Source organism: Nelumbo lutea, chromosome 2 (assembly GCF_056320005.1).
Source record: "Nelumbo lutea isolate HS-2025 chromosome 2, American lotus-T2T, whole genome shotgun sequence".
Classification (NCBI taxonomy): Eukaryota; Viridiplantae; Streptophyta; class Magnoliopsida; order Proteales; family Nelumbonaceae; genus Nelumbo; species Nelumbo lutea.
This window is the reverse complement of record NC_142685.1, coordinates 12,947,807-13,091,985: the sequence shown is the minus strand read 5'-3', so window position 1 is coordinate 13,091,985 and position 144,179 is coordinate 12,947,807. Positions and strand designations below refer to the sequence as shown.

General features: G+C 38.6%; 7 protein-coding genes and 1 pseudogene across 11 annotated transcripts; 5 read left to right on the top strand and 3 right to left on the bottom strand.

Moving 5' to 3' along the window:
- Positions 1-29,293: 29,293 nt before the first annotated feature.
- On the top strand, positions 29,294-36,768 carry LOC148868646 (Nop53 protein). Its single transcript, XM_088971367.1, has 12 exons — positions 29,294-29,846; positions 32,636-32,811; positions 32,903-32,951; positions 33,041-33,066; positions 33,349-33,429; positions 33,511-33,621; positions 34,348-34,436; positions 34,744-34,863; positions 34,945-35,067; positions 35,637-35,703; positions 35,835-35,914; positions 36,351-36,768. The coding sequence occupies exons 1-12, from the start codon at positions 29,681-29,683 to the stop codon at positions 36,352-36,354; spliced, it is 1,092 nt and encodes a 363-aa protein (XP_088827493.1). The 5' UTR covers positions 29,294-29,680; the 3' UTR covers positions 36,355-36,768.
- A 3,137-nt stretch (positions 36,769-39,905) lies between these two features.
- Positions 39,906-48,014, top strand: RDM4 (RNA-directed DNA methylation 4). 3 transcript variants are annotated; one of them, XM_088973070.1, is made up of 12 exons: positions 39,906-40,066; positions 40,211-40,333; positions 40,448-40,570; positions 40,695-40,775; positions 41,194-41,282; positions 41,417-41,488; positions 42,385-42,426; positions 44,939-45,096; positions 45,225-45,349; positions 47,158-47,242; positions 47,326-47,399; positions 47,478-48,014. In XM_088973070.1, the coding sequence occupies exons 3-12, from the start codon at positions 40,459-40,461 to the stop codon at positions 47,711-47,713; spliced, it is 1,074 nt and encodes a 357-aa protein (XP_088829196.1). In that variant the 5' UTR covers positions 39,906-40,066; positions 40,211-40,333; positions 40,448-40,458; the 3' UTR covers positions 47,714-48,014. The 3 variants fall into 3 exon arrangements, with proteins under 3 accessions (XP_088829196.1, XP_088829193.1, XP_088829194.1); XM_088973067.1 differs by having other exon boundaries at positions 39,914-40,066; positions 40,211-40,273; XM_088973068.1 differs by having other exon boundaries at positions 39,922-40,333.
- Positions 48,015-52,049: 4,035 nt separating this feature from the next.
- On the bottom strand, positions 52,050-54,846 carry LOC148868644 (D-mannose binding lectin protein with Apple-like carbohydrate-binding domain-containing protein). The gene is made up of 2 exons (XM_088968475.1): positions 54,264-54,846; positions 52,050-53,492 (listed from the first exon to the last, which is right to left on the bottom strand). The coding sequence occupies exons 1-2, from the start codon at positions 54,645-54,647 to the stop codon at positions 52,488-52,490; spliced, it is 1,389 nt and encodes a 462-aa protein (XP_088824601.1). The 5' UTR covers positions 54,648-54,846; the 3' UTR covers positions 52,050-52,487.
- A 7,565-nt stretch (positions 54,847-62,411) lies between these two features.
- LOC148868643 (uncharacterized) lies at positions 62,412-65,160 on the top strand. Of its 2 annotated transcripts, XM_088968536.1 has the most exons (3): positions 62,507-62,541; positions 63,059-63,162; positions 63,394-65,160. In XM_088968536.1, exons 2-3 carry the CDS (start codon positions 63,076-63,078, stop codon positions 63,979-63,981), a joined length of 675 nt encoding a protein of 224 aa, XP_088824662.1. In that variant the 5' UTR covers positions 62,507-62,541; positions 63,059-63,075; the 3' UTR covers positions 63,982-65,160. The 2 variants fall into 2 exon arrangements, with proteins under 2 accessions (XP_088824663.1, XP_088824662.1); XM_088968537.1 differs by lacking the exon at positions 63,059-63,162 and having other exon boundaries at positions 62,412-62,541.
- Positions 62,537-67,408, top strand: LOC148868642 (DNA N(6)-methyladenine demethylase ALKBH1D-like; annotated as a pseudogene). The gene is made up of 3 exons (XR_016106941.1): positions 62,537-66,212; positions 66,396-66,738; positions 66,902-67,408. The product of XR_016106941.1 is annotated as a DNA N(6)-methyladenine demethylase ALKBH1D-like (transcript).
- Positions 67,409-86,492: 19,084 nt separating this feature from the next.
- On the top strand, positions 86,493-90,662 carry LOC148868641 (alanine--glyoxylate aminotransferase 2 homolog 3, mitochondrial-like). Its single transcript, XM_088968259.1, has 9 exons — positions 86,493-86,905; positions 87,300-87,530; positions 87,604-87,774; positions 88,736-88,879; positions 89,005-89,184; positions 89,371-89,596; positions 89,833-89,946; positions 90,025-90,111; positions 90,469-90,662. The coding sequence occupies exons 1-9, from the start codon at positions 86,672-86,674 to the stop codon at positions 90,510-90,512; spliced, it is 1,431 nt and encodes a 476-aa protein (XP_088824385.1). The 5' UTR covers positions 86,493-86,671; the 3' UTR covers positions 90,513-90,662.
- An 18,593-nt stretch (positions 90,663-109,255) lies between these two features.
- LOC148868640 (LURP-one-like protein (DUF567)) lies at positions 109,256-111,457 on the bottom strand. The gene is made up of 3 exons (XM_088973279.1): positions 111,055-111,457; positions 110,734-110,955; positions 109,256-110,366 (listed from the first exon to the last, which is right to left on the bottom strand). The coding sequence occupies exons 1-3, from the start codon at positions 111,310-111,312 to the stop codon at positions 110,280-110,282; spliced, it is 567 nt and encodes a 188-aa protein (XP_088829405.1). The 5' UTR covers positions 111,313-111,457; the 3' UTR covers positions 109,256-110,279.
- Positions 111,458-114,871: 3,414 nt separating this feature from the next.
- RAPTOR1 (Regulatory-associated protein of TOR 1) lies at positions 114,872-141,123 on the bottom strand. The gene is made up of 23 exons (XM_088972738.1): positions 140,487-141,123; positions 132,285-132,387; positions 129,167-129,249; positions 128,915-129,073; positions 128,706-128,822; positions 128,425-128,585; positions 127,669-127,823; positions 127,409-127,553; positions 127,251-127,329; positions 127,016-127,117; positions 126,302-126,385; positions 126,078-126,188; positions 123,829-124,182; positions 123,554-123,746; positions 120,314-120,934; positions 119,690-120,019; positions 119,429-119,552; positions 118,630-118,754; positions 118,381-118,526; positions 118,176-118,277; positions 117,752-117,837; positions 116,960-117,035; positions 114,872-115,739 (listed from the first exon to the last, which is right to left on the bottom strand). The coding sequence occupies exons 1-23, from the start codon at positions 140,778-140,780 to the stop codon at positions 115,401-115,403; spliced, it is 4,089 nt and encodes a 1,362-aa protein (XP_088828864.1). The 5' UTR covers positions 140,781-141,123; the 3' UTR covers positions 114,872-115,400.
- Positions 141,124-144,179: the final 3,056 nt, after the last annotated feature.

Here is a 144,179-nt window from a genome sequence, read left to right as displayed (position 1 = left end):
GGCGAACTGCCTTGGGGCGAGCTGCCTTGGTGGCGAACTGCCTGGAGGCGAACTACCTGGGGGCGAATTGCCTTGGGGCGAACTGCCTCAGTGGCGAACTGCCTGGAGGCGAACTGCCTGGGGGCGAACTGCCTTGGTGGCGAAATGCCTGGGGGCGAACTGCCTTGGTGGTGAACTGCCTGGGGGCGAACTGCCTGGTGGCAAACTCCCTGGTGACTAACTGCCTGGGGGCGAACTACCTTGGTGGCGAACTGCCTGGGGGCGAACTGCCTTGGTGGTGAACTGCCTGGGGGCGAACTGCCTGGTGGCAAACTCCCTGGTGACTAACTGCCCGGGGGCGAACTGCCTTGGTGGCGAACTGTCTGGGGGCGAACTGCCTGGTGGCGAACTGCCTGGGGGCGAACTGCCTTGTGGCGAACTGCCTTGGTGACGAACTGCCTGGAGGCGAACTGCCTTGGGGCGAACTGCCTTGGGGCGAACTGCCTGGGGGCGAATTGCCTAGTGGCGAACTACCGTGGTGGCGAACTACTTGGGGGCGAACTGCCTTGGGGCGAACTGCCTTGGGGCGAACTGCCTTGGGGCGAACTCCCTACTAGGCGGTCGATGCCTTAGAGAATGTTGGAGCTCCCTGGTGCGGCGCAATCCGACTGCCCTCAGCATGAGGTGATCTTCTTTCCTTTGTAGGCTGCGGGGGATGAGGGACCTGCGAGAACTTCATCTTTTCCTCCTCTTTGTAGGTGGCGGGAGCTGAGAGACCTACGAGAACTCCATCTTTTCCTCCTCTTTGTAGGTGGCGGGAGCTAAGGGACCTCCGAGAACTCCATCTCTTTCCTCCTCCTTGTAGGTGGCGGGAGTTGAGGGGCCTCCGAGAACTCCATCTCTTCCTCCTCCTTGTAGGTGGGGGGAGCTGAGGGACTTCCGAGAACTGCATCTTTTCCTCCTCTTCGTAGGCGGCGGGAGCTGAAGGACCTGCGAGAATCGAATCAGAGGTCCCGGGGGTACTTTCCTGGTGGGGGCTCTCTGATGCTTAAGTTAGCACTCTTATTGTAGAGAGCTTTGAAGATAATATGAGAGAGCTAGAGAGCAGGGTTACTTCCCTTTCTTTTCCCTCCTCTTCCCCTTTGGGGGGTGAGGTCTTTATATACCGGAGTCTTCGCGGGTTAGGTGGGTGAAAAGCCTACAAACGGTAAGACTCGTCGCATCCTGTCAGAACCGGGGTACGGTGGTGAACTCCTCGAGGTTGTCAGGCTGGCGCTTGTGTCAGGCGGCCAGGTCGGCGCTTGGGCCGGGTTGTCAGAGGGGTGCTTGCATCAGTGGGTGGGTCAGTGTTTAGGCCAGGTCGTCAGGTCGGCGCCTGTGTCAGTCAGCGGGACAGTGTCTAGATCAAGTCGTCAAGTTGGCGCCTTGGTTGGATCATGCGCTAGGCTGGTCCAGGTCGGCTAGGTCGCGCAGGCTATGCGTAGTTCGCGCAAGCCGCGCGCAGGTCGCGCCAGGCCGGCCAGACAGGTGCCCGGGTGGGTCACCAACTTCGTAAATTTGTTGACTGGGTGTTTTCCTAGTTGTCACGGGATGCCATGTGTCACAATTTTACTGGAGGGCCAAATCTGCCCTCATCATAACCAATCACTAATGAAAATGCCAATTTTTCTTTCGTGTACAAGGGTGTGGATTTCATGTACATGTTCCAAGAACATTGGCGTGTTCATGGATCATAATAAAACAGTTAAAAATGCAGAGAGCAGCAAATTCCAATCCCAAATGCATGCTAACGCACAGACAAAAAGAAGAGGAGAGAGAGAGAATTTGATTGCAAAGCGAGTGTATCGATATCGGGTCGAGTGTGAACATATATCAAAGGTGAACGATTGAGTGAGGGTGAACTTCAGAAATGCTCCATTCCTCGATTGAGCGAAGAAGAAGAATTAATGCTTCTCGAAGCTAAATAAGTAGTGGAGACAAAAAACAAGGATATTGGAAAAGGGGAGAATATAGACAACCATTGATAAAAAGGGTGATGTGACACTATGCCACTATGATGTTTTTTAATGACAATGCTTGACTGCGATTGGACTTGAAAATAGCGCCTGTTTTTGTAAGCGCTTTATTTGGGTAGGTTAGATAAGGTAGAAAAGCAACTTGTGTTGGGGTTGGGTTAGTCCAAACCCAATTCAAATTCCATTAAACAAAAAAATCATGTTGGGTTGAGTTTTAGTCTTGTTAAGATTGAAATTGTCAACCCAATTAACTTAACTCAGGTGGGTCAGTGCCGGATGTTGGGTTGGGATGACACCACTCATGGTAAATATTCATGTTGTTTTTGTTAAACTAAAGATTCATCATTCATGCATAAACTGGAATGTAAGTTTTTTTTTTTTTTTAATAAAAAGGCTATTCATTAACAAACCAACAAGACAGAAGTACAATTCGAGACCTAATGGAGCTTGCTCCCGCACCACCTGATTCGAATATAATCGAATAAGTTTTATGTCTTTATGTGGAAACCACCTCCGAGCGTAATAGGCCGATAAATCACGTCCTCCCAAATATCTCGAACATGCTATGTGAGGATCACAAGTACTTACACGGCACCTATTTCAACTAAAGAAGATATGTACTCTAACTGTTATCTTGTAGCTCGTCTAACCAACCTCAATACGTTTGTTGTATAAATAGTAAAGAAAGAGCAAATGAAAATTATCATTAATCGCTTTCCTTTGTCGAAATTGTAGTGATTTGAAGTTATTGCAGAAACTTGATACTAAAAATTGCAGGAAGATGGAGGGTTGAATTGTGCCATTCGGTCACTCTCCTTAAAAATGTATTTGCCCCCCTACGATGCAATCGGGTGATCGCAAATCAGTCACCAAGATAAAACAGCCCACAAGCCATTGGTAGGCGTGCACTTGCTTATCAGGCCTCTGCGAACAACTAAAGATTGATGCTCAGATTTCTCATAGAAAAGAAAGACGAAAATGTTGTGTCTTCTTGACTGGGTCGGCCAAGACTCCTTTTCTAGAGTACTTTCAGACCCGAATGGACACAGATGTGTCCTTTCAGACAAAAGCCTCTTCAGAACAGTGCACCTGTTCGAAGAAGCACAAGGAGGAAGAAGAGACACGAAAAAAAAAAGGAAAACAATTTATTTAAAAGTTAAATTTGAATCTGAAGAGACGTTTTAAAATTGAAAATGTGTAATAAGGATAAAACTAATGATTCAGTGCATCGCGTGTACATGTACACATACACGCGCACCCGCGCCCACGGTCCAGCTCGGCTCGGCGTGCTCGTGTGAAAAGCACCCCCAACCCCCCTCACATGCATGGAATATCCATAGTCCTCTCCTCCTATGGGTCCCTACCCATAGAGGGAGCAAAACTACAAATATACTCTACTCCCATCCTTTCCCAAACAGTGTGGGATAAGGAGTCATTCAAGGGAGGAAATGACAAAAATAAAAGAGGCAGGAGAGAGATTCTTGTAAATTTGAATCTCCCTCCAACAAGATTCAAAATTACAAGAAGATCGAACAACCTGAGCATCACGTGAGAAAAGTATTCATATTGATGTCTTTTGGACTTCAATCAACACTTAGGTATGACAGGTTATGTTATAGAGTACGGGTGGAGTCAGACTCCTTTAACCTTTCCTCCTTATCATAACTAGCTAATTGACCAACCAACTCAACTCACCAGTTCTTTAGTGGTTCTTTTTTTTTGGAACATTTCGGCATTGTTCCCCTCTTGGAATCATGAGTGTTTTCGAGAGTCAGCCATAGATCTCTTTTAGAAGTGGCCATTCTTCACACTCACTTAGATCAGTTATTAGTGTGCATTGCTCACACTATTCCTAACTGATTAAGAGCCTTATGCTTAACCTCCTCAATCTACAGTGAGCACTATTTTACCTCGGCATCTGAAATAGGACATAGATGATAATGCTTTCCCAAGTCATCTAGCGACTCGTTTTTACCCATTCAACCTAATTCCAGGGATCTCCTTTCACATAGGTTGGGTGTCCATCACTAATGACTACGTAACGGGCTTTAACCCATTCCTACCGATGCCTCATAAACCACCTTAGAAGTTTGTGATTTGGTTAACGAACCTGCAAGGTTCCTTTCAGACCTTACAAAATCCAGAGCATTCGTACATTCACTGAGGTATTGTCTTACCAGGTTATGCCTTAAGCAGATGTTACCGTTGTACGTCTGGTTCTTGGCTCTAGCTATTACTGTTTGGCTATCACAATGGAGAGATATGGGCGGAACCGACCACGACCAAAGTGATATATATGCTAGCAAGTTCTGTAGCCACTCTGCCTCGGACCCTGCCAATTCTAGTGCAATGAACTCGGCCTCCATTGTTAAATTTGTATTGCACGACTGCTTTACCGATTTCCACGATACTGCTCCTCCACCTAGAGTAAACACATATCCACTGGTGGAAGTACTATCTTTTGAATCTGAAATCCAATTTACATCAGTAAAGCCTTCTAAAACAAGAGGAAAACCTGAGTAATGTAATCCAAAGTTTATGGTTCCTTTTAAATATTTTAATAATCTTACTAAAGCATCCCAATGTTCATTTCCGGGATTATGAGTATACTGACTTAATTTTCCCATAGCTATAGCTATATCTGCTCTTGTACATGTCATTAAGTAGGATACAGATCCAATTATACTTGCATACTCCTTTTGTGAAACAGGTTATCCTACATGTTTCTTTAAGTGAGTATTACAGTCAAGAGGTGTTTTAACCGGTTTACAGTCATAGTGTCCAAATTTCCTAAGAATACTTTCTACACAATGTGATTGGGAGAGAATAAAATTTCATTGTTCTTTATGAATTTTAATCCCCAAGATTACATTAGCCTCACCCAAGTCCTCAGTATCAAATTTGGACATTAAAAAGTGTGTTGTTTCTTTTACTACCTCTAGACTAGTTCCCATTATTAGCATACCATCAACATATAGATAGATCATTACTCATTTATCATTTTCAAATTTGCTACAGACACATCTACCAGAATCATTTCTGCTATATCCATTAGTTATTAACACATTATCAAATTTTTCATACCATTGTTTGGGAGTTTGTTTTAAGCCATATAGAGATTTAATTAGTTTATAAACTTTATTTTCTTGTCCTGGCATTATGAAGCCTTCAGGTTGCCTAATGTAAATTTCTTCCTCTAATTCCCCATTTAAGAAAGTTGCTTTCACATCCATTTGATGAACTATCAGTTTGTAAATGGATGCTATAGCAAACAAAATCATAATTGTTGTTAATCTTGCAACTGGGGAGTTGGTGTCAAAGAAGTCTATACCTTTTTTCTGTCTGAACCCCTTAGCAACTAACCTGGCCTTGAATTTATCTATTGTGCCATCTGGTTTTAGTTTTTTCTTAAAAATCCACTTACAATCTAGTGCCTTAGTTCCAGGTGAGAGATCTACAAGCTCTCAAGTGTGATTAGTGAGTAAGGAGTCTATTTCACTTTTATGGCTTCTTTCCAATATACTACATCAGGTGAATTATAACTTCCTGATAGGTTACTAGGTCCTTGTCCACCATAAATGTGAACATTCCATCACCCAAGTTTGTTTCTCTTCTTTGTCTTTTACTTCTCCTTAAGTTTGGGTCTTGCCTAAGTGAAGTACTAGTTTCTTGAGCATTCAGTAGTTCTTGATTTCTAACTTGGTTTTGGGAAGGTTCCCTATTTAATGTTTCTTTCCTCCAATGGAAGATATGCTCAAAGAACTCTGCATCTCAGAACTCTATTATTGTGTTACTTTCGACTACATTTTCAATTGTTTTAATTACAAGGAATCGATAAGCCGCACTATTTTTTGCATAACCTATGAACACACAGTCACTGGTTTTTTTGTCATAATTTCTTTCTTTTAGGTTCAGGTATTCCAACCTTTGCTAGGCAACCCCAAACCCTTAAATAGTTCAAACTAGGTTTTCTATTATGCTAAAGTTCAAAGGGAATCTATCATTTCTTTCTAGGTGGTATTCTATTATATAAGTGACAAGCCGTTAGAATTTCTTCCCCTTACAAATTCAGATGTGCATTTGAACTAATTAACATTGCATTCATCATTTCTTTTAGTGTTCTGTTAACTCTTTCTGCAACTCCATTAGATTCAAGTTGATAGGGAGCTATGGTTTCATGTATGATTATATTTTTTTTTAAATTTTCTAATGGTTTGTCCATCATACCCAGTTCCTCTATTTGTTCTAAGTCTTCTTATTTTCTTTCCTAATTGATTTTCTACTTCAGTTTTGTAGTTTATAAAAGCTTGATCAGCCTCATCTTTTGATCTAAGTAGAACTACCTTTGCATATCTAGAAAAGTCATCTATAAATGTCATATAGTATCTTTTTCCTCATCTAGCTTCATGACATTTAAGGTCTCCTAAATCACTATCTATAAGTTGTAACAATTCAATTTCTCTTTGTACACTTTTATGAGGTTTCTTACTAAATTTTTCTTTACACACACTTAGCATTTTTCATTTGTAAAATTAATAAGAACATTCAAAACTTCTAATTCACATAAGCAATTTAAATAAGGAGCACTACAATGTCCTAGTCTAGCATGCCAAATATCTAAAGATTCAACAATATAAGCAAAAGAAGAAGTAGTTTTATTCATAATAATATCAAAGATGTTCAGTACAAATAATCCACCAGCATTGTACCATTTTTCAATAAATACATTATTTTTAGTTAACATGGCCTTATCTACTTCAAATGTGAGTTTAGTCCTACTTTGTTGAGGAGTGCTCCCGATACCATGTTCCGTCGGATCTCTGGCACATGCATTCAGCATTACGATTTTTCTTGAGGTCAATTTTAGGAGCACCTTTCATTTGCCGATAACCTTCAAAATTTGTGAATTTTCCATGAAGACTTGCTCTCTATTAGATAGAGTTGTATACTCATAAAAGAAATTGCGGTCTCCACAGGTGTGCTTGGTAGCACTAGTGTCTAGTACCCACTCCTTCGGCTTATCAACTAAGTTTATCTTAGTTACCACTACTGCAATAACATCCCCAATCAAATTGACTTTCGGTTTCCTAGAATCCTTCTTCTTCCGGTATTGGCAGTCCTTCTTGAAATGTCCAGGTTTGCCACATACATATAAGTTCCCTTTCTTTTGTTGTTTCTTGAATTTCTGATCATTTTTCACATTCAAGTTCTTTTCGAATTTGTAGTCTTTTCCTCCACCAGATTGGATTTGGAAAACTGGCCATCATCTTTCTTTCTGTTCTTTGCTTCAATATTAATTCGGACCACTACTTGGTACAAAGTAGTGTCTTTCCTCTTGTGTTTCATACTGGTCTTGAAATCATTTCATGTATGTAACAGTTTCTCTATGAGAGAACCGGCAATGAATTCATCTGGCAGCACCATGCCTTCCTTTGCCAGTTCCCCTACAAGAACCTGGAACTCATTTATTTGAGCTGACACATCCATGTCTTCTTTCATAGTGAAGTGTAGGAAGTTGGCAATTACATATTTCTTGTTCCAGCATTTTCTAGAGCATAGTTAGTGTCCAAAGCATTCCAGATTTCGTAGGCATAATTGTAGGAAGAATAAACATTGTATAGTTCATTGGACAAGCAGTTTAGGATATAGTTGGTGCAGAGGTAGCCAGCTATAGTCCAATGTTCTACAACAACAAAACGGGCTGGTTCCTCCATGTTTAAAGGGTTTGGTTCAGTCAAAGCAAAAGCTACCCCTAACTGTTCTAAGGCAAACAACAGGCGTTATCTCCAACGCTTGTAGTTGGTTTCATTGAAGGGTTCAATTTTAGAGAAATCAAGAACTGTTGACAGTATCCGGTTCCTCATGAATGGGTTTGTAGAGATAGGTTCCATAAATACAATTTTAAGAATGTTGTATAAATAGTAAAGAGATAGCAAATGGAACTTATCGGTAATCACTTTCCTTTGTCGAAGTTGCAATGATTTGAAGTTGTTGCAGGAACTCAAAACTGAAAATTGTGGGAAGATGGAGGGTTGAGTCATGCCACTTGGTCACTCTCCTTAAAATCGTATTTGCCCCCTATGGTGCAGTCGAGTGAGCGCAAACCGGTCACCAAGATAAAACAGCCCACAGGCCACTAGTAGGCGTGCACTCGCTTACCAGACCTCTGCGAACCACTGAAAATTGATGCTCATATTTTTCAAAGAAAAGAAAGACAAAAATGGTGTGTCTTCTTGACTGAGTCGGCCAGCACTCCTTTTATAGAGTGCTCTTAGACCGAAATGGACACAAATGTGTCCTTTCAGACATGAGCCTCTTCAGAACAGTGCACCTATTCAAAGAGGCACAAGGGGGAAGAAGAGATACGAAAAAAAAAAGAAAAACAACTTATTTAAAAATTAAATTTGAATTTGAAGAGACACTTTTTAAAATTGAAAGTGTAATTTGGATAAAACTAATGATTCAGTGCATCGCGCGTACACGTACGCGCACACCTATGCCCATGCCCCGGCCCGGCTCAACGCGCACGTGTAAAAAGCACCCCCAACCCCCTTTGTATGCATGAAATATCTACAGTCCTCTCCTCCTATGGGTTCCTACCCATAGAGGGAGCAAAACTACAAATATACTCTACTCCCACTCATTTTCCAAGCAATGTGGGACAATGAGTCATTCAAGGGAGGAAAAGACAAAAATAAAAGTGGGAGGAGAGAGATTCTTATAAATTTGAATCTCCCTCCAACAACGCTTTGTCCGAACTGTCCCCAGCAAGGAACTTTCAAATCGTGCACCATCAATGAGGAACCCATCAAAACCTTACCGAGAGACCTTAACACAATTTCCAAATATCATTTCTAGAGACCTTAACCCATCGAAATCAAATCTAGATGACATTTTCCAAAACTGAATGTAAGTGAAATACAAAAAGATGCAATAAATTTGGATCCCATTCTTAGACGTATATAGTTGTTATATTTGAATGATCTTGCTCGAAGGCTTTATAGCCTAAACTATTGATTTATTGTAGAGTCCATGATTAGGCCCATAGATTAAGTTGTAGATAGATTTTAACCAAATTTTGATAGGGGTATAATCAAATTGGAAATTTGATAAGAATCTGAGAGATCTAAGCTTGATATTCAATAGATATTACATATACCATTCGAATATATTTCAACTAAAACATCAAGATACCATCTACAACTTAAGGTAAAATCCATAGTGCAAGAAATACATCATGAAGCAAAAAATTTGAACCACTAACAAAGTAACATGTAAGGGTTGAATCTTTATTGTTGTTATAGTGTTTAACGGTAAATACACTTTATATAGCATAAAAGTACACCTTGTAAAACATGAACTAATGAAAGAGCCCAAATTTGATTCCTACATAAGATCAACAGCCGGTTCCAACAGCCATTGCAACCATGCATTAGGAACATCCCATTTGTCCTTCAAGGCAAGATGTTCACAATGTACAATTACAATGACTATTTAAGATTGGTTGTTGGGACCCTGTGATGGGGCCAAATCAGGACTCCCAATGAAAAGATAAATAGATCATGTGATATCTTTAATGTAATTGGTTGAAATTTCAATTTGATGTATAACAAATATTTGAAACGCACTATATATACTTGGATTCACAACTTAATTCTAAATATTTTTAATACTTCATTTGTTTGGTATAGCTTTCATTTATTAAATTAACGTTTGTACTTGATTTGTTTTCAAACTCGAGAAATGTACTTGACAAACCATTTGTTGACAACTATGCATCATTAGGTGCCACATCAGCGGAACAATGAATAAACGCTCAACTACTAGAAAAAACGTTAAAATGAAGCTTCCCCCAATAGTTGGTGCACACATAAATCAAAACCCACTTTGTGACTATCAATGCGTACGGATGAAAATAATAAGAAAAATGTTGGTTTAGCGATGACATAACAACATTTTAATAAACGTCTATCATAAAACACCCACAGAACAAAACACACACATTATATATCATATTGGATCAAACAACGTTTGAATTTAATATGATTAATGATTGGATCATGTTTTTAAATACAACTCAATCTAATTATGACTAAATAGATATCCAAACTCATATTTGAATTTGAATTAATTAAATCTGATCCAGTTTGCAGCCATATTATAGAGGCCCATCCTTCCTTGGCCCAATGAGGCCCTGTCCTTATAATTAGCCCATTAGGTTAACGGGCTATAGCATCACTACATAAACACAATGCAAGTACTAAGTTATGGTGCAGTGCTGTATTTATATATGTAACACGACATATAAAATTTCTGTCAAGCGTCATCATTACAAATGGGTTAGATCTAAAAATATAAGGAGAAAACCCAAATGTATAACGAACTCAAGTCTCGAGTCCATTCAATGGACTCAAGTTAAAGCCAGAAGAATCCCTAAACTTCTTACGTATAGAATTGTCTAAAAGAGGAATGTAAATTATAGGTAAACCACCTTATACTAGAGGTGGTAACAACCCCTTAAAAATTGTTGCAACAAGACCCCCCGAATTTTTTGGTTTCTATACTTTGCCCCCTAACCTGATAATGGGGTTGATAGCAAAAGTAAAAATTACTAAATTTCCAATTCAAGATTATATGGCCAAACACATGAAAAATAATCATTTTAAAACACAAATTCCACTCTCGGTATTGATGAATTGGTCCGTCTCAAGGCATTCTCAAGATTCCATATGAGCTTTGTTGAAAGAAAACTGAATGAAGCATGTCAGTATTAGTGTTTTGGAAAAAAAATAAGTCAGAAGAATAGTTTGGAGTGCAAAATATTTTAACGGAATGACGTTCAATGAACTTAATTGACATAATGCTAATAATAGGGACAAAGTGTTAGAATCTAGAAATAGGGGGTCTTTGTTGCAAAACAAGGTCTCGTGGGCTAAATGTCACTACTTGCTCCTTAAATACAAGTGATAGCTTGTAGTTTATTAAGGCTAAGTACAGTAACTCTAAAATGAGGAGAAAATCTGATCTTCCAACTAAGTATATATTTGGCATCAATATTGCAGACACAACACCATAAGAAAACGGTGCTGCTGATGTGTGGGTTGGAAGCATGTTTTTTTTTTTTTGGAAATATTGCTGTCAGGTAGGACGTTTTCTAGAGCACTAGTAACATTTTCTATTTGGTACCACTGTTGTAGGAAACGTTTTCAGCACTGGTAGCTATTATCTATTGTCACGTCATGTCCCTGTTGGCACCAATGAGCTGCAACTCTAGGAAATGCCAAATTCAGTGTTGCTCTAAGTCACACTTTCTCGATTTCCAATGCATGACTTGGAGCACCATTTTTTTATAGAAAAATGGTTCCAAACAACCAGGCGTTTCCTGGAGCACCGCTTTTTTTCAACGTGGCACTAATGTATCGCCGTTTTCTAGAGCAACGGCATCGATGCCAAACAGACGCTAAATAGGCTCTACAGGTTTATGTTTTTTTCCACTTTTTTGAAGCCACGAGATAAGTGGAACAAAGGTTTTTAGATAAAATTTTACCTAGAAGGTTAACATGAATTAAAACTCCCAACACTGTTTTATAATAAAGTTTTCATTTAGAAGAAAGCAACCTTTTATTTTCTTTTCCACACACAGCTACATGAGAACTTGAGAGCAAGAAGACTCAATTTTTTAAGACCTCCTAGTTTGTCATCAATAGAAGCCTTTGAGTTTTTCACCAATTCAATAAATCATTAACACTTTCCTTATGGGAGACTTCCAATATGCAACTTCTACGAGAACTACAATAGTAGGTATTGGGATTTAATAATGTTCTTTGCATCTATTGCGTGAGTTCAAATCAGGCCCCCCATAATGTCCCACAACACATCATCGTTATGTATTGGAAACATCTCCCATTGATAATACTAGGAATGATGATGTCATCATCAGAAAATGTTCCCAATATATGGCAGGGATGTTGTGAGGGGTAGTCTTGGAGGGGGCTGATTCGGTCTCCTATTGCTCTTCTATGAACATTGATTAAAAGAGAAATTTCATCAACTATTGAATAGTTATCAGTCTCAAATTCATCAAACATTAGGTTTTTCAAGCACTAAATTTAACCTACAAAGGAAAAAATAAATGGATTTTATCTTTTTTTTTTTTTATAGGAGAAATTTGTGTATACAAGCACCAACCTCAACTTTAAACTTAAAATTGTTGATGTATATAAGTATATACTCATATATATATTCATGCATAAAAATATGAATAGGCATGCCATACTCATTTATAATAACATTCATATATAGAAAGATGATGATTAGGTATGTTGGGTTTGGGTCAGTGGAAAGAAAGTAAGGTTTGGGTTGGATTATGTTGCTTAAAATCGACCCTAACTTCACCTAAAATTAAGTTGAGTTTATTTTTCTACCATAATCTTAACATCTAGTCCATTCCAACTAATGTTGATTATGGGTCAGCATGGGCTTTGCATTTGTGATAAGGCTAGGACATTGTACGACCAGCCCTATATTCTAAGCCTGAAGCAAGCCTTAGACTTTTGTGTATAAAATGTTAATTTAAGATATTTTATATTATATGTTATCATGTGCATAAAATATATTTTATACATTATATTATATAACAAATTATATATAATATGTATTAGATGTAGGGGTGCTCATCAAAGAACCGAAAATTCAAATCAAACTGAGAAAATCAAACAAAAAACTGCGATTAATCAAATCGATATATATATATACATGTCACATATTGTTTATAATAGTATTATATATTTATATATTTATTTATAATATATGTTATAAATATAAAAAACTAAAATATCAAATAATCAAATTGGTTAAAATTTGAAACCAGTCAACCAATTAGTTGGTGGTATCTTTTTACTTTTAGTTAAGGAAATTACAAAAACTAACAATATCGATTCAGTTTAAAAAAAATATCTTATGGTTCGGTTAATTGAATCGCGAATAGGACCATCAATAATTAATCCAATACATGAACATAATCTAAACATGGCACAAAGTTAATAGGTTTGGATTTATCTTAATAGTGTTCATGTCAAAATCATGTCAATCCATTTAAAAAATCAATAAACGTGTTAGTTTCGGGTTGACCCACTTAACTAAAAAAAATGACATTTCTATAACCCGAAGTTTCAAGTATTAGATCACACAGGTATATCTGGATGAAATACTATTGTGGTGGGTAAGGATGGTATTGAATGGTTTTTATGAATTTGTTTAGATAATAAACTATTGAATGCTTATTTTACTATTTAAACCTATTTATTGTTTAATTTAAGTAGATAATCATATTAATTTCATGTTAATTCAGGTTACACAGGTCATGTCATATTGTCAGTCGTATTCGTATTGACCCATATGAGAATGCCTTTACCTTGACACAATATGAATGTGACACAAAAACACGAATCAACACTGAGCATCCCTAGTTACAAGTGTCATATTATAATATTTACAAAATATAACATAAAATACCTCATATATAAGCCATGACATATTGGGCCTAAGCCTAACTCGAAAATTTATGGGCCTGAGTACAAAACTTAGGTATAAGCCCTGAATTTCTACACTTGGCTGAAAATGATCAGCCCTAATTCCAACTACCCAAGTTGCACTGAAAAATCCCAACTACCTAAGTTCTAGTTAGAGAGCCTACACTTACAATGTTCGATCCTATGTTTTTACATTCGAAGAAATGTCAACTAAAGGGCTGGACCCTTAAAAACTATAGCTAACCAAGATGTATGATAAAAGTCACAATCAATTGGTGATTTTTATAAAAAAAAAAAAAATCATGGGAGATTTGATGGAACAGGATTATGAAAAGCATGGAATCCAGCCATACATTAGGAACTGGATGTATTTACGGGAGATATTCACAATGTGCAACTGGATGTTATGTGAACATAGTTTTTACTTGCAGGAGATTGTGCTCAACTTTGATTGGTCAAATCTCTCCATATCATACATTTTTGGTACTGTATATCTATGCTCAATTATGACGTTTTATTAGTTGACTTGTTTCTGTAATCTAATTGAGTCAAACCACCTATTTGAATAGTACTGTGTAGGGGTGAGCATTTAATTAATTCAAGTTAAAACCTAACCAAATAAATTGAAATTGAATTAACCAAAATTACCAGAGGAAAAACCAAATCAAAATTCTTATTTGGTTATCTTTGTTCAAACCAAATTTCTTATAGTACCTTTGTCGGCCTTTTGTCTAAGATAAAAGTGTAATATCGGCTTCAACAGAAAACCTTATATATGTAGGGAAAGAAAATATTAGAAAATGAGAAAGGTTACCAAATTCGAGTAAGCTTTATGTTTCTTCAAAGCAAGTAAAATATTAGAAAATGAGAAAGGTTAACTAATTTTTGAAGTTGTGTATAAAAATTAATATAAATATAAGATATTGAATTTATTGTTAAAAACTATATATATCTGCTTGTTTATACATTTATTATTGTTATTATAAATTTCTAGGGATGCTCAACAAAACCAAAAAAGTGAACCAAACTGAAAATCTAGTTAACTGAACCGATTGAAAAAACCAATTCTACCAGTTCAGTTTTCGGTTAACTTAAAAGAATACTTGCAGTTTTTTTGGACGCCTAAAGGCAAGTTCATTCATAAATGTTCAAGTTATAAAACAGAAAAATTAACAGCAATGAAAAATACAACCAAAAAAGCATGTTAAGCGTGTTGAGACAAAAACAAGTAATCACGAGTATCGGGAGAAAAACAACTTAAGAAATCTCTGCAACTGACACAAATTTAAGAAACACCAAAAAGGTTGGCTAAATGCCTCCAATAGAGATGAAGCTAGCAAGTGTGCCTCCCTACCAAATGAGTTCGGATCAACTACACAAAACTCTCATGGGGTTTAGAGAAAGCAGGTACCATGGCACCCAATCCATGGCAATATTGAAAATGTGAAAGCGAGAGAGGCCCAATATCGCCTCTTGTTACAAAGCTCTCCCTAATACTCCACTGTTCATACATTCAAGGAATGGGCCCCACAAAAGCCAAAAGTGCACAAAAGAAGTTGTAACTTGTAACTGTAGAGACGTAAAATGTGCAAAAAAAAACACCCATCCATGTCGTTATAGAAACCGAAAAAGATGGAGGATGAATGTCGTCGAAGAGAACTCAAAGATCGCCAGAAAAAAAGCTTGCCATGAACGATAACATAGTTACAAAGCAAATGGATTCCCATGGCAGACCCCAAAGGCACACCACACACAAATTCGACCAAGATACAAAAATAAGAAAAAGAGTAGAGGAAAAACGAAGATTAGAATGAATAGAACCAAAGATCCCAAGTCTACTCCATAGGTTTAGATCAAATCTGTCTAAAAAACATCTCCAACAAGCACCAATATGAAGAGAAATAAATGAAAACTTACATCCATAGATGTGAGAGAGAGAAACCCTCACGTAGAGTGTGAGAGATAAACCCTCCCTTCAAAAGAGAGACCTTTACACAGAGAGAGACCCTCATGCAGGTATTGATTACTAACGTCATATTATACTTCAAACTTTAGAGTAAATCAATCATGAGATTCTAGAAAACTTGTAGTTAACTAAACTGATGGGTCTATATATTTATAATATATATATATATATATATATATATATATATATATATTCTTTAATATATGTATATATATAGACATATATATCATATATAAATTTATATGCATTATATATAAATATATTATATTCTTAATTGTCTATTTATAATATATTAAATAAATTATATATTATATATTTATATATTTTATATTATATATTGAAAATATAAAAAAATGAATGATCCAAGAACAAAATCGCTCAAAAACTATGCCAATCAACCGATTAATCCAATTGGTTACCGGTTTGGTTTCAAAACCAAACTATCAGCACCCTTGTAAATTTCCTTCCAACTTGATATGTGTTTAGTTTTATAGATATTTATTAAATAAATGTTTATACTTGATTTGGCATCAAAACCAAGAAAAGTGGTTGATAAACTATTTATTGGCTAGGCACCCTTAGACATCACATTAGCATATTAATTGTTGAAAAAAGCATTAAAATGAAACTCCCCCAATGATTAACAATAAATCAAGACCAACTTTTATCAATACTCTCACAAAACTCCAATATAACCAAAGATACACTTGGTCATTAATCTCTTGTAAGTTGTAAAAATTAGATCCTAACCAATAAGGCGTAGCATCCAATTACACAATGGGAATAAAATTTTGCACGCATAGCATCCAGCTCGTAAGTATATTCTCAATTCGCGGCTAGATTTGCGTAGATTTTACTTGCAGTTGCGGGGAATGCTGTCGCTCGCAACGGACATGCAGATCGCATATATGTACCCAACCATGTGGACGGTGATGATCGTGTATAGTAGTGTCCACGGTTGGTCTATAATCCATATATCTATACAAATATATGGGTAAATGCTAACGAAAGGAAACGAAATGTCAAATTTGTCCTCTTCTTCCTCTTCATTTCCACCGAGACCGGTGCCGGTGCGGCAGCGGCAACGGCAATGGCATTGGCAACGGTGGTTGTGGTGACATCTATGGGACGTGATGGAGCGCGATCCGGCTGGTCTTAGCTGTCCGCTGCCTTGCTTCTAAACGGGGTAGCAGGGAACCTGAAACGGAAGAGATAGGAAAGCTCCGGGGGGAACCCAGTGTAGAGGCTTCGAAGCTCAAGTTAGAATCCTTCAAAAGCAAGGTAATACCAGATAGCGCAAATTTTGCATACCTCCGTTGTCGGGGGGCAGGGGGCACTTATAGTCACTTCGTGTAATCGTCCCGAGGCCCTTGTCAGATCGGGTATGATTACCCTTGTGCTTGTCAACTCGGCCGTCGTCCTTTCTACTGAGACAGAACCGTCACTGCCTAACCGTCTAACTGGAGATGGCGGCGTCAGTGGCGGTGGCAGGTGACCCTTTAGAGTGCTGCTGCCAAACGTCAGATCCCAAGTCAGTTAGGCGTGGCGCCCTCGGGCACGGACTTCCCTAGTGTCAGGCATGGTACGACTTGTTTGGCTTTGGTGCCTAGAAGATGATGCGAAGTGCTGAGCGAGGCGGTCTTGAGCTCGGAGGTATCCCGAACTGTTACAAGGTGGGTCAGTTCGGCGAAGTGTATCCCGAACTGTTACAAGGTGGGTCAGCTCGGCGAAGTCTATCCCGAGCTGTTACAAGGTGGGTCAGTTCGGTGAAGTGTATCCCGAGCTGTTACAAGGTGGGTCAGCTCAGCGAAGTCTATCCCGAGCTGTTACAAGGTGGGTCAGCTCGGCGAAGTCTATCCCGAGCTGTTACAAGGTGGGTCAGTTCGGCGAAGTGTATCCCGAGCTATTACAAGGTGGGTCAGCTCGGCGAAGTCTATCCCGAGCTGTTACAAGGTGGGTCAGTTCAGCGAAGTGTATCCCAAGCTGTTACAAGGTGGATCAGTTCGGCGAAGTGTATCCCGAGCTGTTACAAGGTGGGTCAGTTCGGCGGTGTGTCCCCTTGCTCCCGCCTAGGCTTGGCCCCTTTTGCCGAGCTGTCGTTTCTGCCACGTGTCATATAATGAAGAGGTCGGGCCAAATCTTCCTTCATCAATTGCCCCCCACTCCTTGCGCCGAGGGTCTTGCCATGGTGCGGGGAGGTAGCCGGTGGATTTGTCCCGTCCTTCAAACCTTCACTATACGAGACGCTTTTGCTAGGGTTCTTTCGGTTTCCGAGGAGGCTGGGAACGTGCTTACTCAAGAACGCCGGTGGTTGTGACCGCGCGTTTTAAATTTCAAACCAACTCGCGCCGCTGGGACGTGACAGCGGGTCATTTCAAAAAGGCACGCCACTGCTGTACGTGCGCGGGCGACTGTCAGGGAGACGTGCGGCGCGTCAGTTTCGAAAAGACGCGTGTCGAAGCAACGTCGGTTTCAAAAAGACGTGCGCTGACGTTTCACTTTTTTTCGGAAAGACGTGCGCCAATCACGTCTCGACCTTAAGGGTTGTGCGGTCGATAAGAACGTGGGCCGTCGGATCGTCTTCGGTCTTGCACGGTCGATTCTTGGTTACTGTAGCTATAAATAGTGGGGGACCCCGGTTGTTGTCACTTCTGCGGTTTGTCTATTGAGTTCGCGTCCAACCCTTCAGCTCGCGTCCAAGTCTTTTCCAACTCGCGTCAAGGCCGGTTATACAGTTCACGGTTCTTTGGTATTTCTTCAAACCTTCCGGTGAGTACTTTCTTGAATTCGTCTTTTCCCCCAATGTCTAGCTTTGATAGCTTAGACGACTCTTCGAGTAGGGCCGATGTAGGTTCCACCAACCGAGCCGTGTCCCCAGACTACCTCAGTGATCCTGAGGTGGAGTTTGAGGACTACGAACCAGCAGGTCGAGTCGCTTCGAGCAGTTTGGCGTCTACCTCCCGCCGAGGTCGGATGCTAGACCGGTTTGGCCCTTCGACCATGACGCCTGAGGGGCTTCAATCCATACTTCTGTCTTACAATCTTCCTGGGGGGTACACATACTTTATTCCTTCGGGTAGCTTTCCTTGGGAACACGGTCCCGACGAGATCGTGATTTTTCGAGAGCAGCTTGCTGCAGGGTTGCGACTTCCTTTCCATCCCCTTCTCATCGAAGTCATAAACCACTTTGGTGCCACCATTGGGCAGCTTCATCCGAACTCTATTCGGAACTTGGTGGGGACAATTTCCCTTTTTTGCGAGCAGAACTTTCCCTTAGACTTAGAGATATTCTCCTCTATCTTGATGCTCAAGAGACAGGCGGGTTCTCTTCCAGGGGGGAGACGGGCGTACTACCTTACTCCTCGCCAGGGTTTCAAGCTTCTGCACGATCTTCCTAATAAGGTCCCGGCTTGGAAGCGGGACTACTTCGACGTGCGAAGTGCACAATGATGGCCCTTTCAGATCGGGTGGGGTGAGGCCGCTCCCGATTTGGGCGTAACTCTTGATAAAGAGACGGTGAAGGGTCTCCGGCAATGGGCACGGCAAGGCTTAAAGTGCCACCACTACTTAACAGAGGCCAAGCTTTTTGCAGCCAGCCTGAGTTCGGGTAGGTTTCTAGCTATACGGCTCTTTTTTTTTTTTTATGTCAAACTCGTTTCTGTAGGTGTGATGGATGCGGAGAGAACTCGCGGGGGGCGTTTGTTCCAAGGTATGAAGAGGAGGAAGCGGGTCGCCAAGCAAACTCGTAACGAGCGGCCCCTGGATGAGGAGCCCCAAGCTCCAGACCATACGCCAGAGGATCTGCCTAGGGAGCCCAAAGTGACTCCACCGGTGCACGAGACTGCCGGGGCGCCTTACGCTGAAACCACTCATACGGGCGCTCCAGCGTACTCAAGTGCTCCTGCTCACTCTGGGTCTGCTCATATGCGGGCTGGGCCCTCATGCTCGGGAGCTCAAGGGGAGTTTAGGAGCGTGTTGACGCCGAACTACGCTCTTCAGAAGAGTAGGGACGCTACTTTCCCCGAGGAGGTCGCGGCGTGGACCGATCTTCCCTTGAATCAGGTCGCTTGTCGCGCCGTAACACATGCCATGGTGGTAAGTTATTGTCTTCCTTTTTTATTCTGTTGCTTCTGCTGTCATTTTGCTCACTTGTTTCTTTTGGTAGGTGAATTCTTCGATTCATGCCTTGGCGGCCCAAGTGGAGAGGAACTCGCGACAGGCGCGAGCTGCTGAGGCTACAGCTCATGCTGCTGAAGAAGCCTTCCGTGCTGCAGAGGCAAATACCCGGGCTGCTGAGGCGGCTGCTTATGCTGCTGAAAAGGCTGCTCACGTTGCGGCGGCCAGACAGGCGAGGTCTCAGCGTGACGCCGAGGCCATGGGGGTAGTTGTCAAGCATATGGCGGACTTGAAGTTGGATTTGCAGCATCAAGTCGAGTATCTTCAGGAGGACATTAGAGAGAGAACACAGATTTTTTCCCAAGGCATTGAAGACGCCAAGAAGAAGGCAGTTGAAGACTACATTGCCTCCCCGCGTTTTGACGATTTGATGGTGGACTCTTACAGGAGGGGGTTCAAGTTGAGCCGGTGGATGATCCGGAATACATACCCCGACCTCGATGTAAGTGCCATAACCACTTCGTGTATAACTCAGGAGATGGCCAATGCTGCCGATGGCGAGCCGGACTCTGAAGGAGAGGCAGGGCCTTCAGGTGTTGTTGAAGTGCCTTCCGATGGCGAAGAAGTGGCTCCGGGCATGTAAATTTTTTTTTTTTGCCAGTGTACTGTTTCTTGCAATGGAGTGTCTTTTTCCCCTTGCTCATCTTCCCGAGCTGTTTCTTTGCCAGGTTTTTAAATTTTCGTGGCCTTTTATGCCGCGAACTGATTTTTGTCGAGCTGATAATGTGCTGAAGATCCTCGGCTTGCCTTGTGGCACATGGCCTGATTCCGTCCACTTCGCTAGGTGGTTTATAGGTTGTATCGCCTCAAGTTCACGATGTTCCACGTTCGGGGTACTCGTTTGCCTTCCAAGGTTTCGAGTTCGTATGCGCCCCCGAGCGCTGTTTTTACTTTATAGGGCCCTTCCCAATTAGGTCCAAGCTTGCCAACGCCGGGTTCGGGCACCATAATCTTACGGAGGACCAGGTCGCCGACTCGGAAGCTTCGTTGCTTTACTCTGCTATTGTAGTAGCGAGCTACCTGCTGCTGGTATGCCGCTGTTCGGATGTGCGCGATGTCCCTTACCTCGTCCAGTAGGTCAAGGTTGGTGCGTAACTCGTCTCCGTTCGTCCGGTCGTCGTATGTTTCTAATCGCAACGTTGGTATTTTGATTTCCGTCGGGATCACCGCTTCAGTGCCGTAGGTGAGGTTGAAGGGGGTTTCTCCCGTGGCTGCTTTTTCGGTCGTTCGGTGAGCCCATAAGACACTTGGTAGCTCTTCGGCCCACAATCCCTTAGCACGATCTAGACGTGCTTTCAGTCCGCGCAGGATGGCTCTGTTCATCACTTCCGTCTGACCGTTTGCCTGTGGGTGCGCGACTGACGTGAAATTTTACCGAATCCCCATGTCCTCGCACCACTCTTGGAACTTGATATCCTCGAACTGTTTGCCGTTGTCGGAGATTAGAAGCCGAGGTAATCCGAACCGACATACTATGTTCTTCCAAAAGAAGTTCTGTATGTTTCGGGTCGTAACAGTTGCCAGAGGTTCGGCTTCTATCCACTTCGTAAAGTAATCTACTGCAACAACTAAGAATTTTCTTCCGCCTGTTGCTGGTGGGAATGGCCCTAGGAGGTCGATGCCCCATTGTGCAAAGGGCCACGGGCTGGCAAGGTATTTGAGGTCGGAGGCAGGTTGATGGTGGATGTTAGCGTGCTTCTGACACTTGTCGCATTTTCTGACGAGCTCGACAGCTTCTGCCTTCATCGTTGGCCAGTAGTATCCTTGTCGAAGTGCCTTTTGGGCGAGTGCTCTGCCCCCCAAGTATCCTCCGCACAGGCCTTCATGAGTGTCGCGGAGTACAAACTCGGCTTCGGTAGGTCGCAGGCACTGCAAATAGGGGAGCGTGTACGACCGTCGGTATAACCGTTCGTCTATTATGACATATTTGGCCGCTTGGCGCTGTACCCTCTTGGCCGCATTGCGTTCTACAGGGAGGGTTCCGTCTATCAGGAAGCTCGTGAGCGGATCGATCCAGCTCGGCTCTGCTTCTAAGATGGGAGCGACCTCCTCTATCCCCTCGAGAATAGTAGGTCGAGGTAAGTCCTCTATGTACACAGTTCTCATATTGTTGTGACTCGTGTTGGCTAACCGGGACAGGGCGTTGGCCTCAGTGTTTTTGGACCTCGGGATTTTCCTGATGATGTGTGACCAGAAGTTGAGCAGGGCTTCTTTTACTTTGGCCAAATATGCGATCATGGAGAGATCGCGTGCTTCATATTCGCCGGTAACTTGGTTTACCACGATTGAGAATCGCTGCAGATGACCAAGTGTTTTGCCTTAACCTTTCGCGCTAGGTCCAGCCCGGTGATCAGTGCTTCGTACTCTGCCTCGTTGTTGGATGCCGCGAATTCGAAGCGTAGTGCGTACTCTACCTTTGTGCCGCTCGGGCCGCACAAGACTATTCCAGCTCCGCTGCCCTGCCGGTTCGAGGAACCATCTACGTGAAGGATCCTGGGCTCCTCATCCCAATTCGCTCCTCGCATGATCAGGAGAGATGCCACACTGGGTGCTACTTCACGGGGTTGAAACTCTATGGGCTCAGGAGCTCCGGGTTCGCCACAAATGGGGACCTCGGGCTCGACCTGTGGGGCTTCGTGGCTGAAAGTGCACTCGGCGATAAAATCTGCCAAAGCTTGGGCCTTGATAGCGGTTCTCAGTTTGTACTGGAGGTCGTACTCGCTGAGTTCGATGGCCCATTTCGTCAGTCGACCGGAGACTTCGGGTTTGAGTAAAACTTGTCTAAGAGGTTTGTCAGTTAGAACGATGACGGTGTGAGCCTGGAAGTACGGGCGGAGTTTCTGAGCTGCTATTACTAGGGCGTATGCTAGTTTTTCTATCTCCAGGTACCTTGCCTCTGCTCCCTGCAAAATTTTACTAACATAATATATGGGTCGTTGGACCCGGTCTATTTCCTTTATTAGTATCGAACTGACCGCCTCATCGCTCGCCGAGAGGTACAGTTGTAAGACCTCGCCCACCTCGGGCCGGGCTAAGGTTGGCACACTAGCGAGGTAACCTTTTAGTTCGTCGAACGCGAACTGGTAGTCCTGGGTCCATTCGAACCTTTTGCCTTTGACTGTCTTGAAGAAGGGTAGGCAGCGGTCTGCTGACTTAGATAAGAAGCGGCTTATAGCGGCTATGCGGCCGTTTAGCCTCTGAAACTCTTTTACTTTCTGAGGTGGTTTCATATCTACATTGGCTTTTATTTTATCCGGGTTGGCCTCAATACCGCACTGATTGACAATGTAGCCTAGGAACTTGCCCGAGGTGACGTCGAAGACACACTTGTTGGGATTCAACTTCATGCTAAAGTGACGCAGGATTTGGAAAACAAAATCTAAGTCTTGTATTAACTCTTGTGAAAACTGAGTCTTGACGACCATGTCGTCTACATAGCACTCTATCTTCGTACCAATCAGGGGCCGAAATAGCTTATTTACAAGTCTTTGGAAAGTTGCCCCGGCGTTTTTTAGTCTGAAGGGCATGAATTTGTAGCAATACAGGCCAAACTCGGTTATGAAGCTGGTTTTTTCCTCATCAGATGGGTCCATCCTAACTTAGTTGTAGCCCGAGTGGGCGGCCAGGAAGCTTAGCAACTCGTTTCCCGAGGTCGCGTCCACTAGGCGGTCAATTCTGGGGAGGGGGAAGCAATCTTTCGGGCAAGCTCGGTTCAGGTCGGTATAGTCGACGCACATGCGCCACTTGCCGCTAGCCTTTTTTACCAACACCGGGTTGGCCACCCAGCTCGGGTAGTGGACTTCCCTTATGAAGTTTGCTGCGAGGAGCTTCTCAACCTCCTCGTCGACCGCTCTCCAGCGTTCTGGGGCTAAGTTGCGTTTCTTCTGTCTAACGGGTCTGACTACAGGGTCAGTATTAAGTTTGTGAGTTATCAGTCCGGGGCTAATGCCGGGCATGTCGGCCGTGGACCAGGCAAAAATATCTAAATTTTGAAGTAAAAAACTCACCAGTTCGGCTCGTAGGGGGTCTTCGATGGAAGCTCCGATGCTTAGTGTACGAGCTGGGTCCATAGCTGAAGTCGGGATTGCGACTGTTTCCTCCGTGGGCGAAGCTCGCTCCTCACCTTGCTCCGCCGGCCGCTCCAGCTCGAGGTCGTCGGCCGCCTTGGTTTTTCCCTTTAGGGCGGCAACGTAGCACTTGCGGGACTCGAGCTGGTGGCCCCGCGCTACCCCTATACCGAAGTCCGTAGGGAACTTCATGGCCAAATAGTAGGTGGAGACCACCGCCTGTAGGACATGCGTGATCGGCCGCCCTATTATGGCATTGTATGGGGAGGGGGTCGCTACTACCAGGAAATCATTGTTGAGTCTGACCGCACAAGGCCATGTGCCGACTTCCACAGGGACAGTTATTTTTCCGAGGGGCCTAACTTCCTCTCCGCTGAAACCTACCAGGGGAGTGTTCGTGGGCTTCAGCTTGTTCCTCTTTAACTGCAGCTGGTCAAATGCCGATTTGAAGAGGATGTCCGCTGAGCTACCCGAATCTACGAGTACGCGCCTGACCTCGAAGTCACTAATCCTTAGCTTAATGACAAGCGCGTCATCATGAGTGTAGTGGACTCCTCGCGCGTCGTCCTCCGTGAAAAAGATTGGTTTTTCGGTCTTTGGTCTCTTTGGGGGGTTCCTTTCTTCGAGGGCCGCTTCGCGAACTGAAGTCCGGGCTACTGCCGAGGTACACCCCGCTACCACCGATCCTCCCACTATTACATGGATGGTTCCCCGAACTGGCCTCTCTTCCGGAGGCTGCTTCTGCAACGGTTCGGCAGGTCTGTTGCTAGACTCGGGTGCATCCTTTTCGTGCTCCCCTTGCCGACCTGCTTTATTGTTATTGTTGTGCTGTACAAAGTTTCTCAAGTATCCGCGACGGATGAGCCCCTCTATCTCGTCCCGGAGGTTATTACACTGTTCGGTGCTATGACCATGGTCTCTATGGAAACTACAATACAAATTCTTGTTTCTATCGTTCGGATTTCCCTTCAAGCGAGGTGGCCACTTAACGTACAGAGCGTCTTTGATCGTCATTAAGATCTCTGTCCGCCTTGTGTTTAACGGTGTGTAGTCCGTCCGAACTGCTAGGGGGACCCGGAAGGACTGGTTCGGCTTCGGCTCCCGGGTCGGGTTTTTTCTATTCACCGGGTTGGAGAGCTCGCCTTCTCTCTTTCTTTTCTCGTTCCCGCCTTCGGTTTGTTGGTTGATTTCTTCCTCTGTCCTCATGAACTTATCCGCGAGTTTGAGGAATTCGGCCACGGTCGCAGGCTTGTTGGCCACCATGTGTCATTTGAACTCTTTGTGCATCACCCCTCTTTTGGCCGCCACGAGCTGCACTGCGGGGTCCAACCGCGGTATTTGCAAGCATGCTTCGTTGAACCGCTTGATGTAGCCCCGAATAGATTCTCCTTCTCTTTGGACCACTTCGAAGATGCTTTCCTCTGTTTTGGGGCACCGTCGGTTGGTGACGAAGTGTGTGGTGAAGACTTGCACGAACTGTGCCCAGCACTTTATCGACCCGGGGGCCAGGTTCCTGTACCAAGTGCGGGCTACCCTCTGAGGGTGGTGGTAAAGGCCACGCACATGCACGATTCGCTAGCCCTGGCGAGGTGCATTTGCGACTGAAAGGCGTCAACGTGGTCGTTGGGGTCGAAGGACCCGTCGTACTTGTCCAGAGGTGGGAGCTTGAAGTCTCTGGGTAAGGGGACCGCCAGGAGTTCCGATGCGAGGGGGGAAGGAACGGAGAGGGCCGGGGTAGCCCCTACCTTGTCCGAGCTCGTGGCTTTGCCTTTGAATTCCGACAAGGCGCGGGTGGCGGTTTGGCGACTTCGCCGATGCCTTCGCCGTTGAGCGAGCCTTGTGCTGGCGCTGCTGGCCTCCGTGTTACCGAGCTCGATGGGCCCGGAGTGCTGGTAGTCTGCCACCAGGGCACTGAATCGGTTTTCGGTGAGCGGGAGCTCGGGCTTGGAGTGCCGGGGTGCCGACCTCGCGGGCGAGGTTCCCGACCCACCCGCGGGGTGCGAGGCGGGATTACATTTTTCTCTCTTCGGCCTGGGGACGAGGCCTAGCTATTGGGGTGGTTCTGGGGCTGGGAGGCCTTCGCCTGGCGGGGGCACCCATCCTGCGGGGAGGCCTTGACCGGCATCGGAGCGGGGTGGCGAGGTGGAAGAAGTGGTTGGTTCAGTGGTAGTTGGGGGAACTACTGTTGATAGTGATACTGGGAGATGTTGTGCAGCACTTGGTGCTGGTGAAGCTGGTGTTGCTGGAACTGTTGCATTTGGGCTTGCATTGCCCGCATGCACTGCATCAGGTCCTCCAATCGGTCTTGGCTAGCTGCCAGGGGTATGGCAGTTGGTTTAGTGAAGGTTGTCTCAATGGGGAGAGGAAAGGGGACGTTTGTGGTAGGAGGGTTTACGGGTGCCACTGCTTGTGGCGTGTTCAGGATGGGGATCCCATCCGCCGAAAGGGGGATGGTGAACTGTCCAACGCACACTACGGGGACCTGAAGTTGCTCCTCGGTGGCGTTTGTCTCCGTGCCACGTCCGGTGTTGCTAGAGGAGGCCATGAGTATTGGGTTTTTTGAAGAAAAAAAGGGGGTATCAAAGTTTGGAGGGAGGCTTTTTGAAGCGTGTTCCCACAGACGGCGCCAATTGATGGAGTGCGATCCGGCTGGTCTTAGCTGTCCGCTGCCTTGTTTCTAAACGGGGTAGTAGGGAACCTGAAACGGAAGAGATGGGAAAGCTCCGGGGGGAACCCGGTGTAGAGGCTCCGAAGCTCAAGTTAGAATCCTTCAAAAGCAAGGTAATACCAGATAGCGCAAAGTTTGCATACCTCCGTTGTCGGGGGGCAGGGGGCTCTTATAGTCACTTCGTGTAATCGTCCCGAGGCCCTTGTCAGATCGGGTATGATTACCCTTGTGCTTGTCAACTCGGCCGTCGTCCTTTCTGCTGAGACAGAACCGTCACTGCGTAACCGTCTAATTGGAGATGGCGGCGTCAGTGGCGGTGGCAGGTGACCCTTTAGAGTGCTGCTACCAAACGTCAGATCCCAAGTCAGTTAGGCGTGGCGCCCTCGGGCACGGACTTCCCTAGTGTCAGGCATGGTACGATTTGTTTGGCTTTGGTGCTGAGAAGATGATGCGAAGTGATGAGCGAGGCGGTCTTGAGCTCGGAGGTATCCCGAACTGTTACAAGGCGGGTCAGTTCGGCGAAGTGTATCCCGAACTGTTACAAGGTGGGTCAGCTCGGCGAAGTCTATCCCGAGCTGTTACAAGGTGGGTCAGTTCGGCGAAGTGTATCCCGAGCTGTTACAAGGTGGGTCAGCTCGGCGAAGTCTATCCCGAGCTGTTACAAGGTGGGTCAGTTCGGCGAAGTGTATCCCGAGCTGTTACAAGGTGGGTCAGTTCGGCGAAGTGTATCCGGAGCTGTTACAAGGTGGGTCAGCTCGGCGAAGTGTATCCCGAGCTGTTACAAGGTGGGTCAGTTCGGCGAAGTGTATCCCGAGTTGTTACAAGGTGGGTCTGCTCGGCGAAGTGTATCCCGAACTGTTACAAGGTGGGTCAGTTCGGCGAAGTGTATCCCGAGCTGTTAGAAGGTGGGTCAGCTCGGTGAAGTCTATCCCGAGCTGTTACAAGGTGGGTCAGTTCGGCGAAGTGTATCCCGAGCTGTTACAAGGTGGGTCAATTCGGCGAAGTATATCACGAGCTGTTACAAGGTGGGTTAGTTCAGCGGTGTGTCCCCTTGCTCCCGCCTAGGCTTGGCCCCTTTTTCCGAGCTGTCGTTTCTGCCACGTGTCATATAATGAAGAGGTCGGGTCAAATCTTCCTTCATCAGGACGCAATACCGTATTCATGATTAGATATGAAGAACCCTATAGCGCTTTAAGAGAGGGAAAGGTAGAGGAACGAAGAAAATTTGGAAGAGGGTTGCAGAGTGGGATTTGGCTCCAGGTCTACTTGGCTCCTGAGGGGCTCGCATGTGAGATTTAACTCCAGGTCTAAGTGTCTGGGACTACTCGGCTGCAGGTCCACTGAAGATAAGACGACGATCAACCTCCCTGTTCTGCTCCGCCGACAAGGCATCATTCAGAAAACTTTCTTTGGTCGTTGAAGTTTTCAGTCCTCCCCCTCCCCCTCTGGTCTCTCTCTCCCATAATCGAAATGGTGGTAGAAAAATGATGTCCAAGCCACCCTCCCGTCATTTTAAAACCTCCATCGGGCTCAAACAAAACGACAATCCCAAAACGTTTCGGTTGTGCTGTGGAGGTTCTCTTCGTCGAACTGGCAGCGTCGTCATCAGGTGTTTCCACCGACTTTGGGAGGCATCCGATGAGTACCCACTCGTCGAAAGATCTTGGTGACACAGCAACGGGAAGTGCAAACGATCCTTGAGGGAAGAAACACAGTGGAGGGTTGTTCCTCGTGAAGGTTTTTCAGAAGACCGATTGCGGTGGTTGAAGCTGCAGTATTCATGCATGTTGAAGAAGCTGAAAGACTGTATTACTTGGTAGTGAAGGACCTTACTTCACTGTCCCTTCCACCATCATGGAAACTTATTTGACCGTCCCTGTCAGATGGCCCTTAATGGAACCACTAGAGAGTTCTCTTCACTGCTAAGTGGAGGTCGTCAGATCAGAGTCGGCCATGTTTTCTTCCCCCATCTCTCGATCCCTGTTTTGTTCCCCCACCAGAAACCGACGTATCTGCATGCCTGTACCTTCCAAGCAACACCCACTAATAGAAATTGTCTTGGTAAAACCAAATCCGATCTATAGAAGTGTTCACTTGAGACTACTGAGAGGAAAAAAGATGAGGCAGAATACATTATGAGAAATATCTTCTACTGCGACGGCAACGGCTTTCTAACGTGAAACATTTCTTGCAAGGTGGGGGTTCCTCTGATATTGAATGCCGTTGCAACAACACTGATGAGAAGAGGAAGAACGAGAGAAGAGAGATTCAAAATACTTCATTTTAAACTCTACAACGAAGTGATTAGTAAGGCAGAGAGAATGAAGTTGAGCCTACGGATGTCAGGCTCTTTCCATGACAGACTGTTCATCGGTTGGGTTCCTTCTGGGATGACAACCAGAACTCAGATCTGAGTATTTCTCAGATCTCAGATCTGGGTTCCTTCTGGGATTTGGGCTTGCCGAATCTGAGAGATATTAGTGGCGATGGCGGTGGAGAAACAGAAAGTGGATCGGTTATAGAGTAGTTCATTGTAGCTGCTGCCGGGGAGAGGGATGGTGAATAAGAAGGGAAAGAGATGAAGGGCAAAATTAAGTTTTGAAAAAAAATCATACATCACGTGGTGTCACGTGTGTATGAATTTCGACGGATATTAACTGCGGAATTAGTCAATTGTTAGGAAACTTAAAAGATACCATAAGAACAGCTAAACTGTAGGGGTACTGGCAAGAAAGCTGAAATGAAAAAAAATGAAAACTAATAAATTTTTTTACCTTTTTCTCTTTAAAATTACAAAAATGCTATTTTTAATAGATTTATTCATGAACCGGATAACTTAACAGATCGGTTCGGCCCGACCCGCCCCGACCCCCGGACGAGCTTGCGCATAGATTTAAAAACCCTAGCCGACTAACACTGTCCTTTTCCCTCTTTTCGTCTATCTTCTCTTCTCACTGTCACTCAATAACCGGCGCGAACCCAGGCAGCCAGCCACCGTTCTCAGTCTCAGAGGCGACGGTCGCCGACGAGCTCAGACACCGGTCGTCTATCTCCGGCGGTGAATCCTATCTCTCGTCACCCGTTATCTCTCTATCGGCTCTCTCACAGTTCTCATTCTCACTCGCACTTCGCATATTCTCTGGAATCAGCGAACTCAAGCACCGGCGCCAGCCGCGCCACCAGTGAACTCAGTCGCCCCACTCTCTGGCGGTGTGTCAAAGACCAGAGCCCGCCTAGTCTCTGGTGCCGGGGGTTTGGAGAAGAAGAGAGAGAGAGAGATGGGGAAGGCGAAGAGCTCTCGCAAGGGTAAGAAGGCATGGAGGATTAACATACCCACAGACGACATCGAAGAGTTCTTTGAAAAATCAACCAAAGACGCTCTCAGTGGAGGATCCTTAACCGCCGTTTCGAGCGAATCCCTATACTACGTCGACAAAAGCAGCGGTAACTCCGTTTTTCTTTTTTAACTCCGAATCTTAGGGTTTCTGTATGCCCATTTGTTTCGATTCGGCTTTTGAAGCTACGGTTTTTGCAATTTTGTGGTTTGTTGATTCCACTCTCCGCCGAACATGAATACCTGGATAGAATTCTTTTTACTACGTTAAACTTATGTGAGACTAATAAATAGCTAAATATATGCTTTCGTCAAAGCGGGATGGGTGTTTTGAATTAATTTCGTTTTCAGCTTCACATGCTCGCATTGGTTCATGGAAAATGTTAGAAATTTAAATAAATTGTGAATAGTTTGTTAGAGAGTCCATTAATGACATTTTTCAATGAGATTCTAGCAGTTGCATCAGAGAAGCTTTTAGGCCTTAAACTAAAAGGTATGTTTTTTGTGATTGTTTTCTGTGAGTATCATGAAGCTACCTTGTTGCTTCTCTTATCCATGTGTTCCGGTGAGGTTCTCCACTGGATTGCTATATCATTTGTTTAGTGAAACTTTTTCCAGGGTTCACTTTTGCCTTAAAATGCAATATTGTTCAAATTTTAGAATAACTCAAAAGATTTGTAAAGCTCCATCAAGATCAAGATTCTGTTGGAATTGGTTGAACACATGAAACATTGAAACGTTTGGAGGTAAAAGACTCAAAATCAAAATGAAGTATCAATATTAAAGTTATTGACATTTCATCAGAACTAAATTCCCAAGCATGTCAAGAAAGACCAATTTTTCTATTTATTTTTTGGGAAAATTTCTTAAACTACCTTAGCGTTCAGGAAATTGATTAACTATACCCTTACTGTTTCAGTATTGTCTTAAAGTGGCCCTACGGTTTCAAAGAATTGTCGCCATCGTTAAATTGTAACAGAAAAAAATAAAATGGCAAAATTTCCCTCCACTGTTTCTCAAAATTTCAAAATAAAACCCAACTCCTTCCATGCCAGTCTTTCTGATGGCATGGAAATTTATTCAAGGATTTTAGCAAGAAACTGTGAGAAAAAAAACTTGAATTTACGAGTGGATGCATCTGATGACGTTCATGGAGGTATTGCGGCCCATGTGGTATGAGCAATCTCTGGTCGTCGCCGTACAAGCAGTGTTTGTCTATCCTACTTTCTGGGTTACAATTCCATTCCGTTCAAACCAATTGCCTGTTATCAGCCTTAGGCCCCAGAACAGGGTCAACCTCATTTCTCTTCTTCTGAATTTCAGTTCTTTCCGGTACACCCTTTAAACCCAAGCCAGTATTGCTTTCGTTCTTCTGCAACTCATTGCCAGACACAGAATCTGGTTTAATCTCATCTTCCCTATTCCCTCTACCACGGCCCAAGATCGGATCAAACTCATTTTTTGGAGAATACCCACCTCTCCAATTAAGACCCTTCTCCAAATAAAATCCAGCATTGTCATTATTCTCATTCGGGTCACTCTCATAGGCACTGATGGTCATTTCTCTGGAGAAGTGTTGAACCCAGTCCTCTTGACCCAAGATTTCATCTCCCTTGGGTTGTGATCAGGTCTTGGAATGAATGGTCCAATCCTGGTTTTCGACCTGTCCTTCTGCATATCCATCCTTCACCTGTACCTCTGAACTCAAACTATACTCCATTGAAGCTTTTCCTCTGTCTCTTTTTCCCCAAAGATAAACAAAACATATAACAAAATGGACTTGTCACCAAAATGACAGAAGAAGCTCACCAAGTCATCAGTTGGTTGAAGATGTGCTTCTCAGCTTGTCTGTGAAAAAGGGAACGAAGGAGTAGAATATCAGAAATGGAAAAAGGGTAAAGTTTGATCTAGAAGGAACAGATTACAAATATTATAGTTCTGAAACAGGATTTGAGTGGAGAACATCATTTTCTTAGCCTCTGAAATAGGAGTGATGTGAGAGTGAGTGGGAGTGAGAATGAGAGTGAGGTATGTTTTCTTTGCATCTCTGGTTTGGTGTATGCTTGCCAGTTACCATCAGCTGGAGTTTCAAGGTTATTTAAGTTACAAGAATGCCATTGGAAGCCCGTTGGAAACCATTCTCCTGGAAGATTACTACTGCTGTTGTTGTACCTGAGTTTGAACTCACATCCTTTCTTACATTTCAAGTTTTTGGAGACTTGTTAGTTGGACAGTTTTAAAACTCACTGCTTGACACAGTAACTCGGACGAGTATCTGGTTGTCGTCGTACAAGGTCAGCTTCCTTTTGCTTCTGAACATGTGCCGGTGTTGTTCCTGTCAAAGAAGAGAAAGTTGAAGAGAAGGAATAGGGGAAGTGGAGAGAAGAGGGATGGAGGGTAGTATTGGGTTTTAAAAATATTTATACGTCATGTGATGTCACATGTGTACGGATTTTGACGGAACATTAATGGACGTTAACGACAGGGGTAGAGCTAGTCAATTGTCAGAAACAGTAGGGGTACTTTAAGACAAAGTCAAACAGCAGGGGTAGAGTTAGTTAATTAGCTAAATGTTAGGGGTAGTTTAAGAAATTGGCCCTTATTTTTTCCGCATTGTGAATAAAAAAGTGTTGTTTTGATTCCAAATGTTCACATAAGTTGCCAGGATGTTCCTACTATACTTGATAGTTCTGTTTTTTTTTTTTTTTTTTTTTTTTGCACAGGCTTAGATTATCTTATCCTTCTTTTTTTCATCTCTGTATTTTCTTATTCATCTGCATGCATGTATATGTGATTTTGTGCATGTGTGCACCATCCTTATTTTACTTTTTCATGAGATCATCCATATTAAATATCTTAGTCAGAGAAACTGATTGATACTTGCCTGATCTCTATTCAGATATTTCAGTGAAGCGGAAAATTGAGAAACACTGGCAGAAGGTACTTCGATGTGAGAGTTTGTTTGAAAGGAATCCCTTTGTTCAACCTGTCCCATCTTCAACACTGAAGAAGTGTAAGAAGAAATTCAAAGAAGTTCTAAAACCAAAAATAGCTGAGAACCAAGATGTCCCTAAGGTGAAAGAGAATGGCTTAATCCAAAGTGTTTTTATAGCTCTGGAGTACGACTTTTTATTAGATTTTTACTGTTTATGTTGACATCTCACAGGATAAGCAGAATTTGAACTCTAGCATGATTGACGTATGGGATAATAAAGGTCCTTCTCTGATCATTTTACCACTTTCATCTTTTCAATGGTCATACACCTATAAATAACAGTACCCTGCATTATCTGGTCTCTTGCAGATGAAGACAATGCCAAGATAAAAAAGGTGACTGCTACAAATCATTTCTCAATTCATAAGCCTACCAACAAAAGAATGATAAAAGAAGAAGCAATATTACAGTTATCTTTTCTCAAAAGATAGAAAAGAAAAAGCAATACTATGATCCAGTGGTTCAATGGAAAAATTGACTGTATCTGTTGTGCTCCTTTCTTCCATTGAGTCTAAAATACGTACTACTTGCTATCTTAAACAGTTCTAAACAATTCTATGGTTTCTACTCATTTATTTGTAGACCTCATCTGATGATTCTCCGGTTGATGCTTACAGAAATCTAAGCCCACTCTTATTCCAGCAGTAGAAGTTGAGCCACCTGGATGCTCATTTAATCCTTCATTTGAAGCTCATCAGGTATCTTTTCAATCTGTTGCATTTTCTTTGTGCCTACATATTACTGTGGATTCTTACTTCTTTATCTGTTTGGGAGTGTAGGATTCATTGGCCTATGCTGTTGCAGACGAAATGCAAAAAATCTTCCGGAATGAGCTGGGACCACAGCCAGTTCCACTAACTGTTCCTGGTGAAGTTGTGGATGAAGAAAATGTGAGTTTTTTCTTCAAATAGTTCCATCCAAATAATGGTGCTTTGAAAAAAAATTTGAGGAACTTGAATTCTCTTCGTGTATGTGTGCTTCCTAATGCTTACATGCATACATTTCATATGCGGTGGTAAGGTAGGGGTAATAGATCTCTGGCTTCCTAATGTTCTAGATATGTTGGTTAGCTTTTGCTTGATAGATAACACTTATAACACTAGCATTGTGAAAATTTTCTAGTGTGCACCCAAACTTCTAAAGCTAACTTCTACGTGCAAATTTTATGGTTAAGTCTATAAGTTGAAGAAAAATCTGAAAATTGAATTTGATTGCAGGCTAATATTCATCGGCATCATGGTAACCATATATGTAGTATGTTTATATGTAAAATATATAGAATATTGAGCCATAGTGGATGATTGTGCATAGAAACTGAGGTAACATAGGAAGAGTAACACCTACATCTTTACAAATGTAATTCACGGACAATAGCTTCATAGCATATACTGTAGGTTCTAACTGCTAGGCCATGCATGGTTACTTGCTCTTTCTAAGTTGGATAAATTATGCATAGATAAATGCTTTCCTAGGTTAAAGTCTAGATAAGATGGCCCATATATATTGAGTTTAATTGTGTTTTTGAATGGTTATGCCCAGCTTCCTATATAGATTGTTTCTTTGACATTCACTACAAGCTTTGAATTACTTGAGCATGGCTTCACTCTTTCTCCCAGATGTACTTTCTTGATGCTGATGCTGGAACTGATGATGAGTTGGAAGAGGATAATTCTGGTGAAAATGACAATTCAACACCTGAAAAAAGGTATTTTTATTTGTTCTTTTTTTCTTCTCATTACTGATCAAAATAATTCTTATCTTTTCTCATTCATTTTTTCTGGTTTTCAAAAAGTTCTTTCTAGCTGTATTATATCGCCTTCATTCAGAAGTAGTAAAGAAATGGATTTGTTTTTTATTGGTGTTGGGGCTTTCCTTTTTTGTCCAATCCATGGTTATGTACCTGTTCACCCATGATTTATAAAACAAAGTCAATAGTCTCTTGATGTTACCTGTGATTGGGATAGTTCTAAATGATAACTATTAAGTTTTATTTTCATTTTGTCATGCTTCAGGCCTTTAAAAACAAAGAGGGTGACACGGGTGGAACTAAACAAGAGAGCTAGGCATAAGCAGAAGTTGAAGGAAGAAGCTGAAGCAAAGAAGATAGAGGAACTTTCCAAGGAGATCGACAGGTAAATCAATTTTCATGCTTGCAGATACATTGCTCTGGGTTAACATACATCCTTTCTCTTACTTGGTTATCATGGTGACAGCTTACCAGATATAATTAAAGAAATCACTGAAGAGGATGAAGAGAAGGAGAAAAGACATCTCAGGCGCATTACAGCTAAACAAGAAAGACTGAAGTCAGCTCCACCATGCTTGGGGAAGCACAAGTATGGATTCTTATAATTCCCAATCTTTATTTTTGTTGACCGGTTAAAATTTTGCAATATTCAATTTTTTTTGAGTGTGTTTTTGCAATCTTCATTGAGCCAAATATTTTTTTGTTTTTGTCTGGTTTCTGGTCAAGAGTATAGTAACAAATTGGCTCACATGATGAGGCTGCATAGTTCCATGGTTGCTTCTGTATTAAATGACTTCGAGATTACACATCTTGAGATTTAAGTTAATAACAGAGTTGGACTTGAAAAGCTGTCAAACTTGCTAGTTAGTAGTTGCTTGCTTAACAACTTTGCTGTTTTGAAATGGGCCATTGATCATTATCTTGATGACAATGACCATCTAACAAGGTCATTGATATAAAAAATGACCGCTCAATAGGGATCTATTTGACCTGAAAAGGATTCCATGAACCACGTTATCTCCACTGTCTTAATGCAGGCAGGTCCTTATTTATCATTTGTATCAACTTTGACATCTTATGGAGACACTCTATACCCATTTTGATGTAATCATATATCCTGGTACATCTGACATAAACAGTTTCAATTATTTGCTTCAGATTTGAGCCTGCTCCTCTTCAAGTTCTGTTATCTGATGAAATATCTGGATCTCTGCGTAAGCTGAAGGTTCTTCTCTCAACTTAATTGTGTCGGCTCTGTATGGATGTGGTTCACAGTGAATGTGAATGATTCCTATAAGATTGCCCCGGCTTACATTGCTTGTTATGTTGGTTTTCTTTTTATGTGTGCATGTGAAGGGTTGTTGCACTCTTGCAAGGGATCGGTTCAAAAGCCTTGAAAAACGAGGGTTAATTGTCCCAACAGCTAAGCGCAAACGGTTGGTCATACAATTCTTGTTTACCCTTTACTTTTGAACTTGATGTGAGCATTCATTGCTTCCTAATCTCAAACCACATTAATAGGGCATTTTACTTATCTTGAATGGTAATTTTTGTAGGGCCTCCACATGTTACTAGGTGCTTATTTATTTTTTGTCTTCCGATTGACTTGAATGATTTGCCTTAAATTCAAACATCCAATTTTGAAGTCAGATGAGAGTAGTCCTGAAAAGTAGAAAATTAGGGCGGGGGGAACCCTTAGACTGGGTAGTTGAATTTTGAAATTTGGAAATGGATGCATTTATCTATCGCATAGTTTGGATATGGCTTGGATGATGATGTTGCATTTATGTGGCTTCTTGAAAAAAAAGAATGCATTTCCCAAGGTTGTCTCTTATCTGACAAATGACTTGGATTACTTTGCATGGAAAACAGGTAATAATTATTTCTCTGTAGAGCGACGGTACTTTGTACTAGAGAAAGCAACTATTCAAATGGAGATTCCTGACTGGGTGTCCAAGGGAACAACTAGCCCCGCAGGGTTCTCTAGGTTACAAGTTGAATTATATTTAGCCCCGCAGGGTTCTCTAGGTTACAAGTTGAATTATATTTGTTTGTTATTTTGACATCCGCTCCACCCTTCTTGCTGTTCTATTTTCCGGTCCTGTATTATTATTATTTTTTTCTTTCCCTATTACCCCATTTTATGCCAAGGTAGCAAAATCGATTTTTGGAATAGGATGGATTATACTGTTGTCGTTACAGGAATTTCTCATTTGATTAATGGAATCTGTGGAATACCAGAATATGAACGGAAGGCATTCCTCATGAATTAGTCTGAGTTTGGACATCACATCAGCTCTCACATAAGCATGAGTTTCCTTTACCGAGTCTGAGTTTGGTTTTGGTTCATAACAAAGTAACAAACCACTTTGTGTCGTTAATACTTGTACTAGAGTCCGCGCTAGCAGATTCTTCCCACTCTTGCATTGCAATTTCAGGAGACTACCCTACTTTATTATTATTGTTACTTTTCTCTCGGTTTATGCTGACCAAGTAATGGAATTAAGGCATGCTAGGCAATCAAGTCTTTTTACCTAGAATATATTTTGGCCCCTGTGGCCCTGGTGCACAGAAAGCCAGCCAATACATTATATGGATTGGTTTTTTGGTAAGAACATTTTATGGATTTGATGTGGTTGTTTTTACCTGTTAAAACCGTTGAAGTAGATAAAAGATGGTGCAAGTGCATGTGGTTAACCATTTTTCTCTACCTGGCTTGTATCAATTTTTGCCCGCAAATCACACTAGCCTTGACCCTTGGGTTGAGTTGGCGGAACTGGATGCCAGACTCTCAGAATGATGATGGTACCGTAAGAGAAGCTTTCTACTATCAGTCCAGCGCGATTTCTAGAATTTGGATTGGAGTCTTTATTCGACTGTGCTATTATCAAAATTTGATTCGTCTTTACTAGAATTCCAATCAAACACCGGACTCATTTGAGATTTTGAATATTGAATACCTTATTCAAAGTCAAATTATAATTATTAAAATGTTATACGTTTTTAGAAAGCTGAACAGAATTCTTTAAGTTGGGAATAAAATGACTTGAATTCATGTTTGCATGCATGTGTTGTGTCCTCTTTGGAATGGTGGGGCTGGGTTTTACACATTCCGTTCCTGACCTTGAATGCATATACCCTGCTCCGTACTTGAGCAGGGCTGGAAATCCCAGCCCTATCTCAGTCCTCGCTGGGAACCTGGGGGATCCTTCAATTTGCCCCCATCCTGCTTCCCTGACAGGTATTTCCCCAAAACCCGCCCCAACCCCGGTCAATACCTAAAATAACCATCCCTAACCTCATCTTAATTCTTGAAGGATTTTTACCTTTCTTTTTAACTGGTAGCTTATTAGACATAAATTAAAAGCTAATTTAGAAGTTGAATCTAATTTTTTTTTTTTGTATGAATGTCATTTAATGTCTGTTTGGTTTGAAGGAAAAGGTAGGGAAAGGAATGGAAAGGTAGGGAAATCTATACAAGATTTGTAAAGATTTCCCTATCTTTCCTTTCCTTTCCTTTCATTTCCTTAGTTTTTTTCTTCAAACCAAACATAGCCTTAGTAACAAAGGCAACATGTATAGGTATATAATGTAATGGGAGATTTAAACCCATGAACCGTAAAGTTAAAACAGTTGATCTAGTTTTAATAGTAAAATATTTATTAATTTTATATATAAAAGTCTATATACATAAATGATGAATGCCAATCTTACGATGATTTTGAAAAGGCAACATGCCTTAAGGAATATAAGATAAGACGAGAATTAGTCTTTTTATCTAATTAGAATTCTGCTACGATTCCAATGAGGCATAATACAGAAAACTGATAACCAATCAATTTTATCACTGTTCACTTATGGTATTTTTTGCCTAATTTTGAAGAACATGATCCGCCATTGATTGGGTCGGGTCCAACTGAGAGGATTCATACACAGGTTATATTGGTTTGATAAAAAAAATAAGAGAAACATGGGTGGAGGAAAATTTTAGAGTTCAACTAAAGTGCATTTATTAATATTGGTTGTAAATAAAATCTAGATCTAAACCAATTCTGTTAAAGTTTCCTTACTTTTCATAGATTTGCATTCCACAAAATGTATTTCATATTTAATAAATTATATTTATCATCACATTCAACCAATCATCTGTTTTGATGCACCATGCAGCATGCGTATATAAATTTCACTAAATTGATACCAAAATTTGGGAAATCCCTCAAGAATTTACTTGCCTTCAGCTGTATATTTTTGCTCTAATTTTCAACCTATCAGACCAAACATAGCTTACATAGGTGTTTCTTATCTTCCAATTGTATATGCCTATATGATATGTGACACAATCTACCAAAAAATTACAGAAAAAGTATGGACATGCTCAATGCAGATTTTTAAGTCTCATCCACTGTAGAGCTATAAACATTCAAAATATCAACAGTCCATACTCTATGCACCAATGCCTGCCCGTGAATTGGCATCAATTCTAAGCTGACACCTACCCCAACTGTAGTCTGGGCCTACAAATTCTGATCCTGGGCTGAACCATCATTCTCCCAAAAAAATATGATATGTGACACATGTCAACTTGGCAAGTGATGCCATTGTGTGTTTTTTGCATATGATTGTGATTTGATATTTAATTATTTTATATTTGGATAAATTGCTGAAGCCTCCCCTAAAGTTTCAGATCATTGCTGAAACATTTCCTAAAAATTGGTAATTATAATCACCTTCTTGAACTTTTTCACACTTGCAAATAGACCCCCTTTGTTACAATTTTCTAAAAAGAAACACAAAAATGTTTAAAATAGCCATACAATTACTAATGAGGTTGTTTTTTACAGAAAAACAATATAAACTTTATAAAATAAAGAATTTAAATTTAAAGTTGCAGGGTTGCAACTTTACATTTGAGCAATTGATATAAGGGGCAATTTGGAAAATAAATCAACCTCAAAAGAGATTGAAGAGAAAATTGAAAAATAAGCATTTTGGTCAAAAGCAAATGAATGAATATTCTGGACAGTTTCCTGCCAAGATTCTAACAAAAAAAGAAAGAGTAGGGGATGTTTGGAACCGTAGCTGTTTTTCAAAAAACGGTGTCATGTCAGATCCACATAGGCATTTCAACAAACCTCCACATATATGAATGTTTGGTTCAGGTGTTTATTGAAAAATCGGGCGTGCCTCATAAATCGGGACCCCACCGATGGTTGACTGATGTATATCCTATGCGGTGCTTACCTGTCAGCACATAAAAAAAAACAGTGAAAATCATCTTACCAAACAACATAGTATTGCTCACTGCTTGCCTAGCTAGCAGAAGTGTTTTTTTTTTTGTGAAAAATAGATCTTAGAAAAAAGCGTCTACACTTCCGAACACCATCTAGATGATTGCAATTATTAAGCCTCAACATACATTTCAGCAACAAGCAAAAAACTTGAGGGAGGTTACAGCCATTTGTCCTAGCGGCACGAAACGGACAAACGGTTTGCGCAACTTCCTTGTGTTTCGTCTCGGCAACCAGCTCCCTCCACTTGCATGAAAAGTGACAACTCCTCGTTTAGTCGGGCAGCGGGCTTCGCCGCGAGTGAGAAAAAACTCTTTCACTTCTCTACTTCTCGTTTGCTTGTTCGTTAGTCGGAACCTGGTATAAACCCTGTTTCCCCAATAAAACCCTATTTGGCGTATTAATTTCATTTTACACTTCCTTGTGTTTCGTCTCGGCAACCAGCTCCCTCCACTTGCATGAAAAGTGAAAACTCCTCGTTTAGTCGGGCAGCGGGCTTCGCCGCGAGTGAGAAAAAACTTTTTCACTTCTCTACTTCTCGTTTGCTTGTTCGTTAGTCGGAACCTGGTATAAACCCTGTTTCCCCAATAAAACCCTATTTGGCGTATTAATTTCATTTTACACTACACACCTTAATCTTAAACCCTGATTATTCACATTTCTAATACGGTTTCTGTTCAGGTGGCTCATCCATGGAGGATATTTGCGAGGGTTCTTCTTCCTTTTCATCCAAAATCATGAACGAGAAGCCCGTGATTGTTAGAGTCAAGAGAAAGTCCTCTCAATCGCGGCTCGATGCTTTCTGTGAGTTCATGCCCTCCTATATATATATACACATATATTCCTTTCTTTTTTGTTTTCCGTACTCTGATGATATATTGATGGTGGCATTATTTTGGCGATTTTTTCCTCAATTTTGGGTTTCTAGGGCTGGAAATCAATGAGAGGCCACTCAAGAAACCGTTGCTGGATTTTGGAAAGTTGTCGATCTCTGATTCAACTGGAAAAGGTGAAATATGTCAACTCCTTTGCATGAACATGTACCAATTGAGTTCAGTAATCATTACGCCTACAAACCAGGGAAAACCTGAGTTTGTAGTCATAGCTCAAGTCACGTAGGTGTTGTCTGTCACTGAACATGTGTATCCATGGCTCAAGTCACGTTTGACCTGTCTTGACCAGATGAATGCAATCATATGGATCTTTTGTTGTTCCATATCTTAGTTATTGCGTTTAGAAGCACCCAATTTCACTTTTTCTCATATATCAAGTACCAAAGTTCCAAAAAATATGGCCTCCCATTTTTAATCTACTCGCGCGTGCTTGTGCAATTATATGGATGAACGTCTGAATTGTAAAGACAAACTTATTCTACAAAAGACGTTCTAAATAGTTTTTGCTAATTCATTCTCATTATTTTCTCTTAGAGGAATTGAAGACGAAAAAGGTTTTTGTACAACACCTGGATACTGTAACAAGTTCTGAGGCTACAATTGATATTTTACAGTCTTTTGTGGTCAGTATGCTGGTCTGTTTGACATTATGGTTGTAGAAAGCAGTTGCAACGATTTTTTTATCCTTGTTGAGCAAAAGTGCGGAAGGCTTTGTTTTAGATAATCTGGCTCTGACACGTGACTATTTTGTGATCAGCCTAATGCTTCAGATGCATCTGAATTAAGGACGAAGCTTGAGGAGCGAAGACACACTTTTAAACAAGATAACGTAAGTACAGGTTCACTTGTTACATATTTATTTGGAAAAGTGTTTTGAACTACTCGTATTTTGAGAAGAATTTGCACCACAATATATTACTGCTTCATTTGGACTTATTTTATTCTTTTAATTTGAATGGAATATCAATCAAATCTATTGGTTCTCTTCATATAAAGACGAGTTTTGGAAATATTTTAAGGTTTTGGAATGGAAGCTCAAAACATGAAACTGGAAAAAGGCTTCAATTGAAGCTTCCTGTATTTTATCTTTCTTGAGCTTCAGCTGTTACTGGGCTATGGCTTTCAAGGAACATCTTACTGACCATACGGCATCTTTCTTGAATTTTATGGCTTTAAAAAACCAGCCACAGCTTAACCAAACAGGTCCTAGATTTCCATTGTATACAAATATTTTACAATACGATTTGTAAAAAAAAACATACAATTTTTTACATATTCAAGTGTTAATGCTATTGGGAATATTTGGAAGTGTCCATTATCACTTTCAATGCTAGTGCACTAGGCATGCACAGGTATCTGGGTATCATAGGTCTAAAAAAGGGGAAGGAGGAAGAAATTGGCGCCATCCCATTCCCTTAAGATTAGGATCCTTGTTGTGTTGTCTATGGTGAATTGGTGTCAAAACTGCATATTTAGTTAATTCATGCTCTAGAAGTACAGAACTGAACAGTAAATATAAAAAATTAAACGGGAACATTCTTCAATATTGTTGATTATGTTAAATAGTCAACTTACAGGCATTATGGTACAGCAGCTTGAATGCAACCATTGTCTGCCTCTTTTTACTTGACATCCACACTTTATTTCTAGTTTGTTGTCACAATTCATGTCTTAAATTTGGATTTGATTGTTTTGACTAATGGCATGTGCTATTGATGCCTGCAGAAGCAAAATCAACTATTGTCCAAGGCAAGGCAAAAACATGAGGTACACAAACAGTCAACTTAGTTTTTGCTTGTAACACTAACAAGTAGTAATTAGATTACTATTGTGTTCCAAATGACTCTTCCTTCCATTTTAAGGAGGTAGTTAGACATTTAATCCTTTGTGTAAAAAGCATCTTCAGATACGTGTGCTCTTACTGTCTTTTCAGAGTCAATCTGGTCCTGCTTTTCTGTGAGTTAAAGTTGTCCATGGTGCTTGCTTTTTGCTGAATCTTGTCTTGTTCAAACAGGATCAAGAAGCATGCATGAGCTTCAGTTGGAGCAGTAGCTGCTCAATAGGTTTTCAGAGTCCATGGATGTGCAAATATATATAATTCATTTGCACTAAAACACCTAAAATATTTCAATTTTGGTTTTCATTATTCTCATGGTAATATGGGTTCTTTGTAATTAACCCCCAAGCATGACTTGTCCAAAATACATCTGAATCCTATGCCTTATTGTATGCCTTATTGTATGATAGGACAAAATGTGAATCTTTAACTCTCCCCAGTAGCTCTATTTAAACAATATATTTCTGTCCATTACCAAAGAAAGCAATATTGTTTCTGTCTATTTTAATCATTCTCTCACCTGCTACTGAACCACAAAACCTTGCAACACATTTACACAGCTTGGAAATGGATAGCCTTCGCACTGCTTAATGAGACCCAACCTCACCGAAAACCAAGCCAACTACTCCTTCTTTCTCTTACCGTGTTGCAGTTACTACTATTTATTAGAAACCTCAAAAACCTCCCTACGGTGTTCAACAACAGAAATCCTGTTTCCTAATTAAAAAAAATCTTGCTAGTAGCTAAAAGTTATCATGCTTTATCAACCTATTGGTAGAGATCTTCATGGAAGCAGAAACCTCCATGCACCTGCTTCTAGGATACACTGTTCCCAATTTTAATTGACAAGGTGAAGAATCTTACCATATTACTTTGGGGCTGATTATTGTGCCTAGCATATCTTCTGATTTGAGAACTGTTAGAAAACAATGAACAGTCAGAATAGAAGTACACATAGAAGAAGGTTGGGATGATTCAATCAGGTATTGCTATGCTTGATATGTTTTTTGTTTTTTGTTTTTTTTTTTTTATCAATACTATGCTTGATATCTTTAGAGCATAGGGTTTTTTCTAAAGATATAACAGTTATTTGACAACTTCTTGCCAGGTTAACTAATTTAGAGTTAATGGAAGGAGTGTATCAATATATTGTCTGCCTCCTGTATGGATGTTGGGGGGTTTGCCAGAAACCAAAGAGGGCCACTTTCAAATTCTTGGAATACCTGGGGGATCAATCTGTGGTTTACCCTTTTGTAACATAGTGTCTAGCTGAACCTTTTTAGCATATTGGATGACTGGTAAGGAATATCTCATCTGAGACTTCTTAGTGATTATAATGGTTTTCTGGCATCAAGTTGATGTGGTTGATTATTTAGTTAATTTACCATCTTAAGGCTTTGGTGCTTACCTATTTGTGGAAAGTTTTGAGTATCCTTCTACTAAATATTGAAACAGAGAAGGTGCATATAAGCAGCATTGTAATAATGGTTCGGGTTCAAGAATGCTGTTGAAAATTAGGCTCAGTTTGGAAAGAGTACAAATGCAAATATGTACAGTACAAATACATACAAAATATATGGTTTTGCACTCTACATATTTGCATTTGTACTCCTTCCAAACTGAGCCTTAGAGAAAAGAGAGCAGGAGAGAATGTAGAGAAAGACAAGAGTACTCTTAAACATGGGAAAGGTCTAAACTGTGCATGTCACAGACCTAAATAAAACATAAGCTCTGACTACAAGGATGATACATGCATTTTTTCTAACTTAAAAGCCTTGCCCCTTTTTTGGGTTGGAGGAGGGAAAGGATAAACCCATGCAGACATAAAGAGCAAAATAAGAAAAAAAAATTAATAATAGTGTTTCAAGGTCTCTGTTCAGGGATGAGTTGACACATAATTAACTTGGAAACCATCTAAGCTACTTTTGAGTATTCTGGATAAAGCTAGCAGGATTCTTATGGACAGATCTGCAGTTTTTTAATATTATTGTTACATGTATTAGGTGATATATGATGACAGTTATCTGGTTTCGCAAATAAAACTTTCATTACTCTTTTGGTACTTCTCCTGGCTATCTTGCCTTGCAATGTTGAGAGAGTGACACCAAGGTTTTTCCCTGATAACAATCACTGGGTAAGGTAGATATATAGAAATAAGATCTCTATGTTACTTTAGGTGAGAGTGGTATCGAATTGTGTTTTGTCACTTCTTTCTTTCTTTTCATTTTCTCTCTACTTCTAGGGAAAAAATAGAAAGGGAGCAATTGGTAAACTTAACCTCCTATTTTATGTCATTTTTATTTTCCATTTAGGTTTTCATCATCAGTCAGACTAAAAAAATCATTTTCTTGTAGATTTCTTTTTCATACCCTTGATTTTTTTTCACAACCAAACAGTGCTAATTTGTATTCTTGATTGGTTCATGTCCTCTGGCCTTGTTAGGTTCTGTCAAAAAATGCTCGATTTGAACAGATTTGGAAGAGACGGAAGGGGAGTAAGGATACCATGCCTGATGATTCATTAAATGAAATATGCCATCTTTTTGATGTTGTGTGTGTTGACGTAGAAGAGGAAATTTCAAGTGAGGTGGAAGAGCAAAAGTAGGTTACTATTTTTCTTTCTTTATATTGTTTTCCATTTTCAGTTTCTTTCTTTGTAATTGTTCTTCGAATGTTAGCTTCACTGATAAAAAAAGTATGTTAAAGATATTTTTTTCCTAATTATTTAGGTGCAGCGAAACCTCTTTGGAGGATAATGCCATTTTGTTAAATTATTTGCCACTACTAAGAGAGTTTGTTCCAAGTGCTGCTGCAGAGATTGAATCTGATATTTCTGCATACAAATCAGAACAAGGTATTTGTCATTCTACCGTCAAAGATTTTGACTTTATATTCATTTCTGACTCCAACATTGATTTCAAAACCATGTACTGCCCCTGAATGTTTAAACTGTGAGTATATAATTAAACCTAGGTATGCAATTTGGGCAGGCTTAGGTTGATCATTTATTGAAATTTGAATGGACCTTGCCTGAGGATCCAAGTCCACTGCAATGTAAATTCTTTGAATGGGGGAACCCAACTTGAACCCATAATTAAACCTTGTGAAATGAAAATTCTTTAAATTAGTATTTTGTTAACATTCTTGCTTTAAAGAGACAGGTATGAGAGTACCTTGTTTATTTCATTCCAAGCATTTGTCTGATTTGTATTACAGTATAATGAAGTGGTATACCTAAATTTACATATTATATTGAATACAACATTCTAAAATGCAGTAAATTTCTTTAATAAAACACTTCTGGTCCTGTGAAATTCATTCATGTCCAGATACTTATATAGAGGGAATGTATATTATTTATATTTAAAATCAAAGTTCCATTTGTCTCACTATATAAGATGAAATTTTTTTCTATTTGCATCATTTCTGTCCATAACCAGTTTTACATGGAGGAAAATAAATGCAGCCTAGAGAAAAGGTTTACATGATATGAAAAGGCTTTTAAAGTGTTTGAACTAAATAAGAGAAGTTAAAAGGAAAAGATAGCAGGTAGGAATGATTATTATTAGCCCGGCCTGCAAATATTTATATCCATATAGTTATAGAAAGGTCAGCCCGATGCACGAAGCTTCAGCCAATGTGGGGTCTGGGGAGGGACAGATGTACAAGTTTAGCATAAATTTTATGCATAAATTATGTTATGTAATATATATTTAATACGCTAGATTTAAAATATAGGCTTGGAACCAGACCCGCGCCCAGGCTAGAGCCCTTGTCAGGGATGCTATGCCTGGCTCGGTCCATGATTACCCTAATAGCAGGCAATGCTGATGGTGCATCATCCCTTAGTCAGTAACAGACTGTTAATATTTGAAATGAACTATATGTTCCAGAAAAAGGGGTGTAGGACAAGTACATATACACAAACAGCTCAGAGCTGACATGAAATTTATAGACGTTTTAAGCAAGATTTTGATACAAGTCCCTCCCAGTAGCAGGCATACTGTAGTCCAACAAATCATCTGAGGCTGTTTGCTGACCTGGGAATCCATTTGAACAAGTACTTCATTGTGGATACCATTAGCTTTGGTTTCTCTTGTTCCATGGATCTTGATCATCTGATGCAAGCCATAGTCACCTTTTATGGATGATTCTCAGTCCAGCCCATTGAACTACTCAGCCTGAGACCATGGAGAATAATGTTGTATCACCTTTTCTCTATGTGCTACAAATATGGTGGGATGCATTTGCAGCTTGTTCATTTACTGTAGCTCTTCTAGCTCTCTTTTAGTTGGATAATTACTTGTAGCTATTTTGTTCGTATACTATACAAAGTAGCTGTTATAAAAATAATCCTCATGAGGTACATGCCATAAAAGGGTATTTGTGTTAAAACTGAACAGCATTAGAGATCATATCCTTTGTTAAATACTTAAATGGGAAGAATGTGCTGGGAAATCTCTTTTAACTCATATGACTGTCAGATGGGAATGAATGTTGTGATCTTTATGTGGAACTAAGAATTGTTTGAGAAATTTGTTCTTCATCCTTCATCGAAAAGAATAAGGCTTTCTGATGAATGGTGTTTCATGATGCTTATCAAGATTCAGAAAAGAAAAGGAAAAAATGGTGTATCACAACTACCTCTGTTGTGCTGTGCAGATTTGAAGGATGACTATGTGTACGACTTGTACATGATGAAGGATGGATTGAGCTATGAAGAATGTGATTCAAACTCGTATCCTCTGTAAGGATGCTGGACTTCTATGGTCCCAACCCTACTTTTTTTTATTAAATCCTTTCTCTTATCCATGAATCCTCTTTTTACAGAGTGCAAGTTGACGATGAGGATGATTTCTATGATGGCCCAATTCAGTCACAGTTTGAAAGTGATGATTCAAACGGTACTTGTTCTATTTTTTCTATATACATGCATTGTGCAACTTAATATGGTTATACTTATTATCTGTTTTGGAACTCAGCTGAAGATAATCCATTGAATGATTATCCCGATGAGGAGACATCTGAAGATGAACCTCAGATCAGTTCTCATGATGAATCAGAAGAAAATGGAAGAGCTTTTGATGGTGATTCTGAAGAATTTGAGGATGAAACATACTACAACCATTCAGATATAGATTCGTTATACACTGAGGAAGAGGTTTGTGTTGATGATTCCGATGATGATGGTGAAGACTGGAGATGGAAGTATCGCTGAGATTCATTCTATAGGATTGGTATTTTTCACGTATATACAAAGATCACTTTTCAACCCTTTTTGTCTGAGCATTTTTTTCCGCCCTAGTAATCTGAAAAAATTTGTCATGAAACGATTCGGTGTTAGGTTCTCTAAATATTGCACTGAACCCACCTTAGCAATCAATGTGTTGTATGGAACCTGCTGAGCTGATGTCTAAATATGTAACCAACTAACCATACATAGTGTGACTTATTTTCCCTTTAAGGGTTAAAAGGTAAATTATAATGGTATATTGCAGATTTGCAGTTCTTTGCTACCATTCAAATCCACCCATTATTTGTTTTTTTTTTTTTTTCTTTGATGTATGACTTTGCACTATGCACATTTTTTGGCAAGTGAAAGGCTGAGTTGAGTATCTACTGATTCTACTCAGTGAGCCAATGTCTTATTTTTGGGTTCGGGTTGGCATTAGATTCATTGAGCTTTCAATTGACATGACCATCCATCTAGGATGAATTTCCCATATGAATGTCCCAAAATGCTTTCGGCTTGAGGTTGTTATTTGTATTACCTATCTCATTAATCGTATGTCTTCTTGTTAGTTAGAGTGCAAAGCCTCATTAATTTCTCTTTCGTAAGGCTTTCTTTCTTTTTATTTCTCATCGTGTGTTTGGTTGTTGTTTTGTCCAAAATTTGTCATCCATTCGTAGAAAATTGGATTCTCGTGCTATTCCTTGCATATTCCTTGGGTATTCGTTCACTCAGAAGGGATGCCATTGTTTTGATTCTGTTTCTTAGAAATTCTATATTTCTATAGATGTCTCTTTCTTTGAGAGCATTTTTTCCCTGTTTCTCCTTAGGGGGAGAGTAGGAATGAGGAGAAACTAGTTCAACTCTTTCATCTTCTTAATCCTCATCATTTTCGTGTTTTCTTCCGTTGTCACAAAGGCCAACCAAATTCAAGAGCTGTAGAGAATCTAGAAATTGTATCTCCAATGCCATTAAACTCTTCGGGGACGGATCATACCCACTCAAGTATCTTGGTTCTCATTGATGTTCCTAGCCCCATTGCAGTTGATACCTCTGTTGCTAACGACCTTGACCTTCTTATTGCTCACATGAAATGTGTTAGATCGTGCACCACTAAACACCTAATTTCCCACTTTGTTTCCTATAAAAACATTTCACATTCTTTTTGAGCATTTCTCACATCCATTGACAATGTCCCTATCCCTGAGAATGTGGTAGAAGCTCTTTCAGTACCTGAATGGACAAATGCTATGAATGAAGAAAATTAATGCCCTTCATAAAAATGACACATGAGAATTTGTAGATCTTTCTAAGGGGAATGATCCAGTTGGATGTAAATGGGTGTTCACAGTCAAACATAGGGCTGATGGCATGTGACAAAGGGGTTTAAACAAGTGTACGAAGTTGATTATGCAGAGACTTTTGCACCCGTTGCCAAGATGAGTTCCATTAGAGTTCTATTCTCTCTTGCTACTAATCTTGACTGGAATCTACATCAGCTTGATATCAATAATGCGTTTTTGAATGATGACCTTGAAGATGAGGTTTACGTGATACAACCCCCTGGTTTTTAGGCTCAAGGCAATGAACAAAATGTGTACAGGTTGAAGAAGTCTTTATACAGGTTAAAACAATAACTGAGAGCCTGGTTCAGCAGATTCCATTGCAGTTTATCTTATTAATTGGCTTCCTACTTCGGTTCTTGGATCGTATTTTCCCTTTGAGAAATTATTTGGTCGTCCTCCGGACTACCTCAAACTCCGTGCCTTTGGATGTGAGTGCTTTTCACATGTTCGGCCGTATATTAAGCACAAGTTACAGTCTCGCTCTCTTTCATGTGTATTTCTTGGTTATTCTAATTCTCACAAAGGATATGTTTGTCTGCATCAATCTATAGGATGAATTTTTATTTTTCGGGATATCATTTTTAATGATGATTCCCTTCCCTTCCTTATTGCAACTACTGCTACATCTTCTCCATCATCGATTTCACCGCGTCCAGTTGGGGCTCCTCCCCTTGTTGCTGCTTTTGACACTACAATTACTAGGTGAGGTTTCATCTTCTTCATCTACACCTTATGATGTTATGCCCTTCAACTACGGTATTTACTGATTCTGCCATGTCGCCTACCTCTTCCTTGTATCTCATGACCACTCGAGCTAGACATGGTATATTTAAGCATAATCTAAGGTATGCCCTTCTTGCTAGTCCTCTTCCGGAATCCGAACCTACTTGTTATTCCCAAGCTCACAAGGATCCTCGCTAAGTCTTTACTATGACCGATGAATATAGGGTTTTAATTCAAAATAACACTTGGACTCTTGTCCCGACACCCCCTAATAAAATTATATTGGCAACAAATGGGTTTTTAAAATCAAACGTAAGCCTGATGGTTTGGTTGAACGTTTCAAAACCTGCCTCGTTGCCAATGGCTACTCTCAAGAAGCTGGTCTTGATTATGATGAGACATTCAATCCTGTGGTCAAACCGGCTACGATTTGCATAATATTATCTCTTGCAGTTTCCATTAACTGGGATGTTCGCCAATTGGATGTTAGCAATGCCTTTTTACATGGGCATATTTCATAGGAGATATATATGAAGTAGCCTATTGGGTTTGTTGATCCCAGATTCCCAACACATGTTTGCCGCCTCCATCGCTCTCTCTATGGTTTGAAATAGGCACCTCGTGCATAGTTTACACGGTTGAGTGATTTTTTATTTCTTTAGGGTTTTTCGAATCTTGAGCAGATGCCTTTCTATTTTTTTCTCGTTCTGGATTTAATATTATTGTAGTTCTTGTTTATGTTGATGACATCGTCATTACAGGATCTTCCTCGTTTGCCACTAACACTCTCATTTAACATCTTGCCTTTCAGTTTTCTCTTCAAGATTTGGGATCTGCACATTATTTCCTTGGTGTTGAACTTCACAGATCGTCCAATGATTTTCATCTCTCTCAACATAAGTATATTGATGATCTTTTGCATCGACCACAATTTCACAATGCCAAACCCCTCTTCACTCCCATGTCTGCTTCCACTTGGCTCACTAAATCGAAAGGGGAACCTCTCGTTGATCCAACCTTTTTTCGTAGTACTGTTGATGCTCTTAAGTACATAACTATTACATGTCTAGAAATCGCCTTTGCTGTGAATAAGGTTTGTCAGTTCATGCAAACCCCTACTATTGTTCACTGGGCTACTGCAAAGAGGATTCTTCGACACCTCAAAGGGACGATCATGTATGGTTTGCTTCTTCGACCATGCCGTCCATTCTCTCTTGTTGCTTACTCTGATGCTGATTGGGGTAGCTATCTCATGGATCGTCACTCTCAAAGTGGTTATTGTGTGTTTCTTAGTTCTAATTTAATTTCTTGGAGCTCCAAAAAGAAACCCATGGTGGCTCGTTCCAGTACTGAGTTAGAATATCACAGCTTAGCCTCCGTAGCTGTTGAATTTTTGTGGCTTCATATACTCCTCTAAGAATTGGGTATCTCTCTCTCTCTACCGCTCCTTTAATATGGTGTGACAACATGGGCGCTAAATTTCTTACTAATAATCCTGCACTTCATTCTTGTTCTAAATACATCGAGTTGGATATTCACTTCATACGGGAAAATGTTGTAGCGAAGTTTCTTGATGTTCGGTACATACCCTCGGCTAATCAAATCGCAGACATCCTTACCAAGCCTCTCGATCTTCCGCAATTCGAGGTCCTTCATCACAAGCTCACCGTTTCTCGCCCAGCTACGCTTGAGGGGAGGTGTAAGCGATAACATACTAACGTGCATGTGCATGCACGTATTCGGTGCATGGCACATGCACCCAAGATTCCTACTTCATCCTGTAAGCTCCTCTTCCCTCTTATCCTATAAAAATACCTTTCCCACTGTATTTCTCCTTCTTGTAGATAACCCCTATCCTATACTTCTTCTTGTAGATAACTCCTATCCTATACACTTGTAGATTATCTTTGTAAAGGATAAACCTATCCTAGTAAGATAAGGATTATCGTAATTAGGATTACATCTAACCTATCCTATTTTAAATATAACTTCTTATACTCTATATATATGATCAAAGAAAGGAGAATAAATATTCAACCATTATTATCAATTGTTTCTCTCTTATTACTCTCATACCGAGTATAAATTTTGGTTTGCTTTTTTTTTTTTTTTTTTTTTTCAGATTTGACTTTGTATTGTGTGTCTCTGAGAAGTAAAATATAGTCCTCGCATTATATGAGATGGAGTTGTTTGGGAGTGAGATGGGAAGATTATATTCCCACCTAATATGAATAAATTGAGGTAGGAAAATATGGTGTAAATTTTGCGTCAGAAATTGGGATTCAAAATTTGCATTGTTAGTAAGTGTAAATAAAACAAAATGTATAAATTTTGTATGGTATAGGAGTACAAATCATAGTTAGAATTTAGAAAGAAATTGATGCAAAACTGGGCTGGTGCAAAATTTGCATCTGATTCAGATTTGCACTGCAAGCCCAGTTTGGAAGGAGTACAAATACAAAAAAGTAGAGTGCAAATACTTATAAAATAGTACAAAATACAAGGTTTTGCACTGTACATATTTGTATTTGTACTCCTTGCAAACTGAGCCGCAAGCAAAAAGGGCTTTCGGGGGAGATTGTAATGCAATGACTAATAATTTCTCCCACTCCCTGTATTGAGTTCAGGTCTTAGGTTAGCACCTTGGAAAACTGCAATGTTCCCTAAAAAAATCAGCAAAAGTGGAAAATCTTTCAAGTGTCGTCATGGCCCAATAAAGCCTTCCTCCTTTTTCGAACTACAAAGTAGCACCCAATTCCTCCCAAAATAAGCAGAATAACCAATCCATCAACCACCCCTCCCATGATCAAGAGCCATTTCTTCAGCCTAGAAGTTTTCCCATGAACCTCACCCATTCCCTTTGGAACCTTCACCAAATATCTCGTTCTTGTTGCCTTGTCCACCCGTTTTACTCCACTGACCAACCCATAAAGGATACATTCCCCCTGCTCTCCAGTGCTGCCAGTTGCAGAATATAATGCAGCAACGCAAGTACAATTGTCCAAGCACAAATTTTCGCATTCCTCTTTGCTGGCATTGTCCTTCTGAGAACTACCTCTTAAAACACTAGTGATGCCCTCTAATTCCACCATCTCCACATGGTCTTCACCGCAGAATCCATTTGAAAATCCCTCGCTGCAATTGGAAACCGTATGACCAGACCCTCTTGATAATTGGAGACATGCACAAGTGTCGGAGAAAGTGCAAATACCATATGGTTCACATGCCAGTGGAAGGTCACATGTGGTGTTTAGTGCTTGAAAGGAGGCCTCAAATTTGCCTATTTCAGGTGAATAGTGATATAAACCCAAATTTCCTGTCTTGTCCCCCAATGCTAAAAATCTTACAGGTTCATCTGCATTGGCCGTCATTTGTGCAATCTTTCTATGTTTTCTGTCAAACAGCTTCAACCCTATTGAACCCAGTTCTGCGGAAACGATATTTCGGCCCTTGGAAGGTCTAAATTCCCAGTAAGAGTACTTCCAGCTACCGGAGTTCAAGTACAGAGCTATCTTGTTACTTTCAATTTCCAAGGAATAGAATGAAGATGAATTGCCGCTGAAAGAAGTCAGGCGTGTTGAAAGGTTGAGTACCTGGCCCCAAAGCATGACGTCTGTTGGGAAGTCGAAGCTCTGCCACTTTATACGGTTCATTGCGTCTGCTAGGACAAGATTTCCTGTACCCAGTAACTGTAGTCTCTGTTTCAGAGGGAGGAAAATAAAGAAATTCTATCAGTAACACTTCACTTACCAGGTGAAAGTAATTGCCGATAACATTATCCTTAAAAATGATCTCCAAATTACTACTACGTACTTACGTAGGAAAATGGTCTCGAAACTTCAAACAAGTTTTGCTGGTTTGTGAACTAATGCCATGAGCTATTGGAAACTTGAGATATTCCAATTAAGGTCTAGAGAACAGCCCCATAAGTGAAAGGTTACTGCTCTTATTTGCAGGAAACTATTTGTAAACTCTCTGGGATATTAAAAGATTTATGCAGATCTAAGACGTATCTGTTTCCTATAAGTTTTTATCAGACAATTTGCAGTGAAAGCAACCAAATCAAAATTCTACTAAAAAAGGGTGTGTTTTTTGGAGTTGTTAGCGAAGAGAACAGAACAGGGTCTGCATCTGAGGATCAATTAAAATATTCCAATTATTATCAGACCCAGAGACCAGAGGGTGATCACCAAAGGTCTAAAACCCTGTTTGAACACCACCACGTGAAATGGGATCATCTCATTTCGGTTTCCCATACCAATTCTTTCTTCCAACACTGTTATTACCAGAAATGGAATTCATTTCATGCAATCGTTAAGAGGAGTAAAAAACAACAGGTATACAATTTCATCATAAGATGGAGAAAAATTGTGCATCGAAATGCAAAACATGACCACAACGAAATCATTTCATTTGACGACGGATGCAAACAGGCCAAAATTGCAATGAGATTCATTTATAAGTTTTACCTCCACACCTTGTCCAAAGGTCCTGGTTCTCCAACCAATTCGCCTTCTCGCACCTTTCAACTGCAACTCTCCATCTTCCGTCAGCTCGAGCACACATCTTTGGGAGGGGTAGAAGTGCGAGGAATGACCCGAATTCCACACCTTAGCATCTCCAAGAAAAACTTGCAGCGAGCACGAGTATCTGCCATTAACAGCTTCGACGCTCAATGCAGCCCTAAAATCAGGTTTCTCGTTTCCTGTCTCCAATACAAAAGCTCGTCCCGTGAAGCCACTGTTGTATTCAGGTGGGAGCGGAAGCGTGACCCTGTACCCAGCTGGAATATCAGATTTGCAAGAAGCATGATTAAACCAGTATATGAGAAAACTCAACGCGTACAACTCCATGTTTCGGCTCTAATAAGTCTGCAGATAGATGAGTAAAAAGATCGACCGCTCCCTATTCCCTAATAAGCTTCCTCTGGTTTGACGGAGCTTTTCTTCTTCCGTCCAGCAAACGGAGAATTGGAGACTGTTGATAGAAGACACGAGTGAAGACGCTGCCACGAGGAAGAAGTGAGTCCCAACTCCCAAATCCCAAATCCCAAATCCCAAATCCCAAATCCCAATCCCACTAAGAGAATGCCGAATGGGTCTTGAAGTCTGGACCACTTTTGTTCATCTCTCGTGCTTGCTTTTGCAGATGTGGCCCTCACCCCTCAGTGGCGCTGTCATGCAACCATACTTGAACCTGGTATTTGGAATTCAAATCGTCTACCGAACTACTCGTAATACTGGACCAATCATGATCTGCCACATCAGACTCAAGATGACGTTGCGAATCATTATTGGCCCAGTATCCTTCGGTTCCCGTAGAGGATTTGAACAGTGATTTTTTTCTTTTCGGTGAGATGAGATCACACCTTGGAGTTGGGGGAAGTTGATTGGGGCCACACTGCCACTGCCAGTGCCCACTGATGGCCTGGGTGCCTTTTTTTTTGGTGGATGGATGGTGTTTGGGCGGGAATCATTTAATGTTGGGGATAGTGGCACGCGTGCCAGGTGGTTCGTAATAATTACTCCACGTGGCAGTGGTTAGCAGCCTATTGCTGACATTAATCTCACGCTTCCCTGACGTATTGCTTCCACCACGTCAGGTAATCCGGTAACAAGTTCTTCCGTGATCCAAATTCCAAATGGAAGTAAATGCTTGTAGAGATTGCAGAAGAAATATTAGAGAGACATCAGCTTTGCAAGTTCTATTAAGGCTGCAAACAGTATCCGATTCTCCAAATTCAAATTCGAATTTGATATTATTAAGAGCGATTTATAATTTATAATTGGATCGAATAAAAAGTTATGCTTATATATACTTTAAGAATGATTTATAATTTATATTGTAAGGAATCACAATGGAGAGATCGTCGACTTCAAAACATACACTTTAGGGGACATTACTACCATCAATTTGGCAGAGGCATGGGCGGCTTGAGAGGCTCATAACTCGAACTTTTTCAACAAGGGCGATTCAAAGTTAATTATCTTTTGCCTCAATTTCCTCTACAACCCGCCGTGGCGACTGAGGAACATTGTTCAGAAATGTTCAAATTTGAGGAGGTCGATAAACGAGGACTTTCATTATAAACATGTTTATAGGGAGGCTAATCGTGCAGTAGATTGGCTAGCTAATGCAGTTTTATCTTCGGCTCATGAATGGGGACTTTAGCCTTGATAATATTCCTCATGACTTTAGCGAGGGTGATACCCCTCGGCTTGTGTAGCACACCAATGTCTTATCAAAAAAATTATAATTGCAAATTACTAGTAGTTAGACCTGTTCATGGGCTGGGTCGGGTCGGGCTTTGATTCTTTATTAACAGAAAAATGTTAGGCCCAAACCCGATCTGACCAACGGGCCTACAATTTGGGCCCGAGCCCGGCCCTGATAAAAAACCCGAAGCCTAAACCCGACCTAATAAAAGAAATTCAAAATTTTTCCTATTCAAATGGACATTTTATATTTTAATTTAGATGTTTTTTTCCCCTATTTAAATGAACAATAGGCCTACAAGTGAATCAACAACATTCTCAAATCAAAAATTTATTCAAATGGACATCACATAAGGTTTTTACTTAGGTTTAACTATAAGTTGGGCCGGGTCGGGCTCAGGTCGGGCTATTTTGACAAAGTCCGAGCCCGGTTCGAATTTTATGTGGGCCGGGCTTTTTGGCCCGAGGTTAAGCCTATAAGCCAAAAAGCCTGTTCAAGCTTGTATGGGGGTCGGGTCGGGCAGGGCCCACCCGTCGGGCCACCCAACCCATGAACAGGTCTACTAGTAGTGGTTCAAAAGACTCTGATAAGCTTATTAGTAATATCACTGCTTAGCTTTCAGATGAAGAGACGAACCTTCTTTGACCAACTTGTCATTGATGAAAAAATCCTGATGGCTTTAAATCAAATGGCCCCTTCAAAAGCCCAGGCCCAAATGGTCTTCCCTTTTGTTTTTTTACCAAAGATAATGGAGAATAATGGGCAAAGATGTTTTGGGAGCGGTGCATGAATTCTTCGGGTCTAGGAGAATGCTGAAAGAACTCAATAATACCCTTATCACCCTTATCCCCAAAACAAATAGCTTTGAATCTTCTTCCCATTATCGGCTCAATAGACTTAAACCACTTATTGATAAACTCATTATCCCAAATCAAAGTGCTTTCATGTTTAATAAACAAATTTCAAACAACATTCTCTTGGCCCATGAAATGATTTATTCTATGAGAAAATATAAATCCAAACACAAAATGAAGGCCATTAAACTTGATATGGTGAAAGCTTATGATAATGCTGAATGGAAATTCTTGGATTTGGTTATGCTCAAGATGGGGTTTGGCAGTGCTTGGAGGAATTGGGGGATGCAATGTACCAGTACTGTATCTTACAAAATTTTAATTAATAAATGGGTCCCATGGAAAAGTTGTCCTTCCATCTAAGAGATTGTGGCAAGGGGACCCCATCTCTCCCTATATATTATTGTTGGTCTTAGAGGTTCTTTCAGCTACTCTCTCAAAGAAAGTAATCAGTAAGGTTCCATTTGGTTTGTGGGAAGATTTGAGGGGGATGGGATAGGAAAGTGTAAAAATTTACACTTCCATTGTTTGTTTTTATATATGGGAAAAACATTATGACGAGCTACTTCTTCTCTAGATTCATGTAAGGTGAAGAATAAAGCTCCATGACTAAAGCGGCAATCAAAGAGAGAGAGAGAGAGAGAGAGAGAGAATGAGGGAATAAAAAACAATGGATGATCGGAGAAACTAGTCAAAACTAGTGAAACAGGTGCCGGAGATGGTAGGAATGATGGTGTATAGCCGCTGTGGGGTGCTCTGTTTCACCAAGAGGAAGACAAACAGTATATCACCGGCAGAAAGCGAAGACGATGACGGAGAGGTACTAGAGAGTAAATGATCCTAGTCACCGCCATTGGTATTTCCTATGTTCGTAGTCGAGAAGATGATGAACATTGGTTTTTTTGGGTGAAAAACAAAAGAAGGAAGAAGAAGAAGAGAGGAGAGAGGGAGGAAGAGAGTGGCTGAGTGGGGGTGTTGCTGCAACTATTCTGCTTTTACGTTCGAACGAGGAAGGGGAGGTAGTAGATCGCCAATGGTAACGAGGAAGGCACTAGTTCTCTCCCTCCTCTGTTCGTCGTCGATAGTAATAGTGGTTTCTCAATTTTTTCCACCGGGGTCGTATGGTTTTGGTGCGACCCCAAATCCACGATTTTGGGATTTGACATCTCACATTTTTCTCACCCCATCCCTCTATTTCCCTCGAAACAAATGAGAGAAAAAGGAATATCTTTGAAATATTCCCTTTTTCTCATCCCCACCCCACAAACCAAACAGAGCCTAAGACAACCTCAAGCATCAAGATTAACCAAAATGCTCCCTTTTTCACCCATCTCTTCTCTGTCGATGATAGCAAGACTTAGCTTTGAAGAGATAAAGGAAATCCTCCACTCCCTTGAGCTCTACAAAAGGGCTTATGGGCAAAAGGTTAATCTTCAAAAGTATGAGGCGTTATTAAGCAAGAACACCCCGGAGAGATTTCAAAGAATGTTGGCTAGGTGTTTAAGGATGAAAAGGGTTTTCAACACTAGCTTCTATTTGGGGTTGCCCTTTGAAATTCAAAGATCCAAATAGAACACCTTTGCTTCTATCACTGAAAGGGTAGCTAGCAAAGTTAGAGGATGGAACAATTAGATCCTCTCTCCTACAAGTAAAGAAGTCTAAAATAAATTAGTCTTCTTTCTACCAGTTTATGCAATGTCTTGCTTTCAACTCCCCAAGAGTATCTACAACAATATATCGAAATTTCAGAGAAGCTTTTACTGGGGTGATGCAAATGTTAGGAAAAAAAACCCCACTAAAAACAAATGGAATACCCTATACAAAAACAAATCTGTTGGAGGCTGGGGGGTTCAGGGATCCCTATGCTTTTAATATGGTTCTTCTAGCCAGACAAACTTGGAGAATCCTTCGCAACCCAAATTCCCTCCTAGGTTATGTGCTCAAGGATAAATATTACCATAAGGATACCTTCCTTTCGGCTGGAGTTCCAAATAATTCATCTTGGGGATATCTGTGGAGAATTGGCAATGGGAAATTTATGGATGTGTGGAGTGATCCTTGGGTCCCTACCTTGAGAGACTACAAAATCCCAATCTCCAAACCAATGGGCTACCAAGTTTCCCCATTCAGTGATTTGATGGAGGTTAATACCCATTCTTGGAAAACCCAACTGATTAGAGACTTGTTCCGCTCTCAGGTGGCTTTGAAAATCCTAAGGCTCTGTTTGGAAGGAGTATAAATGCAAATATATAGAGTATAAAATCTTATATTTTGTATTATTTTATATGTATTTCCACTCTATATATTTATATTTGTACTCCTTCCAAATTGAGTCTAAAGATCTATCTTCCCTCTATTGATTGCCGCAAAAAAAAATCTATTGGTCCTTTTCAAAGAATGGTGAGTTCCCTACCAAAAGTTCATACTAGGTAGCCAAATATCTCAACGACAAAACAAGTACAAATTCTAGAAGCCCAAATTCCCAAGAAATCAAGCTGTGGAAGCTTATTTGGAAATTACCTCTGGTTCCAAAAATCAAAGTCTTCTTGTGGAAAGCTCTTAATGATGGTATTCCAGTTAAAAGCATCTGGCCCATAAGATTAAAGTTGCTGAAGTCAAGCCCATTGGGTTATTCTCTAACCTAGGCCTCTGAAGTAACCCAAATCCTGACTTGTGCCTTAGGCTCAGTTTGAAAAGAGTACAAATACAAATATATACAGTACAAATATATATAAAATAATATAAAATAATATAAAATAAAAGGTTTTGCATGGTACATATTTGCATTTGTACGCCTTCCAAACTAAGTATAAGGAATGATTGCCCTCCTAGATTCAAGGTTTATTGATTGTAGATGATGATATTCAAACTTTCTTAACCTCCTTTGCTATTTACTGTTGGTGTATTTGGCTTAGAAGGAACATGGTGATCTTTGATAACCACGTAGAGGACCCTCAAATCACGCATGCTCATGCTAACAAGATCTGCCAAGAATCTTTGTTAATCCAGGCCCAGGGTCAAGCTATGACCTCCCCAAATATCAATAATGATATGCGGGTTCCACGTCCCTGTGCCCCTCACGCAAGTTTTGCCTACACCTCGACCGATGGTAGTTTTATTCAAAGCTTATTATAATGCAGGTTATGGTGTCTCGATTTTGAATGGAGAAGGCCAAGTTTTGGCGGTTAAGGCGATCATTGATACTCCTCGCTCTGCTACTTCTTAGAAGTGTTTACTATTCTACAGGGTATAAAACTTGCAAAGCATTTGGGTTTCTCAAATCACTTGCTCCATGGTGACTACAGACCGGTAATCAATTGTTTGAAGCTGCACGTTGGCCTCCCTGTGAATGAATCTCTATTTTGAAAACAAGTCGGATCAGACAATCGGACCGTTTGACCTGGGTAACGGTTCGCAGGTTATATATATATATTTTGTAATTTAAATAAAAATAAAAAAATCAAAAGTTCCATTTGAGTTCCAATTCCCAAATCGAATTGGGACTAGGTTTTTGTAGACGAAAATAGACCGAACAAAATATTTTGACCAGCGGTTTCATTCTCCCCCTCTCTATGACTGTGTGACACTAAGGATGGAAATTTTCCCCATTCCCGATGGGTACCCAACTTCCCCGACCCAATGGGGAATGAGGTCCTTGCCCTGCCCCGACTTTGATATTATTTATATATATCAAAATATAATTAATAATTATATTTTTTAAAATGTTTATTTATTTTAAGTAAATTTATTTTTTAAAAAATATTGTTAACTCAAAAATTTCAGGGATTCACGTCCCTGTGAGGAACCCGTCCTCATTGGGAATCGGGGATGGAGGACAACTTTTATCCTTAACAGAGATTGAGGTCGGGGTGGGGAATATAATCCCCACCCCATTGCCATTCCTATGTGACACCACCATCACCAACGACAATGAAGGTATAATTTTTTTTGTTTGTTTGATTAGCAAATTGCTAATTTTCTATTCATTAATTACTTTTGTGAATCAAATCTTTGCTATATAATTTATTATTTTTTTCAATTCCTTGCTAATTTGTTGCCCGATTTATAATGAAAACCATGCAAATCATTGTTTTAATTTTCTAGACTGGGAACAAATAAAAGGAATTTATTCTTTTATTGGTAAGCAATATATAGGTTCTTTTCCATTTTGGTTGGATATTTCATTTTCTAGGGTTCGGGTGTTGAATGCATATTATTGTCTTTGGGAGACTAGGCGATTGAACATATGAAGAAGGTTTTAATTTTCTTTTTCTTTTGCATTTTTTTGTGTTTTTTTTATATTTGATGCATTTTATTTTATTTTTATATTTATAGTTTTCCATATGATTTTTTTTTGCATTTTCCTTGTGTTTCTTTTATTTTTATCACATTTTTCCTTATTTATAAACATTTTTATTTTATTTTATTTATGATGTCACGGTTGAATCGTTCGACCTTGATGACTGAACCATTGAATCGGAAAACGGTGGCCATAAATGGTTCCATTTCTAGTTCAATTTTCAAAACCTTGTAATGAATGATACCCTCTTTTTTCTTGAAATATCTTGTGAGCTTGAGAGCTTTACTTATTTTGGTTATAACTTTGTTTTTTGATAAAAACCTTGCAGTTCATTTCTTGGCCAGTTAGGACTGTCCTAAGGGGTATGGTCATGTCCTCTCCCTAAGAGTGTCACTTAGGGATGTCAAAAGGTTGGGTTTGGCCTCAACCACCTGACCATCTAATGCCTAAAAATCGAACTGACTCGACATGCCTTAGGAATACATAATTCCTGAATCTGACCCGATCCTATAGGGTCTAAGTTGGTGCTGACACGATCTAACTTGTAACATTTCAATTGTATTTTTAACACGTTTTAAAGACCTAAAATCTATTACTTTAAGTTAGAATATTATTTTATAAATTCATTTTTTTTCCATTTAAAAAAGAATAAAATCAAACCAACATATAGATAAATCTTAAACTTTACGGAGAAGTATGGATTTGCTCGATGTGGATTTCTGATTTTCATTACAAAGCTATAAACACTCAAAATGTCAACAATTCACATTTTATGTACCAATGCCCACCCGTAAATTAGCATCAATTCCGAACTAGTACCTACCCTGACAATATTTTGAGTATACAAATTTTGACCCTGGGCTGATCGGTCATTCTCCCAAAACTTTAAGGCTATAGAATTATAAGTCAAAAAAGTTACAAAGGCAAGGGTATCATTCATGACCCAAAAGAGAGGATCAAAACCCAAATCCGAATTAAAGAATGAAAACCCTAATTCGAATCTATTGGATGGAGTCAAACCGGATTTACCATTTAATCCGACCCATTGATATCCGTAATCTCAGTCCTCGAGTTGTTGAAACAAATTCATTCGTATATTTCTTGTACTTTCATACTTTCCTACTAATTTAATGCCACTTCCCTGTATTGGAAACGTATAGCGTGGGTGGGGATGTGGGTAGCAGATCATTTGCATGTTCATTTTAAATTTGAAATCTCTTTTCATTTTTCCGGAGACTTCATGCGACAAATCCCTACATTTCCCGCCACAATCCCATTCTTTCTTCTCCCGGAAAGATGAATCGATACCGTGGTGGCGGATTTGCGAGAGGGCGTGACTCGTTAAGACGTGGTGGAGCTCTACGTCGTTATGAAGCAGTAAGCATTTCTACTGTTTTCCTTTTTTCAGCTGCTAGATTTTGTTCGATATGGAGCTCGAATTTGGCTTTATAGTATTTCTTCAGTTCTAGGACTATGCTTGTGGAAATCCTGGACATTAATGCCCTAGCTGTAAATTTTATGAGAAATTGTAGGTAGTCCGTAGGTTTACTGGGAGACTGAATTTGGCAACTTCTTTTTGTCAAGTTATGTTTTTATGTTGTTTACTTTTTTATTTCTGTGCTCTGGTCTTGGTCATTGCTTAGAATTTAGGATATTTTTAGTTGCTTACTGCTTAGCCTTTCAAGTCGAAGAAAAGCTCTTTCCCTGCCCACACATTTCGTAACCTAATTTTGTTAGTGTACGTAGAAATGTGTTCATACATTTTGGTTGGAAATATGGAGGATATTTTACGTAACAAGAAGAATAAGAAGCTTCTTCTATTATTGTAATTAAAAGAAGGCAGGAAATTAAGCCACTATAACATATTGAAAGTATCTCTATATCCGTCTTGAAGTTATTGCAGGTTTATTGATGATGGAGTATCCTATCGTTTTTAAAGGGAATAAATCCTCAAGGCTAAACTTAAAAAATTTGGTCAGTAAGGAACGTTTCCTTCAGGTATGTGTACCTGAGTTTTCTTTTTATTGCGAGGGATGGAGTTGCTGCTTCAGAGTGGTGATGTCTGTTTTCCTGATTTTCCTTTTGCAGCGTATCTGTTATTTTCTCTTCTAATCTGTTGATTTCTTAATTTGTGTGGTGATTTTTTCAATAGTTGGAGCATGGATCCGTTCATCCTCAGAAAGTTTTTAACACTGTTGATCTGGGTTTCTGAATGCAATATAATTGTAGATGGAGGAGATAACAGGAAGCACTAATAAGGAGGAGGACATGATTGTGGATAAGTTTTGCAAGCTGCTTGGTGTCCATGAACAAATCCAGGTCCCTTCCAGTAAAGCTGATGTTCGTCAAGACGAAGCATGGAAGTGGGTGTTTGTTGGAAAAGTTGTCAGCGATTGGCCAAAGGTGAACATCACTGAACTTAAAGAAAGTCTAGAAAAAGCCTGGGGAAAATCAATGGAGTTCTCTATTACAGATTTCACAGCAGTGTCTTACTTGATAAGATTCAATGATAAAATCTGTTCTGAATCAGTATGGGACAGAGGTCCTTGGTGCTTTAATCAAGATCTTCTGGTACTTCAAAAGTGTCAACATAATAAACCGCCTCTGTCATATGAGTTAAATATCTGTGAGTTTTGGATCCAAATATATGGATTGCCTGTTGAGTATCTCACCTCTTCGATGGCAATGGCAATGGCTCTTGCATCAAAAATTGGAGTTCCTACCATGCCAAAGTTGGAGGAGGTGAATGAATGGTCTGAATATGCAAGAATCAGGGTTGCAGTAAGGATCGACAAACCACTGATTGTTGCAGGGTGAAGTTAGAAATTATTCAGGAGATTGAGGATTGTAAGGTGGCCTCTACCAGGAAGAAACTTCAAGATCTACTGCAATACCGTTTTTCAGAGGAACTGAAAGCTAATACAACTCTTGTGAACAGATCCATTAGGGAAAACTTCTCTGCTAAAATAAATTCGGGGATACTGAAGTTAGTAACTCTAATTGCAAACTGAAAAATGACACTGCAGGCAAATTTAATGATGATGCAGAGCTGCTTAAGAATCGGATGGAAGGAAGTGTAGCTACAGTAAGAGGTTGGCCTCATTGGAAAAACATATGAAAGCATCGGCATTGGACATGATGCTGATGTGTGTGGATACAACTTTGTCTACTGAGCCAGAGACAGTGGGAGCCATGGAAGTTGCCAGCAGTACGAAGTACAGGGGACACAAAATAACTGACTTTGGTACAATTCAGAACCCAACAATTAGTAATGGAAAATCTAAAGCTTTGGAATCTAAGCATATGCATGATAATTATGTATCTCTACTTTGAATTCACAACAATGTGCAGAGATGTTTCCATGGGATTGAAATGGTTCTTCTCCCCAATGTCTAGTTTTAATGATTAGGGACATGGTGGTCTAATAGATCCATTTAAAAAATAAAAGAAATGGACAGAAGCTTGTTATATCTTCATCCAAGAAGCCCATGCTAGACCACCGGACAAGTTAATTGTTGATTGGACCACATCAACATATAGTTTGAAAGTGTAGGCAAGGAAATAGAGCTCCCTAAGGTTCCCATTGATGATTGGTACAACACTTGTGATAACTCAGAGGGTGGATGAGGCTGACTCCAAATGGCCTCACCAAGAGCCATGAAGATAGTATTTTGGAACTGATTGGGGGGGATCCCTAGGGGAGTTCAACATTTAAAAGACCTTGATACTGTCAAACAAGACGTTTTCTTGTTAGCTAATACTAAATGCTTAATGGATATAGCTTCTAAGATTCTTGAAAACAAAAAACCGGTATAAATATGATATAGCGACTTTGAATAGAAAATCAAAGGGGGTGGTAATGGCTATTGTGGGTCAGAGATGGTTATTGGAACACTACCTTTTTCATTTATGAAGGAGGTGTAATCTTATAAAAAAATGAAGGTGTAATAGAATTGAATGGATAAGGATGGTGAAGAGTTGACAACTTGCCCAAAAGAGATCTAAGAGGTTTAATTATGATATTTTACTCTCTATTTAATAATGTGATGCCAATCACTCTGCATTTGGAAGATTTGTTTGATGAAGTTAAGATCTCACAAGTAGAAAATGAAAACAAATGAGGTCTGATTTGGCCCTCTAGTGACGTGATGACATGTGGCATCTCAAAATAGTTAAACGACATCTCAGCACCACATAAGCAGACCTTAGGAGCGCCTTGGACACCTCGCTCCCGCCCTAATGACCTTGGCACCACCTTGGTAGATTGAACTGCGAACGACCTGACAAGACTTCAGATCGGCGTAAGAGGCAACATACTTTTGTCGACTTGGCCTGAGTTCAGCTAGCGACCTGCCTGACATGCTGGGCGACCTCTTTGTTCAACAGGTTATCATCTCCGATTTGCTTGGGATCAGGACGCCATGTTGGGAGAGCTGGTTATCACCCCGCTTGCTTCGGATGTGATTGGATAGATACTACCTGCTTACGTGAAGTCCATCTTTGGGTGTGAAACCACCTCCGAACCAGACGGGCCAGAGATCTTGTATGTGCTTCGTAATCCTCACAACATCTAGCCTATATAAAGGCATCTCCATTCACAAAAAATGTACGCATGCGATTTAGCTCTCGTAGCTCTCTAGTTCTCGCCTTTTAGCTCTCTCAAAACTCTTTGCTGACTTTAAGCATTGGAGTGCCCACCCCGAGTAAAGCAACCCGAACACTTTGATCTCTTTCTTCTTTGAGTAGAAATTCTGTAATATATATAACGACTTCACTGCTTCTTTGTGATGGTTGGGATAGATCCTACTCTACTGGAATATCACAACATGGGCAAACTCGCACTGAGAAGACAATTTTCTGCAGATCTGGACTGCCCTTTTTAGATATCTGCCAGGTGAGAAGAGGAATTCCAATCAAAACCAGAAGTTCATCTACATGTAAACCACAAAGAAAAACAGGGGGAGCTTGAGCACACTATGGGTGGTCTTAAATGTGTACTGAGGCCAGGGATGGTTCTCTTGAAAAATTATATTAGTCCCAGTGATCAGGTACAGAATCCTTCAATCATCTCCTCAAGTAATTGCATTCACTGTTTAAATGTCTTTCCATTTGAATGGTCTAAAGTGCAAAATTTCCCATAGTCAACGTTTTAGCTTTTATGTGTAGAAGCATTTTCTTCAGCAGTTCTTTTACAATCAAGATATTTGTGTTTATACTTGTCTTACATCTAGGCCAAGATCGTAAAGATATGCAGAATACTTGGTTTGGGTCCTGGAGGATTCTATCAACAAGTTTTTCGAGGTGGACGGAAAATGCATCTGCGAATGATGTGCCTTGGAAAGAATTGGGACCCAAAGACAAGAATATATAGCAGTCGAAGGTCAACAGACCATGCAAAGGCCCCCCCTTATCCCTGAGGACTGGACAAAATTGGTTGGAAGAGCAATCATAGATTCTCATGTGATCAAACAAGAATCAAAACTAAGCAATGTAGAAGAAGTACTTCCTGGAATGTCACCAGATATTTGCATCATCAACTTCTACACTAACAATGGGAGACTTGGTGTCCATCAGGTTGGTAACTCATTGGTCATGCAAATAATGAGAATTATTACAGAAGTTAAAATTTCACTTTATTTCTCTGTAATAAGTAATAACAACAAACAGCAGAGAAACCAACGAGAAACAGAGTTTTCAGATCTGTTTTTTGTCTTCTTTGATACATTATCCCGTGCAGGATCAAGATGAAAGTCAGCGGAGTATTAGTAAAGGATTGCCAGTAGTCTCCTTCTCCATTGGCAACTCAGCAGACTTCTTATATGGAGATGACAGGGACCCTTGCAATGCACAGAAGGTTTTGTTGGAATCCGGTGATGTTCTGATATTCGGTGGCAAATCTAGGCTTGTATATCATGGGGTACCTTCCATTATACCAAACTCGTCCCCAAACTTTCTGGTTGAAGAAGCAAACCTCCGCCGTGGTCGTTTAAATCTGACATTCAGACAGTACTAAACAGTATTCTGTCACCGATATACTAATATGTAGATAAGTTAGGAACCCATAGAATGAGTTGATTCTTTTGATTGTAATTATTAATTTTTCTATTTTTGAGATATGGTGCTTGAGGTTGAGGGGGTGCAAAGCAAAGGTATCCTCTTCCTCTTCCTCTTCCTATCCATTTTGATTAAGTTGCAGGTGGCTCATATTGAATTGAATCAGGTGATAAGATATATGTTACATTAATCGAAGCTGCATTTAAAGCCCAGTGACTTATTTCAGAGTGGCTGGACGATGAATTGTTGATATGTTATTGTTAGGAACTGGGAAAGAATGCTAAGGAAATAATATCTACACACCTTTTGTTTTACATATGTCCCATGTTAAACTGCCAACCGAGGGGCATCTGTATCTTCTTTTATGGGTTTGGACTTGGGAAGGGAACATGTTAAATTAAACTGTCAGCTCATAAAAAATATGGCCAGGACAGGTGGGCAAGATAAAAGATAAATGATATTAGTAAACAATAGAATAAATTAAAGAAAAAAATGACCTCAAAAACTCCATAGAAATGCAGATGCTGGTGGGTTGTGATTTGTGACATGCAATCTTGAACGTGTCAAGCCCATTCTAATACTAGTAAGGGTTGGGGGGCTGGTTCCTAATCGACCCGCCCCATTCATTTGACATTCACAAGTCTTAAAAGGTAAATAATCATCTCCAAAAATCACAGTCCACGCTCTATCAAATAACTGGAGGGGAATGTACATTGGCCCCATTGGATAACCCAAGCAGTGCTCTCTTCTCTCCTTGTTGCTCATGGTCATGGATATTTAATTCTCCTTTTCCCTTAGGCTGTGTTTGTGTTTGGTTTGAAGGAAAAAGTAGGAAAAGGCAAGGAAATCTATACAAGGTTTATAAGGGTTTTGCTCAACCCTCGACCTGCCAAGCATAAATGTTGTGTGAATCAATTTGGTGGAAAACTGAATCATTCACATCAGTAGAGTGTGAATGAGTTAATTCCCAAAATTTTATATCAGCATTGGATATATCGTGTGGAATGCTCGTGTTTTACTCTATCAGAGTCAGAATGAATGAATTAATGGGAGAGAATATAATTGGGTTGCCAACTACTAATGTAAAGAAAGAGCCAATTTCCTGAAAAGACAAACGAGTACTTATGCTACCAACTACCATTTTATTTTAACTAGTAATTATGCACTTGCAGGTGACAATTGAAAATTTAATATATATGGTTAAAATATTAAAACATGGTGCCGTAAGTTGGATACAAGGAGACATACAACATTTAAGAGATGATATCATTTCAGAAGAATAACATTAGGTCTTAGATATTAGGCTTTTAGCACTTGGGCTTGTGTCCCCTATTGCAAAACTTAAAAAAGGAAAATGTATTAGCATGCCTTTAACCTGAACAAGTTGCCCAACTTTGATGGTAAAGCCTTATCTAAAGAAATTTTTATTGGAGGACCTTCTTGATGTTTGCATTCATCCAACAAACAATTAAATTCTCATTAAATAAAATAACAAAGAGATGTTAAATAAGAATTAAGATATACAAAAAATGTGAACAAATTTGTAAATAAAAAATAATAGTGTAAAACAAAACCAACATAAATATATGTAGTTTTTTTACAAGTGTTTTCCTTTGAGATTTTGGCTATGAAAAAGAAAGTTGGTTCAAAAATGTTTGAACCTATGTTTTAAAAACCAATCCGGAGGCCGAACCGTTTTTGCCTTTGGGTTGTGGGTTTGACAGGTCGGGTCGAACGGTTTAGACCATGCCACATCAGTGCATATATGTATTAATTATATATATTTATATACATATATACGTATAAATATATATTTTAGCAATAAATAATGTATAAATATGCTATAGGTATTATGTTATATTTAATTTATATTTTTTAATTCAATTTTTAAATTTTATTTATAAAAATATTAAAAATTGCAATTTGAGGCCCAAAAATGTTTTTTTTTTGTTTGCGAATTGCAATTCTAGAGCCAACCGTTACACGATTTACACCTTATTTTTAAGTATAGAGTTTATTTAGTTTCTTGCTTAAGTATTAGAACTACACTTACAAATCCTTTTTCCACCAAACTTCTAGTTACACAAGGCCAATAAATGTGGACATTTGATCACATTTGCACTTTGGAAGTTTATGCATCTTTATCTTTTCGTGATATCAAGTAGAGAGAGAGGAAAAGAAGAGGGAAAAAAAAATCTAATTTTTATAGTTGTAGCAAAATTATTAATTAGCACAAGACTAACAATCCAAAACAAGAAATATTACAAAGAAATAGCCTTTGGACTGGCTTGATTTCTTTCTCGTGAACATGGTTACCTTGAGAAACTTTTCGAACTGCTAGAAGTAACGATGTGTAGTCTTGCTTCGTTTCTCCCATTCCAATATGCCAAAAAAAAACCTAGGTGTATGTGGTATCTCCAAAAAGGGAATTCAAGAATTAAAACCCACAACTCTAACTTGATCTTGATCCTGAACCAAAACTTGGAATTGTTGTATAAACAATATATTCAATAAAAGAAAACTTAATTCAAATTTCAAAAATCCCATAAAGCATATTCTCGGGTTGACCTAATTCATGTAGATCATCAAGCAATAGGATAGTGCATTCAATTAACACTAAGATTTACTAAAGAGTGATAAATCACAGAAATCTCTAGATTCCTAATATCATAAAAAACAAAATAAAAAGAAGCCTAGAAAGTACATTCAACATAAACACAAACGAATTCAAAGAGATCAGGTAATGCTGTTGTCCATCTACTAAATCCTAGGGTTCATAAATCGCATAAGAACCCTATAATTGATGAGGTGTTTCAAAGAGCTGGATCAAAAGGGAAGAAGGGTCCAGTGCAATTGGTTGTTGCTTAACACGTAAAAAGTCTAATCATGGAGGGCTTTATAAGAATCTTGAGGAAATAAACGAAAAAAATAATATGAATGAAAATGATTGAGCATTTGGTGATCATGGAGAACAAGGGCTTCAATTCATGAATTGTTTCCAGGCATGACAATAGCAAGGAGGAAGACTCCAATTCTATCATTTTCTTCTAGTAAGTGAAGAGTTGTTGATTGGTTCATGTGAAAGAAGAAACACCACCAAGAAGTTATACTGATACCTGCCTTTGCCCCATGTGACAAGAGTTTAAACTTTCAATAACTAATCAAAAGTTGGCCACCATTGCATTCTTCTTTTCTTCAAAAGAAAATATATTTCTTTTCAAAATATAAATCTATTTTAAAACATCTATATGTATACTAAATTAATATTATGCCACGTCAGGTAGCCTCTTTGTGCTCCATTAACCCAAGGGAGCAATTCTAGAGGGGTGCAAGATTCCCCCTAGAAGCCCATGGAGTTGTGACTTGGCATGGCAATCCCTCATTTTTTGCTGCATTAATTTAGGAAGAAAACCCACTAACTTTATTTTAGGAAGAAAACACGTTAACTTAAGAAATCTTTTCATATAATCTCTCTCTAGTCTTTTCCTATAATTTCTCCCAATCTACAAAAATGGAAATTTGTCTAAAACCCAGCCCTTCCATATAATCACGTGGCAGCTTTCTCTTCTTCATTGAAGTCCCACTCCAACTCTCTCTCTCTCTCTCTCTCTCTCTCTCTCATGTACCCAAACACTTAGCCAACCCCCTCCTAAAATTTCTCCTAAACTATCTCTTCCACCTAAAATTCCTCCTAAAATACCTCTTAATCTAGATTACATACCCAATAAACCATATAAAAACCAAGAAACGTGGTTAAATTTAATTTGTGAAACATTTTTGATATTTTCAATAACTACTGATATTATTGAATATTTTTTTAGTAAATATCAACACCTAAATTATCTTCATAATTTTAGTAAATTGGAAAAGATAATTGCTAAAAATTACGTGATGAAAATTACTGATTTTGGTAATTTAATTTCAGAAAGTTTTAGAATTAATTAATGAAATCAATAATTACTAAAAAATTGATAGTTAATCAAAATATTAATAAATACAAATTTATCCTTTACATTTTTAGTAAATTTTATATTATCATTAATTTAGCAGTAAGTACTTATTGATATTTTCAGTAATTTTGGTCAATTTGTTAATATTAAATGATATTATCAGATAATAATTAAAATCTTTCAGTAATTTATTTTTTAGTGGAAAATTAATTTCAATAAATATAAATCTATTTTTTATATTTTCAGTAATTTTGGTATTTACTATAAATTTTGAGAAATAAGTAGTGATTTTGGTAATTTAACTTAGTGAAAGTAAAATTATAAAACTTCCGATTATTCAAATAAGTAATTGGAAAATTTTAATAATTTTCATAAGTATTTGATACTACATTACCATAATTATTGAAATTGTATTTATGGGTTTGGGGGACGACCCCCTGGATAGGAATGATAATGGGCCGGTTCGGAGCGGGGATCATACTCCCTGTCTCGACCCTGAGTTTAAAATCAATTCCTATTAATCCTATCCCCACCCAGTCCTCGCTAAGGTAGCTTCTATGCCCATCCCTGCTTGGTTGGGGAGGCTGGATACTCGATGGAAATGGCAAAATTTTCCATCCCTACCCTCGTGTTGTCTCATAGATCAATAAGTTTTAAGCCCAATAAACCTTAACATCTTTTTCTTGTTCATTGCACAAGTGCCGCTAGTATCCCCTAATTTTTAGTTATCCACGAAAAAGACTCTTCTTCCCTTTTCTCTCTTCTCTACCATTGGAAACCTAAATAAGAAAAAAACTTATAGTCGGCTGGAGAAGCAACATGGATGAATGAAGAGATGTTAAAGGTGATAGCTGTTAATTCCTTTGTTAATACTTTTTTTTTTTTTTAATTCTTCATTCTGAAATTTTAAAATACTTAAAAAAAAATATTTTTTATATGTTTCTTCTACATGGACAACGAAGAACACTTCTTCTATTCTATATTTATTTCAAATAAAAGTATCATAGGAACAAAAGCTATCTTCATTATTTTATGCTTTTCAAAAAACTCTTCATTATTCTATGATGATCGATAAAATATAATTATGGTTGACAAAATTTCATAGGAGAAAAAAAATATTTTTCCAAGGTTTAGTGTTTAAGATCAAATTCACCAATGAAGGAGAGGTGAATTGGTCGGGAGTTGTCGAGAGGATAGTAGGTTGGAGAGAGTCGAACTACAAGGGGAGCATTGGATTTGCAGGGAATTGCAGCACCTCCTAAAGAAAACAAGATTAGAGGAGGGGGTGTGGTAGGTGGAACAGCAAACTTCATTCTTTGGTGCTTATAAAGAAAATAGATATTATTTTTAGAAAAGCTTTATGCAAAAAGGTTGATATTTTTATTTTTTAATGAATGCAATGAGGAATTAGCATAACGCCTGGACAATTGCTGCAAAGAAATAGGACCCTTACCAACACTATGAACAGGTGGAATTGTTTCATTGGGTTAGTAGAAAAGATAGTAGAGTTTGGTTATAGGAAATTCAGACTATCTATCTTCTTTATCTCGCTGTTTCTTAGCTAAAACCGAAAGCAAGTATGTTCTTAAACTGTGTCAATTAATGTGAAGTATTTTATCAAATTATAATTATATATCTGTCCTGTTGGGACCTTAAGATATAATATAGGGTTAAAGCTGTTCAATGAAAATTTCAAAAGTCAAGACCCCTCTTCACACTTTTATAAATAATATAGATTTTATAAACGTTCAACTCAGTTATAAGGCACCACAGAGTCCATGACCACATATTATATTATACCATGTGATGATTACATGTGGATCCAAGCCAACCCTCCCACATCAACTTTGTGTGTTATTACTTAGAGCTTAGTGATCAGCATGACAGATTCTTATCGATATAATACTAAATAATCATTTCTGAATTTAGCGCCCCATGTTTGAAGCCTTATGTGTCCTGTAACCCCTTGCCTTGGACTTGTGTAATGATATCGATGTCATTATTAATTAATCACCAATTCTTTATGGACCAATTAACTTGTTTAATTAGTTCTCAGTGGAATGAATTAGGCAATACAGATTATTATTATTATTATAATAATAATAATATTGATATACTTCTATTTGAGTGGAGAGAGAGAAAGCAGTTTTGTCGTATGCCTAGTGCTTTTGTTCTCTTTCATGCTTTGCACTTGCTCTGCATACCAACGCATAAACACACGTCTTTTGTGCAACAATTCAACATTATCTCTTTTTATGTTTTAGGCTGTATTTGGCATTTTTTATTTTGAGGATTTATATCTCTTTTTGTGGATAAAATATCCGTATAAACATTCGAGTTTTTAACTGTAAAAAAGAAAAGATAAATCCTTAAAATAAAAATACCAAATGCAGCCTTATACTTCCAAGTCCTTATCACATCTAATCTGAGAAGATTTTGAGTTAGACAAGAGAACCGGGGGGGTGGGGGGTGGGGTTATATATAGATATAGATATGTATCCTCCAGCTTCTCTATACAGCAAAACAACCACTTTACATTTTTGATAAGGTCTGGCTCGTATTTGCCAAGGATGAGGCCTGATTTTTGGCAGGGGTGGACTGTGATATGGACCTAATCTGGGATTTTACAATCTCAACAAGAAATTGCCCTTTGGGCTCAGTTTGGAAGGAGTATAAATATAAAATACATTATTTTACAATCTACATATTTGCATTTGTACTCCTTCCAAACTGAGCCTTGAGGGACCCTCTCATCATAAAGCTTATAATTTGAATAGAAGCTTTATTATCCTTCGTGCTTTCTAACAAACCCGTGGCTTGAAAAAGTTTTACTCAATTATTACTTTACTAGAATTTTTTTTTATCAAAGTCTTTTTATAGAAAATATTATAATAATTGTTTTAACAAATTCGGATTATGTAAAAAACCGTGTGAGGCAGATGTTGGCTGAGATTGAAATAAAAAGCAGTATTTTGAGTTCTAACATAAGAGTCAAAGAGCACATATCACAGTGACCATTATGGCCTTACTCCTCACTCTAACATATTCTTTTGGCATAAATACCAATAAAAAGGTTTTTAATTATGAAAATGAATAGTAATTATTAAAATTAATAATTTATATTTTATTTTTCCCATTTAGTTTACTCCCTACTGAAGTTTTTTTTTACGCCTAACACTATGAAGTTAGATTTCATGTGAAATGACATAAGAATGATTTAACTTTTGACACAAAAATGATTTGGACAATTACACCTGGTATCTTGACAATATAATTTTATATGGGCACACCACAGCTGATTTAATTTAATTTGAAATGATCACACCACACTTTGCATCCTGACGTGTACATAGGGTTTTGATGGAAACGTGAAGAATGCTTTATTATTTGAGGTAATGCTACAAACAAATGATAGGTAGACCCAAATTTGATTTATCTATATTTGAAATTTAATAGTATCTTATATATTCTAAAATGTAATTGTCCACATCAACCCTACTCTCTCTTGTTTCTTTGTCCCTTTAGAATTTTGTAGTTTTTTAATTAAAAATAAATAAATATAAGCTACTCACAACCATTTCAATTCCCTTTTTATCATGAAACCTGTAATCACTGCCCTATAAGATATGGTTATCTTCTAACACCAGCCCCATGCGATTTCTTAATTACACAAAGGTTTTGTTTGCTTTTTGGGAAGTTATTTACATAGTTAAATGCACTTACTCAGATACATATATTTACTCATATTCTTATATTTCCCAAGTAAATAAAACAATACCCATTTTAATCATAAAAATCCATTATTCAAATGGGTACTTTTATCCCATCCAAGTGTTGGCAACTCCCCCCTGACACACACACCCCAACCCCACCCCACACCCCATATACACCCACCCATCCAAGGTGGAAAAATTAATTATCCACCAGAATAAATAAATATTCCACAAATCTCACATAAATATAAATATAAAGAAAAAACATAAATATCTTGATTAATGAGAACCAAGGCCGACCATACGACCATAAGCCACATCTGAGTTCTTCCTCCCAAATCTATAATTAGGGATTATGATCAATGTTAACTTAAATAGCTTTTAAGTAGCTTCTTCTCACCTTAGAAATCCTCGCAGGGCATTAATTCTTATGATCATTAATGTTGCTGAAGCAACAGTTGTTTTTTTGAAGGCAAAAGCAACAGTTGTTTTGTTAAAAAAAAAAAAAACAAACAAATCAAAATTACTGATTTTGATTTTGAAATCCGTAGTTTTATGTCATTAAGAAATTCCAACCGAGGCTCACAACACTACACTGGGAATTCACTATGCTGAAGCTGAAAGAGTGTTGGTAAGTAGTTAAACAACAAGTTACATGTGTGATAGTTTGTTAAGCCTATTGATCAAATAATACATTTCTTTTTGTATCCCACTATGTCACTGCTGACGTGTTTGTGAGTGCGACCATCCAAATGAATAATATAATAGGCTATAGTTGGGAATAAAACTCTTCTCTCACCGTCTCATCTGACCTGACTAATGACTAACCCACGCATATCATTACTTATTAGCATGATTCTGATTTTTCAGGACGGGTTCGACTATGATATGTAAAAATATGATATATGAAAAACTTCTATCCAACCCATTGAAATCATAAACGTGATAGCCAATCACCTATTATTTATAAAATTTATGATAAATTTTCTGCATCATAGATTTTTAGTATGAGGACAGAAGGATAATGGTGTATTGATATAGTGTCAATGCTACGTGGTGTGATTTACATTGGATACGCTCCTACCCATGTGTTGTTGTGTCAGGATTCAGGAATAGGTAATTCGGTGGTGCGTAAGCAGATACGTCAACCGTGCATACAAGACAAACACAACTTGGACATCTGAACTGAGGAGTGGGACACTATATCGAACTGTCAAGCGTCAACAATAGGAGTAGGCATCAACATTTTACAATTAATTCCGCCTTCCTTTCCTGGACTCACTGACTTCTGAATGAGCTGAGACTCGGCTACCCCCTCCGGGAAAAAATTGGTTGTCTTATCCAGATGGGTTATACATCTACAGGTTATAACGCGGACTGCACTTTCATTCGTGTTGTAACATGTAGATGGGTTTAAGTGATGTATAAAAATGTAACGGGCGGGAGTTATATTCCCGTATTTATTTTTTCAATATTTTCAATCAAAGAAAAAAAAATAAAAACTTTAAACTTACTAGCCGAGCTTTGGCGTTGAGGAAGTGTTCCAACTTCACAAAAGTACAAGTGGCTTAGTATGAATCCTAAAATTTACTCGATATTAATCAGACCGTCTTAGCTAATATAAAACCAATTTGACAAAAAATGAGAGGTTAGTATAATTTTGTAGTTCACTTATAACTTAAATGTTAGGTTCGTTATCTAAAGCTTGTAGAAATACAAATGAATTAGTGTGTACTGTAATAAATTCATACGTATTAATCAGACTGTATTATTCAATGTAAAGTTAAGTTAAAAAAGTTATTACACTAATTCGATATGCTCATTACTTAAATTGCTTAGGATCCGTTTGGTTCATAGATGGAATTGGTTTCAAAATTGGATTTGGAGTGGTTCCTATGGTCCATTTAGACCTACCAAATGGGCCGTGTTAGGCTGGCACGGGACGATCTACGTGTGGCCTACGCAAAGTGCACAACCATTTTGGGTTATGCCTCCCTCCTTTGGGATAATTTGGGGGGTCGACGCAGCATGGCCCGTAACCCAAGTTTACATGGGTCCATGCCGTGTTGTTGGTTGGGTTGGTCCATGGGCCAAGCCGCAAACCAGGCCAAGTTATGAGAGGTCCATTTTAAAAAATTAGAAAAAAAAGTTTAAAATTTTATTTTATATGATTTTTTACGTAAATAATTGTTTATATATACAATGATTAAATAAGATAGTATAATAAAATTGTAAACAAAATTATATATTATATATTATTATATAATTATCATATATAAATATATATTTGTTGATGTAGCACGATATAGTTGCTCCCTGTTGGAGGTGATATGGCTTTCAGTCGGACGACAGACTAGGTTGATCTGCAAGAGGAGGATCAGAGAACCCGGGGTGGCTAACCCGGCAAGGTCGCTCCGATGCTTAAGTTAGCAAACTTGTTGCGAGTTGAAAATTGCTGAGAATATTGAGAGCTAGAGAGCAGAGAAATCACACATACCTTGAACCATCGAGGGTGGAGCCTTTATATGGTTGAGTCCTTGCGGGTTTTGCGGATCGGTTCTGGGATCTTCGTCACGATGGAATCCGTTTCCGCGTTAGTTGGAAGATAACGTTGCCAACCGATAAGACTTATCAATTCCACCCAAATCGAGGGAGGAGATAATGCTAGATGTTACATAGTATGATCCCGTGAGGTTTGGAATCCGTTGAAGGGATTTCCAGGATCACCACGTAATAGTCTCGAGTCGGTATCCCCGAGCTGATGCCTTTAAGTTTTAAACTGGGTTGAATGCTGAAGTGCCTTGAGATCGAGGTAATCCTGTTGCGATCTCGTTCCGAGGTGACCTTGTCACGAGGTCACTTCATCCCGAGGTGGTTGTATTCGAACTCGATCTGTTGCAGACTGGTCATATTAAACTGAGTTATCGTCTCTTGGTCAGGTCGTGTACAAGTGTCATACTTTTACTAGGTTGGGCCAAATCACTTTCATCGTTTATATATATAGATTGTGTTGGGCCATGCCCACACGTGGGCAATATAAACTATAATGTTACACGAGAATCCAACAGTTGCACTGTTGTACTGCTATGGTCGCCATCCAAGAGTTGCACTCCTAACGAGAACTCCTATGACGAAACAACACGACAAGAAGAATTGTACTATAGATTTTGACTGAAAAACTGCCCCTGAAAAAGTTGGATACAAATTGCCTCCTGCTGCGTTTTTGTTCAAGATAGTTGGCATTTTTTATCAGACTGAAATTTACTCCATTAATAGAGGTGGGAAAATAGTGTCCATCAGATCTCCCACCGGTTACAAGATGGATCCAATGAGAGCGCTGCTCTTATATCTTATCAGTAATTAAACACACTTCTGGGACCGTTCATTAATAACAGCTGAAGTGCCCGAATTGAGTGATTTGTTTTGTTTTCTAGTGGATTAAATAATAAAACATTGCAGCTTTGAGCCATTAAGCTTCCAACCAACGTTTTAAAAAACGATTCGAAAATAGAATCGTTCTGGACATCAGTTTTTGGGTTAACGGTCTGATCATTCGATTAGAATAAATAGCCGTGATAATAAAATTAAAAAATAAAAAAATGATCAAAAACTATTAAATGGTTATGAATCAACGGCGGTTTGAAAACAACTCCTTTAATAACTTATTAAATAAAAGGACAAAGCGATAATTCATTCAATCCAGCCACATCTCAATCCAACTTAACCCCACATGTATTGGAGTATTCCACTGGCTCAAGCGACAAATCATTCAACTCGACTGGCGATTTCATTCGAGATTTGCCGTGTTTTATTTCACTGGCTCATCTCAAACCTGCATGTATTAAAGTTTTCCTTAATGCCCGTTTGGAAGGGTTGAACTGAACATTCAATTAATCTGGTTCAGCTGTTTTAATTTGAGGCACTAGCTAGGAATAAATTAATATATAAAGAGGCTGCATGAGACGGATAAGTGAGAAAATGAATGACTAATTGTTGATTTTGGTTTTTTGGATTTTAATGCCTGTTTGAATGTGTCAATGAATCAAGTTAGCTAAGGCCCCATTTGGCGTATTTATTTGTGTAGGCTGTCAGTTGTTTAGAAGTTCGACAATGCATATTTTGATCTTTTCATATTTAATTGTCAAAAAATGCTCGTTTTGGGTTATTTATGAGAAGTTCCAAATAGAGTTTTTCGACTTTTTTTTATCACATCTTCATGTGAAAAGATGCATGAAAAGACACATTTTAATCAGACAATTTTCAGACTGCTAAGACCACATCTTCATGCAAAAAGATGTACAACTCAACCCCACAATGATTATTAATTAGTAACCCAAAAAATGCTCGTTTTGGGTTATTTATGAGAAGTTCCAAATAGAGTTTCTCGACTTTTTTTTATCACATCTTCATGTGAAAAGATGCATGAAAAGACACATTTTAACCAGACAATTTTCAGACTGCTAAGACCACATCTTCATGCAAAAAGATGTACAACTCAACCCCACAATGATTATTAATTAGTAATCCAAAAAATGCTCGTTTTGGGTTATTTATGAGAAGTTCCAAATAGAGTTTCTCGACTTTTTTTTATCACATCTTCATGTGAAAAGATGCATGAAAAGACACATTTTAACCAGACAATTTTCAGACTGCTAAGACCACATCTTCATGCAAAAAGATGTACAACTCAACCCCACAATGATTATTAATTAGTAACCTTTGTATAAATCCTATTTTTAGGTGATACCATTTTTTTACAGATTGGAAATTAATACCGAGTTTGGAAAGAGTATAAAAGCAAATATATACTGTACAAATACATACAAAATAATGTAAAATATAACGTTTTGCACTATACATATTTACATTTATACTCTATCCAAACTAAGCCTAAGACGTTATTGTTCCTATACACAATTGCACATTAAAGCTGAAGTGAACAGCAGGACCGATACCCTTAGAAAGCTGTTCTCACAGCTATGAGTAACGGGCTACTATGTTTTGCATGAATGTGGATCTCACTTTTATGCAATAATAGCATGTTAGGCTTGTATTAGTTAGGTACAGGGGTGCAAATTGGGCAAATTAGGGTTGAGGCTTTGTCAAATTTTGAGTGAATAATCCAACGCCAAATCTGAGTTGAAAACATTGTAAAATGTTTACTTAGGCCATGCTTTTCCAAAAAAAATGTGCTTATTTGGGCTGGGACCACACCATTAAGTATTTATTGGTGTTTGGGAAATAAGCCAGAAATAAATGCTTATTTTAAAAATAAAGACTTGGTTTTTAAGTCTAAATTTCCCATTTTTTTAAAGTTTTCATGCAATAAACACTTATTCAATTTTTTCTCTCAAAATTGTCCCTAGTACAATTTTAGAATACCAACTATACCCTTTCAATATTGTTACTTTTATGAAAGTACTTTTATATGAAAACACTTTTATAAAAGTACTTTTACAAAGGCACTTTTATAAAAATATTTTTATGAAAGTACTTTTATGAAAGCATTTTTATAAAAGTACTTTACATGAAAACACTTATAAAGTACTTTTATGAGAATACTTTTACAAAAGTACTTTTATAAGAGTATTTTTATGAAAGTACTTTTATAAAAGAATAAAAAATACTTTTATAAAAGCACTTTTACGAAAGTACTTTACAAAAGCACTTTTATGAAAATACTTTTACAAAAGAACTTTTATGAAAGTACTTTTATAAAAGCATTTCTATCGAAGTACTTTTATTCATTCACTTTGGATTGGATGTTTTAAAAATTTGAAAGAAAATGAAGGACAAAAGAATCATAAATGCTTATTTAAGTGCTTATTGGAGAAAAAAACCACCAAATGTCCAATATAAACTAAGTACTTATTTTTTAAAATAAACACATAAAAAAGCTAGGTATTAAATACAAATAAGTACTTATTTAAATAAACACTTATTCAATAAAAACTTATTTTTAGCATAAACGCTCTCAAACATTAATCTAACCCCAATTACACACCTAAATAGTAATATAATCAGGTGTACATTTTGTAAGCAACGGAAGCAGAATCTAGCCATAGATCTGATGGAAGGTCCGGTTGCCGCATCATTCCTCAGGAATAGAGGAGCTTCCTTAATTTCCCCTAACAGAACCTTTTCTTTTTTATCAAAATAGAGCCCGCCGTGAATGTGGCATTTTCTGTAGCCTGTAGGTGATACCTTATTTCCATTTCCATCACATGAGAAGATAATTTGACATTGATTGAGACTCTCCAAGCCTCCATCATATAATAAAGGGCAGGAATTTGCTACATTCAACAATTAACAAGAATTCAGACCGGATCCAACCAGGATGAGGAACACATGACATGGGGCCTTTTTGGGTAAGATTCCACATGTGGGATAATAGATATCAATACCATAGATCAGGTATCTTAATTTAGACCATCAAATTTATGCATAATTGTGAGAGTTTTCAATGCTTTTCTTCTTTTTTTTAATTTTTTGTTATACGAGTTTTAATGAGTTTTAAGTAGAAAAATTCACCACAAATCAATTATTTGCTCCAAAACACACAGTTTTGTATAGGTATATATCTTCAAGTGAGACTGATTTAATGATAGGCCTTGATCATCTCAATTAAGACAGCTGGCAAGTTTTAGGTTCAATGTTTTATTGATCAAAGCGACAAATAGGAAACTGAACGGGTTGTCGTGTCATAAGGTAAGCAAAGCATTGTAAGTACATTCAATGATCATTAAATTTTTTTTTGACACTTGTTCCTTAAAACTCCTAGCCTGCTCTTAAAAAATATTAAAAACAACTTTTGACCGTTATCAGTATTTATTTTTCATAGAACGTACTTACTATTTTGTAATTACTACATCCCGTCCCGTTTGTTTGTGTTACAACATCCTGACTCCTGAGCTGTTGGTTGCCAACGTTTTCTCAACAATTCAAAGTCCAAATCCCCTCGCCCCTTAATCTTAGTAATGTGTGATAAAGACCTCCCTAAACCTTTTATTTCCCAAGAAATACCCGATGAGAGAATGTATTAAATTGTCAAAATACCCACCTGATTTTTTTAATTATCTTTTGCTTACTCTTTTCTCTTAAACCCTAACTGATCCAAAAATACATCAAATTTTTTATTTTTATTTTTTTTTAAATGAAACCAGTTAAAATAATAAAAATCATTTCATTCACATAAAAAAAAACAAGTTTCTATAATTTCTTGTTTTATTTCACTAATATGAATGCCTCTCTTCATCTTAAAATATAAAAATTATTCATTCATCTCTTAAATAAATTAAGAAAATCAAACGAAACCTTAAATTTATACCTATCATATAGCAACTTCTACAATTTTATTTTGAATCCAATCAGAAATCTGCAAAGATCTATTAGGGCAACTGAAAGAATTTGAATATTACATATAGAAAACTTATTGATTTATAAATCATTGAAATAAATAAAAAAAAAAGGTAATTTGAAGATTTCAAAAATTAAATAACTGAATCATAATCTTTTTCGAAATTATTAACTGACAAAACTTTAATGGAGGGCGGTATTTATTGCAAAGTGAAGTTAAAGGAAATGTTTGTTATAAATGAAATTTCAGGAGATAATTGTCACTGACCTTATAACACAGAAGGGGTTTGTAATTTACCCCAAAAATATTTTTAGACATTATCTGATATGAGCCGAACAACAGATTGATATTGACAACAAATTAATGCAAAGGAAAGGTATAAATGAATTAAAGTGGGAACAGTTTAAAGTACAAAGGGTTGGTCAGAATTCAGAAACAGTGAGACAGATAATAGTCGAGTCCCGACTCCCGAGTGTCGTAGTAGCAAGGTAATATCGGCATATGGCAGTTCGGTATTGTAGTTCAGAAATTGGGATTTCTCCTTTGTCCTTTGTTTTAAGATAAAAAATTGATTAAATAAGTTAGCTTTGGAACCTTATGCTTGGGAGCTTTATATTGATAAGGAGATTTAGCTTTGTAACCTTATGCTTGGGAGCTTTATATTGATAAGGAGATGGCTGACAGCGGGGACCAAAATGATCATATATATTCTCTGTAGTATGTAGACGTTTCTTGTGTTAAGTTGCAGATTGCTAGTGTCATCGCCTCATTGGACTGGAGTACTGTGAGTTAAGAGTCTAGAAATGCAGACTTGTTCAGAAATTGCAAACCCAATAGATAAGCAAGCACTGTATAGAAAGGCATTTTTCTCCAATCAATGAGTTTCATAGCAACCACGAGTGACAACCATCTCTGCTCATTATTGCTTATATTATATTTATGTTTGGTAGATCGAATTGCTAACATCACTTCACAAAACAAAATTATTGACACATCGAGCAAAGAACATAACCACAAATTCAGGGGAGGTTCATTGTGTATCTCCCCACCTCCGCCCATGGAATCATTAGGCGTTATTCTCTTGTCTAAGTGTTAGAAAGATGTCACTTCCTTCTGATAATCAGCATATTTAAAATAAAATGCCCTAAGAATATGTTTTTTGGGTAAAGTAACGCTGCCATCACTTTCAATTCCGCATTCTTTGTATTGCCTTGTATGTTTTACCCATTGGTTGGTACTCCACTTTGTTTTTGCAGGACTGCTAGTGAAAGTAGAAAACCATTGAACTTGGCTTTTATTTATCCAAGTGTTTCATACATTTACAAATTTATTCAAAGGGAGAGTTTCAATTTCATACCACCCTCTCGCCAATTCACAAACTTTTCATTTAATATCCTACTTATTTGATTTTTGGAAATTTATAATTTGCTCCATTTCATAAATTTTTATTAGTTTTCTGATTTTATTTATAAAACTCCCACCTATCATTTGATACCTGATGAAGGGTGATTTGGCACAACCTAGTAAGAAGGGGATACGCAGACGCGATCTGCTCGAGGGATGACAACTCAGTTGAACGAATCCATTTTGCAACATTCGGAGCTCGAGTATTCTGCCACCTCGGCCTAAAAAACCATCTTGGCGTAGAGACACCTCGATACCCATTCCAGTTCGGGACTAACGAATCAAAGTGTCAGTTTGGAACTAAAGAGCCGAAACGCCACATAATCTACTCCAAAGGCCTTCCCAACGGACCCCGAATTTCTCAGGGTCACGATGAGGCTCGTCCTAGCTCCGTATGAATCGAGGATAAACGATAAACCTTATCAACATATTGCTCTCCTTCAAAAACAGAACAAACCTTATCTGCACAGCCCAGAGATCCCAGAGCTCTTTCGTAAGGTCCACGGCTACTCCATTATATAAGGACATGAAACTTCAAGGCAAAGGCACGCGTGATTACTTTGCTCACTAGCATTCGAACACTCAAATATTCAGTTCGCATTCATAGCATAAGTACTGACTTAAGCATCGGAGCGACCTCGCCGGATTAGCTACCCTGGTTTCTCTAATCCACGACTTTGCAGATCGGTCCAGCTCGCCGCTCAGTCGAAGTTCGAATCATTTTCCAACTAGGAGTATCTAGATCGTGCACCATCAATACCTCTTGTCAATGACGAATCTATATAGAAGCTAGTGTAAGCAATTGCCCCCAATTGGATTTGAAATTATTTTATATGCAAATGAAAAAATTTAATTTTTTTCTTTACAATTGCCCCTAATCAAATAAAATTTGACTTCTTAAAGGATGACCTTTTTTCATAGTTTTAAAAGGCCTAATAGAAAAGGCCACATGTGTGCCCCCACTCACCAAAGGTCTTGGATCCGCCATTGCCCTTGTATTTTGATAGATTAGATTCTGTTACCGCTGTTTGGGGGGGGGGGAGGGAGAATTAAGAAGAAACCCCTTTTTTCCATAATAAAGGTGGAGAAGTATATTTGTTTTTATGTCTCTATTTTTCCCTCTACACTTTTTTGGACCATTTACTTTACACCCCTATATATAATTTCACATATTTATTAAAGCATATGCTTTATCTGAATATTATTAAAACAGCCTCTATATAGTTTGCAACCACTTTACTTCATTGATCTTTATGTTAAAGAAGCATTTGTATTTCCATCTAGGAATGGTGATTTAACCTTTAAAACAAGTAGAAAATGTGAAAGTGCATAGGTGTAGGGTTTTTAATTCCAATTGTACATATAGTAGTTTCTATATCAATCTTATAGAAACAAAACCCTCCTCCATATTATAACTTGGACGGTAAAAAGTTTGGAGTGCATGCAATACATGAGCTGCTAGTTAGGGGTGGGTGCTTTTTGGAATATAAAAAAAAAAAAAAAACACACTATGGACCCATGCCCTTTTACATTTTCTACTCATTCTAAGAGGTAATGTGTCCATTTCCAAATAGAAATACAAGTGGTTCATAAAGAAGGGTGTAAAGCAATTGCAAACTATAGGGGGTGTTTAAGTAAATTAATCTTTTTTTTTCCACAAATTGCACATTGTATGTGGTTAATACGAAAAAATTAAGATTTAATCGGAACGTTTAGAAGGCTTAGGGCTGTCAATGGGTTGGGGTCCAAAACAATCCAATTATATAATAGGGTTTGGGTCTACATTAAGTTCCCAATTATAATTGTGTTGGGATCAAGAAGAAAGTTCTACACCTTCACTCAATTAGTTGTACTTTTAACAGTAATACAGGTATAGATATAGATGTCATGATAATCATAGAGATGGAACTATGCATTTTATAGACAGTATCCCTTGGTTGAGTTATTGCACAAGCAATGCTAAAAGCATACAAAATTATCCTTGGGTATGTATTGAAAATGCAACATACACTTTTCTAGAATATCATGCATTTATGCCATTACAAGTAATCCCTCACCACCCTTACCCTTACTGCAATTCTTTCTCTTTCTCATATTAAGTGCGAACCACGTCATGTTGCATTCTACCTTCTTGATAGACAAATATCCCTCCTTATACCTCCATTCTCTTTCATTTAAAATGGAGGCCACTTTGTTTTAATTCTCACAAACAAATAAAACAAACTCAAATCTAAATAAAAAAACAAACCAGAATTTACACTTGCCCTTTTATACTCTCATGCAATTACTCCCATAAAATAAAATTTGTATTGTAACCAAACACAGCTTTAGTTGTAAATAGAATTCACATCAACCGGCACCTCTCATGCTATGTGCTGTGAAGCGCCTCAAATCCAAATCCAAATCCAAATCCGATACCCTCAAGGGTGATCTTTGATCATTCCACAATTAGATAGAATATAATATAGATACACTCTTATCCGATCTGATGTGATAAAGTTCAAACATTTACGGTTATTTGGAATTTATATTTTTGATCGAAGGTAATAGGCTTTCAAAAGAAAAAAAGAAAAGAAAAAGGTAATCAAGAGAGTTTACTTTAGTTCATCATAGAAATTGCCTAACTATCATTCAATATCAGATTTCAATCGGAATTGATCCGAGTCCGATGAATAAAGGTTTATCCGATCGATCCGATCCATTTGCAGTCCTACCCGTAAAGTCGGACCAACAACCAAAGCTACCCGGGACTGAGGGCGACTTTGGTAATTTAACTGAGATAAATATAACGAAGTAACAGACAAAAACGGGACACGTGATATAGTTCTGTCTCTCTATATAAACCGTCCGTTTCCGCCTTGTTTGCTATACCAGTCTCTCCTGCTCATCTCCATCTCTCTGCTTCTCTTGAAACGCCTTTGTATTTTGGGGGTTCTTTTCTCAGTACCGGGAAACAGGAGAACAGTGAGAAGAGAAGAGCCGGGAAGCAGGAGAGCAGTGAGAAGAGGAAAGGGGGGCGAACATCGAAGATGAAGAGAGTTTTCACAAGGGCATTACTGCGAAAAGATTTCTGTTCGAGGCGTCATTGCTTCTCTCAGTTGGCCAGAAGCGAAGCGACTCTTGAGGAAAGCGTCGATGTTCTCCCCAAACTGCCCCCCTTCGATTACACTCCTCCTCCGTATACCGGACCACGAGCGGCCGAGATCTTGCAGAAGAGGAAGGAGTATCTCAGCCCTTCCATGTTTTACTTCTATAAGAAACCTGTATGCTTTTGCATCTCCCTTCTAAACGTTAATCTTTGCCTCTCCTCTCTTTAGATCAAATTCGTGCATTTACATTTTGGTGCTTCGTCTTGCTTCAATTTTTTTTTGGATTTTCGGACGTGCTGTGCTCTCGTTCTGATTCTTCTTTGAATTGCTTTCTCGTTCTGTTATTTATTATTTTTTGTATTGTAGAAAAATTCTTAATACAGTAGCACTCTTTATTTTGTTTTTAATATTTATTTAAATCTTTTCTATCTTTTTTCCTCTTTGAAACTTTCTGTAATTTACCAAAAAAATTTTCGTATATATCATCTCTTGAATTCTTGATCTATTTCCATAGCCCCCTGTACATTATACACATTGATGGATCCTCATATCATTCGTAATTCCACAGTTGAACGTGGTAGATGGGAAGATGCAATACTTGTTCGATGAGGACGGCCGTCGATACCTTGACGGATTCGGGGGGATCGCTACCGTATGCTGCGGGCACTGCCACCCCGATGTGGTTGAAGCGATTGTGAACCAGACGAAGCGCTTACAGCACTCTACCGTCTTGTATCTAAACAACGCAATAGCAGACTTTGCCGAGGCTCTCGCGTCAAAATTGCCAGGAGATCTGAAGGTATTTTGTTCGATTACGGCATGTCGTGTGTCGTTCGGTGTTTATTAATTTTGGAATCTGGGGGAATTTGCAGGTTGTTTTCTTCACGAATTCTGGGACTGAAGCAAACGAACTAGCGATGATGATCGCGCGATTGTACACCAGTTGCCATGATATTATATCTCTCAGGAACGCATACCATGGCAATGCTGCTGGGACTATGGGAGCTACTGCACAATGTAACTGGAAATTCAATGTCCCTCAAGTGAGTTTTCTGTTTCTATGTCTCACGTTTTTCATTTGTGGCGATTATTTTTTATTTATTAATCTTAAAAAATAATACACTCACATCCTATCATGCATTGGTAACATCTTTCATATAATTACTTATAATTCACGGGAGATGTGAGGAGCAGATCCCATCACCCTTACGAACTTCGTTCGATTGCTCTTGGTTGAGTTGGTTCAAAGTTCAATTACATTCCTTCCGACATGGAGGGAGGCAGCCAGGGTGGGAAAAGACCATCTGTCACTGCCAGTCTCAAACTCTGGCACGTAACCATACTGTCACGTGAAGTTTAAGAAAAAGGGCCACATGGCTATTGACAGACAAGACAAGGGCCTACTCACTATTGTCACTCATTCATGGGTCTCACTGCATACCTCAACAAAATCGACGGCTGATTGAGCCGGTATTCTGGCCAGTCGACTTCCTTCCGACATGGAGGGAGGCAGCCAGGGTGGGAAAAGACCATCTTTCATTGCCAGTCTGAAACTCTGCCACGTAACCATACTGTCACGTGAAGTTTAAGAAAAAGGGCCACATGGCTATTGACTGACAAGGGCCTACTCACTATTGTCACTCATTCATGGGCCCCACTGCATACCTCAACAAAATCGACGGCTGATTGAGCCGGTATTCTGGCCAGTCGACTTCCCGACCCCTGCGGTTTTCGTCTTGGAACAGCTTAACTAGGATGTTTGATGCAAAGACCGGAACTGCCTAACTTGGTTTCTACTTCTTATTTCAGCTGGCTAGGTTTCGCATTATGTTTTAATCACAGCCCAATAATCACTAGCCCACCCAAGTCCTAGTTCAGTTGAGTAGGTTCTTGGGTAGTCAAGCCTAATTCGTAATTGCCTTTGTTGGGACCGAAGTACTAGGAAGAATGAATTGGAAGCTTCTTTTTTCGTAATCTTCGTGCCTAATTACATTCTTTCAACAGGTTGGTGTTCACCATGCTTTGAACCCAGATCCGTACAGGGGTGTCTTTGGTTCAGATGGAGAAAAATATGCAAGGGATGTTCAAGATATACTGGAGTTTGGGACATGCGGCCGTGTTGCTGGTTTCATTTCTGAAGCCATACAGGTAGCATTTCTACGTTTTTGCCTCCTCTCCCCCACCTAAATGTAAATGGGTTTCATGAATGATTAGAAATTTTCATGTATTTTCTGGTGTCATTTTTCAAGTGGGTCTCCATGATTTTTTTACAGGGTGTGGGTGGAATTTTGGAACTGGCACCAGGTTACTTGCCTGCCGTGTACAGCAGCATAAGGAAAGCTGGGGGTCTTTGTATTGCTGATGAGGTCCAGACGGGTTTTGCTCGCGCAGGAACTCATTTTTGGGGATTTGAAGCCCATGGAGTTGTGCCTGACATAGTGACAATGGCCAAGGTGAATTTTTGCAACTTCCATTCTAATTTTCTGGCCACAATTTCTCTTTGCTGCATCCCGGAGTAGCGTGCCCCTAAATTTCAATGGAACTTAAAATTTTTCCTTGTTGGAGATCTTACCAGAAAAAAGTCTACAGTTTATATGTATTCTCCCTGATTAGAATATATGATTTTGTAATGACTTCAGGGCATTGGAAACGGTATTCCCATTGGCGCGGTGGTAACCACTCCTGAGATTGCACAGGTCCTGACTCACCGCAGTTACTTTAATACCTTTGGTGGGAATCCCGTATGTACTGCTGGAGGGCTTGCCGTTCTGAAAGTGATTGAGAAAGAGAAGCTTCAGCAGAATGCATTTTTAGTGGGGTCTCATCTGAAAGAGCGCCTTACAGCCCTCAAGGACAAGTATGAAAGTAAGTTACTGTGCCCTGTCCTGGTATGCTTAGATTTTAGAACTCTCCTAAGATTATGCAACTACATGCAAATTTTCAAATGTATAAAAGCCATAATTGATGTTTCATCGTATTGTCTAAATGAGGCATAAGAAGATTTGTACTGCAAATAAATGCAAATTTTGCTTCAGGTAGAGGAAGGGGATCATTGTTACAAAATAAACACATGTAAATCTGAACAGATTTGGTCTCTGCAGTTATTGGTGATGTAAGAGGAAGGGGTTTGATGCTTGGAGTTGAACTGGTCAAAGATCGCAAATTGAAAACTCCAGCAAAGGATGAAACTTTGCATGTCATGGACCAGATGAAAGGTTACATCCTCTCTTTCTCTGTCTGTCATCATTATTAACTTGTGTTCTTTCTTACCAATCTGAAAGTTAATTTTATAGAGATGGGAGTGCTGATTGGAAAAGGCGGGTTCTATGGCAATGTGTTCAGAATTACACCTCCCCTCTGCTTCACCAAGGAGGATGCAGGTCAATACTTACCTTGAGATAAGCACTTTTTGATTTATTTTCTTCTTTTTGTTTTCTTCTCCTCGAGGCTCCACATACACGTGATACCAACACATGGACACATGAAGATTTGAATAGGAGTTCTTTGAACCATATTTTAGAGCTTAAACTGGGCCTCCATAGCTCATTAAATAAGCCCAATTTGGTATCCTCCTATCTCTTGGAGCGAGCCTCCAGTTCCAATGTGGGAGCTCCTTGGTAGGAAAAATTCGTCTTGTTCTCAGCTGGACCATCACTGTTCAGGTTACCTCTTTGTTATCTTTTTTAATTTTCTTTTTCATTAACCTGGTTTTTCTGTCTAAATTTCCATGGTTTCAGATTTCCTTGTGGATGTGATGGACTACACAATGTCGAAGATGTGAAGGGTTGCTGTTGTGGTGTATAATGGGTCATCTGCATAACTTCTTGCCCGTTAATCTATTTATGTACATGTTTTTCCAATGCAAATTATTAATGTATGTCGATATGATGAAATGCTTAAATATCATCATCAACGAGATGATGAGACACCACCTCGTTGTCTCTCTCTCTCTCTCCCTCGCCTGTTCGCTCCTATTGATATCAAGTACATATGCATTATTTGCATTGGAGACTGAGTGCCCCCTTTCAAGGTCTTTGCATATGATATGGGCAGCAGTTTTAATTCAGTTGTATATATATATATATATATAGACTTCAAATGCAAAGCAATTGGAATCCGCACAACTGTTACACACCCAGTCCTGTTGCTAGGATATAAGCTTATTTTGTATTCCTCCCTTTCCTATTGATCAGAAGCATCAAACAGTGCCACGCCAGTAGAAAGAGTTAAGCTCCTGTTGGGAAACTCGGTAGAAGTAATTTGCTGCTTCCGCCTTTCTAGGCTTCACAAGAGCCCCTCCCATATAGAATGCAAGATTTTCCTTCTCCCCCTTATAACTATAAGAAGGCACGACTGACTTACTGTGCGTGCTAGCGTGCATGGCAAAGATGATCTCTGATATCTAAGGCAATCCCTTTGTTAGTTTGCCCCATTGGCCTCCACCGTAAGAGTGGGCTAAAATAAACTGCGATGCTAGTGTTGAAGTGGACTCTGGTTGGGCTGGTATAGCCTATGTGGCAAGGGATCATAACAGGCCAGTGCTTGGGGCTCGGGGTATTCAAATCCGCTGCCAACCCATCCTCGATGCCAGAGGCCAGGCCCATTAGACTGAGTTGTTCTGAAGCTCTTAGGATTGGACTGGACAAAATTCTGACAGAGGCGTACTGCCTTTCAGCTTAAAGACGAGACCATACAGACTTACAGAGTTCTCTCCTCTCACAAGTCACAACCTTTGGTTTGATATTAGTAGCCTTACAAGGCGATGTTCCCAAGCTGTTTTTCAGCATTGTAGGCATTCTGCCAACAATTTGGCTCACCACATAGCCAAAGTGGAGTTCACATCTGCGCCTACAGTTAGGCGTGTCAATGGTATTGGAAAATCCGATTTTGAATTTGAGATTTCAGATAATTCGAATATCTAATCAGTTCAATTTGAATATTACCTTATTCAATTTGATAAATATCTGAATTTGATCGATTATTTAATTCTTATATATAATATATAAACTATTTAAATGTTTATATAATTTATATATATAATTAAATTATATAAATAATTTATATATTTATATGCATTAAATAAATAAAATAGTTATTTTATATATTTATTAATTATTTGAAATAATTAATTGGTCAAATTCAAATTGAACCGAATATTTGAATATTTTATCGAATTTAAATTTGAATTATTTTCAATATCCGTCAAATATTGAATCAAATTTGGATATCGAATTTTCTCAACACATCCCAAATTGTGTATTGGGAATATCTCCTGTACTTGCCATTGAGAGATACTCCCAATACACAATTGGGATGTACTGCGATGCATTTGCTGGGCACCCTCTATGGGGTGCAAATGTGAATTTGCCAAACCGGTCTTATCGTCCTAGGTGCAACCACATGGTGGATAGCCATTTTACTAGTCCTGCCTAACGTTGTGTTTAATAAATAAAGCCCTCTATTGTTATAATAAAAAAATATCATTCAGCTACTGGGTCATCGACAAGTAGGGGTGCAGCTTGGGCAGGCCTAGCCTGAGCTCGAACCTGGCCCAACTATACACATTCATACATACATATGTATACACAAATATATATATATATATATATATATACATTCTTTACATACATATTTACAAATATACACAAATATATGTATATTTTATAATTTAGAGTGGGTCCATCAACCAACCCAAGCCTGGGCCAGGACCGAGCCCAACCCGAGTGAATCAAATTACAATGCAGGCTAGGGTTAGGTTGGGAAGGTCAGGCTTGACCTCGGGCTCATGCCTTAAGCCCAAATTTTAGGGTCAGGCCCGAGTTGACCATAAACCCATCCCAACCCACCCAACTTGTACGCCTATCGGCAAGTCAATTTGGATTGAGACCGACCATTACCAAAATCAACCCATTGACATTGTAGCATTCAAACCTTTAGCCTTGACTTAGTATGGGGTGCCATGTATGGATTGGGTTTGGTTTTGATGTAACCGTTTTCGGCCACGTACCAATGTTTTGTGATGTAAATTTTTTTGGCAAAGTACCTCATTATTCGACCCGGTGGTGGCGTGCCTTAGTGACGAGTCACTTGGTGGCGAACTCCCTGGGGGAGAACTGCTTGGTGACGAACTGCCTTGGTGGCGAACTGCCTGGGGGCGAACTGCCTGGTGGCGAACTCCCTGGCTAGGGGCGAACTGCCTTGGCGGTGAACTGCCTGGGGGCGAACTGCCTGGTGGCGAACTCCCTGGCTAGGGGCGAACTGCCTTGGCGGTGAACTGCCTGGGGGCGAACTGCCTGGTGGCGAACTCCCTGGTGGCGAACTGCCTGGGGACAAACTGCCTTGGTGGCGAACTGCCTAGGGGCAAACTGCCTGGTGGTGAGCTCCCTGGTGGCGAACTACCTGGGGGCGAACTGCCTGGTGGCGAACTCCCTGGTGGAGAACTGCCTTGCGAACTCCCTACTAGGCGGTCGATGCCTTAGAGAATGTTGGAGCTCCCTGGTGTGGCGCAATCCGACTGCCCTCAGCATGAGGTGGTCTTCTTTCCTTTGTAGGCTGCGGGAGATGAGGGACCTGCGAGAACTTCATCTTTTCCTCCTCTTTGTAGGTGGCGGGAGCTGAGAGACCTGCGAGAACTCCATCTTTTCCTCCTCTTTGTAGGTGGCGGGAGCTAAGGGACCTCCAAGAACTCCACCTTTTCCTCCTCCTTGTAGGTGGCAGCAGCTGAGGGACCTCCGAGAACTCCATCTTTTCCTCCTCCTTGTAGGTGGCGGGAGCTGAGGGACCTCCGAGAACTCCATCTCTTCCTCCTCCTTCTAGGTGGCGGGAGCTGAGGGACTTCCGAGAACTGCATCTTTTCCTCCTCTTCGTAGGCGGCGGTAGCTGAGGGACCTGCGAGAACTGAATCAGAGGTCCCAGGGGTATTTTCCCGATGGGGGCTCTCCGATGCTTAAGTTAGCACTCTCATTGTAGAGAGCTTTGAAGATAATATGAGAGAGCTAGAGAGCAGGGTTACTTCCCTTTCTTTTTTCTCCTCCTCCCCTTTGGGGGGTGAGGTCTTTATATACCGGAGTCCTCGCGGGTTAGGTGGGTGAAAAGCCTCCAAACGGTAAGACTCGTCGCATCCTGTCAGAACTGGGGTACGGTGGTGAACTCCTCGAGGTCGTCAGGCTGGCGCTTGTGTCAGGCGGCCTGGTCGGCGCCTTGGCCAGGTTGTCAAAGGGGTGCCTACGTCAGTCAGCGGGTCAGTGTCTAGGCTAGGTCGTCAGGTCGGCGCCTGTGTCAGTCGGCGGGTCAGTGTCTAGGCCAGGTTTGTCGGTGGGCGCCTTGGCCGGATCATGCACTAGGCTGGTCTAGGTCGGCCAGGTCGCGCAGGCCGCGCGTGCGCACCGCGTAGGTCGCGTGTGCCGCGTGCAGGTCACGCCAGGCCGGCCAGACTGGTGCCCGGGTGGGTCACCAACTTCGTAAGTTTGTTGGCTGGGTGTTTTCCTAGTTGTCACGAGGTACCACGTGTCACAATTTCACTGGATGACCAAATCTGCCCTCATCAGGTTTGGTTCACTGTCTTGTGTTTTGTAAAATTGATGCACCTTCGAATTAGGCTCAAGTTGAGCCAAACCTATACCTAATTACAATTGTTGACATCCCTATCATCAAATGAGTTGTATTAGTTTTTACAACAGTAACACGTACTGGGTTAGCCTCAACCCAACCCAAAAAGGTTTGCTTGGGTTGAATTTTCAGCTATGATTAGAGTTGAAAAACATGAACCTGGTTTGGGTATATATAGGTTTGATTGAGTATAAATGTGTTGTGGGATGGACAGAATTTTTATGTGGACGGGTTGGGTTGAGTTTGGGTCAGAACTACTTCAGCTTGGATTCGTGGGTACATGTTGAGGCACACCAATATCAAACCCAACCCATTGCCATCTCTAGATTGGGCTAGCGGGCCTAAAAAAGAAGGGGGCTAGGCAATTGTTGAAACTTTGTGCAACCTGACCTAATCTGAACCTACCAGTCTTCATGTTTACACATATAAATACTGTAAAAATACGTGCATGGTTGTCTTTGCTTCACGTCCAGGCCATAAAAAGTTAAATCTATTATTTCTAGAGTGCCTTCACTCCTCGTAGATTAGTCCAACATAACATTCTAGTAGCCCATGAAGTCATTACTTTCATGAGGAAAACCAAGGGTAAAAAGACCTGGATGGCTCTGAAACTTGACATGAATAAGGTTTATGATAGAGCGGAATGGAATTCCTTAGAGAATGTTTTGACTAAGATAGGGTTTGAAAGTTGATGGATAGGTTGGATCATGACATGTGTTACAACAGTCACTTACTAGGTCCTCATAAATGGTGCCCTAGGGAAGGCCCTAAGACCTGAAAGAGGCATCAGGCAAGGAGATCCTTTATAAATCTCTTGAAATATGAGCTCTTCTTCAGTCATAATCTCCATTCAATACTTCAGAAATTGATAGCCAGATGTTTATGCATTAAAAAAGTGGATCACCCAACCATATATCTAGGGCTCCCTACAGACATTGGCAGAAGCGAAAAAGATATTTTTTATCACTTAATTGAAAGAGTAAATTCCAAAACCTCCAAATGACATAATCTGTTACTATCTAGTAGAGGAAAAGAAGTCCTAATTCTTAAAATCAGTTGTATCTGCCACCCCTTCTTATACCATATCTTGTTTTCTTCTCCTAAATTCAATCTGTCATGAAATGGCTAGAGTCCAAAGGAAGTTCTGGTGGGGTGCCTCGAAGAATACAAGGAAAATTCATTGGGTCAATTGGAAAACTATCAGCAAGAACAAGCATGCTGAAGGCCTGGGATTTATAGACCCGTCCAATTTTTACCTAGCTCTCCTTGCTAAATAGGCATGGAGACTTTGTGTGGAAGAGAATAATCTTTGGGTTAGGGTTATCAGAGCTACATATTTGAAAGGGAAAGACTCTGAATGACAGACTTCAAAAGAAGGGGTCTTGGGGCTGGTAGAGTCTGCTAGCAGGAAGGAAAGTAATCAAACTAGAAGCTTGCTGGGAGGTTAACTCAGGAACTAAGGTTAAAATTTGAAACGATCATTGGATTGAGGATCTGCCTTCTTTCAAGACTATGGGACTTGAACCAAGAAATAATGGCACATTGTGGGTTTGTGATTTAATAGACAGAGATAGAAGATGTTGGGACCTAAATGCGGTTAATGATTTATTCACTAAGAAAATAGGATGTAAAATTACAAGGATTACCTTGACTCAAGGAGATTTGGGAGGATAGGTTAGTCTAGAAAGGAAACTCCCCAGGAAAATTTACGGTGAAGTCAGTCTATTATACTACAAATCAACTTAATCAGGAACCAGTCCTGTTAAACTCAGATTGGCAAACTTCTCCTAAGAGAAAATTTTGGAATATTAAAACTGACCCAAAAATCAAACATTTCATCTGGAAATGCTGTTGGAATGGCTTAGTTGTCGGTGAGAATCTAGAGAAAAAAAGGTCTCTCAGAGTCTTCAATTTGTAAAGTCTGTGGTAAGGAGCCAGAAACTGTCATGCTCTTTTTAAATGTGATCATGCTAGGCTATCTTGGTTCGGATATGTGTTTAACTACGACTCATCCTGTGCTGATTCTTACTTGACTTTTGCTGATTGGTTTGAAACTTGGGTAGACAGGAAAGCTTTTATACTTAGCTTCTTAACTTCTCTCATATGGACCATGTGGAAAGCTAGAAATGGCTATATTTTTTAAAACACAAAGCTAGATCCTAATAAAAATCTCATAATTTGTAACTGGCACTAGAAGGAGAGGATGAAGATTTTGTAGCCAAGATGGCAAAATTCTTTGCCACTTAGCTCTTGCCCTAGTCAAAGGGTTTTTTGGAAGGATCCCCAAGAAAATGTCTTGAAGATTGTTAGGGAATATCAACTTATTCAAGGATTTCACCTTACAGTTTAAGTTTTTAGGTTGAATGATTCTTTGAAATAGTATCAGAGCCACTTTGACCAAGTAATCTAGTGGGTGGGTCTGTACTTGTTCACACTTTAAGCCCGATGAGCTTTCGTATGAGAAGGTGTATTAGAGAATATCAACATATTCAACTCCCTTGCAATCTGAAGTAATGGCATGCATGGCAAAAAGGTTTTTTTTGCTGGACCTTTTATCCTTGAAACTGACAACAGGACTTTACATCAAGCTCTAAGCTTTGGAAATTTGAGTTAGGGAAGCTTTTTTTTTTTTTCTATGTAAAGATCTACTTAGTTTCCGTGAAGAATCTGTGTTCAAATTTGATTTTGTTAAGAGAGAATGTAATGAGTTAGCGCATAATCTAGCCCGCAAGGGCCTCAAAGATTCTGGAGTTTTCACAAAGGCTATGCCTATTTGGCTGGCTCCGTGGATTGACAATCTCCAAATGGATTATAATCCTACTGATTCTTTAATTAATGAAATGTAATTTCTTGTTACCAAAAGAAAAGTCTGTATAAAATAAGACACACGGCCTGGGAGTTATATGTAACACAATAATATGACACATATAATACAAAATTCTGTACACAATAATTTGACATATATCCCGCAATGGAGAAAAAACTTCCACTCTTTCACAATCGCTTTCAACAGCGGATGATCAATCCACGATTCTTTGTTTTTGTCAAAAATTTTGAATGCTCAATGAGGTGAGTTTAACATCCACCGTGAAGAAAATTATTGTACCCACAATTTAACAGGAGTCAAATTTTCTCGCAATGGAGATAATTTATGTATGGAATTTATGCTGATAGGTGATCTTTAAGTTTAACATCAAGTAGGAGTGTCAATGGTATTCGAAAATTTGATTTTAAATTCGAGATTCGACATAATTAAACCGAATTTGGATAATTCGAATATCTAATCGGTCGAATTCGGATATCCTATTTATATTGAATAGTTAATCAGATTCGAATTTGGATATGACCTGATTCGATTCAATAAATATCCGAATTCGACTGATTATTTAATTCTTATATATAATATATAATTTATAAATATTTTTTATATTTAATAATTAAATTATATAAATAATTTATATATTATATATTATATATAAATAAAATATTTATTTTATGTATTTATTAACCTTTCTGTTAACTTTTCGTTACACTTCATTCACATGTAACATCACATGACTGATATATATATTTTAAATTCCTAAAACATCCTTTCTCATCATCTTCTCAAAAAAGCATTTTTTTATCCCAATTTCTCATAACACTGATCATTGTGCCAACCTACTTCAACGATTCGTAGAGGCATGCCACGAAGAATGCTGGTGTGATTACTGGGATTAATGTGATGAGGATTATTAACGAACCCACTACAGTTGCGATTGCTTATGGGTTGGACAAAAAATCGTCGAGGTCTGGCGAGCACAACGTTCTTATCGAAGAAAAACAGAGATGTTGATTGAAAACAAATTATCATGGGTAAGTCCTAAAATAGAGATGCAATTGAAAACCCATGGAAAATGGTGGGAAATATGAACTTTATGTTATCGTAATTGCAAAAGAAACTACAGATCTGAATTGCTGGTCACCCATGCGGCAATGGCACTGGCACCATCGTTTATGCCGAGATCAAGGCATGTCTTTGTGCCATCGTTTCTTCATCCTGTAGTTTCTTTTGCAAATTCATTGTTGCAAAATTTTTATAGGTTTTTGTTCTCCAAAGTCATTGTTGCAATTGCCAACGAAATTGATTTCTACCTTTTCATGGATCCAAGCTTATTTTTCCCCAAAAAGACTGACCCACCATGGAAGAGAACGAAAGGGAGAGGGAAGAGGGGGAGTTCAACGATGTTGTCGGATTTGGGTGAGCCGATGTATTTTTTCTTGGAGAAAGAGGAGGAGAGTAGAGGAGGAGACGAAGATGAGCATACTTTTGAAAATTTAAAGAAGAGTGGAGGGTAAAATAACCTTTTTATTTCTTAGTTAACGGAGGCTCAACCGTTTTTGCCTTCGGATCACAAGTTAGGTGGAATTATATAAAGCTAAATAATGTATAATTGTATTTTCTACATGTAATATATCTATATATACGGTTTATATTAGCTAGGTTTAATTTATATTCTTATTTCAGTTTTTAAAATTTTTATAAAGTAAAAATTTAAATTTATAGCAAAAAAAGAGTCCTTTTGGAAAAAAAAAAAAGCAGGATTGAACCTTCGAACAGATATATCTCAAAAAATTGTCCAAGTTAAAAAAAAAATGACTACTATCTAATAATCGAACAAAAAATTATGACCTCCAAAAGTTTCATTACATTTTGGTGTAACCTGTGAGCTGGTGGTTGAGTTGAACGAATCAATCGTTTAACTGCCCAGACCAACGAGTCTGACCAAACCAAATGGTTTTTGATGTTTTAGGAAAATCAGACCTGAAAAAGGGGCTGAATGGTGATTCAAACGATTCAACCTCTAAAAAAAGGGCGGGTTGAAAAAGTTGGTGGTACCTACTACCTAATAGCATCCTCAATTATAGAGGTAGGACATCTAGTTAGCACCACGCGCTCATTGGTTTTGCCTTTGAACACCATTAGGATGTGATTCCTGATTTTGTCTAAATACCATTCAAATTGGTTAGTGATGATGCTCAATCCAAGGTGGTGCATGAATTGAAGAGAGCAATCAGATAGTCCTTGCTAACAGGGTGAGGTCGAGCTACAAGGACGAGGTTACCCTTCAAGACCTGTGATTAAGAAATAAGTCAGAGGCCCGAGGAGTTATCCCCAGGTAAGTATTCCGACGCTCAAATCAGTAAGAGGTGGTGGGTGGTCGGGCCGAGTTATGAAGATGCCGGTCTGAGCTAAGTAGCAGTACTGGTCTCAGAATTTGGATCCCTTACCTCGAGCATGGAGTGCTTTTTTATAGCCGAAGATCCGTGTCTTGGTCGGATTGGGTTTCCAGGGTTGTCGGGGTGAGGTTAGCTGCCGAGGTACTTGGGATAGAGTCTCATTCCCCAGCGGAGTCGTCTTTCCTTACTCCTCCTTATCTGAAGTTGTGCTCATCCGCATGATGTGTAGTTGACATTACTGGAAGGATAAGACAGGGGACCACAATAATAGTATAGCTTGGCCGAGCTAGGCCAATGTGGTCGAGCTAGGGTGACATGATAGGGCGATAGTTGGGCGGATGAGCACAACTACATATAGTTGGGCGATAGTTAGCCGAGCTAGTATCACTCAGCTATCGCCCTGCCACATCACCCTATCTCAGCCACGACGGCATAGCTCGACCGAGCTATACTATTACTGTGGCCCCCCATCTTATCCTTCCAGCCACGTCAACTACACGTCATGCGGATGAGCACAACTACAGATAAGGAGAAGTAAAGAAAGACGGACTCCGCTAGGGAATGAGACTCTATCTTGAGTACCTCAGTGGCTAACCTCACCCCGACAACCCCGAAAGCCCAATCCGACCATGACAAGGATCTTCGGCTATAAAAAGGCACTCCATGCTCGAGGTAAGGGATCAAACTTCTAATACCAATACTACTACTTAGCTCAGACCGGCATCCTCATAGCTCGGCCCGACCACCCACCACCTCTTACTGACTTGAGCGTTAGAGTACTTACCCGGGGATAACTCCTCGGGCCTCTGACTTCTTTCATGATCACAGGTCTTGAAGCACGGCCTCGTCCTTATAGCTCGGCCTCGCCCTGTTAGCAAAGACTATCTGGTTGCTCTCCTCAATTCGTGTACCACTTCGGATTAAGCAACATCAGTTAGGCTTATCAGAACCACAACAAGTGCAACTTGATCATGGTTTAGCCAAATATCCAAAATTGCAACATGATTTTTGAAGATAATATAAATTTCAAATTGATAGAATACTGGTGTTCTACGGGCAGAATTCTTAATAGCAAGATAATGAAGATAATTTAAAATTCTTAAATTATCAATCTCCTCTCATCTTATTAGATCATAGAATCTAAGGCTCCATTTGGCATGTTTTTCCACACAGTCTTTCGGCTGTTTATAAACAAGGCAGACCATTGTGGTTTTTTTCCATTTGGTTCATAATAGATCTAGCCGTTGTGATTTTTACAAGGCAAACCACTGCAGTGCGTCGAAAAGATGTGAAATGCCCATTTTAGGCTGATTTCGATAAGCTCCAAATGGAGCTTTTCGTGTCTTTCTCATTTTATTCTTGCACGGAAAGATGTGTGGTTGACAAACTAGCTTTGGACTGCTAAGATGGTAACAAGAAATCCACATCTCTGCTAGAACAAACCAACTAACGCACCAATTGAGCCACTACTAAGTTGGCATTCATCCATCTTAATATACCCATTTCTATCACTCATTTTATGGACATGTTTTTTGACTGTGTGGTACTTTGCTCCATATGATATATTTGATCTCACAACCTGATGAATGATGATTTGACCCAACCTATGAAACGGTGACACATAGACACTGACTCAGCATAAGCGACAACTCAGCATTGTGGCCTAGTACAACTAAGTAACGGGCCCATAAAGCAACCCACTACATCGTAGCACGCAAAGGGAAGAGCTCGCCACAACACGAGCTCCGGGTTCCCCGAGCTACCTCTAAAGGTATACTTCGAGGCAACTGTAGCTCGCGAGCTAAAGTTATCAGCTCGCTCGAGCTCCCTAGCAGACAAGTCATTCCATGACCAATTTCACTAAGGGTAATCCTGAAATGTTCTAAGCTCGCCACGAGATAGCTCGCGAATGAGCCGCACTAGCACCCTCCAAGAAGCTTCCGACTGACAGACCGTACCGGTCAGACTGTGCCATATCCTTTACTGACGGCGCAGTCCCAGTCCTTTCAATAGTCTGCAACCACGCCTCTCGACAGGCAAAGGCATGCCTGCCACTTTGGAAACGTGTCACTCACCCGGATGAAGCGTACACCACAACGGCCACCTACGCAGCCCTGGCAGGTAACGGCCGCGGCAGGAGCCCAGTGGCGGTTATGCCCGACCTAATGTGAGTGTCCCTATAGAAGCCCTCAGGGCAAAAGGGAAACTTCTTATGGAGAACTCTAATCTCTCGAATATAGTGATAAAGCGTGACCTACACTCTTAGCTACCGACTCTCATTTTCCTTCTTTCTTGTGTTCTAACTTAAGCATCGGAGTATTCCCACCGGGTAAAATCCCCGAGAGTCCTTCCTTTCATCTTCTCAGGTGTTGTTCGTTGCCGATGATGAGCCAATCAACAACCAGCTAGGAGTGCCCAGATCGTGTTGCATCACAACCATTTTATAGAATTTTCCTTTTAATTAGTGATATTTACATGCCACATGCAACTCTACACCCTTCCATTTTTCCCATCCTACTCTAATCTCATAGGCAACATCATCTTTTTTATAGGTGTTTTGGTTCTCTTTACGTTTATCGAATAAAGGTTCCGTACTTGTGTGACCGTAAAACCAAGAAACACGTTTAATGAGGGTATTTATGACACATAGGTGCCATTAGGCACTACATCACCAAAAGCTTCAAAATGGGAAAGGCGCAACGAAACCAAAATTTGCTTTTACAAAGTTCAACACAAAAAAAATGCATTTAATGAGGAGGAATGCCTATGTGACACTGTCAATAAACGTTTATTCAATAAACTTAAACGGAACGAAACATATACTTAATCTCTCTTCCTTGTAATGAATTATTAAACCAAAATAATGAAAAAAGTCATGTTATATCTTCGTCTTGAATTCTAAAAATACCCTAATTTACATATCATATATTCTGTTTTAACCCCACTTATTTTCAAACTAACTATTTTAAGATATTTATACATAAACTTAATTTTACATTTAATCTTAAGTTAGTTTCATCAATGAAAATAATAGCGGCAGCAAACAAAATGCACCAAGGGCTCCTGAATATAGGTTTAGTTAATTGAAAGGTAGTAAAGTCACCCGCGATAAAAAATAAAATAAAATAAAATAAAATCTACCGTAAGCGGTAAATTTTGTCAATTTTATATTTAATCTTTCGTTAGTTTCATCAATCAAAATAATGCCAACAGCACACAACATGCACCAAGAAGGGCTCCTAAACATAGGTTTTGTCAATTCTATATTGGCCAATTATAGTCCACACTAGAACTCCATAATTCCACTAGTCTTTCTCTAAACAAAATAAGTAATTGACATTGAAAGGTCGTTAGTTTCATGATTTGATCAAAAAGTGATTGACCAAGTTTAAGGATCGATCTCATATTGAAGAGAAGATTGGTGTGTCACAGAAAATTTTCAAATTGCCAATTACTACTTTAGTCATTGATATTAGATTTAGATGAAAATCAATTCATAAGGGCATAAAATCACGAAAGTAACTTGGCCAAAAATAGAAAAGAAGAGTAAAAGAGAGGCAGTTCAGACAAACCTCTGATCAGTAAGAGTGCATTTTGCAAGAGAGCGCAGGGATCGCGATGTTAGATAAAGGGAAAATAAGAGCATCACCAAATCTACACAAAAATATTTCTCATGGACCGCGAAGTGCACGCATGCAGATAACATTCGAAGCTCAACCCATCGTTCACCATAAACAGAAGGAAGAAAAGGATCGAAAAAGAAACAAATCTGTTTAATTATTCCTTACTTTATATAGCAAAACCATTTGAAACTTACAACAGCAGCAATCCTGAATTAGAAACCAAACGAGTAACACTGGAAGAATTACTTGTACAGCAACACGTCCATAAGTTATCACTTTTTTCTTTTATTATGAGGAAACAACTCCAAACAAAATTTAGATAACAGAAACCTACCTGTCGTGCCTTGCGATCATCGACGACATGGGAGAGTACCTGCTGGAAGTTGCCGTAGATCGCCGGAAAACCAACTCCGAAAACCGGATCGTCGAAACGATAATCGATATTAAGTCCATCACCAAGTAGCCCAGATCTTGTAATCTGCATATACTCTTTCTCAAGATTACCCCCAACAATATCAAAATTCCATCCTCAAATCTACCCATTCTCTGTTTTTAGCTTCCCAGTCTCCTCTTCCTTCTCCGTTTCTCCGTTTATGCTGCTTCGCCTCTCGCCTGTTCCTACTCTTGGAAGGCGAAGAGATCGAGAGACTGATCAGGGCAACGAATAGAAATAGGTCATTAAGATTACTAAAATAACCTTTGCTTTGCTTCTCAATGACGACAAGGAATGAATCATTATCATTGCTTGAATGAAGGGACAGTGGTGTTGCATCATCGATAAGATACATTTGGAAGGGGAGAAAAGGTGGCCCACATTCAATAACAAGGATCAGTCGTCTGATTTTCATAGCATAACGAATTCTATCCCTAATCCCTAGATCTGGTTGTTTACAAAGACTTATACACCCAAAGAGATTGTTTAGCTGAAGATGGGTGGCATAGTCTTCATACAATCACACCTCACAAAATCAGTATCCAATCACCTTACATTGTTTGTAATCTGCACAAGACGGTAATTAAAGCACCTTTTTCAACGGCCATGATTTGGGGTTGGATCATTGGATGGCTAGGTCAACACTGTGCAAGATATCCGGACCCCATTTCGAGGTTAATGGTGGATGGGGAGGTTGAAATCGCAGTTTTTATGCGAAAGTAGGGACTATATAGTAATTAAAGAATAGACGAGACTCACGAAGGGGGGGAGGGTAATGGAATGGAATGGGCTCATTGCGTCATTGCAGGATGAATGAAGACATTATGGTCTCATTGCGGAACGTGGCAAGAATATCGAAGGAGCCGTACGAATCCCAATCTACGGCGCAAATGGAGTCTTCTTCTTACATGTCGACATGTTACGTTGGTAAGGGCAGTAGTTAGAACTTAGTACAAAGAGCCCTGATTTTATGAATAATCATGCATGCCTCTGGATCTGAGCAACACTGCCTCACTGTCCTCACTCACTCTATTCTATGAATTGGGTCTCACACTTTACCATGGTGTGGTGTCTTTGAGTTTTCTTTTTTTTCTTTCTTTTCCACGAGTATGCATCATTAACATGACATAAATATTCAATGCCCTCCAAGAGTGTTCCTCTTTCGTGCGATTTGAAGATCTTGGATCAAGCAGTACTGAGGTTAGACGAATCAGAACGTTTGAATGTGAAAACTAAATTAAATTGTTTTATTTATGATTTGATGAGATTTTTAATATGGTTTGAGATTTGTCTATTCTATTAGGCTTAATCCACTTAAAAACTTAAAATGGCAGATATGTATTCGTAAATAACAAATATAGTATTTTAGTTAATAGTCACCATAAAATTATTGTCATTGTAATTGTTATATTAGGAAAACACCAAATTTGATTAGAATAGTATAGTTTTAAGACCGAGCGGTATATTCCATTAATCATCAAATATAGTTTAGTTTGGAGAGCTTATTTTATATGCTATTTTTTATTAATATAATATATAATATTATATATATATATATATATATATATATATATATATATATATTTCAATTTACAATTTGATTTGATTTCTAAAATTTAGGAAACAGAACTGAAACCGTTCATAAATTAAAAGAAAAATCCCAAACCAAATCGCTTTTATGTTAAACCAAACCAAACTGCCAAATTCAATTTAATTTGGTTCGATTTAACTGTGTGCACCGTATATAATGAACATCCCTAGTCCCTACCTCTAAAATCTTTAGGTTGTTTGGTTTGAAGGAAAAGGAAGGAAAAGGTAAGAAAACCTTTACAAAGCCTTGTATAAGTTTTCTTGTCTTTCCCTTCCTTTCCCTACCATTTCCTTCAAATCAAATATAGCCTTAGTTTCCATTTTTCACCAGATAATAACATTGTTGAATTCAAGTAGGGATGGCAATTTCTACTCGGGTGGTTTGTCTTTTCTTTTTGCTTGAAGGATGGATTTTGGGGCAGGGAGGGGTTTTGAGATTCTACAACTCGTACAAATACAAATAGGGTATGGTATTAGACTAAACCCAATTCACATATTTTTAGAAAAGCATATAAACTTTATATATTAAGTGTTGAATTCAATAAAGTTTGAATTTTATGTGAAGGATAATTGGTGGTGTATATAATTTTTTACATCTCTTAATCAAATAATTGAACATTTTGCAATTTATTTATATTACTTTACTTGTTTATTACTTATATATAACAAAAAATAATAGATAATTAGATGTAAATTTTAAACCCAACCAACTATAAATTTTGGGGCAGGTAAGGATTGGCTGACGAGTTGGTGGAAAGTTATGCTTATGTGCTATTGTTTTGTGGCATTCTTAGAAATGGCGTTGTAAGGAAGTAATGGAAGGTCATGCTTTCAGCCCTTGGGGTGTTATTACATCTATAAATGCTCACATCGTGGAGACATGCAACAGTCTTAATCCTTTACAAGGTTCACAGCTTCATTTGATTGGAATTGATCATCAATCCTTACATCCCTACCCTTAAAATCAACATTGATGACGCGGCTAACACTACTGTTGCAGGTGTGAGTATTATATTATGAGATCAAATTAGTCTCCCACAACGTCTCACAACATATCCATGTCGTGTATTGGGAGTATTTTCCAATGATAATAACATAAATAATGATGTCATCATCAAGAGATGCATCCAATACATGACGGGATGTGCTGTGGGACGTTGTGGGGAACTGAATTGAACTCTTATATTATAAGAGATTTAAAAGGCAATTTCTTCCAGGTGTGCTCTGCGGAAGAATCTGAAACTATGGCCTTATTTTATGCACTACAATTTGCAAAAGAGTTGGGACTGTCTAGAATTTCAGTGGAGAATGATTGTTTATGTCTCATTTAGCTTCTGTTGGTTGATAATTCAACTCCACCTTGGCGGGTTGTCACAATTATTAGCGGTTAAAGAATTTTACATGGTCTTTAGAAGCATGGGCACTTTTTGGGACCGATTTAAAAAAAAAAAAAAACAACGCCCATGCTTCCAGGACCCGTTTTTCACAAAAAAAAAAAAAAAACACTTCTGCTACATAGACAATGAATAACACTATACTATTTGGTAAGATGATTTTCATCACTGTTTTTCATGTATGTGCTGACAGATAAATACCACATAGGATACATATCAGTCAACTGTTGAGGGAAACGGTTCACCGATGCATGAAAGTGAGGTCCCAATTTTTTAATAATCGGCTGAAGCAAACAATGAGATACATGGGCGTTTGTTAAAACACCTATATCGATCTAATATGGCATCATTTTTTCGGAAAACAGCCACAGTTCCAAAAATCCCTTAATCTCTTCCTTTTCAGTGTATAACTTTTCGCATACCAAAATGCAATTTTACAATGTTGCTCACCGAATTGTGAAGGTCGATTGTTCCATTCCGAGTGTCTATACAAGGTCTTCTGAACCAAATCATGAGCTTATTGTATTGGATTCTCCTTTGAATTAATAGATGCTCCTTTCTAAAAAAATCAATTTAAACCATAAATAAGTTTCTTTATAAATAGAGAGACTTTTAATGTATGAAAATGTGCCCATTAAGTTAAATAGGTGATAAAAGGGTTCCTTAGTTGCATACATTTAAATCTGACTTTCCTCGCCATCACAAAACGTCCACATCCCTACGGCCCTACATCGATAATGGATTGTAGTATTTAAGGTACCATTTGCATGGTAAGTTTAGGGGTGAAATGGATCGGATACAAAGCTGGATCCTATATTCTCGGATTTGGATAGCTTTTGGATTGGATCAAAACAGATAATAAGATTTAATTGAAAATTGGATTGAATTTGGATCATTCTCTATTTGATTCGATATATATGTTATTTATTTATTTATATAAATATAACATATACAAATACACACACATATATATTGCATTTTTGTAAATTTGTTATATTATTCTTTTTATAAAAAACATATATATATAATCAAAATAGTTGAAAAGATCTTGTATTTTTTAATTAAATTGTTATATTTTATTTTTCTTTTAATAATTTATTTAATTTAAAAAAATCAAATCAGATCTGAAGATCCAATTGCCTCATCGGATTCAAATTCAAATCCATGTTTATTAGATCCAACCAAATCTTCTGATCTTAATAGTATTAGATCGGATTTCGATATACCCTGATTCAAATCTGATCTGAACTGATAAATACACAAAGTTGAAGAAAATTATTCTTTTTAGAGAATGGAATGCATGGACCCTATAAATACACAAACTTGCTGGAAATAGACATGAAGGTCCCACCAATACACACACCAGAAAAAACATATATGTGGACCCCATTATCACACAAACATTATTGTAACATTTTTTTCTATTGACTTAACATCCATATTCATCCAAAATCCTTTAACCATTCCATCGATCATCAAAATAAAACATTAATTGATCCATTCAGAGCATATAATCCTTCACTCCAACTTATTGATGTGCTCTTTATTACTTGAATATTGCCCAAAAAATATTCAAAAGTAATATAAAAACAATCAAACACGCATCAAATGGTAATACACACATGCACCAAGTACACACATGGGATTGATTTGATGAATGCCTACACAACATCAACATTTTTTTTTCAAAAAAAAAAAAAAGTGGATACTCATTGTATGAAAATGAAATTGGCTAGTTTTAATTTCTATGTCGAAAGGTTGATATCTTGCGACCCTCATACCTTTCTCAACCGTTTAGATCTCAACTACTTATCAACTCAGCATTAGTACTAACTACATGTGCAAGTGCAACAAAACACAGTCTATATTATTATTATTACATGCAATTTGATGCTGTATATGCTTTCCACCATAGTACCAGCCCTTGCACAAAATGACCATTAGTTCATGTTTTACTAAAACTCTCTTTATAATTTGCAACCAATTTACTTAATCACCTACTATCAATAATCTTTTATATTGTTGTCTGAAAATGGTATCTTGATCACCTATACTAAGTGGTCACTGTTCAAGGGCATGGGCCTATGCTATTTTATTCCGAAATTACTCGTAATACATCTTATTGAGCTTTTAAAATGAACTATTATTTGATTTTCGGATCTACCACGCAATGATTTTTATAAAATTAAGAAAGGAGAACATTGCATACCAGGTTATTAATTAATTAATTTGCAACAGCATGTCTTCCTTCTTCAAATAGAGAATAAAATTGACCGAAAAGAATTGTTGCTCATGTTTTACTAGGGGCAAGAGTGACATTATCATTTTTTTTTTTTTTGTAGAATATATAGATCCAAACAGATTCTAAGGTCAAAAATGTCATTTTCCACTTCAACCTAATGGAAGGTCAATTAAATAAATCAGTTGTAAACTGTAAGGGGTGTTTTATTAAAATGCAAACTATAGGGTATGCTTTAGTAAATCCATCGAACTATAAGAAATCTGCTAATAAATTATCCGTTTCCTTAATTTACCATTGTTATTTTTTTCTTCTCTCTTTGTCATGATATGACTGAATGATAATCTAGAGGTTCTCCGACGTCAAAGATATGTAGCGTACAAGAAGCAACATTGTATATGTTTGAAATTTTAAATTAGGAAGGAGTTGCATTTTTTTTATTTCTTAATTTCAAATCAACTATTGAGTAGGCAGAATGAAAACAAGGCGATTCACTCATCACCAAGATGATGATGATGATGATGATTACATTAATAAAAAAAACAGGAACCAAACATGATACCAACATGACATATATTTTCTGGTTGTGGAAGCTAGTCATATTTATACAATATTGATGTAGCGCGATCCGAGCACTCCTAGTTGACTGCTGACTGGTTCCTTATTGACAATGAACGGCATCTGAGAAGATGAAAGGAAAGATTTTTGGGGATTTACCTGGTGGGAATACTCCGATGCTTTAGTTAGTACTGTGAATGGGAAGCAAAGGGAAAAAAGAAGGCCAAGAGTGGAGGTCGCGCTTTTTTCCTATACTCGAGAGATTGGAGGTCTCAAAAAGAACTTTCTCCCCTGTTCTGAGGGCTTTTATAGGGGCGCTCTTTGTGAGATCGGGCATAACTGCCACTGGGCCCCCTGCCATAGTCATTACCTGCCAGGGCTGCGCAAATGGCTGTTGTGACGTACTCCTTACCCGGGTGAGTGATACATCCCCAAAGTGAAAGTCACGCCTCCGCCTACTGAGAAGCGTGAGCGCAGACTGACAAAAGGACAGGGACTGCACCGTCAGTAAAGGATATGACACAACCTGATTGGTACGGCCTGTCAAGTAGAAGCTTCTTGTGGAATGCTCATGAGGCCCACTCGTGAGCTACTTTGCCGCGAGCTCGGAATACTTCAGGAGTACCCTTAGTAGAATTAGTCCTCGGGATGACTTGTCTGCTTGGGCGCTCAGGAGAGCTGGTTTTCTTAGCTTGCGAGCTGAAGTTGCCTCAGAATATCCCTTTGGGGGTAGCTCGGGGAACCTGGAGCTTACGTCGTGGCAAGCTCCTCCTTTTGCGCGATATGAAGTGGCGAGCTGCTTTATGGACCTGTTACTTAACTGTACTAGGCCGCAATGTTAAATTGTCGCTTACGTCATATCAATGTCCACGTGTCGCTTTCATCAAATATCATTGTCATTAAAAGCATAATCCACACCAGGGTTGACCTTTCCTTTGCAAAATCTGCCCCATGTGAATTTGGGATTAGCCTGCATCACCATATATGTTTAAGCTATGATTCAGAGGTCAGCTTTTGTTTAACAAAAAACAAAAAAAACAGACAAATGTCTGTCTGCAAATCACTTTATGTCTTAAACTATGATAAGGTCCTAGAGGGCCGCACAAAGATCAGCATGATCGGAATCCATCTGATTCATCACCGATCCAATTAATTCAATAGTACGAAGTCAAATAATCAATACATGGGGCAGGTGGCAAATTAGGCCCTCAAAGCCATCTATGGGGGTTTGGTTTAGTTTTCTTCAATTCGATCTAATTAACTTTGGATCTTTCAATATTCATGCAATAAATTAAAATAAAAAGGAGAGGGATCAAAGGAAGAGAAGTGATATTTACCTCGGCAATCAAGGTATCGCCTTTATAAACTCTGCAGGACTGGTCGGAGTAGCTCCCAGTCACATGGAAATTGCAAATATCTTCATGAAAATTATTTGCCAAGAATACATCCAGTTGGGTCTTGATTTGGAGAGGATGAGATCTCTGTACACTGAAGAGAAGATTGCTCCCATCGGAGCTATCCCCTCGATGAACCGTCCATCGGTGCCTTGCAGTAAGAACCTAACGATCGAGTAACGACGTCGAATAGGACCCAATAATTAAGTTAATTTATCACATGCACAAGGCAAGATATAATAAGTAATTAAATTACCTACAGACCTTCTCACGCATAGTAAGGATAGGAAAACCAGCAGAATCACGCATGACCCTTTTCTTCTGGAGGCTCCAAAGGCTACCGTCGACTTGGAGCAGGAGGTTTCCATTGGCATCCATCACTTCGAAGCGGGCATCAGACAATCCAACGATCTTCTTCTTCACTATCAAGTCTACGGGGTAAGGAACACAGAATCCCTCCCCTACTACACTAAGAGGAGGAGGAGCAGGAACCCCATATGCCCACTGATGATGAGTTGCCATCAACCAACGTAACAAAAGTCGATCTCTAGATATGAAATGAAACTGACGATCTCTAACTTACAGACAGTTACTAATTTCCAATATTGTTCTTGTTTACGATTGAGCCACTTAAACCCGTTTTATAGCTTCCATTTCGCTTGAAGACAGACATTGTTCTTTGTTCGCCATCCTATATATTTCGTGGAAGGAGAGCCTTTTGAATCCACGTTTTTTAACATAAAAATATAGTCAGTCAATACGCTGTAACAAAGTCTTTCAATTCTTCTCCTTTTATTTTTTATTTTTTTATTTTTTTATTTTCTCTTACTTAAAACTTAAAAGATGGTAGAATGCGAGAAGCAATCTGATTTTCATGTATAAAATTGTTAGTTAAGTCATAAGCGTGTATTAATACCGAACCGATCGGTTATCTAGTAGACTAGCACAACAGATAGCGTCACAAAAGAAGGATATTTAGGAACACCCAATCGGGATTATCATACCATTGATTGATTTGCTAAGGTGGAGAGTGAGCGACTTTGTGGGATGATATATCATGTTTTCACCTGAGAGACTTTAGAGGCATTTACGATGATGGCACCCATTGTTGCGTTATGCTCGAGAATACGCCTCTTGGTGGAATGAGTAGTAGTAATCGCATGCATAATCAAAACCAAAGATGTAACGATGTTTTGATGTTTTCATTACCCCTAATTAAGAACATATCTCATGTGGTTTCATACTTTGACAATTTCTTCACTTTTTCTTGTTTTACAAGCATCCAACCCGACACGGACTCTCTCTCTCTCTCTCTGGTAATCAGAAGCCCTTTATGCATAGCTTTAAATTTGGTTCAAGATGCTTCCGTTCAAAGGCAGTTGGAATTTCTATTGGCCATCACTAACCCAGACGAATTGTTTGACCCACACAGAATGGTCTGAAAATTTGACATTTGTTCAGCTAAAGGGTTGAGGTACGTACTCTGTAGAGTCTGTACTGTAGATAAATAAACAAGTTTGGATGATGGCATTTAGGTGCATGCATGCCAGTGTCTCAACTGTTCGATGCTGAAACGACAATCAGATCAATTGCGAGATAGGAAGCTACAAATGTTGACCAAATTAGATCTTCCAATTTCAAATTGAGGGAGCGCAACCAGAGCCAAGCTACAAATGGTGATCAGAATCCTTCACGACCCTTATTGGCAGCTGCCTCACCCTGTCCTGTGGGCCGGTTACAGCAAGGAGTGGATCTAACTACACAGTAGCATCCAACCAAGAAAACCCGCCTTTTTTATTCTCGCACTGTGGCCTCTAGATATTCAGTCCCAGATTATTTGCGCCCGGGATCGCTTAGTCTGCACCCCCCACACGATCAGGTACTTTCTCTTGTGCGTCAGCCTACACAGAACTCTAGTTCATCATGGGGCAAGTAGCTCTCATGCAGTTGAAGCCTTTCTTGGGTGAGCTGGAAGCTATTCTGGAAAATCAGGCCTGTTGCCACTGCATATTCTTTCTTTCATTTGCAGTGCCTCTCCAGTGCTATCCCTCTGCTAGCTTTACTCTCAAAGAATAGATTTAGAGCACTGTTTTTTCAACTACCCTGAGATGCTGAATGTGCGGTTTGGGTCGCCTCTCTCTCTCTCTCTCTCTCTCTCTGGGTACTTCACAGTCCCACTAGCCCGGTGGGTCGCCGGAACCCCCCGCCTCAGGATGCAGTTAAAATAAACGTAGATGGCGGCTCTTCTCCTATTAACTCAGGCGAGGGTATCGTGGTTAGACACTCCAAGGGGAATTTCATTTTTTCTCAACAGCCCGGAGGTGGTTGTTGAAGCTAGGGGCTGTTGCTTGCTTCTGCATTGGATCTTTCATCTTTCTCTGCTTTCTGCCTAGAAGGAGATGCTCAGTGTGTGATCTCGCTCCTGTTGGACCATAATGCTGTAATGTTACGAGAACCCATACCTGGTCTCTCACACTCTTGTCCCATCTTTCATTATTCCTGTACTGGTGGAGGATATGCAGCAATGAATCTTGCCTATGGTCGATTTCCAAAAATAAGAAACAACGGCTATAGCTATCAATGGTACCCAATTATCGGATCCATTGATAAATGAGATTTGGATCTCAAAATATCAAATTAATCTATTTATAATATTAGTTATGTATTACATATGCTTATATAAAATTAATTAGTTAGTTTATGTTCATCAATAAAGTTGATTTAAGCATAATATTCTCATTAAATCAAAGGCTCATAAGTAGAAAAATGGGCCTAGCTGACTGATAAATGCCTTTTCGACCTTTACAAAAGGTAGATAGAATCATAGGATTAGCTGAAAAAACTTTGATATATATATATATATATATATATATATATATATATATATATATATACATATATATTGATGTTTGAAATGCAGAGATTTACTGATTTATTCTGCTATGCTTTTGCTTATATTGATAGAACCACAGTTTATCTCAAAAATTAGAGATATCCAAAAATCATTAAAAAACTTATCTTAAATGGTTTCGATGGTTGGAAAGAACAATAAGCTGGATATATGAGTGATCTACCAAACCCTAAGATCCGTCAACAATTTACGTCAAAAAATTATTCATAATTTTTGGTAATTAAAAAAAAAAACAAATAACAAATAATTGGTTTGGCAAATAAAATTTATGAATTGTATATAATATAATATGATATGTACACTATAATGGGATTTGATATAATTTTTAAATCAAATTTTTATTTCTATAATTATTAATTAATAGTTTCAATTGAGCTAACATCAATATAATACAAGACAACATTTATTAAAAAAATGACTTCTTTAATGTAATTTATTAGAATTTTTGTATAGTTGCTGGCTGTTCATGGAGTTTTCTGGCCAAAGGCTGTAATATGTTGCAGTTATACGCATTAATACAATTACCATACTTTTTCTCAAAAAAAAAATTATTAAAATTTCCTAAAGCCTCCATGTCCTAATTTCTTGACAATATTTATATGTATGTCCAAAGCACATCCCGTTGTCTCTTAGAATTACATTTTCGATACCTTGAACCTCAATAAATTTTGGTAGTCAATGTAAAAGAACACTCTTAGTTCGTCTCAGAACAAAGTATCAGTACATCCATGCAAAGTATGTATCATATTATATAAACATTTATAGAGACTCCAACTGATTTGTCGACAACTTGTACATAATTGACCTCATTCCTCAGGTCCAATAATTAGATTCTCACTGTCATTCTGGATCTAATACCCACATCTCTACCTACAGAACATACTATTTCCATGAATGACAAGGGAAATATTCTCAATAGCATGTCCCGGTCAGTAAAGAAATGGAAATAGCTTGTGGGTGGAAGATCTGAGCCCCTTTGTGTTCCTTATACGATCCGAGTTCTGAACAAACACCTAAAAATGTTTTAGTAAACAAAAGTTGCAAAAAAAAAAAAAAAAAACCCGGGTTTTTATTGACAATAAAACTCACACCAAGGCTCAGTTTGGGACGAGTGCATGTACAGACATTTGCATTTCAAATTTCATCCTATCGTTTCATTCATTGACAATATTTGTTAATAAATCTCAAGTGGTGCAAATTGATTCATTGAAGACTACAAGCTCAGGGAAGTGGGGGGTTTGAAGCCCGGCATCTTTGCGGGGTGAATGACCAACTCGCCACTTCCAGAGTCTGCAACAGTTTAATTTATAATAATGATAATAATATCAGGTATCCCACTTTTACAAATTGAACAAAGATATGGGAGAAAAAAGAACACCAGGAAAAAAAAAAAAAAAAACTAAAGGAAATGAAGCATATTTACATCCTTCACCTATATATAATCAATTATTGACCAAAGCCCCCCCCGAGGTAATGATATTGTTTCCAGATATGCGTGACCCATGTTGCGGAGGCTAATGAATATATAACATACAATTTTCACACATGCACCCATTCGTTCTCTGTCCTCGGATGTGGAGGGGAAGGACCAAATGTTGTTCCCAATAAAGCTGCAGTAGCAAGATTGTGATGCATGTACAAGTGCCTATATCACCTCAATGACAAGGGAACGTAGGCAGGTGAATGCAATGGATGATGTCTATCTTGTTTGGGAGTTCTCGTCCACATATATTGAGACATAAGCATCCATGGCACCAGCAGCAAGCAAGACTCGGTAGGGATGGAATGTGAGGCAGCTTACAGGTCCAATCTTCTGGGCCATGAAAGTAGGGTGGTAGCGGATAGTACCAAGTTGTGCACCCCCAAGGCTAAAGACCTTGATGAGTTGCTTTGCTGAGCCACTGGCTATTATAGGGGCATGGCGATGGACAGCCAAGGCTGTCAGCGAGCCCCTATGGGCATCAATTGTGAGGTATGTGTCATCGTGCTTTCTGATATCCAGAAACTGAATGTCGCCAGTCTGTGATGCACTAACAATCTGCACAGATATGAAAAACCACGGCTTCAGGTTGGTGGTTAAAGCAAATAACAACTATTACTATATGAAGCAAAACCTCAGTTCTGAGTCATACATACATGCATACATAGGACCTCAATTGTTTTCATTCATTAAAAATACCATGTACAACGAACATGCCTTTCAAAGAAACAAAAATGGTAGAAATAGTGACTGGTTTTTCTCCATATAATTTATGGACATAATTATACTTTTTCGTTTCATTTCAGCTCAGTTTGAAATGAGTACAAATACAAATATGTGGATACAAAACCTTGTACTCTAAATATTTGCACTGTAGATTTTCATTTCAGCTCAGTTTGAAAAGAGTACAAATACAAATATGTGGATACAAAACCTACTACTCTATATATTTGCACTGTAGATCTTTGCATTTGTTATCTTTCCAAACTGAGCCTTCATGCTTCACTTCCAGCATTGTTTTTTTCGATAAATTTAAACTGTTTTTTTCTTTGGTATTCGGTGCTATGCACCATTAATAACTTACCCCTGACCCCTTTTTCCCCAAAGTGCTGGTTGCGGGATTTGATTCTGCATCAATGCTGGAACAAACCAGCTAACACACCAACAAGCCAGCCCTCGGTTGGTCACTTTCAGCAATTGTTTTTATTAACATAAAATTACCTTTTAAAAATATAAAAAACCAAATTTAATTATAAACTATTAGTTCGGAAAGTATCTAATTTATAATGACCTCCACAACCATTACAAAATAATGTTGAGTAAGGCTAGCCTACCACAACGTTGGGACAAATATTTCCATCATTTTGGATCCTTCGGTAAACAAGCACATAGAGGATCCTTCAATAACCAAGCACATACATTGTTGCAAACCATCTCTAGTGCTGTACTTGTCATAAAAGCATTGTGGTCGTTATACAACCCAAAACATCAGAGGCCACATGTTAAATATCAATAATGTTAATCATCAAATATCTAGTAGCCAGAAAGCTCACAGGACCACTAGTTCACCATTCAACCATCCAGTCTGGTCCAAGTCTAACGACATTGTTAATAATAACAGAAATAGAGATTTATGTCTGAATTATTACGCGGGGGAACTACAAAAACTGTTGCCACTGTAACCCTCATAGTATTCATAGTATATGAGACATTTGGGTACCATATCAAACACAATTTCACCTACTTAGAAACCTGACTAAGGCACTTAAGCAACATACCTTTGCTGGATCCAATCCAGGTTGAAAGCCAATCCCCACTACTCTTTGAGTGTGCAGACGTGTAGAACAAACAAGCCTATAATTTAACAAACAGACCAAAGTAGAGCTAATAAGCAGAAAACTAAGATTGGAAGAGAACAAATAAAGATAATGAATCGCCCAACTAAAGTTTAGGGTAAAGACCCCCATGAACTTTAAGTATCTAACACTTTAAGTTGTATTTTAGAGCAAGTGACACTTGGACCTCCAAACATTCATTTGTGACAAAAGACCCCCCCGAACTTTAAGCATCTAACACTTTGCCCCTCCATTAGCATTCCATCAGATAACTTTGAAAAAGATTCTCATATGACTGTTATGTGCTTTTTAAACATTTCTAAATCTCGAAACTACCCTTTCTTTAAGTTGTGAGACAATTTTATGCTCTTGCTTCCATATTTGTATAAATCCTTTACTTATATTTCTTTCTTCTGACCTCAAGTGGACCAAAAAGAGAGAAAGTAATTTGCCACATAGCCCACTCATTTTTGTCATTTTGAAATACCATCCTCTAGTCCATATGAATCTTGAAAGGGTATTAGGGGTTTTGTCATAAGTGAAAGTTGGGGTAAGTGTCACTACCCCCAAGCACAGTGGTAATCTGTAATTTACCCAAAATTATGCTACATGACAAGAATAGTACAAAGCAAAAGGCAAGGAGAGAGTTTCACGTAAAACACTTCAGATTGCATACAAAATGTTCAACGTTGGCACTCTCAGAGGAGAATTTCGTGCAAAAAGAAGCAAACTTACATTTCAGGAGTACGGATGTCAAATAGTCTCACAGAACCATCAACGAACCCAGCTGCCAGCTGACCCCCATGAATTTGAGAGGCAGACTGCAAAATGGAATATGTTCAGTAAAAGCATCAAACATCATAATCATTACCAATAACAACAATGTGAGAAAACATAATACTAAAATATGAATTAAAAATTATAGAAAGAAGGCAAACAAAAGCTAAAGAATCCAATGGTCCTATATGCCTCTGAAGTAAGGTGACTTGGAATAAAATGGTGGAACACAGATGCCTGGCCTTTCAATGCCTCAGGAAACCAATTTATAGTGTTTCATAATTGTGCCTCAGGAAGCACTAGAAAGAAACACCACCAATTTGTAGTTTTTCAAAATTTATGTTCTATATTCACCAGTAAATAAAGTACAAAAAAATCTAACCAACGCTGAGATGCTGCTCTCTGATGATGAAGTTATGGAACTAATAAGCTGTTCCTTATCCAGGTCCCATAGCATGATGGATGATATCTCCCCAGAAGCATACTGATTGCAATATCATAAAAGAAATACATTAAGGAAAATACATGTAAAACTATCAACCTTTAGTTACAATGATCAAGAAAACAGTCTTGAAGTGAACATGTACCAAATATCCAGATTGCTGCTGCCAATCTACAACGGCATTGACACTACGAACTCCAGGCCTATGGCCTTGAATTGAAGAGAATGCTGTTACAAGCTTTTGTTTACCCTTTACGGTATAATCTTTCCATATACGAATATTTCCATCACCTATTTTAAATAAGCACACCATTAGATCCATCATTAAATTCTGCTGAAGTGGCTAGTTACAACCACCACACTGCTTATCAAACATACCAGCTACGAATCTTACATGAAGCAACAAGAAGCAGGCTCTCATCAAGCTCATTTACAAGGCACAACTTTGAAATTCCTTTTTCAGGAAGATCATGATTGTCAAAACTATTGAGAAGAGTCGCTTCCTCGTAGTTCCATACCCTGAAAAGCAACCAAAAATGCAGATAATGTTATAAAAACTTAAAAAACAAAAAGATACCAGCATCAAGAAGACACCAAACCCATCAACATTTCATCAAGTAGATTAACTAAGTCAACCAGTGTTTCTAGGCTTCCATAGGAAACCCATGGGAATCTTGACTGGTCACAACACAATATGCTCATTTTCAGTATAAACAGAAATAAAAACAATTCCGTTATGGAACATGAGTAAACAAATTATGATTTAACCACTCATAATTTAACAATAAATATAACTGTATACATAACAGAATGGCAAAAAAGGATTCATGCACCTGACCCCATATAGTTTGGATAAGACTTGGATGGTGATGATGATGGCCAAGAACATGACAAAACAAATTATATATAAAGTACATACCCAACTACAAGCCCCACAATGCATGAATATTTACCCATGTACAACTCTGTACAAGTAAGCAGTCACTGGAAGCACATTCAGGCATACAAATAAAAGTAATAACATTAAGGACAAAAGTTATAATGTCAACAACAATGATAATGAAGATGATGACAATGTAATGATAAATAATAACTTTTAGCAGTAATAATGTCAACAACAATGATAATGAAGATGATGACAATGTAATGATAAATAATAACTTTTAGCAGTAAAGGGAAGACAAGTTCTGTACCTGATTCTTTCACTCTCATCTGCAGCAATTACAATAGGAGAGAAAGGTCCTAGAAGAGTTGTTTTTGTACCCATTTCAAATTTGGTATCCCAACTAGCAATTTGATTATGGAGCTTGCTTACAGCTGTGAAACAAAGATGCACCATGATCACTATACTTCCCCAAGCAAAAAAGACAAAAAGGTGAAAAAAAGGTTTACAGATAAAAATAAAGTTGAACACTGAAGACTCATGTTGATCAAATTACAAGGAAAAAACTCACAAGAATGCTGGCATTTTGCTATGCCATCCAAAGAAGATTTTTCCTTCTCTTCTCTTCTAGCAATTATTCCTTCATTATCATCTGCTGCAGTAAGGAGTGGCCTTGAGAAATGACCACAACTCCAATTATATATGGTTGATTGTGGAAGCAAACTACGCTCTGAAGCCCCACAAGGTCCACCAGAACCTAAAAGGGGATTAGCTAATCCTGAATCAGGAGAGTTCAACAGGTTCGGCCTGAATTCTAAAGAACAAACTCTTCGCATTCCTGTCAAATAATTCTGACGAGGGGGACTAACAGGAGGAGTTCGAAATGTCAAAGGTAAATGACCTGTCAGAAGGCAGCAAATAGAAGAATTCATATTGTATACAACATATTGGAAGATAGGTAAAACAAAATTTTGGCATCGGACATGCCTTGAGAAAAATCATAGTGAGGTCAGGTTGTGGACTTGTATGAGTATTAAAAAAATAATGGAACACAATCAGAAAGAAGTTCTATTGCCTTGCAAAATTAAATCATAATAAATGGCACAATCATGATGCATTAACATACATGGGCAACAAATGAAAATAGAGACTAATAATACCAGCCATACCATATAAAAAATAAATAAAAGTTTACCTGCATTCATGTCAAACCATGAAGATGACCTTGCCAGACCAACAAGGTTAGGGGCTGGAGATGTGTTTACACAATCCCCTTGCCGAATACTGCTGCTATTGAAGCGTAATGGCTTTGTAACCTGTTCAATACCAATTATTGAGAGTATCCGCCGACCAAGACCTGCAATCCGAGGTGATGGATCCTTGGCAAGGGTACACATAGACAATACACATTGTGAATATATTCCACTGTCAAGTGATCTTGACCTTGAATGTTTAATTACCCCATTACTAGCATTTTCATTTAATAATATGCCAGAATCAGAATGGTGAGATGAATCATCTGATAACGGAGACCCATGCATTAATCCTGAAGAAGAAAGAGGGCTGCTAGTGGAAACCCTACCATCTCGACCCACAGCTGTGCTGTCACTGCCAACTCTCATCACAGGACCAATTTGGGAAGGAATAGTACTTCCATGCTGCATGTATTGACTTGTACTAGTATAGCAGCTTCCTGGACTTCTAAAACTAGCCAAAGATGGTAAGGAATTTAACAGAGAGTTAGACTGTGGCTTCCAGTATGCTGCAGCAATTGACTTCAGGTGCTTATTGTGACCAAAGGCAAAGCGTGCAAGAGCTATCAGAAAATAAACTCAACAGTCAAAATAAGGATACAGAGAATAGATCCCCAGAATGATACATCATCTGGGAAAGCATACACACAAATCATATAAAAAAGGGCAGCCTAGTGCACAAGACTCCTGCCAATGCAGGGCCTGGGGAGGGACAGATTTATGCAGCCTTACCCCTCTCACATACAGAAAGGCTGTTTCCAACTTTCCATGATTTGAACCCCGGTCACCTAGGTCACAATGGTGCAACCCAACCATTACACCAAGGCCCACCCTCACACAAATCATATATCAGAATGGATAAATGGATAATTCATGTATAATGTGAATCAATATTAGTACATCCAATTTGAATCCATAACACATGATGGGAAATGAGATGTTCCACATATAAACTAAGCATAAAATAAAGGTACATGCAAATAAGGTTTAGTGATCATTTTGTAGCAACTGCAGGCAGATCATATCCCTTAATAGACGTGCAACAAAACTGCTCACATTTGATCTTTTTTTTTCCCTTTTTATCTCATGGAAACAAAAATTGAATGTTGTTAAATGCCAGAAGAGATCATGCATGAGAAATTTCTACCTGCAAAACTGCATTGCTATACTATTGCAGGAAAGTACCAACAGCACATTAGATTTCAAATTAGAACTAAGTTCTGAACTAATTTTGAAACCAAAGCTATTACCAGAATATCAGTGAAGTTTCACAATCCAATCAAATTTTGACAAAAGAAAAAAACTTAGAATACCTGCCAATAAAAGCTTTTATCCTAGGTAAAATCTATAATGCATTCTTGGAAATAGCTGCAACATAACTCAAACGTGGACAAACTAGTGATAAAGCAACACATAATAGTGATATATTTAACATTGCTAGTCTTTAATGATAAGCATACCTTGTGAAACATGAAAATACACCTGTGAAATGTGAACCAATGAAAAGTATGTAGACCATGTGATGTCTTTAACGTGAATGGTTGAAATTTTGATGAAACATGCCATAAAAAATTCAAAATGCACCGTAATAAGACTCCTTTTCCTATCATTGACTTATGCCTCATTCTTCCTTCTTTTCTATTACAATCTTTTTTTGGGTAGTAAAAAAAAGAAAAAATACAAGGAAGGTGACCGGAAGTCACCCAAGAGAAAAGAGAAAACAGGAAACAGATCCCACATACTCATCTCCCCAAACAAAGAAAATCAACCAAAAAAACAAAACCACACCCCAAAATATTTTCTATTAGAATCTCATTTTGCCTGTTTCTTTCATTGATCTGATTTACCCAACTTATTCACCAAAATGATAGGAATTTGATATGCATTGTTCATTTTGGCCACCCCTGGTATAAGAACAAAACACAGACATAACAGAAAGGGAAGGCTGTTGTTACATACAAGACAAGATGTTCTGGTAAGCAATGATGTTCAGTTAGGAGGAGTGGGAAGGTGTGTATTGATGAGGTGAGGAAATTAAAAACAGATGGAATTAAGATGCTTGATAGAGAAATAGATGTTGGGAAAGGTAATTGGTATCTTTTATATAGGAGGAAAAGAAGCAGCAAGAACTTTTGAGAAATTGGAAGAGAAAGAGAGGAAGTGCACAGAAGAGAAGGTTCAAAACATAATTGCAGATTATTTAGGATGAAAAAGGAAGCTGCATGGTTAGAGAGTAGGAAAAGAGGGCATGTCTAGAAAGGGGTGAGATTAGGAGACTAAGGATGTGTGGAGGGTCATGCTGAAGTGGAAACATAGAGGGGGAGAATGGAAAAGGTAGATAAAGGTTTGCAGAAATGTTGAGATTGTAATAAATTGGTTTGGTGTTTTGGGTGAGTTGATATCGGCTGATTTTATGTAGCACAAAATACTGGTATGGAGGTTTCTTTGATAGATATTAATGTTGGGAGGTTGATTTTTGTGTAGATTGATTGTGATTGTTCTTAGTTAGGAGGGTGGTAGTCATTCATTTTCTCTTTTCAGTGATGTCTTATCACCGTTTTTAATGAAATTTTCTTCTTTAAAAAAGAGGTCATTGCTCAATGTTGGTCTCAGCTATTTGGGGTCTTGGGAGGTGAAATTTTCTTATACACTATCAAAAAATTTTGTTTTCTTTCAAAATCCTAAGCCTTGACCCACAGTTGCAATGCTACTCTAGAATTTTATAGAGCACCACATGAATTTTCAAAGAATAACATTCTTGACCATGATTTCAAATAAATAATTAAATCCACCATTCCTATGCTAAAGATAAAGAAGTTGGACCAGCAACAGTGTAACTGATATATGCCTACCATAACTACAACAGGTATCATCCTCTTTTCACAAGAAAACGGGAAAACAAAAAAATTCTGAACCATACAGGAAAACAGAAAAACAATGAGCAAACACAAAACATCAGTTTCTTTACAAGGAAAGGAAGACTGTGTTAACTTATTATTCAGAAGGCAAAATAAAAATCGAATGGCAAATGTACTCCAATATTTATGATTTGGATGCATTTCTTTTCTTTCTTTGGGTGTATGTGCAATCAGGAAAATGGTTTGCAAAGTCAGAGGTCTGATTACATGTTCCACATCATATTGAAGAGAACCAAATAGAAAGTCAGAGGTCTGATTACATACCTACAGCAACTTCCGCTCTGACCAGTGGGCTTCCATCTGAAACAACATTCAATAGAAGACTTTTAACGATATTAATCTCGGCCCTAACTTTTTCATCACCATCACTCTCTTCGTCACCTCCAACCCCATCTCTGAACAACTCAGAACCAACATCAAGAAGAGTGCCCAAAGCAAAAACAGCCGAAGCCCGAACCTGAAACATGGTAGCTCATGTTAAAGGCACAATGTTTGGCTGGACACCTGAAGGAGTAAAGGAATTAAAACAAAAGCAATACCTCAGGTTGGGGCTCTGACAGAAGAGGTATACATGTTGCAGGTGCATCTGCCTGCAAACCTATTATCTGCGCCTCTGGAAAATCCTCCCACAGCTTCCCTAGACAAAGACATAGCCACTGAAGAAGTAATGGCTCGGTCTGTGCATCATGGGGAATTGCAAGTTGGAGATGTTTCAGGCAGATATGAATCAAATCAGCCTTAATACAGGCTTCTTGTCCCCGTCTGTGCCCATCAACAATGACAGCCAAAACAAATGCAGCCATTGCCCGTTGTTCTGGATAGGCTTCCATGCTATCAAGAAACCTGATAAAATATATGTGGCCCCCATCCTTCACAAGATCAACCTGACAAGACTAATATTCCACAACAAAGAAAAATTAAATGGTTATTGTTTTAGAAAATACTTGTGTAGCCAAGACAACTAAAAAGCAAAAAAAGAACATTGTTGTAGAAAAAGGAAGATAAATGAAAAAGATACAAATAATTCCGATATAGTAGATTTTATATCCTAAAGTAGTTCCTTTTTTATAAGAACGAAGTATCCTAAAGTAGTTCTAGAGTAGGTAAAAGAAACTCACTAATTCTCTCTTCAAAAAGAAGAGAGGGAAGGTTATGTCAATGGGCACAAGGATAGCAATCTTATGGTTACTGGTTAGTTTGGGAAGAGATAAATACCAGAATTTTCAAGTAACCAACACCAAAGAAGATGTGGTTGAAAGTATCTAAGAAGAGATAGATCATTGGATAAATCTCCAAGCCTTTTAGTCTTTCTCTACAGATAAATATCCTTAGGGGAAGGTAGTATGTTGCATTCAACTGCTAAAGCAGGCATCACTTGATCTGCTCCAATATTGGACTTTATAAAACTAAACTTCAATAGTTTAGTTTTTTTTACAAGTAATAGAATTTTAATAAGGATCAATAATGAACACACAGTAATTGCTTCCCACAAAGAGGCACGAGGTACAGCCTCTAAACAACCTAAAAATATAAAAACTAAGCCCAAAAAAGCCAGTTCCTATGCACCCCTTGTTTAGCTAGACAATCTGTCATCCCATTTGCCAATCTTCATTCCCATTGAAATCTGACTTTGATATTTGTGGTTAGCCATTTGAATGTCCTCAAGGCTCCCATATAAAACCAAGCCATTGTCCCCGGTTCTTTCAACCACCCAATTACTAATTTTGTGTCACTCAATTTGGAGTGTACAGGGAATGTACAGGGATATTCATGATGATATAATGGCCATCTTCTCAGGAACTTGACCAAGGATCAACAAGAACTGAATTGTTTTTTTTTTTTCGATCAATAACAGAATTTCATTAGAAATATTAAGAATTACAAGATAGGGAGAGGTAAACCATCTTAACTATCCACAAACAACAACGCTGTTACAGCTGAGCGGCCTGAGACCAAAACAACTGATTCCTCCCCACCCCTTGTTTTGTTAAAACATCAGCAAAACTGTCTGCTGCCCTTTTAACCTAACTGAACGGTACATTCATATCTTGAATCACCCACTTGAATCTCTTTTTTTCGTTATTAAAAATCCAGAATCCTTTATCAGCCTTTTGCAGCCAATCTAAAACCAGCTTTCAATCACCTTCAACAATCAGCTTTCTGACATTCAGATCTTTTGCCTTTTACAGACCTTCTATAACCGCCAAAAGGCCCATAACCTCAGCCCTTAGGGAGTAACCCATTCCAATCAAGCCTGAATAAAGACCAATGATCTGGCCTTCACTGTCCCTAAACACCCCTCCAATACCAGATGGGCCTGGAACATGGCAATACAGACACATAATGAGAGGTGAAATCTGGCTAGGGAATTAACTCAATTAAGTAGAACTTTCTCATGGTCTCAGAGATCAGCAAGCAACATGGCAGATGCATTGACCAGACAAGGAGTGAGCAGAAACCAGTTGAACCAAGGAATTACTAATCAAGCAAGATTGAGTACATGAATGTAAAGGACTAGAATTATTCTTAGGCAACAATTGCTGGCCTAAACCTTGAGGGGTGTTAGGGACATCTTTCACTTTGTACTCAATCCTATTCTTTTCACACAGATTAATAACATTGAACAGTTAGCAACATATAACCACACACTTATCAGAATAACAAGTTAAAATTAATTGGCTTCTTCTCTATATTTCTTAGTTATCAAGGAAGATGCTGAATTTAAAATGTTATCAAGAAATTACAAAATATAATTCATGAAAAAATGCAAAATGTATGAATGATTTACCTTATCAAGTGCAAGGATCTTTGTCCATATGAATACAAGAATCTGTCTCAATTCCATTGCTGTTGTTTGCAGCAACTTGAGTACATAGGGAAATATCCCAACAGACAAAGCCTGCAAGCAAATCAGTAACTTGTAAATTAGTAATAAGCAAATATGCTTTGCAACAAGTAATATACTGACAATAGAATAGTGTATAGGGGCAAACATAAGAGACAAAACATTACCAGATCAACAGCCCAAGGGCCCATGTCAAGAAATCTTCCAAGAAGAACCAATGCACGAAATCGATGACATTGACTAAGCAAAACCTGAGAAGAAAATGGATCAATACCTGAGTATAAAAGAAAAAAAAAAAGGAAGACCATGAGAATCATCTTAAATGAACAATAAAAAGAAAAAGAAATACCCAAGAGCCTTTAACTCAAGTCGGTATGACAGTGAATGACATTTAATAATGGAAAGTGAAAATGTAAAACCTAACTAGGAAGGGGCCAAAACAATCATGCACTAATAAGCATTAGGCACCAATACTAACATGCCCCGGAACAAATGGTCCATAAATGCAGGCATCAGATTAGAGATTGGTGGTTAGCTTGAATAGAACATTCAGCAGGGTACCCAAATAACCATTGCCAGTTTTCCTGCTAGGGTTGAGGTTGAGAGAACCTTGTTTGGAAGGGGGGATTCAAACCCCATTACAAGGGCAATACTAACAATGTCATTCGTCACACATCTCCACAGCGTGACATTCAATGTATTACAGACTCTTCTAAGAAATGCATATAGAAACTACACTATATTTCCTCCAACAATGTAGATCTAAAACTGAAAGTTATTGACCAATTGGCATGCTTGAAAATATATCATACAACTTTTACATGGATATATATATATAATTGATAACAATCATCTTGAAAGAGACCTAGAAGGCGCCTCACCTGAAGAACAATGGGCAACTGTTCTGGTGGTTTTTTGTGTTCAGACCCATGGTCAAGCCATACCTCGAAAGCTGTTAGCTGCTCCGTGAAAAATGGACTTGGCTGTATGTCAAACCAGAAACAATCAAGTTCTTCTAATTGGAAACGGAAAATGAAAAGCACAACATATAACTATAAACTATCGTTCTACAAAATATGCAATTCTGATAATCAAAAATTTAAACCATGTAGACACCTGGAACTCTGCATTGGGTTCATCAACCAACATATGAAGCTGAGAAAGGCAAATTTCAGCAGCCATGTCCCATGCATCCCTGTACCAAACATGATATAAATGAGATGGAAAAATTTTTATAGAAACAGTACCATTAAGATGCATCTGGAGATAAATACCACATATGATGCTGATGAGTTGGAGGCAACATTGGATATGAAATTGGTGAACAATTTGCAGATCGCATTATTCGCTCAGCAAGTAAAAAATTCCGGAACAGACTTGCAACCAGCAGGTCTTGCCTGAACAACCTCTGGAAATGTTCTGCACAAGGCCAAGTTCAGTGTTGACTAGGATAAACCACAAAAAGGGGTAAAAAAGGAAAAGCAGATTTAAAGAAAGCATAAATACAAAGCAAATTTTTTCAACAGTTCATCACCATGAGGAAGGACATTCCAAGCAATTGTGTCAGTCACTGCAGTAAAAATCCAGTTGAGCTCCCCCAGAAGTGTTTTTCGATCATTTTGGCGGCCAGGAATTTTGTCAATGAGGGAGTGATCAATGGAATCACGAAGTAATGAACGTGTGCAAAACCTGGGAAAAATGCATGAAAATGAAAGTTCAAACAAAACACTATGACTAAACCAATATACAAACATCAATGCAAGCAAGGGATACAATCACCAGATGTACCAATAACAACTGCTTAAAGTATACAGGAAACAACCAAGAAAGAGAGCAGGGGGATTCAAATTAAACTTTGAGCAGAACATTTAAAAACTCATTTGGATGATACAAAATATATAGGCTATTTTGCAAAGATTTGTCAAATACAGTGTTCAATTGTTTACCCATCATAAAATGATTATTATACAAGAGTGCTTACACCATATAGAATATCTATATCAATGTATTCAGCACCCATTTGTTCAAAATACATAAATGTCATCCCACATAGAGTGATGATCATACAGAAGTGCTCCAAGAACATTTCTAAGACTGTACGAACCTAACATCCCTTTCACTTAGAAGGGCACTTCAAAATACTATTGGGGAGAGAGAGAGAGAGAGAGAGAATTGCACATGCTCACAACTTAAATGTCCATCCCAAGAGAAAGTACAGAGGAATAATTAAAATTACTAAAGAACAAATTATCAAAAAAATTGCTAAAGAAAAAATATAGATGGACTTTACCATCTTAGTGCCATCTTGATTGGTGTTGTGAGGCAGGATGTGAACACATCAGCAGGAAATTCAACACTCTGCGGAAGAGTCTCGTGTGCTTCACAGGCCGCAAGAAGAATGCAATCCTTTGCTGAAGATCCGGGACCAGAAGAATTACTTTCTTTTAGGAGCTAACCAGAGGTAATAGATAATATTAGAACAGACAGAATAACAATGTTGCAAGAAAACTTCATAAATATGCAAGTTAAGACAACCTTTGCAGTGAGTGAACTAAAGAGAGTGTTGCTAACCTCTATGAAGGCATTAACAACCATGCCTGCGGCAGAGCAATCAAAAACATATATAGAGGGTGTTTTGAGCCAGGAATCAAGGTCACTGATTGGCAGAGGAATGTACTGTGTGTAACTCTACACAAGGTGCACTGCAGTTAGAACCAGGAAAAAACAGCGCCCTAGCAAGTGCATGAAAATAGTATGGAAAGAACTAAGAAGATTTTTACCTTATTAAACAGCCAAATTTCACCATTAGCAGTTGGTTTTGGCACTCCATGCCCATTGTAATGAAAGAGCACTCTCTCAGATTTGGCATTTTTGCGACAGGTATTACAAAGTTTCTTTACTTCATCCACAGTAGGATCAAGTTGAAGCTTGTAGCGAGCCTAATCACAATACAAGAGATCATTTAATAAATTATAAAAGCACCATTATGAACTAAAATCTCAAACTAGTACAAAATGCAGATACTCTCTTACTCTAGGCTGCCATCTTTCATATTGAGCATGCAAAGTTTTTCCAATCATTTCCAATGCTTTTGGAGCTGCCATAGAAAACGGATCTGCCAACCAATGAAAAAAAAATGAGAATGATTGCTGTTTCTTATCAAGAAATGGGAAAAAACAAGCAAGCATAAAAAGACATGGCAAAATCATTTGGTAATTTGTAACAACCAATCCAAATTAAATATTCTTTTAAGTGTATTCTAATTAAAATAAATCATGGAACCATCCAACATAAATCAAATAAAAGCTACAATTTCAACATATTGAACATGTCTCTTAAAGAAGCCTAAGAATATCCAGCAAACATAAATACATAACAAAAAAATGTTTGCAATCCATGTAATTACTGGAACTTGAACCAATAACTAAAATCCCAAGTTCCTTAAACTTTCTTTCAAATAGATTAAGAAAACATGACTGGGAATGTAAATAAATAACCACCTGAGGTAGTAACAAAAGATTTGAGGACTCAATCTAACAAAGGAAATTACAGGTGGTCGATGGTGAAATGGAAAAATGTGCGGCTAACCACAGTAAGCCATTCATTTAAGCCACTTCAGCTGTTATCAAACAGGCCCTTAATAATTTAGTTCTTTATGCTACTCCTAACATGCCCTCCTCTTCCAGCTTACACACCTCTTTCAACTTCACCAAGGCAGTCCATAAGGCTTTGGTTGCAAAGAAAATGGAATGTAGGAAAAGAAAATCCAAAAGGAAGTGACCTTCCTTAGTTTTGGCTGACAAAGGGAACCAAAAGAAGAAACATAGTTGACATAAAATAAGGGGTATATTTTCTCTTTCACTTTTTTTCAGTGTTTGCAGACCGTTGTTGATCCAGCCAGTCAGACCAGTAAAAACGTCAGGGCCACAATTCTGGTTTAGATCAACCTCAAACCCACCAATAGTTGAAAAACCAATTGCTTCAACAAAACTCGTCCGACCAGAGCAGTTGACGGTTGACCCACTTGACCCAGTCATTGGGTCATCATGGTTTACAAGTTACAATTAATATGCAAACTTCCAAAGGACGTAACTTTGCAACCGGTAAGCTGATTAGCGTGTTTTTTATTTTGGGTAACATTTTGTGATATATGCATCCCAACTCCCAATGTGCCTTGCTCCATTACTTCTGCCAAATAAAAAAAAAAACTTTTGGCCTCAAATCTCAATTTTTAATTTTTATTTATGAATACACACACGTAGGGGTGTCAATGGACCTGGGTTGGACCCATCCGAATCAAAATCAATTTGAACAGACGGACAGACCAATAAGACACACTGAATTGGACCAGACCTGAATTAATGGTCAAAAGTATTATATTGGATTGGATTGGACCTGGTCAAGTTGTAATGGATTTACATTGGACTGGGTTGGATTAAACCAATGTCCGGTCCATTGACATAAGATAAGAGTACAGGTGTCAATGAACCAGATTTGGGTTGGACTCAATCTAAATTAAAACCAATTTGAACAGTTTGGAAGGTCTCAGTGTTTTAAAAGTGCAAGGCGGAAAAAAGGCACAGGCACAAGGCAAGGCACACGCCTTTTTGAAGCAAGGTGCACAAATATAAAAAAATGCTAAAAAATCAAAATAAATGCCAGAAAATTCAAAAAATGCAAAAAAAAATACTAAACATAATATTAATAAAAAATATAAACTGTTTTAAAAAAAATACTATCTAAAATTAAAATACATAAACATAAAATGCGCCTAGGACCTAGGTGAGGCACATACCCTAAAATGTGCCTCGCCTATGCGCCTAGGCATGCCAACTCACTGGATGGTCCAGACATTGAATTGGACCAATCCAGAATGGTCCAAAGTATTCATCAGAATGGATTGGACCTGGTCCATCTACAATGGACTCATGCTGGACCAGATTGGATTGGAACAATATCCGGTCCATTTACAGCCCTACATATACGCATGACGGTGTGTCATGGTCTGAGCTATCCAACTTGGCCGGTTGAACCACTGACCCACAACCTAGAGGGTAAATTGGTTCATCCTCTGGGTTGGTTGTTAAAACATTGCCTCCTTTGCATTCTCTCCTAAAAGATAGAGAAAGAAAACAATGGACAGTGAAACAAAGCAAGATTGACCCAAGTTGCTCATAAAGAATTTTTTTTTTTCTGTTCTCTTGTTTTCTTGGCAAACATAGTGTAATAGAGAACCCCTAGAATCCCATAAAGAGCTCATCATAGTCTTTTCCAGTTCTGTTGACAATTCTACTGACAACTTAAGGTCCGTTTGGTTTGCAGGAATAAGGGTCTGGAATCGGATTCAGAATCGGAATGGGCTATTCCAATTCCAACTGTTTGGTTGGGCGGAATCGGAATCCCATTCCCATTCCTGCTGGAATGGCATTCCGCCATTTGAAGGAGTGGTCATTCCCTGCCCCTCCCTTAGGAATGAAATCCCATTCCTGCTGATTTTAATTCCCATTCCTGTCTGAACCAAACAGACTATGGGAATGGACCACTCCGGTTCCGATTCCAGAGGATTTCGATTCCGATTCTAATTACGAACCAAACAGACCCTTAGACATGTGGACCTCAACATGAAATTCTTCTAAAACACCTATTTAGGGTTTCTTTCTAGTGCTCTTCTTCCATTGGCTAGGCAAAGAATTGAATTCCTACCAGGATTGGAAACACTAGCAGCAACCTACTAAGACAACTAAGACAATCTTGTTAACAGAGTAAAATTTATAGATCCAACAATGCAGAAACGGCCAAGTAGGACAACTCATTGTTGTCACCTCCTTTGTTTCTTGGCAAGAATGCATATCATGCTAACAATCAACCATTTACAGTGTTAGAAGTGCCAAGTAAGATCAATTTATCTGACTAATGGACCTTGTAGTAGTAGCAGATACAGGTGAAACTGAAGAAATTTTTTTATCGGTAAGAAAACAGAACTGTAATTTTTGTCTCTTGGTTGGCAGTCAAGCCTCTTATTGTACTAAACTCTTTTTTCTCTTAATATAATAATCTTTTCTTGCTGACCAAAACAAATCAGTAATGAAAAAGAAGAAAATTTAATACGTGATCAGATAAAAACAATTTGGCAGTGCTTGATCACTTTACCTATCCAGCATTCCATTCTTGCACAAGGAGAGATTTTAATTACATCAGGTGGGTCAACGCTAATGTTTAAACACAACACAAGTGCTACGCACCCAGTCTTCATCTGCACTAGACATTAAGCGTCAAAACTGTCAATCTAATATGGATGTCAAACAGAATATAAATACCAAAGGAATATATGGACAACCAGAGAATAATAAAAGAAGAATAAAAACATCAATACAGACAACGATATGAGGAGAAAAGAAAAAAGCATCAATCAAGCCTTGCAACAACGTTTGTTTATCACTGGAATGAAGTGAAGACTAAAAACTATAATTGTTCTCTTCATACTCAGACTCTGAAATTGTTTTGAAATAAATGGTTCTTAAAAGCTTAAACTAATAAATGGAATAAACTAGATACTAGAATTTACTTTGATATACTAACAGTTAGATAGCAGAAGGGAACTCAAGAGGTCCAACTAAAATCAGTTGTGTCTAGAACTCTAGATCAATCATTGGAATGCAGTAAAGAGTAAAAACTAGAACACCAAGCACCACTTGCCAATAGAATTTCTACGAATCTATAATTGCATAGGCTCAGTCTGGGCAGATTGCAAATAGAAATATGTTCAATGCAAAACCATGTATATGATACTTCTAAACCTAGTATTTGCACTCTTCCCAAACTGAACCTTACTTCATACTTATAGACTCTGATATTGCTTTGAAACAAATGTGGTTCTTAAAAGCATAAACTCAAAAGTGTACTCTCAAGCTTACCAACTTATTATATGTCTTTATTAAAGATACCACCAAAAGTAGCTGAAAGAATGGAGATGTTTCAAAGGGATTTCTTATGGGAAGGGGTAAGAAGCTTCACTTGGTAAAATGGGAAAAAGAATGTAGACCAAAGAAAAGGGGCGGGCTGGATATTAGAATACCCAAATGTAGACCAAAGAAGGAGGGAGCATTGCTTTGCTGGAAAAAAAAAAATTAGAGAAGGTGAAAATTTCAGATCAGTCGAGGGATGAATTAAGGTGGAAAGAATGCCCAAATGGGAAATTCTCTGTGAAATCATACTACATTGTTCTTTGTAGGGACAACAAAAGTTCAGACAAAGTTGGAAGTGTTTGGGGAAACCTAGTTCTCTCTAGGGTTGAAGACTTTGCATGGCTTGTGGCAATGGACAGTATTTTAAAAGTGGACCACCTGAAATCATTGGACTTGGCTAAAATGTGCTATCTTGGGGCAGTTCTAGTTTGGGCTTGGGATGATGGGAGGAAAGGACAAGGGAAGTTTTGGTTGCACTTTTTGCCTAGGGTTCGGTGGTTTTTAGGGTTTTCTGAGTTCTGGTTTATGATAAGGATTGTAATTAGAGGTGGTTAGGGTATTTTATGGGTTTGGGTGATATCTAATCACCCCTTGTAATCTTTTTCTACTTTTGCCTAATAAATTCTTTTCTTTATTTATCTTCAAAAAAATATGTGCCATCTCTGTAAAGTGCAGGAGGAAAACATTTGCCATTTGTTTTTTTCATGCAAGTTTGCTGGTTTTATATGGAAACTGTTCACAGCCATGTTTGGGGTAAGAGATTTTCATCCAAGATCACCCGCAGAAATTTTCTCCTCATGGCCGAAGATAAGTGGATGCAGAAAAGCAAAAATTATTTGGAATTGCATTCATTTTGCAATATGTTGGAAACTTGGAATACTTGGAAGGATAAAAATAGAAGAAGTTTTTAGGACAAAGCTTGGCCAATAGACAGGATAGTGGTAGCAATTAGCAACTTTATTGCAGAGTGGATGTTCATACTACCAGAATTTAAACAAGTCACTAAGGAGGATATTAGGGATAAACTTGAGGAAGTAATGGGGTTTCAATCGTGTAATTTGGAAAATCTTGTATGATAAGTTTAACAATTTTCAGTTGTTTTCTTGTATGTGGTGATTCCTCTATCAGTAATGTTGTTAAAATTGTACAATTTATGATTCAAATCATACGATTCATATCAAATCATACATATAAATCAATTTTTTGCAAAAATTGTATGATTTATGTATAAATCATAGATTTGAATCTCAAATCGCGATTTATATGTGATTCATACGATTATTTAAAGAGTGGTTTTAATGAAACCCTCTTCTTTTAAATTTTTAATGCAAGAACATGTGGTCTGCCCTATTTTTTCTATTTTTTTACACAAAACAGGTCTCCACCCTATTATTTTGCACTCTTCTTTAGATGCCAAAAACAGGGGCTCCACACTTCATTTTCCCCTGTTTCTTTATTTTTTTCTCAAAAAACTCCTATTATTTAATGTAAAATACCACTTTTCTCCATTGTTTTATCACAAGAAAACAGGGGCTCCGCCCAGCTATTCTCACCCTCTTGTTTTGATGCAAAATGGAGGCTTTCCCTGTTTTTATCCATCGTTTTCAACACAAAAACAGGGCTCTGCCCTACTATTTTTTCCCTCTTTTTTTAATGTAAAATAAGGTCTCTTTCCCATATTTTCCTATTCTTTTTTATACAAAAACAAGTTCTCTTTCCCATCTTTTACTACCTTTGGGAACTCTCCCCTCATGAAAAGCAGAACCAAAGAGGGGAATAAGGAGGTGTTTGGGTTTCTAGAAGAAAAAATGGTTTATAGATGGGCTTGAAGGGAATAGGACAATAAGGGTGTAAGGGACAGCTGAAAGGTGGAGGTTAAAGCAAGAGTTGAAAGAGCTCCTAAAACAAAGAGGAAATAAATTGAGACAGAAACCTAGATGCCAGTGGTAAAGGGAAGATGATGATAACACAAGCTTTTTCCGCTTGGTAGCAAATGGAAGGAAAAGAAGGAATACCATCTCTCAGCTAGAATGGAATGAGCAATCACTAACAAGGGATGAGGTCTGGAGGATATTGCACAAGCCTTTGTGGATCATTTCAAAGGTATCTTTGCTGGACAGCGGAGACCTAGAGAATCTCTAGAAAACTTTGCTTGGAGGAGAAGCTCTAGGGATTTGATGGAAGCCTTGGACAAGAATTTTGACATTCGGGAGATTAAGGAAGCAGTCTTTTCTATGGAGAGGTCCAAAGCCCCAGGCCCGGATGGTTTTCAGGATTGCTGGGAGGATGTAGACTCGTAGGTGCTGATTTGGTGGAAGTGTTTGAGGAATTCTTTGAAAGGGGTAAATTCAACTCGGGGGAAAATGCAACTTTTATAGCCTTGATGCCTAAGAAAGCATATGCAAACCATCTTTTCATGAGGGGATAGGAATTTGGGTTCCCTCCCAAAGATAGTCTCAAGTACTATAGTGGCCAATCCCCTACCTTGCATCCCAGCATCCTAGCAAGGTTTTCTACTTCCCCTCTCTCTTTATTAATCCCTGCTACACAACTTCTGTTCCAGTTCACTTTGAGATTGGAGATCCTTTCGAAGTGTGTTACCAACCTTTGGAGATGTTTGGGTTCACTCCCCGCATGTTTGTTGCCTGTGCTTGGGCTGTGAAGAGGCACTTAGACATCTTTTACTATCCTGTCCTCTTGCATCTTTTGTGTGGATTTGGTCTTCTTCTCCATTTGGTTGCAGGTGGACTCCTCCGAATGTGGCAATTCTTTTTTATCCGAGTTTTCACATTACCAAAGAAAAGGGGTAGAATAATGTGGAGGGCAATAAGAGCTGCTACCTTTGGTCCTTATGGGAAGAGAGGAATAACAGGATATTTCCAAGGAGTGAAAAGAACCAAGGAGCAAGTCATCAACTCCATAGTTGTTAGGGTCATACATTGGCTGAAAGCAACTGAAATGTTCAAAAATTTCTCAACTGAGGATATCCTACGGGGATGGTCAGTAGTGGCTAACTCTGCAGCTGCACAAAGTGTGTGGTCAGCCCCTTTGGACACCTGCAGCACAACAAAGAGTAAATTGAATTTCGCTGGAAGCTCATTAGGAAACCTGGGGCTCTCTGGAGTTGGGAGAGTTTTCAGGGATGGGGAGGGCAGGATGCAAGCACTTTATCCTGGCCCAATAGGCATGGGAGATTCCTTAAGGGCTGAAGTTATGTCTCTACTTCAAGGTATGTGATTGGCTAAGCAATGGGGAAATCAAAACCCTGAGGTAGAGGGAGACTTTAAACTTCTAATAGGATGGCTCCAGACAAAAAGCTTGGGTGTATGGACCCTTAGACAACAGATGAGGGAAATACTTTGCCTAGCAAGGGAAGTGGAAGTAATTTTCAAATGGGTAAGGAGATCAGCCAATTCTGTGGCTGACAATTTGGCAAAGCAGGGACTCTCAGGGAAAGCTTGTTTTGGGTTGTAGTGTAAGATTTGAGATTTGTATGGGGTCAATACTCGTGCTCTGAGTGCTTGATACTATTGTATTTAATTGCTATTTTAATGAAAATTATCACTTCCAATAAAAAAAACATGGGCCATGCACTACTATTTTCCCCCTCTTTTCTCTTGATGCAAAACAAGCACCCCTCCCCATTTTTTTCCATCAGTTTTGACACAAAACAGGGGCAATGCCCTATCATTTTCCTCCTTTTCTTAATGCAAAATGAGGGCTTTGCCCCATATTTTTTCAACGTGAAAACAGAACACCCGATGTGTTTAGAGTTTTAGACTTTAAAATTAAAACATGTACATGAATCATGATATCTTAGTTAGACTTTAGAATTTAATTACTTTAGTCATATATAATGTTTATTTGTAGTGTCTCACTATTGTACTGAAATGTGCAGTTTAAAATTTGAATTATTTTGCTCTCGGATCTTTGTAGGCTCTATGCAACGTAGTAGTCTTATTTTAATATTTTTTATGAAGCATGTTTGATTTTAACAATTGAAGCAATAGAAAGAGAACATTATGGCTTTTTCTCTTTAAAAGTCTTGGGGGATACAGATAACCAAAGAAAAATGGTCCTTAGTTATACCATAGGATAAATTGAATTATGACTATTGCTATGGTAAGAATGAAGTGTAATTGTCACCAATATTACCTACTTATATGATGTCTATAAGCTGAAGTTGGTGCAAAATCAGTGTTCCTCTATTTTTTGAGATGTTCAGGTATTTTTTATAGGTTTTTGACAACTTTCAGAAAAATCAGAAAAAATCCTATGATTTACAATATGATTCACAATACAATTCGATTCAAACCCCTTTACAATTTACGATACAATTACTATTTTCAAAACATTGCTTGTCACCTATCAGGATGTATCTCTTTTTTTTTCTTTTAATGAAATTCTATTTTTACCATAAAAAAATGAATTTTTCATATTCTAATGTTGGAAAGCAGAATGGAACCCAAGATGTTCAAGTAAAACCAGTAGTCTAGATCTGTAGCCTCCCTTTCATCATTCATTTAAAGTCTCTCTACTAAAACCATTCAAAAAGTTCTCCGCCTCCATCAAAACTGGGTAATCATCCTTTCAACAATGAAAATAGGTGGGCTTATTCAAATCTTCTTTGCCCTCTTTTCCTTCTCTTTTTTCCCTTCTTTATCCATTTTTTTACAAGTATTTTGAGGGAGGGCAGGAGAAGTAAAACACATAGTTTCTTTCTACCTAACAGAAGGAATTGTCAACCTAAATTTTCAGCTCATTCCAAAAATCTGGGGTAACAGAAGAGGAAGGTCCACATCATTTCTGTAAATATTCTTAGAACTACAAGTCACAAGCAATAACTATGAAGAGACCAGGAAAAACTATGAGGAGACCAGGATCACCAAGATCTTACAGACAAAATTTCCTCTTTGCAAGAGGATAAAAATGTAGGGTCCCTGGATCCCTATGTTACATGGTTACTAGAATGAATTTCAAAATCATTTTTTGATTGTTATAAAAATGTCAGAATCTGACACAAGTATGAGGCTTTAAACTCATCAAACCTTTTATCAGTAATTAAACTCATCAAGCCTTAGAAGATAAGATTCAGGGAATGCATACTGGAAGCTGAATGAGCAAGAAATTTTGACAAGTTTAGTGCCAAGGCCTGGAAAATCATTTTTCTTTTGTTTCCAGATTTCAGTTATAGTCCTATTTGTTTCACCATAAAAGGGGCAGAAATTTTCTCAATCTGCAATGTTTCTGCCTCTTCTACAGTAAAATATTGTACTTCACTTTAACATGGAGACGGTTATAAATACAGCCTATTATACCAAGTTGTACAAGGAAAAGGTCATGGTTATGTGGACAATACATAAAAAGGGGAGTATCGTTTCTGATTAAAAAAAAAGGCATAAAAACACAGTTAAAATATAAGAGTCAAGATTTTAATAATTGATCGTAAAGAAAAAAAGAAAAGAATAAAAGAAGAAAGAATAAGCCGAAATTTGTAAATATAAAAGGAGTGATTGATCACAAATATAAAAAGAAAAGAATAAAAGAAGAAAGAATAAGCAGAACTGATAAAAAAAAAAAAAAAGAAAGAATAAGCTGAAATCTGTAAATATAAAAAGAGGGGGGGAGTAAGGGTGAGAGAGAGGGGAAGAGGCAAATTAACATGTAATCATAACATGTCAAAGAACATCCAAGGCTAGCACATAGAATATTAAGGAATTTGTGTAGATTAAATTCATACCCTAAGCCTAATGCAAGCAGAAAATTGGTAGATCACTGTTTCTATGTCCTTGCATCAAGGATCTCAAATTAATATTGGCTCTTGACAATCAAGCAAAACTGCAAAAGCCATTAACAGCATGACATCTGGGGGTTCGACAAGGTGGATTCTTCAATGATGTTATAGATTTTTTATCATATGCCATCTAGATTTCATAGGATTATACTAAAATTTCTATTGTATTTCTTAACTAACCTCATCTAGATTTCTTTTAATCAATACCCATTGTTTTGCATCAAGGAAAAGCAAGCATCTAATAGTTAGAAAAGGAAATTTATAATACAGGCATTACTGGAAGGCTGATCAACTAAGAAATATCCAGCATTAATTATTAATTTTCCCAGGCCATTGTTGTCAAGGCAATAAGGCGCTCATGGAGGGTTGCCTCACTTAAGCGAGTGCTTATTTTGTAGTACATGGTGCTATGAAATACTCTTGTATTCTTTATTTTTTGGGATTATAATTGTAATAATAAAATAGACATTATTAAACTAAAATATTCATTTTGTGGGTTTATGTTTTAGTTTCTTTTTATTATTTTCTTATTTGTTAGGGTTAAAGCAACACACATGTTGGTCTGCGCCATCTTGAACCCTCAAAGACTTCAAGCTACGAACCAATAAGCAAGAAAGAACTTACAATTTTGCCCAGTCAATACATTCTTCATTTTAATCATCATATCTTCTTCATCCCCTTCCACTCATTCTTTTCTTCTTTTCCTATGACAAAAATAAGGGCTCAGTCCCTATATTTTCTGGATTTTCTTTTCTTTTTTGAGTTTTCCTCTCATGAATATGTTGATTTTCTATGTTCTAAAGTTTAATATGAAGTTTATACATTTTTATGAAGATTATCCATAATTATTAGTGAAATATGGTTGTTGGTTGCAATGGAACCTAGGGAATTACCCTAAGATCCATGTTTTTTTCATTTAAAAAAGTTTCATCATCTATTGGCGATAAGGCGCCCCCCCCCCACCAGTAGCCAGCCTCACCTTAGCACCTTGAAAACATTGTCCCAGGCAAAGGAAAAGTACAATATTTAGTAGTTTGCATCTTTCCATATCAAGTGGTGGCACCTTGCTTGATTTGCGAAATTAATGTGCTTCCTCATTAACGAAAGGTTTGTTGTGCATCAATGATTGATAATGTCATAATGCCCGTAAGAAACAGGAATAGCTTAGTACTTTGGCATCTTCACCATAACCAAATGGCCTAGCATCCTACAAGATTCACCTTATGGTGTATTATGGTGAGGAAGCTATAACTTGGAAACGCACCCCGAAAAAGAAAATCAGCATAACATAATATTGCCTTATTGCCTCCAACCAAACCAAGCCATTTTTTTATTTTAGTCTACATTCTCCAACAAAAATAGGTCTTACTTCATCTATCTGTTACGCATGGCAAAAGCTAATGGCAACTACCATGTTTAATTATCAATACAAGCACGTATCTAATAACGGGAACAAAGTAATAGGTTCGCAAATCAAGAGTATTAGTTAAACAATCCACCAAACTAAAAATGTCACCTATGACAGTACAGTGGCAAAATAAAAACCAAACACAGAAGAGTGGGGGAAAGGCAGAGACGGAAAGCAGAGCTTACCCGGTCCTTAGGTCTCCACTTCGAGACCAATCCATTCTCAGATGGACCAGACGGAAGGCAATCTTCAAACGCTTCATGCCGAAGCTCGCATAACACAACAGTCTGCGGCAAATATGCCATGCTTGTCGTCTTCGTCGTTCCTGCAGCATTGCTACTTGTACTGCTACCAGCCTCCGAATCCCTCCTCTGTGCAACAATATCCCCATCTTCATGACTCGAAAAATCATCAAAATGATTCGAAACAGCGACGGAGGATTGTGAGAATCGAGATGCCATCAGATCTCCCAATGCCATTCAAATCTAATAAACAATCACCCCCGCCCTAATTGTACCGTCAAGACCATCATAAGTTAGTTAGAAAAATAACCACAGTACAAGACCAGAAGCCCGTAAACCTCACTCTGTATGATAGGAGCTGAACGCTCATCAAAGAAACGACACTTAATCAACGAAGCCGCTGAACCAGCGGCGCATAGATATACTCCAAGAAAAAGATAGAGAATCCAGCTTTTGCGCGAAACCTAAGATCTGTGGAACTACTACCTGTCTCTGAAAACCCTAGAAACCCTAACTCGACAAGGAGAAGGCTAATAAGAATGGCGGCAGAACAAAGAGGGACAAAAAAGACTATTTCGATATTTTCCCTTCCTTTCTTTTTTTCTTTTATTTATTTTTTTTATCTACATTTGGAACTTTCTATTATAAAGCCTAACCACGGAGCCGCCGTTACGAGTTACGACTGTAAGCGTGCGAGAGTTTCTGTATGCGTGTGTGTATTATACGCTTTACCCAAACTGCCCGCAAAAGCTGCGCTGCCCCCTGCCCGCGACGTTAGTGCAGAGTGCAGACCTCAGCGCGAGCACCAAAACGCAAAACCGACTGCCCTCCCTGGCTCCCTCTCCACTTCGAAAAATAAGAGTTATAATATTTTCTATAATTTCTTAAAAATATAATAATTTTTATTAATATATATATATAAATAGTAAAATACCAAAAAAGGTGATGATTGTTCAGCGGGAGCGATCGCGCTGAAAAATTGGTGGCGCGTGACGGTGTTTCAAATTTCCAATTTCCAAAATCCAAACCGTGTAATCATTCACCCGAGACTTTGAGAAGTTTCTCTTCTCACATTTCGGGCCAATGACAATTGAGCAATGAAAAGAACGGAGTCGGAGGAGGCTCTCAGTCGGTTTACCGAGCGTGACCGCTCCCGCATGATCATTACCGTTACCATAAAAAGAAAGTTTATTGACCAATCGATGCCGTTTTGGCATCGCGTTTGATTGCCAGCTAATCTATCCAACATGTGTGCATTTTTGAGATTTTCCAACGTAGCTTGCATCTTAAGAAGGAATGATGTAGGCCCAGTAATCGCTTTTATTGTGACAATTAGTTGTTTGGATAATTGGATTAAAGTTTCAAGTCTTGGACATGATTAAAAACCAAAATGTCTAATAGGTACTAATTTTACCGGTTAATTAGTGATTTGCCTATTTAGTCCGTAATAAACTACCAGATCCATCATTAACCGGGACTGAAAAAGGTTATTAGCTCTTAATTTTTATGATCTGACCATCTGGTCCAGGCTGAGCAAATTGGCATTGCTTGCCTCGGCTTCACGTCCATTCATCTCCTTTCTATTCATCTCCTTCTCTTCCACTCTCGCTTTCTATGTGCATTTTGCAGCGTGCTACTCAACTGGTGATACATAATGGGAATTGAGAAGAGAAAGATAATAGTCATAATGAACTATCAGGGGAAGTCCATGCGAGAGCAGCTGAATCAGTAACAGAAGCATTGAAAATTTCGAATCGGACCATGACCTTACGTGGTTGTGCTTTTGCAAAATTATTCACGCATACATCCCTCAAAAGCCTGTATTGCAGCATGCAATGGTTAAATGCATAATAAATCATCATAGTTTTAAAAAACGATCTGAAAACGGAATTATTCTGGCCATTGGTTTTTAGATATAGTCTGTTCTGACAATAAAAAATTAAAAATTAAAAAATGGCCAAAAAATATTGAATGGGTCAACAGTTTGACCATCTGAATCAACAGATCATTGACCAATTTAATGGTTTTTGGCCAAGGATCGGGTTAAGAATAAAATGGAATCGATTGACTGAATGGTTCTTGCACCAAACGGTCTGACCATCCAAGTCAACAGCAGTTCAAAATCCATATAATAAACACTCAAGACATTGTATGTTTTGATAGTTAGAGAAGCTGGAGCAAAAATGAGGTGAAAAATATTGTGAAGAAAGCTTTGTTTCTGATAACAAAATCTGAGGAAAAAAAACTGATCCCAGGCCTATTAGTTATAAGCTTTGTTTCTAATAACTTCCACTCATTTGCACAACCATAGGTAAAGCTCGAAGTATTAGTTTTGCAAAGAGTATTTGAAAGGTAGTTTAAGATTCAATGCACTTACAAAATGTATTTATACAGTGGAATAATTGGGATTGATATATAGGAAAATTCATATAAATGCCACAAAATTGCATCAAAGGAAGCATATATTTTAGTATATTATGTAAAGTGTGAACTATTCAAATACACTCGGAAAAACATTACAAATGGTAAAACATTTATTTTTCCGATAAACAATAAAAATCTCACTACTACTTATAGGGTGTTCAACAATGTAAGTGGTTTTTTGAAGCAAAAAAAAAAATGTCAATGGCTTCATTTTTTAAAACAAAAAACAATTGTCATGTCAACAAAAACAATACATTTTGCTGATGTATTTGTTATTTAGGCTGTGTTTGGTTGCAGTACAAATTTATTTGCACCAGTACAAATGTATGAAAGTGCAAATGAAAAAAAAAATGTAAATTTTGATTTAATTTTATTTTGAATTTTACTTTATTCTGCTTTGGGTCTTATTTTACTTCATTTTTAAAGCAACCAAACAAAATAAGGTAAATTTTGAAACAAAAATAAATCAAGACTTGCACCCAAATACAGGGTTTTGCACTCTACATATTTGTATTTATACTCTTACAAATGCCTACAAAATAATGCAAAATACAAAGTTTTACACTCTACATATTTGTATTTATATTCATGCCAAACTAAGAGTTAATGTTTTAGAAAACCAAACCATATACATTGATAATCATCCCTTTAATGGTTCATTATTTTTTATTTGTTAATTATTTCAATGTTATGCCCATACCTAATGAATATTTCTCTATCTCAATCAATACTCATCTATACATGGAATTGCTCAAATATTCTAAATTTCCACCATAGTCGCGTCAATGAGTCAATCCCTTGAAATATGGTCGTATCATATTAGATATTTTCAACATTGATGGTAGGTGGGAAGATAACAAACTGGTACAAATATAAAGTTATTTTGTCACTAACGATGCCTATTGTACAGATAAAAACAATGTGGTTAAATGGTCCAAACCAAATGCTGAGTCATAATTTAAATACGGATTCTGCCTTCATTGTATCCCGGATGAAAAGGAAGAAATCAGCAGAATAAATTTAAGATCCAATATTTTCCTTTTATAAATGCATGGAAGCAAAAGTCAATGGGCAGTGCTTTGATGAAGCCAAACAAAAAAAAAAAAATGTTAAGATTTTATCCACAACTTTTTATCATACTGATCAAACACACATCAAGATCTGTTATTTTGGCCATTAACATGAACCCAAGGGAACTATCCCATATTATAC

Bases quoted from the DNA above. Each gene is read 5' to 3' on its own strand.
- LOC148868646 (XM_088971367.1), top strand. From the start codon at position 29,681: ATGGGGAAGGCGAAGAGCTCTCGCAAGGGTAAGAAGGCATGGAGGATT. The intron at 29,847-32,635 runs GTAACTCCGTTT...ATCTCTATTCAG, and splicing joins CTACGTCGACAAAAGCAGCG to ATATTTCAGTGAAGCGGAAA. The intron at 35,068-35,636 runs GTATGGATTCTT...TATTTGCTTCAG, and splicing joins CCATGCTTGGGGAAGCACAA to ATTTGAGCCTGCTCCTCTTC.
- RDM4 (XM_088973067.1), top strand. From the start codon at position 40,018: ATGAAAAGTGACAACTCCTCGTTTAGTCGGGCAGCGGGCTTCGCCGCG. The intron at 40,274-40,447 runs GTGAGAAAAAAC...GTTTCTGTTCAG, and splicing joins GGCAGCGGGCTTCGCCGCGA to GTGGCTCATCCATGGAGGAT. The intron at 45,097-45,224 runs GTAGGTTACTAT...CTAATTATTTAG, and splicing joins AGTGAGGTGGAAGAGCAAAA to GTGCAGCGAAACCTCTTTGG.
- LOC148868644 (XM_088968475.1), bottom strand. From the start codon at position 54,647: ATGGAGTTGTACGCGTTGAGTTTTCTCATATACTGGTTTAATCATGCT. The intron at 53,493-54,263 runs GTAAAACTTATA...CCTCTGAAACAG, and splicing joins CCTTTGGACAAGGTGTGGAG to AGACTACAGTTACTGGGTAC.
- LOC148868643 (XM_088968536.1), top strand. From the start codon at position 63,076: ATGATGGAGTATCCTATCGTTTTTAAAGGGAATAAATCCTCAAGGCTA. The intron at 63,163-63,393 runs GTATGTGTACCT...ATATAATTGTAG, and splicing joins GTAAGGAACGTTTCCTTCAG to ATGGAGGAGATAACAGGAAG.
- LOC148868641 (XM_088968259.1), top strand. From the start codon at position 86,672: ATGAAGAGAGTTTTCACAAGGGCATTACTGCGAAAAGATTTCTGTTCG. The intron at 88,880-89,004 runs GTAGCATTTCTA...ATTTTTTTACAG, and splicing joins TCATTTCTGAAGCCATACAG to GGTGTGGGTGGAATTTTGGA. The intron at 89,597-89,832 runs GTAAGTTACTGT...TGGTCTCTGCAG, and splicing joins CCTCAAGGACAAGTATGAAA to TTATTGGTGATGTAAGAGGA.
- LOC148868640 (XM_088973279.1), bottom strand. From the start codon at position 111,312: ATGGCAACTCATCATCAGTGGGCATATGGGGTTCCTGCTCCTCCTCCT. The intron at 110,956-111,054 runs GTCTGTAGGTAA...CTCGATCGTTAG, and splicing joins TCCTTACTATGCGTGAGAAG to GTTCTTACTGCAAGGCACCG. The intron at 110,367-110,733 runs GTAAATATCACT...ATGGTGATGCAG, and splicing joins GCGATACCTTGATTGCCGAG to GCTAATCCCAAATTCACATG.
- RAPTOR1 (XM_088972738.1), bottom strand. From the start codon at position 140,780: ATGGCATTGGGAGATCTGATGGCATCTCGATTCTCACAATCCTCCGTC. The intron at 124,183-126,077 runs GTAAATCATTCA...GTGGAATATTAG, and splicing joins AGATCCTTGCACTTGATAAG to TCTTGTCAGGTTGATCTTGT. The intron at 117,036-117,751 runs GTAAGTTTGCTT...GTTAAATTATAG, and splicing joins GACATCCGTACTCCTGAAAT to GCTTGTTTGTTCTACACGTC.